Here is a 125,124-nt window from a genome sequence, read left to right on the forward strand (position 1 = left end):
ACACATAGCTGAGTATATCACCATTTTGGAAGAAATCCCACTGAACTGAAAGAACAGGTTTACAATGAAGTCTCCATACTCAGAAAAGCTTTAGGAACTTAGGGATGTGGTCTGTGTATCTTTGGGCTGAATAGGCTATTTGTCTGGACAGCACTCTGTTCGGGCCCATTCGTTTTCTATTTCTTCCTCTTTTCTCTTCTTTCTAATGCATCAGTGGGTTGTTTCTGCAGTCAGGGGTGTTTTTTCAGAAAAATCAAAACACAGAATTCACAACATAATTAGCAGCTATCTGGTATGCTGCTGTGGGTACCACATTACAATAGGATGTCAGCAGTCCTGATTTTCTAGCAGACTATCTTTGCGGGGAGTCCTTGTGTTACAAAGTTCCAGTGCTGCTGAATCAGTGTGGAGCAGGAGGGGAATAAATATTGAACACCTTGCTGTCAAAACAAAACACCTATCAACTACACTAGGAATTGTGCCAGGCTGCCAAACACTGAGAAGGCAATACTATTGTGCTGGCAGCAAAAGGGGGCTGCATTGCTGCTCCCCTGGGGAATGAGTCTGGAAGTTTGGAGCATACTAGGAAGGCGTCTAACAAGCACACACTTGAGCTGAAGCAGTGCCTTTCCCTGACAGTACCCTTAAGCACAGAGCTCACCTGGTGTTGAAGTCTGCTACGCTGGACTTTATGGTAGGAGTGAGCCCTTTGTGCTGCATCTCTCAAGTTTTCTATGTCCCAGTGGATCCCCACATGGGATAGGGCATGAGGACACTGGTAGTGGGAAGTAAGAGCAGTCTGTCACTCAGCACAGAGAGCTCCTGTCTCTGTACTACAGACACACAACACTCATTTCTAGCCAGCCTCCTCTGGGTGCCTTCACCTGTTATACATCAAACCTATATGCCAGAAACAACTCATTAGGTTATCCCAGATCAGACTAGCCCATTCTGTCTGGTGCTGGGATCCCAGTTGGAGAGGGGGGCTGTGATACAGCTGTTAGGTGACATGAAGTAGCAGTAAAGAAATGTGAACTGGTCATCAAATGAATGAGGGTCATGTTTATTGCTTGCAATTTTCCAGGTATGTACCCACAGCGATCGTTCACATCGTAGTTCACAACAGTGATACTACAGCTAGCAGTAATGTCAGCAAAACACTGCATAATGTCTTTTATTAGAGGAAACTGATAAACAAAAATTACAGTGTCATGGTTTTTGCCATGGGAAAGCTGAAAGCAGACTCTTATTGCACAAGTGTGTAGCCTACATAAATAATGAGCCTGATCAGAAGGTGAGCATCCCTTTCTCTGAGAAAGTAACTTCTGGATCATTACACTTAGTTCACAAAATGTAACATTCTTGAAGAAACAAAGGACATTTTTTTCTCAATAGGTTAACAAAAATTCTATTATATATTTGGTGTATGATCACAAGTGGTTAAGTGAACAGAAAACAGAAGTAAAACAAAACATAAAAAGGTAAATTTACCTGTTTACATAGAAAATAAAGTCATTATGTAAAAAATAACAAGGGTTCAGTGAAAATAATCTTGTAGACAATCCTGAATATTAAAGCCCCAGTATATCCTATTTACTCAGTTTTCTTCATGCACAAGTTTCACAGTGCTGCAAACAGCATGTTGGAAACAAAGCCCTCCAATGACTTGGAGGATGGAACAGACAACAAAGCACAGAGGAGGAGCCCTGAGCCACTTGTCCTCATTGCAGGGTTGCCTTCAGCACAAAGCTCCAGCTGAGTACCAGAGCTGCAAAGTACTGGCATGTAAAAGACACACCACAGATCCACGGGGTAGTAAGCCCAGTTTCAGGGTGCCCAAAAACATAGCCAAGTGATGCAAAGCGCTGAAGGGATGCCAGCTGATTTTGGCAGCTCAAGCTCATTGAAACGCTTCTGAAAGGACAGTGTTTCCCTCGCAGACTCAGGGCTGGCATGTGCATCATTTCTGTGCAATCCATCATAACGTCGAGGCAAATGAGGCAATTTGAGGAACAGCAGCAAGAATTATCTGGAAGACGGGTTTTCTAGAGAAAGGTTAAAAGAGCTTAATACATCTAGTTGCGCTGAAGAAGAGGTAGATGGACGCGTGTCTTCAGCCAGCAAATAAATGCTTAAGTAATGCAAACCTGAAGGATGGGGAGGAAATACTTGGGCTTACACGTAGGGGAACAAGTAGGAGTAAATGAAAAGAGGGTGGAGAAAAGAGTGAATATCAGAGCTTGTGCAAATTTTTCAGAGGAAGTGGTAGGAATTCTTTCAGTTAACTTATTTTAAGAAGAATTTGAGAAACACTAATAAACAAGCTACCAGGGTAAGTCTGTACCAACAGGAAAGTTGATTGGATGATCCAACAGCCTCCTCTGTCCCCATTTCTTTCTTTGGTTTATTTTCAACCAGTTCACCATGGACAACATTTGAGAAAAGTAGAGAGGAAGTAACCTGGGGCACATTCACATGAGAAATCCCAACGCCAGCTTAAGAGACTGTATTTCCCACTGTGAGTTCCTGAGAGCAGAACCTGAGAAAGGGACACCACGAACATTTATAATTTATTAAAGTGCAACATCACCTGGATTTAATCTGTGTCCCACAGAAGAGGCATCCCCCTGCAGGAGAGACAAGGCGGGTCAAACATTTGATGACGGCTTTTGGAGTCATGACAGATAACCTCTAATGAGTACCAGCAGTTTAAGAGATTATGGCTTCTAATTAACTGCTCTGTCACTCTCCCAGAAGTTACTACCTCCGTAGCAAAGGTGGTAGGACAAAAACCACACATCTGTATTTTAGCAGTCCTGGTTCCCTGCCCAGAAAACACATGTAAATTATCAATGAAGGTAACTTCCCTGACAGGGTGTGCATAGAAGGAATACTTTAAACTATGATAGGTCAGTAAATGTTGCAGAGTCTTTAAGCACACACCTTTCCACTAAAGGCAGGCAAGACTGAAGGGAGACCAACTATACCTCCTTCTGGCACTAAGTTTACTGTGTTTTAATAATCATGCTACCAAAGCAGACAATAGCTGCAGAATTCAGAGTATGGCTTCCCACTTCAAAGCCTTTCTGATGTGTTCTCTGTAGAACAGGCCACTCCTTCATCTGACAAGTCAGCTGCAGAGCTTTTTCTTTGAACGTGCAATTTCTGTTTGTCAACACAAGTGCATTTCCAAAAGAACTATATTCTGTGTTTTGTCATAGCTTATTATAAGTTGGTTTGGTTTGGTTTTGTATAGGAATTTAAAAACAACGCACAAAACTGTTCAACAGGCTCAAGCAATACTGCAGTATCCAAATGTTAATATTTATATGCACTGCATGCAAAACCAAGCAACTTGAAGAGCCTCAAACATGTATTAAATAATACAACCCAAATTAATTCAGAAATAAATTAACAGAATGCTTTTTTGCTTTATCATTTACAGACATTCAACCATATTGTACTGTTTTTTTCCTGTACAGAAAACAGTGAGAGTTCTGGACAATGACGAAAGGAAGAATATGTACTGTCTGCTATTTGTTTCCTACACATCTAATAACATCTATTGAAAAAGACATTCTGTATATAGAACAATTAAAAAATGCACATATTTTAATGCTGTAAGGTCTAAGATTCACACATAGCATAATGGTAGGACTCACAGTTGTTCTCTCGTTTATATAATGGCTTTTTTTTTTTTAACAACATAGCTGGCACTCCCATTTTTACTCAGAGGCAGATTTTCCCATCCTTACATCTTAGTTTCATTAGAATTCCCATTTATTTTAGTGGACAGGATGCTCTGCAGCATGAATTAGAGCGACAAAGTCTGGCTGCTCAGTTGTGCAATACTGGATTTGAAATACATGAAATAGAAAATAGCTGACTTCTTTTTCTAGAAAAATAATGCACATACACCAGCAGCCTCGTTAAGAAGGCAAAATCAAGATCATACAGTGCCCACTGTACTAAAGCAGCAGCACTAGCTGCCGTTTGTCTTTCCAAGTTCTTTACTTAGATTTGATTGTGCAATTTAATGTACATACCTATCCCCCACAGAAGTCAACATGTGGGCTTCTGTCCACAGCAGTGATCAGGCTTTATATTTACCGCGGTTTGGGTGCTTCTGAGAACTGTGAAAAGAGACTCCTGCTCCTAAGTCTCCAATTCATGCATGTCCTTTTCCAATGCAGTGGTCAAAAGATTATGCAAGTTTGAATGATTAGTAATTACACAGAGGCCTTTACCTTGATTGCTCATACATCTTCTGGAAATGACCACAGTTGCTGGGAAAGGTTTTGACCCAGTGTTTCTAAATTTCCATTTCTCCCTTCAAAACAAGCCTAGCTGATGCTGTGGCCATAGTTGAATACAAGTGTGTCCAGGATTTCAAGGTATCTTTGGAGCGTTCTAACAATAAAGAGCAAATTACGATTGTGCAAGAGCCGTAACAAATGCTAGTCTTCAGTTAGCTCTACATTAGTCAGGCCCTCATAGACTCTGGATCTATTAAATTACCCGAATCTATGATGCTGTTGTGACAGCTGAAATTCAACACGCCCAAGCACTTCCAAGCCCAACGTAACATGTTGATCGTGCAGGGAAAAGAAAGATTTAAGGAACAGGGCACTGGTACACACCACTTTTTTTTTTACGCGAAAGAAAGCCAAGCCAGGTCAAGAAAGCAAAGCCTGTCCTGCAGGCTTTTCCCTCTGCCGCTGAACCCACGATGAGCTGGGGCAGCATCACTCCCGGCCTCGTCCCGCGCCACAGACAACAACCCCGCACCTCCCCACCCCCCGCCGCCGCCGCCATCTTGGGTGCGGGCAGGGAAAAAAGCCCCCGTAGGGAAACAATGGGAGCGACCCCGGATGAGGAGAAAAAGAGTGATGAGGGGGCAGGAACGTCCCCACCGGGGACAGCTAGCCCCCGCAGAAGACCTTAGAGGCGCAACATTAAAACAAACAAACGAGGAGACCCGAAACGACCCGCTCTCTGCCGCGGAGAAGGGCGCAAGGGGAGGAGGGCGGCTCGCCCGCAGTTAAGATGGCGCCCGCTCCCGCCCCGCCCCGCCCCGCGCCGTGACACACGCGTCAGGCGCCCGCCCCGCCCCCGGCCCGAGCTCCTCCGCGCGCGCCGCGGCCCGGCTGGAGACACGGCGGCCCCGCACCGGCGGCGGCGGCGGCGGCGGCAGCAGCAGGAGCAGCGCGAGCAGCGCGATGGCGGCGCGGCGGGAGGCGGCGCCCGGCTCCCCCCACCGCTCCCGCTCCCCGCACCGCTCCCGCGCCTTCTGCTCCTCCCGCGCCGGCAGCTGGGCGGCTGCCTGGCGGGGCGCAGCGCTGCTCTTCGCCGCGGCGGTGCTCCTTCACGCGGCCCGGGCCGAAAAGGAAGGTGAGACCCAGGTTTCCTTTTCTCGCTGGTTCTTTCCCCTTCCTCCTCTTCCTTCTCCGCCGCCGTTTGCGGGGCCATCGGCCGCCGCGGCCCGAGCGCTCCCCGGTGGCGGCGGTGGTTGCGGCGGGGAAGGGAACGGGGGGCGCGGCGAGGGCTCGGGATCAGGCCTGGCCGCCCCTTCCCCCCTGGGAGCGGCTTCCCCCTCGCTCCCGCTGCCCGCCGTGCGTCTGTCTGTGTGTCTGTCTGTGTGTCTGTCTGTCCCTTCCCCCCCCCCCCCCGCCCCAACCGGGGGTGCGCGGCAGGTCGCCGGGGGGTGCGTGTCTGTGCGTGTGTGTGTGCGGTGTGTGAGGGGGGGATTCGCTCACAATGGGGCGGGCTCGGTGTGGCTTCTCCTCCTTGACAGGAGCTTGGGGCTGCCTCGGTGTGGTTTCTGCTCCTTGACAGGAGCTTGGGGCTGCCTCCTCAACAGGAGAAGGGAGAAAGAAGAAGAAGAAGAAGGAAAAAAAAAAGGCTTTCTCGCTGGTTTCCCTGCGGCAGGCTTCTTCCCGCGGGAGACCGAGCCGAGCCAAGCCAAGCCAAGCAGACGGGCCAACCTGCCTGAGCAAGGGGCAGAGAGGCAGGCTCGGGAGTGACGGCCAGACCCCCTCCAGCTCCCCCCCCCAGCCTCTGACAGGTGCCGGGCGCCTTGGCGAGGGTGATGGCGTGCTCTCCAAACTTCAGTGAAAGTCAGGCGGCTTCTTCTTGACTTCTAGTGTCTGATTCTGGCACGTTGTCTCTTCATTGTGGTTTAACGAGGAGAAAAGGCCCCGAGCGAAACACCTAAGCAGATTCTGTAGCGTTGCTGAGAACGGCTTTCAGGCATTTCCAAGGTGCAGACTCATGGTCTACTTAAAAGCGTGGCTGTGTGGCAGCATGAAAGAGCAGCAGGGAAACAGAGTGTGTTGCAGAAGTAGGTGAAACAGATTTACTTTACCTGACGGGAGAGTGCGCTTTTCAAGGAAGTTGCTGCACTGGAGGAGGGCTTATTGGAAAGGAGATGGAAAGGTGTCAGGCCGGATGAGGTCTGAGAGGATAAAACAGAATAGCAATAAAAAAAGAATACGAAGGATATGGAATACTGGTTTAGTGAGGAGGCTGTAGTCATGTCTCTAGACCCGACTCAAGAGAAGAAATGCATACTGATCTTGTATCAGAATAAATACAGATATGCCTTTCATTTTCTAACAAAGAGCTCAATTTTGGTAATTTCCTAGCCACTTGTTTTTACAAATATGATGTTGATATTAAGGTGATAAAGAAATAATCAATTTTGCATCAGAGCCACTCTTGTTCACTTGACTTTGTCTTCAGAGAATTTTACATTTAGAAAACAGTATCCTTAGGGTGATGAGAATTTGTAAGTCAGCCAGTTCAGTTTCAAGGTATTCAGATGCTTTAGAAGTGGCTGATTTTAACTCTGATTTTGATTGCATTCCTTCAGAGGTAATAGCTTATAGGAGTTTATAAGCTTTATCAGTGATGTCATATATCTGTATGATGGAATTGTTTCATGCCCTAAAAGTTGTGACAGGTGGGGCCACGGTATGGCTTTGTTCATTTGTGAAAGAGATACTTCTTTCTCTCTCAATGGACTTCCTTGGCATTCCTAGATAAGCAAAGGCGGGTTTAAATTCACATATGATTGAAGTCCTTCAAGAAAACGGAATAATTTGTACTGAGACCATATTCTTCTATTACTATGGTCTATTACATAAAATTTGTCCCAGCAATGCTTTTGTCATTTCAAAAAGTGAATTTGATTCTTATACATGACATGGATTTTTTTTAAGTGTTTTTTGCTTTCTGACACTCATTTTTCTTCCCAAGTTTTCTGCTGCTTGAGTGTAGTCAATGAGTAGTATGTTTAAGCTCACTAGTAAGTCTTGGTTTGGTGTTAGGGGTTTTTGTTGTTGGTTTGTTTTTTCTTGATCTTTTATGAACTCCTTAGAAGAATTCCTTGATGATCTTCATTTCTGGATCACGTGTTGAAAACAATTTCTTGGAGTCTCCCTTTTGCTGACTGCAAGGTCTGTTTATTACCCTGGATAAAAGGACAGTGGAGTTTTAAGGGAAGACAAAGTTGAAAGCAACTTGTGAGATCCAGTCCCACTGATCTTAAACTACAATCTAAGTGACAGTCTGCAAGGGGCGGTCACTGAGCATAAGAGAGGAAGGACCAGCTTGGGCAGTGGGCCTTTAGACTAAGGTTGGAGCTCAGACATGAAACAGTAGTTCAGAAGAAAAGAGGGGAGGGGAGGGTGTTTCAGGCTCTGACCTTCAGTACCTTAGTTTCCACCATGTTTTGTGAAGTTAAACATAGTAAGACACAGTTAAATACATCTGAAAGTAAGGAAATAACTAGGAATGTCCTTTCTGTCCCTCACATGTGGACATACATGTTTCACTAAACCTGCAGGAAGGATGCTGTGGAGAGGAGTTAGAACTGAGGTTGAGTATTCTTGCTTCTGTGCTATTTCTACACTGCTGAGATGAAGGTGACTGTAGTAAGACACAGTGTAGTATATATACCAGAGAAGCTGCTACAGAAAAAAAAAAGTATAGAATCAGGTACTCAAGTAGAGTTAGGAGTGAGAGAAGAATAGATCAGAATACAGAATTATAATATAGAATCATGTGATTCTATATCACAAAATAAATTCAGGTGCAAGACGCCATTTTCCTCTTACCTTGCGTGTACAGGTGGAGAAACTGGGGGAAAGATGGAGTTGGTTCACAGAAGAGTAATTCTAGCTTCAAACCTCTGTGGAGAAGGAGCAGCAAGCAGTTCTTTATGGAACTGTCATGAGTGGGAAGAAGATTGATGCTGGAGAATTCCAGATTGACACGACTGCTTCTAGTCCCCAATCTTAGTTATAGAGTTTGAGGATAAAAAGGTAATGTAAATGGCTTTGCCATTTTTCTAACAGCAAAAAGCAAAACTTAAATCGTTTGTGTATACAATCTGTAATACAGACTTAGGGGGAACAGTGATTTTGCTCTGCTAGAGAAACAGAACTTATGGAAAGTATCTGGTAACTGAACAAATATGAGAGCAAAGAAGACTTCATGTGAACCAGCCAAAAAAACCTAAACATCAGTTTCAGACTAAACACTGATAGGAGATTTTTTAAAATTGTGTTTGTGTCCTCAGTGCCCATGTATTGCTGAGGAATGAGTAAGGCTGGAAGCATTGTACAATTCTGTTTTTTTTCACTTAGGAAATCTGGGAACCCATAGCAAAAGAATGACATGGCAGCAGAAAAATTCTGCTTTCAGTCTCAGAGAGTCTCTTGCCATTTAGGATGAGCAAAAATAACTTCAGAGTTTCTGTTGCAAACACATATATCTCTCAGGCTTTTTGTAGGTTCATCCTTTCCTAGTGTAATTATCACGTTACTGTATTGTATGTGGATTGAGGACAACTTTCAGTTTATATTTGAGTGTATGCAGTTTTTGTTTTGGGTTTGTTTGTTTTGGTTTTTACTGTTTTATTTTTTAGTTGTTGGGGTTTTTTTGAGGGGGGCATGGAGCTGCTTTCTGCCTTTCCCATTAAAAGAAACCATAGTAATGCCATAAATCTGATAGTCAGGAAAGTGTTTTGAAGACAGGTATCTAACATCAGCATGCTTTTTTACCTGAAAACCGTTTTGTGTATGTTCCTTTCTTTATATTAACTTCTATTTATTTATGTTTTTAAGAAGTCGGCGTTTTAAGCAACTGTGATTTTATTTTTTAAATCACTTTTTATTTGGCCAGCTGACTGAAAGCCTGTTGATACTATTTTGATTGTTCTTTTACCTACTCACCTGCTCACAAGATAGATGCAGGTAAAGCAAGGTTGATGCTTAGGCTGGGTTGAATCCCTAACAGTAACTGTTGAAGTTCCATCTTAGTGCTGGCTCTGGGAAAAATTTCTATTTAAACAATTGAGATCTGATACCAGATAGTGAAAATGCAAAAAGGTTTTTTTTTTCCTAAAGCTTGACATATTCTTTGCTAACATCCTAGAAACTAAGAGAGTTGCTTCGGGTAAACAATAGGTATAATAATCACGGAAGAGCTGAAGGGAGCTGTTGTCATTACAACATTGCACTGGGATGCTGGAGTTCTTGTTCCATTTTTGTAATTCTGTTTAATCTGAGGCAAGTAGCTTTTCCTTTTTCTTCTTTGCTATCTAAAATGGCAATCCAAGGTATTCCATATGAGTATCAAAAGCAGACTGATGCTGGAAAGTGATGTGCGAAACAGCTTATATGTTTAAAAGAACATTATAAAAAAACTCTTCACATATACTGCTTGTTTGTCATATCCTACTGTCAGAACTAATATATAGCATGCTCCCATTTATTTTAATGCTGATGTTTTGACTCTCAGTTAAATAAAAATGTGATCCAGAAAGCATGACCTCAGTCAAACTGAAAACACTCTAGCAGCTGAAGTAGCACATAAAAATCATGAACAGTGTGAGAAAAATAGAGTGAATAAAAATTGACCATGCTATCTCACTGTTTTATTGAAACTTAAGTATGGGAGAGCTGAATAGATTTGCACTATGTCTTTGCTCTTTTGGATGATAAATACTAGCCATGTGCTTGGGTTGAAAAGTCTCATTCTTCTCTGCAGAATCTTTGGGCTAAATTAAATAAAAGGAAAAATTATAATGTAGTGGATAGGAAGGTGAGGTCCCATCTTCTCCATGACCTTCTGTGTCATCTCAAAATGGTTGCTGATCACTTCTCTGCATTCTTTCACCCTCACCAATGTTCAGTTACATGGCAGATTGAGGTACCTGCACCTGTAGAGGTCAGTTGAAGGATGGTGTGCTGGAGTTCAGGGCCTTAGACCATAAGCTCTTGAGGGAACTTGCTACGTATTTGTGTGGTGCCTAACATGGTGAAGCCCCTCCAGAGTTTGCAGAAGTCTGTAGGCATTACTTTATTTAAACTTTTCAGTTGTTGTGTTTTTGGTGTGTGGTTTTTTTGGTTTTGTCTTGTTTTTTTTGTTTTGTTTTTTTTTTGTGTGTGCTTGTTTTTGTTTTTGGTTTTTTTGGGTTTGTGTGTGTGTGTGATTGATTGCTACTATTGCAGTATGTGTTACTTTCATTCAGTTGGATGCATTTGTGCATGTGAAATTTTCAGCTGTTTGCGGTAAAGCTTAGACATTTGCTGTGTCACTTTATTTCAAAACCTACCCAATACTTCTCTGCTTAAAGCAACATGTTATGATTCCATGGTGTGACTTCCTAAGTTTGCAAGTATAAAGAATCTTTCACACTCTAAACTTGATAAATCAGCTGGGAGTTTGACTGTGAATGGTGGATGTTGTGGTTCATGCATAACCAGTAGTAGAAGTTGTGTGTCTGAAGCACAGGCTTCAGTTGTTTTTCCACCAGTTGGTTTTCTTCCTGTGTTTGTGAGTTCAGCAAGAATAAAAGTCAATAAAGATCCATTTTATTGCTTTTGCTAGTAACTGCTATTCAGTGTGGTGCCTCTGACCTTGTCAGTCTACATCATGAATTTACCTGGGTGTAACAGGAGCAGTGAGAAAGTGTGTTTTTAAGCATTTTAAGTAGATCTGGACTCTTCATGGTAGTAAGTGGGTATACTCAGAACTAGGTAATACCTTAAGCAGCCTGCTTCTGGACCCATAGTACCTTAAGCAGCCTGATTCTGGACTCCACTCTGACCAGGCAGCTGGGCTGAAAGCCTCTGGAGTCACTTCCAGCCTGTGTTATCCCATAGTTTCAAAAGGTGTGTACACCAGGTGCTTATTGCAGAAGCAACTGATTTCATCCATTCACCTCTGGTGGTCACCAAATTTGAGTTTAAACTACGGTTGTTTTAAACTACAGTTAATTTAAAAATCCTTTCAGTTTTGTTAAACGAACAAAAAAAACGTGTTAGCACTTCAGCATTTTTAATTATTACCAAGATAGAGGATGCAGAATTTCTTCTTGCATAGGAAGTATATCAGTGCATTGCTGGAACAGCCTTTATTTTGCAAACGACTTATTTGGCATTAGCCATCTAGCATGTTTATTTGGAAACAGGAACATGGTTCTACTTAGTTTGCTCACTGTTACCCACCTTTCTCATATGGAGGAATTGTTAACAAGCAGTCTGGTTATGGAGGTAGCAATACTTGCCACCAACTTCCCTTTTTCTATTTCTTAAAGCTTGGATACTAAAAATATAGATGCCTGATGTGGGAAACCAAAGGAATCAATGACCTTGAGAGTTAAAGAGGGTTTTTTATCTTTCTAGTCATAAATACAGGTGAAAAAAATGCTGTCTCAGATATGGGTTTCTTAGAGGCAGCTGGTAACATTTTAATATGTGAATAGGAATGTTGGATGTTTCTGTTTTCTGAACTGTCTACATGGAGTAATTAGTGATTTACTGACTGTGGCAAGGATGTGATGCAGCATCTGCATTTAACATTTTTAAAAACTGTTCTTAATGTTTTCTGATAAGCAGGCTTGGATAACTTGTTCCCTGGAATACTAAAGGGACCAAACCAGGATTATGTGCATTCGCACTGTCCTTTTAAAAACTTTAAATGTAATGGGGAAATAGCAGAGAGCTGAAGGATTGCAGTGTAATTCCACTCTCTGAAAAGGGGAAGAATAAAGGAGGAGTTTTATATTAGTTTCCTGCTACACTCTGTCTTCTTACGAAGACTTTCATAGAGATATTTTTAATACCTCTCCTTCTTCTGTCTGGCATGCATAGCTGTAGGGAACCTGAGAAGAACTAGAGTTTTAATGTAGTTTTTTAACCAGTTTTAAGGGTACCTGAATGAAATTTAATGGATGGAGATGTCCAGAAAATCAAACTAAATATATAACAGCTCCTTCTGCCTATATGCTTTATGAAGTTGCAGAATGTTACTTAATGGAACTCCTTAGCTGACTCTAATAAAACATGCTTAGGTTTAAAAGTTACTTGACCAATGTGTCCATTAACCCTCCTTCATGAAATAATCTTGTTTTAACAGTGGTGCCCTAAGGCTTATCTGAGGGCTGTTTTCCAGTTGTACATCTAGATCTGTGTTTGACTGTACAGATTTGGTGTAATAGGATGTGCCCAGACTTTTAAAAGTTACTTAAAAAAAAATGGTCATGATCTGCCCAACAAACCCTTAGCTTAAGTGTTTTTTTAATGCTATGTAAGTCAGGAAGTGCAGCTAATAGTGGTGTTAAACAGATTAAATCACCATTTGAGGGAGTGATGATAGGATAGGAGACAGTTGTAAACAGAGATGGTACTGATTTAAATAATTTGAAGCACTTGTTTCCACTGAACCTCTTTACATATCCATTGTTCATCAATTTGACTTTTTAGATCCATAGATCTGAAGTAGGATGGGGTCCTTGTAGAGGAGGGTGGTAGTGAAGAAGAGGATGGCTGAGAAAAGCTCTCAAAAGAGGAGGTTTTTAAAGAGGGAATTTTAGCTTTTAAAAATGGAAACCTTTCTCATTTCCTTACAGCCATACTCTGTTGGAAACATCTCCGGGTAGTTTCCTTAGTGTGTAATGGCTTCAGCATAGTTTAGTGTGACTGGTTTATGACATTTATTTAATGTTGTAAATGATAAGATGAAAACTGAAAATGTCTGAGATCTAAGATTATAGAAGATACTGATACTGAGATAAAGAAATTGGCCATTTTTTGTGATACCTGCTTCCACTAGGGGTTTTTTGGGTCCCCCATTTGAGATGTTGATGTAGTGTGTTAAGTGAATTTAAAAACTGGTTAACTGAAGCTTACAAATAAATATGAAATAATCTGGCAATACAGAAAAGATCTTAATGAATCGGTGATTTACACCAAAATACTGTACAAATACTTGAAGGTGGAATTTGTAGATAACAATAAAAGCTATCCAAGCAACTAGGTAAATTGCAAGGAGGTTGGTTTTGGTTTATTCTCAGCAGTGGTTCATGCTCCACCTTGGAGGCTTGTTACAAGGAGTTCCTCCTGTCTCTGTTCTGGGACCTGTCCTGCTTAATATCTTTGTCACTGACCTGGAGCTGCATTGTACCATACCTGGGGAGCAGTCAGTATGCTCAAGGGCAGGGCTACATTTCAGAGAGACCTAAACAGGATGGAGCAGCAATCTTACAGGACCTTCATGAAATCCAGAAAGGACGTATATGAAGTCCTTCATATGAGACAGAATAATAACTTGGTTTTCAAGGGTATACAAGCTGGAAATGCTCTACATGAGTCAGCAACATACCCTGGTAGCATACAGGAGTGTAGCCACTAGGCTGAACAAAGTGATTATTCCTGTTTACTCAGCGCTTAATAGACCACACCTAAACCACAGCATCCAGTTTTGCTCTCTGCCATCCCACTGGAAGGCTGTAAAGGCCATAAAGGTGGTCATTGAACATGTGAGCTATGAAGAGAGGTTGGGGGACCCAAAGCTGCATGGAGATGAAGCTTTGGAGGGACCTCCTGGCAGCCTGCTAATATCAAAGTAGAGGTTAGGAAGAAAATGGAGCCAGATTACGCAGAGTTGCATGGCAGGAGCCTGGGAGACAATGGTCATAAAGTGGAACGGGTAAAGTTTGTTTTGCACCTACTTGAAATTGCTATTTATTAAAGCGAACATTATAAAGAGAGACTAGTATAGATAACGTTACATCTGCTTTGATGCTGGGAACCCTGAGTTATGCAGTGTCAAATAGACCTCCAGCCTGTGTGCAACCTACTCTGCAGACCTCATCCATAGAAACAGTTACCGCCTGTTGGTTCTTCAAGCTGTTGTTGGGTTTCCTTACAAGAGAACGACTGAATCCATCATTTCCACTGTCAAGCAAAAGGGGATGCTCTCATGAGAACTTCTAGCCACCCTATTAGATAAATGCATGGCCACCCGGGTGGCATAATTGCTGGTACCCAGCAGGAGCTGCCTGCAGGCTCCTCAGTTACCCTGAGCTGGCTGCATGTAGCACAGTGCAGGCATGGGCCTACTCAGCTGGGCTCTTGTGTGCATCAGTGACTCCTCCATGTGCTATGGTCTTCTGGTCAGGATCACAGCAGATTCCCCAGAGAGGTTGGGGAACCTCTGACCCTGGAGGTTTTCAAGGTCCAGCTAAACAAAAGCTTAGGCAACATTGTCCAAATTAGCGTTCATGGTACTTCAGCTGAAGGTTGAGCTAGATGACATCTTGAGGTCCATTCTACCCTGAATTGCTCTGTCTCTGTGTTTGTGTCTCCCTCATGGTCTTTAAAACTTGATTGGAAGTTGCAATAACTTGGTTGCAACTGGTGGGAATACTCCTAAGGCAGAAGAGTTCTGGGGTTTCCACATAACTCCGTAGTGAAAGCAGTGCTATGGTAGTAGTAATTCAGATATAATTTAGATAGAAGTGGAATTCTAATTGAATCCAGGAAGTTTCATACATTGCTGCATCAGTAAATAAGTGTGGTTATAGAATAAAAAGACAGCTTTGTTGGCCATTTCTTGTTTCTGTCACCATGTGTCACATAGGCTTTATCTGTCCGCAAGTTTTCATTCTTTCTCTTGACAATTTTGTTTCCACAGGAATATTTGTATCCATCTTTCATGGGAAGGATAATATAGGCACTAGTTGCCACCTTTGCTAGCTGCTGGCAATATGACAATAAATTAGATTGTGGTTGACATGTTAATATACAAGATGTATTAAAGTAATACTTAACAATCCGTGCAACTTCTATTTCTGAGGAAATATGGAGATATCTGGATATTGAATTTTGGCAAGTAGGGAACATGGAGTAATTGGTCCTACTGGAAACCATTTTCTTTTAGTATGTTTGCTTTGGTGTTCTGGACCTGTGTACAACTTTAGTCTGTGGAGCCATCCATGGACAAAAATGACCATTGTCTGGTGAAACCGTTATCTCCAGCCATTCTGCTACTTAAATTGGTGACAGAAAGCACTGAAACACTTCCTGTCCTTTAGATTTTTTGCTCCTACTTATAAGATAAGGAAGATGTGGGAGAATTTTTATGTTGTGATATAGCTGCTTTTGCATTATCATGTCATTTGTCAGTTGCCTACTTAGGTCATGATCTGCCCGAATAGCTTTGACTAAACTTTATCTTCCAAATTAATGAAAAGGTGAATTGCTTTCTTGTTTTTGGGGAAACCTGGTTATGTCTGATACTGAGAGAAAGATTGTTTTAATTGACAGGACTAAATCTTCACTGATGAAATTACTCTGCCAATTAGTACTACTCAATATCATTATCTAATGGAGAAAAGACTGAAACAAACTTCCAGCTCATCAAGGAAAATTTCATCAGAGTTCTGGTGCTTGCTGAGGCCCATGAATTCTTTCTTTAATTAAGTTAAATTTCTCTAGGGAAGAAGACATTAGAGTAAGGAACTAAAAAATTGAAGAAAAATAATTATTTATTTAGTGTCATTTAATTGTGCTTTTAAAGTATGTGTATTGGGGAAAATTTTTTCTGGTGCTGAAGGGCCATTTAATCTAGCAAATGTGTGTCCATATTTAGGTCGAGACTTGTTGCTAGGCATGGCAGAGTAGAAATGACAGGTATTTTTGAGTGAAGATAATTGACTGTTGTATTAGTTAAGGGGCAATTTAGTGACATGGGGTGTTTGTAATCTTTAAAGTAGAATTAGATGTTTCTTCAAAACATATCCCGTAACTAAGCCCATGGGTTTGCGATTGTTGGGTGAAATAATGATCTGTGTTGCACAGGGTGTAAACCCTAGGTCATCTTAGCAGTTTCTGAGAGTCTCACCAGCAGTGATTATTTATTTACTTCTGAGGGGAGTCGCTTCCAAGGTTTGTAGAGTAGGTACATTGAATTTCTTGAGTTAAATATACTTGAGCATTTCATTTCCATGTGCCTACTTGCACCTCTAATTTCTTATGAACATTTTTGGATTTTTTTTCCCCAAAACTGAAAATTCCCTCTTTTGTTTCATTTTTCTTGCCTTGTATTTTATCTCCTTTCAAAACTTGCAGCAATTCTTCTTCTCCACCCATTTCTTTTCTGGCTTTATCAGCCCTTGCAGCTAGCTTTTTCTTGCTGATCTGTGTTCCCATGTGGCAAGTCAACAGGCTGCTTTGCTAAACAATCAATAAGTCGCATTACTGCCACATCATTAACGCTGGGCCTTTAGCATTAGGCTTTGCCTACCTTTACTCGACCTTCGATCATTGTGTTTAGAGGCTTCACATGGTTGCTGATTAAGCATTATCTTGCTGCTCTTTCACTTGTCCTCCAGGATTAATAGCTGTTTCCTGTGGACACTTGGGTAACAGTTGGCCACATGTGCACAGAGAGGGTGGAGATGCTGTGCTCCTCCCACCCAATGGTTCGTCTGTTCAGTTGTAAATTAGTTTTAGCCAAGTTGCAAGTGTTACGCAGCAAAACCTAAATTAATGTCTTGTCCAGGTTCCCTTTTTCTTCTATTAACTGAAGAAAAAAATGGAGTTGGATTAGGGGGGGAGAGCAGAACATTGTTGCTCAGTAAAGCGCTGTTGCTGTGGCGTGACATTGGTTATGATGAATGATACAAGTGTCCTATTAGCAGGTAGCAAGGTAGGAGTAGGGATTGAAAACTGAGCAGTGTCCACAGAGCGTAGCTGTAGCTCTTACTGGCTTACATTTACGTTGTCAGCAAGACATTTAAATATTGGCAGGTATCTGTCTGTTGCTGTCATCCTCCTGGGGTTTTTTGGAAACTGCAAATACCATCCTCCTTCCTCTTACCTACAGTGTGGGGAACAATTCTTGCTCTTGGTATAGGTTTATTAAGGTCATTAATCAGTCTGGATGTACCATGTAAGTAGGTCTTTGCTCTGTGTTGGCACAATCAATTTTTTTGAGTAAGTGGGTTTCGTAGGTCTGTTCAGTGTCTAATTTCATAGGAGTGCAAGTTTGGAAGGCTGAGGTTGATGGTAATGGTTACAATTATTGTCAGTTAATGCATTGTTGTACTGAGGCTGCAGAATCTATGAACTGACTGTCATTTCTTGTAAACTATGTATTAAATGTTTCTGTATGCTGAAAAGGTTAGAATTCCAGTAAATCCATGTTACCCGTGCACATATCAATTCATAGTGCTGCATGAATATTAAAACTTATTGCCACAGTTAGAAGCTTCTGATCTAAAATTTGTGGTGAAGATTTAAGAATGGTTTGGAGGGGCTGCTTCTTTCTTTCTCATTGCAGAACAGGTTGTCTTGTTTTTGAGGCTAGTTCCAATTATTTTTATGTCTCTATGGTCTCAATCATGACAAATTTATAGAGATATAACCTAATTTATCATATTAAAATTTTAAAGTATTTTAAGTTGCCTTATTTAGAAAGAGTGAAAAGCCATAATTTGTATGGCCCAAAGGCAGAAAAAAGATTCTATTTGCAGGTTTTGAGTTTCTCTTTAACTTCCTTTTAATTTTTCCCCATCTCTTTAAATAATTTGAGAAGTTTCCATGAGTGTCAGAAGTATTGTTTTCTTTGGCTTAAAAATAATGTGTGCTAAAGTATTTCTCCAGGTGAGAGAATTATTTCTCCTTTTTTATTTTTAAATTTATTTTTAAAATAAGTATTCTTATTCCTAGTCCCCTATGAAATTTTCATGAAAAAACAGAATTGGATATTATTTTGTGAGAAGCATTTTGGAATCAGCAGTTAAATGTCTTTCGAGGAAGAAATGAAATTACTGATATGTTTAAAAGTAAAGCTCCAACTTAAAGCAAAAGCTTTTAATTTAATTTTCATAGAAAATAACTAAATGGAGACTGCTACATGTAGTACGTGTTACTTTCTCTGAGCTTTTTGGTTTCTAGTTACGTTTATGTAGTTTTATTGCAAGTATAGATATCTATTACACAACATGTGCAGTCAGTGCAGGCTCTGTAAAAGAAACCTTCAAACAGTTGCACCATCTTCTACAGTATGAAATAATTGTTATGAGCCAGATGTGTGAACTATGTCTTCAGGACAGAGACCTGCTTCCTTCCTTTCTCAGGCCGAACGGTAACTTTCTTGTCTTGTCTGGGGCCTGTGTTCTGAATCAGCATTGTGCTGTCACTTTGTTTTGTGGCTGCCTTTAAAAACTGAATTGATCATTGAATTCCTAAAAATCTGCATCAGCCTTTACTAAGGGGGAAAGAAACGAGTGGATAAATGCAATGTGACAGCTCTCCTTTCTAGAAAAGAGCCTTGCTCTGTAAAGAAGCTTGTCTTGTATCTCAAGTAGGAATTGACATATGAGTAAGTTAGCAAAAGACTAAATGTGGACTTTGTTGGCCAACAGTGTGTACACTATAATTTGTGCCTTTGAATGCAGTAAAATACAAATTATTTTACCTCTTTTCTCCTCACTGTGAAATTGTGATTTGTGCACTCTGGTATCGCAGTGCAAGTGATCTACTCTCTCTGTTCACCTTGTGTTAACTTGGGCATATGTTGGGGTGTGTGAACTTATTTGAGTATGTGTTGTGTAAAGTCATGAAAGTAATTTCTTAGAATCAGTAGTACAAAGTGAGTTTTTAAGTGAAAATTGTATCTTTTTGGTATTTAGTATTTTGGTATTTGGTATTTCATTTAACTTGATGATTAAAGCATGTGACCTTGAAATGTTTCTATTTCAAAGTCTATTATGTAAACAGAAAATTAAAAATTGGCATACTGGCATTTGGAGGGATGTTTATTAGGAATTTTAATAAAGAAAAAACAATGAGTATGTTTCTATGTAAAAAGACTTAAAAGTGAGTTATTTTTGCATGGGATCTTTGTACACTTTGTGTATATTTATCCTTTTGGCTGTGATAGCTCTTCCTCTTGTCTGTTGGAAAAATTAACAGTTTTGCTTTGTTATGGACTAATGGAAAGAAGCAAGTGAATTGGGTGTGTAACTGCAAGAGGATTTAGCTGGAAAGGAAGCCTGCTGGCTGGTGATTCTCTCTTGGAGCCTCTTGTTTGAGATTTGCTGACTCACAAGAGAATGATCGTTTATGTTTTCAATGAACAGTCACCTGTTGGGACGTAGGCAGAAATTCAGGCTGATGGTTACACGGACTGTCCCATCTTGGAGAACAGACCTGTCTTTAAACAGCTTTTATTGTGTTGAACACTGAACTGGGTTGTGTTTCTTGAGGCTAACTAGACCTTTGTATTCTTGAAGCCAGTAAAAAGGGTTGCTTGCATTACAGCATACTGCTGTTTCTTTGTTTGTGTGATATTATTTTTTACAGTGTAATCTTCTTTTAATAATATTGGTATTTTATAAATTATATATCCACTTGCTGCTCAGTTTTCCACTGTTCAGGATGACTGAAATTGTGTTACTGTGCATAAGCAGTTAATTCGTAGTCAAAGCTTAAAATACCAACTTGTCCAGTTTTAGTTGTGCTGTTCAACCGGTAGTGATACAAATGCTGTAATTACAGCTACATAGACAGAAGTGAATTAGCACATTGTAATTGGCTCATGTGGTTATAGTTACCTTGAAGTGAGCTTAGTCATTAAGACAAAGGGTTAGAAACTGGACTTCTTTTAAAAGAACTTAGTGTAAAGTAGGAGATATTTAAATAATGGATCTGGCCCTGTTTGGGACACTTTTTCCAGGATTTGGAGAAAATACATAGAGCACATAATACTGGATTTTGTTAATACAGCTTATAAGAAAATGAGAAAATTGGTTTAGACAAAAATTAAGGGAGAAAACAGGTCTTGTAAATAAATAAAAGGACGTATAATGATGATTAACATAAGAATAAATGAAAGCCCTGTGCAATGCAGTAGCTGTTCCAGAATTGAGTAATATTTCTCAATAGTGTTTTTTTAACTGTATATTCCAGAACGTGCATTCCTCTTCAAATGAAGAAGCTGACAGTGGCTAAATGAAAGAAAAATTTGCAAAGCCACCTTAAAAATCAGATCTCAGTCAGAGCATGCCTCGTAACTTGTGAACAGTGGAGAATTTTTTTTGTTTTTCACCAAGGGTTTTGGCATATTCAGTGGTCTCACATTACATGCAAATTTGTTCTGTTGTGTCTAATTCAGGCACATCTAAAGACTGGTGTTGGCTAAAATGATTTTGATGTTAAGTTCCTGTTTACTTTGGAGAAATGAAGGGTTTTAAAATTGCCTTCATGTTACTTGATGCTTTTCGCATCTGTACTTTTCTTATTTTAAGCTAAAATATTAAAGGCTTGGAAATAGGGAAGTGAGCAAAATTTTGCTGGTAGCTATATAAACTTGTGACAAGATGCTGCTTAAGCTTTGAGGAATTTCAGTTAATTCAGTTTCTTTACACCACTATTTCAGTTTTTATGACTTCAGGTGTTTACCATCAAGCACTGTGATGTTGGAAAGCACAGGGGAAAGCAAATGCTGTGGTTTGGGGAGCAGGGGTTATGGCTGTGGTGGCAGTTTTTATTTTGCCATTTTCTGAAGAGTTTGGAAAAGCTTAGAAAATGTTCTCTGTAGGAAAGATGGTTTGGAGGAAGTGGAAAGACTTTTTATGATACTTCTGTGGGCTTTTCATAGAAAAGCTGACTTAAGTAAGGAAGTTGCATTTTAAAGGCTGTAAGTTGAAAACAAACAGAAATGAAACTTTCAGTATTTTTTGCATTTGCTGTTTCTTATGTCCCTTTTGTTGATAGTGACCTACTCTCTGAGAAGAGAAAACTAGGATATGTGAGCTTGAAGCTGGAAAAATTTGACCCTGAAATCACTTAATATTCTAGTATTGGGAGTGACTGAAATTTTCAGATTCTCATGAATCTGATAAATTTGCTTCTTGTAGGTGCTTGAAAGAAGGTTTTCTGCTGAGAGGGATCTGTGTACCCCTTTTAGAAGAAAATGCCCTTCAGCATAGGTGAGGAGGAAAAGGAGACTGATTCTTCTGACCTTGGAATCTGTGGATATAAGTCTTCATCCTTTTCCTTCTTTGGGCTGTGAGCATGCTAATAACATTTAAAGTTTGACTAGTAAGTATTGTGATCAGCCTTAAGGGCTTCAGTTGCCTGTAGGGTCAGGAAGAAATTGTTTTCCTAATGTGTAATTTGGCTTCTTGGCTGCTGATTTGTGCAGTGGCACATCATGCTGGCACAACTGAAATGCTTTCTACCCCAAATGTTGTACCCCTCTCGTAACAGTTGCCAGTCACGTGGCAAGGATGACCAAAATGGCACAGTCAGCAGTTCTTAATTTATTGCAGTTTACTATTCCAGAGTATTAAAGTATTTGCTGCAGTATTATCCTGATAATGGGGCATGATAGTATCAGCCTGGACTTTGGGAGGAAGTTTTTCCAGGAGAGATTGTTGGGGACTTTGCAGAAACAGTCATCTTCCTCTGTGGCATGGGAAATGGTTCACCTAATAAAGCATGCCCTAGTGATCTCATACTTAAGTGCTTGCAGAGTCTTTTGGCATTGGTAATAACCTGTTTGCTGGTGGTGACATAGATATTTTGTGGGAAAGGACAGAAAAGACTATTTTTGGTCTCGCACTGCAGAAATTTGTGAACTTATTTAGCTCAGGTGGTACAAGTTCAAATGGTGAGCAACTGCTTCTAATTCTGGAATGGGCAAGTACTCAAAAGGAAGCACTCCTCAGGCACTGTCTGCGTTTCACTTTGAAGAAGCCTTTGACCTCTCTGTGGTCTATAGTGGACGGTTTGAGAGCTGCTCCTACAGGGATTTGGGTGATTCTTTATGACTCGTCAGTGGAGCTTTTTTAAAATGTAATTGAATGAAGTGACTCGTTGCTTCATCCTGAATTGAGTCTGAGAAGTAGTTGCAAAAACAAACTTTCATCTAACAAAGGTTATTTACTTGTCATTTCCTTGCTTTGATCAAATAACTGATAAAGTAGAAACAAAGGCTTGAAAGTTAGTCTAAAACAGAGTAAAAAGTATAACAGAAACTTCCATCAGAGTCTGAGTTGTGATGCTACTGCTGCAAAATGGCCAGCAGCCAAGCTTTGCGGTGCATCTGACTTCACCTGGCACTGTCACCTGCTCTCGGAAAACATTTCTTAAACAATATAATGATGAATGGCACTTCTGTTTAACAGTTTCATCCACTCAAAATGTTCTCTTACATCTGTTGCTTTGTTCATAAGGTGCAACGAAGATGAAATAACTTAAGAGGGACTGCCAAAGTGTTTTGGGTTTACAGAAATGCTGCCTGTGTTCAAGCTGCTTGAATAGAAGGTTTAGGCTAGTTTCTGTGAGCTTCTGTGTGTGTTAACTTAATGGAAGAATTGTTGCTGCTTCCTACTCTTTGTACTAAAGTGTTTCATATTTAAAATAGGGGGAAAAAGCCTCGCGAAAATATTAAGAATTTATAGTTTTATGTAAAAACACACATTTCAAGAAATAATGTTTTATGGTTCATTGGTTAATGATACATTATGAACATAAAAAGCTGTTTTCTAGTGAATTTTTTGCTTGTGCCTGATGTCACATTCAGATTCTGGGTATTCTTTGTTTCCAGAGCAGAAAGCTAGAAAATTAAAGAATGCCAAAAAGTCCAACCTTGGACGTGTAATTCCTTTTGAGTATTAGAAAGGTGTGCTTATCAATAAGAACTTACTGAAGAACTTATTGATAAGTTCTTTTATTAAATTGTGTTAAATTTGCAATGATCAAGCACATGAGAAAAGAATGTCCTTCTGGATGGATCCCTAAGTAAAAAATTGAGAATTTTTCCCTCCATATCAGCAAATCTGTATTTATTTATTTAATTATTTATTTTTGGCACAGAGGATAGGCGTGATACTCCTGTGTAATTGTGATGGACTGTCATGCTTTGCTTTTTAACCTAACATGCCAGTTAAATTGGCAAGAATTCAGTTGGTTTTTGTTTCTAGGATTAAAATTCAAACTGATGGACCTACTCAAAAAAGATAAGCTTTAAAATTCAAAATCTTCGTAAACTGTAGAACTTGGTCTTGTAACATCTGTTTAAATACTCTTTTGGTTTTGTTTTGAAACTCTTGTCCTGTGTTCTGTATAGTTCTTCACTACAAATGATTGACCAAATCCCCAATTCTTGGATTAAGGTTGTTAATTTGTTTTTTTTGTTGAAAATCATTAAGGCAATAACAATGAATACACATACAAATTTTTCAGAGATATTGCTGACATGACTGACTAGCACCTCCCATGCCACTGTTAATATTTCAGGACATGCATATTGTTTATAATCTGAGGGCCCCCTGCTCCTTCCCCTCTGTTGTGATTTTTCACACAGGTGAGCTTGGTTGCTTTCTCAGCCTGTGCCATTTAACATTAGAATTCTGAGGTATGGGAGTATGGGAGCTTGAGGTATGGTATAAAATGTTGTTGTTGGGAGTTTTTGTTTGTTTGGGTTTTATTGCATACTGAAAGAGACTTTGGGAGATGACAGCAGCAATCTTTGCTTTACTTTTGGTCATATGAAAGCAAGATTGTGGAATTTGTACATTTTAGGAGAAGGTATCAAAATACAGGAGGAGTCAGTGGTACAGAGTGGGATGTACAAACGATAATATTTTAAGTTGCAGATTGAATTTTGAGTGCCAAGGGAGTTGTCACTAGAGCAGCCAGTGAAGAAATGCTTTGGACATATCAAAAACACTGTTTTTCTGCATTCTAGATGCCTTTCCTCTTGTCTGCCAAGAGTGCTTTTTTCTTATTTTTGCTTTTTGAAAGTAATGCCACTTTTTCTTTTAAAGCATCGTAGAGACAAGTGGCAATGTCACTGAACCTTGTAATAATTGATTTTGTTAGAACGCTGACCTTCAAAGTGGGAGATGAAGGCTTATCTCCCCCTTTCCATACTGGGACGCAAATTCCATCTTTCAGAAGCACACACTATGCTTTTGTGTGCTGACAAATCTTTAATTTCTTCCTGTTGAAGTTCCTCTGTGAAAAGTGGGGTGTGTTCTTGCTCTTCAAACTTCATCTAGTTGAATGATAAAGGTAGCAATTGAAAAGGTTACTTAGAGGGATTTTTTTTTTTTAATAAAATTTTCTGGTTTGAGGTTGTTATTGTATTTTATCCTAAAGACCTGCTTTTTTATGTGTGAATAGTCTTTTGGGCATTAAAATTTAGATCTCTCTGGACTTTTATTTCTTCATTAACTCACATCCATTTGTCTACAGATGACTGTATTTTGCAGCAAGGGCGATGCCCTTATTTCTTTGCCTTTGAAAGAAAGTAGCATTCCCTATGTTTTGAGAGGAATTAAAGAAGAATTGCCTAGCCAAATATTTAGAGGAAATGGGTGAAGGAGGAATGCTTAGTTTGATGATCTTAAATGTGACTGAGGCATGAACTTCTCATCGAATTTAGCCATATGGTGCAAACACTTTAAAGCTGTTTAAAGTTTTATTATGTTACTGTCAAGATTGAGAGATTTGTTGCCATGCTGAGGATTAGGGAGCAGTGCAAACAAGGCTTTCCAGATATGTAGCTAAGATTTTAGGAGTATAAATGAAAATGAAATTCCATTTGTGTTGGAACTGTGAGCTTAGGTGTATTAAACTCAGGGTTTTGGGTACCCAGTCAGTCATATTGGTTGAAGTACTGAGTTAGCTTGGTGCAGCCAGTGTTTCCAGGGAACCTAGAAGAAATCGTTAACTTTGGAGTTAAACATTTTTAAGCCAAAAGACTGACTTGTGAAGTGTGATACTTACTAACATCTTGGAATTGAAGCTCTCAGAGGAAAATTGGTATCACATGTTAATGTTTGGTATTTCATTAGGCTGTATGGTTATTTTGAGTTATTCTAGCTCTGTACAAGGTACTGCAGGTTTTAGATGTTTAAGTTTTAATTTGATAACAAAATGTTTTTATCTTAAATAACTTGGTTTTTTTGCTTTTCCTTGCAGCTTTCATCCAGTCGGATGGCATAATAGAAATGCTACGTTTTGATGAAGGAGACCTATTGCAGGTATGTAGTCAGAGCAAATAATCTGAACTAGCAACGACTCATCTTTTTCACAGCTTGTTTTTGAATTCATGGGTGAGTCTATTCTTGAAAATAAGCAAACATCAGCCTTAAGTAAGTCCAGAAAACTTTTGGATCTTCTAGAGTTATTTTCAAAAGTATGTTTTGGTGGGTCCTGAGGTGCTGGTTCCCACATTTTTTGTTTTGGGAAACTGGTGAGGTTTAACAAAGGTTCTGTCTGGCCTGTTTGTCCAGGTTTTTCTTTTGCTCAAAACAACTGAGGGATGCTTTGTGTTTAAGACTAATCTTCCTGCAGAGTTGGGATGCAGTGGGATAGCGCAATTAGAGGAACTGAGAAGTGCTGCAAGATTCCCAAATGTAAAGGCAGCCTTGGGACCTTGTGGTCACTGGGTTTGATGAAAGATACGGGTTTTTGTTTAGGTGTGATGTTGCTATTATTGTTAGCATCCTTTTGACATGAGTCAGAACAGATGAGAAGTTAAAGAATTATGTGCTGGTATTTTGAAATGGTGGTAGTAGTTGGGATTAAATACAGCAACGTGGCTCAATACGGTGCTCTATTGACTAGAATTTCATATGCATGCATTTTGTGGATTGTATTTATGTTGAGAATATCCTTTGTTAAAATTCCTTGATTAATTTAGTTCTGGTATTTGAGAGGGAGTAGAGGAGAAAGAAGACAGCAATGAATTTAAATTATTAGAACACATAGCATGTGACGCTGTGCAGTGCTTGATTTACAATTCCTACAGAGACAGGAAAATTAGTTCAAATGTTACAGTGGGACAAAGTCAAGCAAGTCTGGATATTGCACTGTGAAATTTGCAGCGCTTTGGATTGAATTTGGCTACTACTTATCCTAATACACTGCTGAACATTTGATTTAAAACAAAGCAAGGGAGACAAGATTTCTAATTAATGGTTTATATATATATATATATATATTATGATTGTGGTGCTTGAGGTGAAATTACCTACATAAGTGAAATCAGAATGATACAACACGTTTTCTCTAGCTTACAATTTATTTGGTTTTCTTCTCTGCTGATACTAGTATGGTGACCTCTTGTGACTACTTACTGCAATTAAAAAAATAAAACCAAAGCAAACACGTTGTTGTAAAATCAGATTTACATCTTGAGAACTGTAGTTACCAAAGTTTTAAGCCTAGTGTAATGTCACTGAATGTTTCTCTTTCCATCTTTCTGTAAGTTTTCACAAATCCTTGTTGATTCCAAAATGAGTTGTAATTTTCTGACAGCATTTTATTTGCTCATATAGTGCGTATTTCTTTCGGCTCTTATGCTTTGCATTTCTTCATGTGTCTCCAGACAGAGTATTTCTCTGGTGTCCTGCTGCCTAGGAGGTTATTCCCAGTTTTAGATTTTAGCTCTCCTTTAGCTTGTCAGTGTCAGGCCATCTCTTCCATGTATCATAATTATTTGAAACCTTGTCCAGACTCAACAGATGCTTCAAGCCCCTGACAGTGATGTCATCTGCAAATATCAGGAGTGCTGAAGTAAACTACAACTGTTACTTTTAATAAATTATCCTTTCATGTTAAGCCAACATACTGTGTCACTCTTTGAGTACTTGATTTTTGAAAGTGAACAGTAAAGTAAAATTTATTTTTCAGAGTAAAGTTTTAATTTGCTTTTAGTTCCTGAAGGACTGTTTCTGAGATATTTCAATGTATTGTGAAAGCACTTGCCTTAGGTATCTAATGTTTTCCTGCACATTGTAGTTGGGACCACTGCTTTCCAGAATAAGCAATGTTTTCTTCAGACTAAGTGTTTGGAAATTACTTCTTCTTATGTAGTTGTGTTTTTAAAGTAGGGTATTCCTTCAATGAAAAAGGAAAATGGTAAGACTGCAGTCAAAATGCACTTACCATGTATCACTACACTTAACCCTTGCTGCGATAATCTTAAGTGCATGAAATGCTTTTATACAGACTAACTCCTGGAAATTATTTTAGTGATACTTACTGGCTTGCAGAATAGGGGAAAAAGAAAACCTGTGTAGTTATGTATACTTAATACATATCTGCTGTCTTTCTTCATAAGCTGCTGTAAACCATAAGTCACAAAAGCTGGTAGTGAGAATTGTGGTGGTTTTGAATGTTAAATAGACAGAACCTTATATGACTTGTGTTGGCTTTGCAATGAGGAATCTGCGGGACTGAGTTACAAGTGTGGGAATCAGCAATACTGATCTCTTCCTGGAGGAAGTTACTGTGAGGGTGGTGAGATACTGGAACAGGTTGTCCAGAGAAGTTACGGGTGCCCCATCCCTAGAAGTGTTCAGTGCCAGGTTGGATGGGGCTCTGAGCAACCTGGTCTAGTGTAAAGTGTCTGTGCTCATTGCAGGGGTTTGGAGCTAGATGTTTTTTGAGGTTCCTTCCAAACCAAACCATTCTGTGATTCTGTGAATGTCAGTATTTTTGGCATGATCTGTACTTCATTTGGTATGGCACAGTAAAGAAGTATCTTAATAAAAGTGGCAACCATCCAGTTCTTAGTATATCAGCTATTGTGTTTTCAGGGTATAAAGTTTAAAGGTTTTTTTTTATTCAGATTTTACACTGTATGTTGACTTGTAAAAGGGTTTTGATAGGATCTTCGTCAATATCCATATAGCCAAAACACTAAGATACAGACCCCATTAGTGGGCAATAAAGTGGCTGGACCATTGACCTCTGTAGGTCTACACTACAGTACAAAGTTCAGCTGGCAGTCAGTTATGTGTGATGGAGCCTGATATTGAGGATGATACTGCTCAATGTCCTCATTAGCAGCCTGAATGATGGTATAGGGAATACTCTCAGTAAGGCTACAAATGCTACCAAATTGGGGAAGGCAGTTGATAGAGAGAAAGGTAAGACTGCTGCTGAGAGGAACTTTGGCAGGCTGGCAGGAACCTCATGACATTGAGCTAAGGCAAATGCAGGTCCTGCAGCTGGGAAGGAATAACCCTGTTTAACAAGACTAACTGAAAAGTGACTGGCTAGACAGCAGCACTGAAGAAAAGGCCTGGGGAGTCCTTGTAGACAAGTTGTACATAGGTTAGTTGTCTGCCCCTCTAGCAAAGAAAGGCTGTGCTAGCATATGAAACTGTGTGAACAAATGTGGAGCCAGAGGGTAAGGGCTGTGATTTTCCCTGTGCACATAAGCTCTTTGGCTGCAGCTGGAGTACTGTGTCCATTCTGGGATACCCATACAAGGAAGGCACTAGCATACTGCAGCAAGTACAGCAGAATGCTTCTCACATTAGGATATGTTTCTTCAGCCTTTAAGACTAAGAGGAAAAGTAATTGTTGTGGGCAGTGTAGAGTTGACAAGAGCCTGATTTTTCATTGTGCACAGTGGAAGGATAAAAGGCTTTGGATACAAGTTTCAGCATGGAACTTAAAAAACCGTGAAGGAAAAAAAGCTTTTCAACTTAAGGATGATCAAACACTGGACCAGGTTACTCACGGAAGTTGTAGAACTTCTGTCTTTGGAGATACTCAGAACTTGGTGGCCCAATGTTGTGAGCAACCTGTGCTAACTAGACCTCCCTTGAGCTAGGGTTGACTAGATCATCTCTGGAGCTTCCTTCCAATGCATGTGATTTTTAAAAGAATAAAAGCCATGTCGGTTCATTGTCATTGCTTGTGAGCAGCTAAATTCTTTCTGTTCAGAAAAAATTTGCAGTTTCTTGTTCTTGTATAGGAAGAATTGCGATCCCCAGGCTTTAGTTTAAAAACAATTACTTGATGCCCAGGAGTAACTGTTGCAAAGTCAATGTCAATAGCATGTGTTGCATCAGCTAAAGTAAACTGATGTTTTTGTTTCCTTATGTGAGTTTGGCAAGAATGACTCATTTCAGTGCACTTTCAGCTACCTTCCAGATGACAGTATTAATTTTTCTCTTTACCTTAAGTAAGATATTAATAATTAATTATGTTTCTCTTGATTATCCTACTTACTAGCACAGCACTCATAAATGCAGCCATTAAGATTTTAGCTGCCATCTACGTATCAGTTTTGTATCTGACTCTCAATATTTAGTTTCAAGAAGCACATATCTTTTCTACAAGAGTGAACCAGCCTTATTATAAAATAACAATATGTGCAGTATTCATTTTAAATTAAAAATGAAAGAGTTTTAAATTACTGTGGATGCTTTCATGTAGGAATATAAAAAGTTTTGGTTGGGAATTCTGGTAACACTAAGGAAATATATTTGGTGTCCAGAAATCTCAGGTCTTGATGAAGAATGCCATCCTTGTTTAAAGACTTTAGGACTTTAGTTCAGTTGCTTAAACATAGGTAGCCAGTGTTATTTGAGATGCCCTGAGCTGTCCTGGACAGCTACATGGACCTGGCAGATAGGGCACAGGGCATAGGAGAAACTGTGTGCCCTTCTGGATGTCTGTCTGATCCCAGGCAGGTTGCCTAGGACATTAATCTCAAGTGGCAGCAGATACCTATGTTTAGATGACTGAATGTAGTACTAGGTAATATGACCTCTTACCAAGAAGTGAAGAATAGGTACTATAACAAACTGGTGAGACACTACAATTCACCCTTTTTTTGTTTGTTTTGTTTAGGGTTTGTTTTGGTTTATATTCTGGCTGAAATTCACAACCATAGGTATGTCTTTAGAGATGACCTTCAGACTCTAAGGGCTAGTTTTTGATTCTCCATGTGCACAGCATTGAAGTCTGGTATTGTTCCACAGCTGCACTGAGTCTGTAAAGTGTTCTTTCAGAGGTGCAGATTCTCTGTGAAATCTTTCTTGAGGATATGAGCCTCTGGAGAGAAGTTAGAAGTCTTGAAACTGGTGCTGGCTGACTGCCTTCAGATTTTCAAATTCACTGTGTTCAAGTTGTCTCAAGATCTTTATTCTGAAATCCCTTTGATTTGTAGCTAATCCTTCTAGGGTTATGTAACAGATAAATTAAGGCATGAAACTGTTAGTAGCAACAGCCATCTCCAAGACTTCAACACAGCCTTTTGGGTGGAAAGATTATAAACCTCCAGTACTGGTTAAAAGGGGTGGTTTTTTTCCTTCTCCTGTTTCTTTTTCCCCACTCAGTTCTATATTATTCCTGTTTCTTATGTGCTGACTTCAGTTTTTGTTGTTAGGCAGTCAGTTGCATCAGAAAATCAATGCAATTGAATTTTTTTTCCCTTTAACATAGCTTATTATGTCTCCTGAAATATTAAGTGTGCAGCCTTCTTCATGATATGTACATTACAAGGTATTATTTTGTTATTTGTAATACTTCTCCTGTACAGATAAGATCTAAAAAAATTTTCCTGTAGATCATATTTTGCTAATGCTTCTTGATTACAGTTTTACGCTTCACAGGAGAAAATAATGTAGTTGTTATTAAAGAGCATTATTTTAGTACACTTTCCCTGATAAACCAGTAGTATTCAACAAAACATATACTTTAAATACTGGTTTGATCTGGTACATGGTTTTAGTTCTTGGCATTTATGCTTGACATTTTTATACAGTCACACAGGAAAAATAACATGCCAGAGTACAGCATGGTAGGTGCAGTTTTATTTGAGGATCAAATGAAAAAGGAAAAAAAACAACAAACATGTAACTGAACACATTTGTATGTTTTTGTTTACTGCGCAACTCTGAAGATTGACATGTGATAAAAGTGAGTGGTAATTATAGAAACTGCCACATGAGATTTATTTTTGGTTTAGTTCCATGATGCTATGGTTGATGAACTCCTGAAGCTGGTATGCTATTTCTTTACTCTTGATTGACCCTGATTTAAAAAAAACCCCACAACAAACAAACAAACCCAACAAAACAAACAAAACCGAGCAAAAGAAGAACCCTAAGAAACCCCAACACCTACACAACAAAATTCTCCCCAAACCCCCAAAAGAACAAAAAAGCAAACAAACCCCTGCTTAAAATACAAAAATTGTCATTGAAATGAATTTGTCATTTTGCTTGCATTTAGCAGACATCTGAAAGAATAAAAACACACTTTTCCTTATAAGCATGAATCTTTGATGGATTTTTGCTCTTATATGTATTTCAGTTGTATAGTGTCCTACCAAAGTGATTTGTGATTTCAAATTTATATACAGATATTAGACTAATACTTTCATAGCATATCTGTAATTTCAGAACATAGAAGGGAAACTCGAGTGTATAATCAGCCAGAGAATTTATCTTCCAACAGGTAACAATAGCCACATCTTTGTAGTAGCTCAGCTATTGTGAGTGATGTTTCCGTTTGTTTCTATATTTTTGGGGATTTAAATTTTTTCTCCACTGCCCTCCATCTAAAAGTTGGCCTAGGTGGCATCTTAGACTAAGACTGATGTTAGGGTTATATTGACTGCCAGTTACAGTGCTTAAGAGGATAGATAACAACTTTGTCTGCTGAATAATTAAAAACATAATAGAATGTGCTCTCTTGTGAGAGCCAAAGCTACTTGTCAAGGATGGGACAGGATTGGTCATGATTACTTTGTTTGCCCTGTCTTAGGATCAGAACCTTTTAGCTCCATCATCTGACTGTTAGGTAACTGCTGGTAATTTAATTATGTGCTTTAGTTACACTTCTAAAGAAAAATCAGTCACTGAAAGGGAGGCTGTATTTAATTGTAGTGAATAATGTGCTTTCAGGAACATTGGTAAGGAGTGCAGGGTGTTTATACATCTGTTATAGTTTGATTGTTGATGTGGTTTAGCCCCTGCTGGCAGCTCAGCCCCACTCAGCCACTCACTCACTCTCCCCCAGTGGGATGGTGGAGAGAACCAGAAAGGCAGAAGTGCAAAAACTCATGGGTTGAGATAAAGACAGTTTAATGGGTAAAGCAAAAACCACACATGCAAGCAAAGCAAAACAAGGAATTCATTCACTACTTCAGCTCAGTAAAGAATAAAAGACGGGTCGTTGTCTTAGGTGGCTTGCTTGTGAATGGAGCGAAGGGTTTTATAGGCAGATCTGACCCACTCCATAGGGAAGTCTGCTGCCTCCCTGGCACCCATGTTAGGGATATCACCAGGAAACTTCCTGGTCTTCTGTGGCCTGCAGATTACTGCTGTCTTTTGATCTATCAGGTAGGCAGTAATGAGGTAGAGAGAAGTTGTCCAAGGCCAATCAAGAAAGATTTCAGTGCCTTGGGACAACTGGTCAAGGGCTTGGGAGCACAAGTTGTGTTCTCTATCTCTTCCGTTCCGAGGAACGATGAATGGGTAAACAAGGTGACCCACCAGATCAATGCCTGGCTCCAAACCTGGTGTCACCAGCAGGACTTTGGGTTTTTTGACCATGGTTTGATTTGCAAGATACCAGGCCTGCTGGCAATGATTTGGAAAACCCTATCTCACAGGGGGAAAGGGTACTAGGGAAAGAGTTAGCAGGGCTTGTGGACAGCGCTTTATACTAGGCTCGAAGGGGGAAGGGGATAAAACTAGGCCCACCAGAGGTGACCCTAGGGTGAAGTGCTAAGGATGGGCTTGAAATTGATAGCCCAACTCAAGTGCATCTACACGGAGCATGGACAGCAAACAGGATGAGCTGGAAGCCATTGTGCATGCTGGAGAAGCTGCTGAATCATGGCATAGACAAGTGTGCTCTTCACTGGGTAAAAAACTGGCTGGATGGCTTGGCCCAGAGAGTTGTGGTAAATGGAGTGAGCTACATCATAGCTATCCTGCCACACAATTGTGATAAACAGGGTCAAATCTAGTTGGCAGCTGGTCACCAGTGGTGTCCCTCAGGGCTCAGTTTTGGAACCAGTTTTGTTCAGTAACTTTAGCAGTTTTCTGGATGAGGGGATAGCGTGGACCCTCAGTAGGTTTACAGATGACACCAAATTGGGTGGGTGTGTTGACAGAGGGACCTGGTTAGGCTGGATCAATGGGCCGAGGCCAGTTGTATGAGGTTCAACAAGGCCAAGCGTCAGGTGCTGCATTTTGGTCACAACAACCTGATGTAGTGCTAAAGGCTTGGGACAGAGTGGCTGGAGAGCCGCCCAGCAGAAAAGGACCTGGGGATGCTGGTTGACAACTGCCTTGACATGAACCATCAGTGTGCTCAGGTGGCCAAGAAGGCCAACAGCATCCTGGCCTGCATCAGGAATAGTGTGGCCAGCAAGAGTATGGAAGTGATCATGCCCCTCTGCTTGGCGCTGGTGAGGCTGCACCTCGAGTACTGTGTGCAGTTCTGGGCCCTGACTATAAGAAGGACATTGAGGTTCTGGAGCATGTCCAGAGAAGGGTAACAAAGCTGGTGCAGGATCTAGAGCACAAGTCATACAAAAAGTGGCTGAGGTAACTGGGGCTGTTTAATCTGAAGAAAAGGAAGCTGAGGGGAGACCTCATGGCCCTCTACAACTACCTGAAAGGAGGTTCTAGGAAGGTGGGTGTTGGCCTCTTCTCCTAGGTAAATACTGATAGGACCAGGAGAAATGGCCAGAAGCTGTGGCAGGGATGGTTTAGATTGGATATTAGGAGGAATTTGTATACTCAAAGAGTGGTCAGGCACTGGAACAACCTCCCCAGGGAGGTGGTGGAGTCACCATCCTTGGAGGTGTTCAAGAAACATGTAGCTGTGGCACTTCAGGACATGCTCTAGTGGCCGAGGTTGTGGGTTTTTTTGTGTATTGTTTTGTGGGGTTTTTTGTTTTGTTTTTATTGTTGCTGTTGATGGTTGGCCTCGGGGGTCCTTTCCAACTATGACATTTCTGTGATTCCCTTCAGCAGGTGTAGTGGTTACTTGGGAAGACAAACTCCATCACTCCAAACATTTCCCTTTCTCCTTCTTCTCCCAGCTCTATATGCTGAGCACATCATATGATGTGGGATATCCTTTTATAGCTCAGCTGTGCCAGCTGTGTTCCCTTCCCAACTTCTTGTGCACCGCTGACCTCCTCGCTGGTCAGGGGTTTGAGAAGCAGTAAAGCCTGGTCTCTGTTGAGCAGTAACAAAAACATCCCTCTTTTGTCAGCAATGTTTCTGGCTCAGATCCAAAACAGAGCCCCATATCAACTGCTATGGAGCAAATTACTTATATCTTAGCCCAAACCAGTACGGTTGTGTAACATGATTTCACAAAAACACTGTCCTAGAAATTTTTAGTTGTCTCCCTCCAGTAGGGTGGAAAGTCAGTGGTGTGAATGCACAGCATGGAATAATGGAACTGATGAAAGCAGGAGAATATTTAAAATAAAACAAGAAAAAGAAAATTGGAAAGGCAGACAGTGATTCCTGGTTGTCAGATTTAAGATGGAAAAGTAGATAATAAGTATATGTAATTATAAGTAGCTATTTGAAGCTTATTAAAACAATTTTTTAGAATACTCAAGCAATACGTATTTTCTGCACAGCTTATAAAATCCTGCTGTTGTGAACTTGAAGAAATCAGTGTCTTAACGTTTTGAAAAAGTGTTTGTATGAAGTGTTAAACCAGCTTTTGACAGCACAAGTCCTTTTTGGATAAAGAACAAATAGCTTCAGCTGATTCACTTTTATTCAGTTTCACATCCATTTTCTAAGTGGAGAAGTTAATGGGTGGCAGTTTAAAACTGGGAATTTTGCTCTCACCTTTCCAGTCTGAGGAGAAAAAATAAGATATGGAAGGCAGAGATCTGTTTTTTCTCCTTCAATTATTTGGATTTTGGAGCTAATTGATTAACTTCCCAGGAATTTTTAAATGCAAAGCATTCTTTATCTTGGGCAATCCTCAGTTAACTAAAACAAATTTTAAATTTATTTTTTCTGCATTTGGATTGAATTTCTCGTACTGTTCTGAAACAATTCACTACAGGTTTTAGGTCTTTACTTACATCTTACTGGAAATAGAAAATGGAGTGTGACAACAGAAATTAAGAAGCTGAAATTAAACCTTATCAGTATGTGAGTAGTATACCCTAGCTAGGAAACTTAAGATTTGCAGATTAATATATTTTAATGGAAAATAAGAAATGCCCTGTTTGCCTAATTATGGTACAAATGTAATACGTATGTTTAAGTGAAAGTTTGCTAGAGTTTATTTATAAACACTTGCTGATTTTTAAATTATAAACAAATTGACAATATAAAACAAGTTACCCTGTATCTTTGCATTCTATTCAGTGAGCAAAAACCACACTGATCATGCTGTACTGCATTAACGTTTGTGGACTAAGTGATTTAATAGTAGTAATTATAAAATTTCAAAGAAGTGTCTCCGAAAAGCAAAATAAAATATAGGTTCTTTTATTAGAAGGATTCTTAAGCAAACATAATACTAATTTATTTTTTTTTTTTTAAGAAAAGATACATTTTTCTTGGGAACAAAAGAAGGAAAGAAAGTGTAATTTGTAGTTGAAATAGAAATCTGTCAAGTGCCCAGCCAAGGGATTTTACTTCAGTTCTGAGATGAGATATGAAAAATTCACATTTCCCTTGCAAACAAACAACTACTTTATGCTAGAGGTGAACTGTGTCAGATGGCTGCCCTAGGTGCACCATAGGCTTTAGCAGACCTGTAAGCTTTCTTCCTGCTTCCAGGAGATAAAATGGCACTTGGCCATGAAGTGCCTTCTCTTAAAAAAAGGACTGAAATCTTCAATTTGATCCCTAAATCTTGTGGGAAGACAGAAGTTTTAAGTCTCATATTTGAATGTTAGCTGTGTCAGTAGGATATTCCATACTCAGTCTTCTAAACCATTTGGGATTTCTTAGACAAGGTTAAAGTAGTTGAAATGTCTTAAACAACCTAACCTCCTTGTTTTCAGGTAATTAACTGTAATTTCCTGCAGAGTGCTAGTGAAGGTGTGAATAATAGAGGCTAGAAGATCATTAGCAGGGAAGGAGATGAAGTTTCCTAATCAAATGGAGATTATAGTGTTCTTCGTTTTCTAGTTCATTAAATTACACCAGTGAGATAATTGCTTGATTGTTATTTGTTTTATGTGATTTTCATAATTTGTTTCTTATATATATGATCTGTTTTGTTGCTACAATGTTATAATTTCCTGGACTTTTTTCCTCTTCTCATCTTTCAAGTTGTTAAGTTGCTGCTTGTCTTACAGTTTGTGGGAATTCCTATCACTGGAACTGACTGCAGTTCTTTTTGTCTTTTGGTACAGGCTTAATTGCTTTAAGTCATTAAGTGAGCAAAGCCAATTTGTGTTTTCTTCTCCTGATAGGAGCTTCTCCTTTTGTCTTTCAAAATCCGATGTGCTAACTTGTTACAGTGCTGGGTTATTTTGTTTTGTTTCTTCACAAAGTATAAGGCTGTCAGTGTCTTAAATTTAATTTTTTTTTTTTCTTTTACAGACTGAGACAACAATAGGCCTCAGTTCATATCAACAGAAAAGGTAAGCATGATTTTCTTAAAGTTTAGTGCAGCCATCCTATGGCAACATTTGTGATATTTTTCATGAGAATAATTAAATTTTAGTGTAAACAAGAACAAATACAAATAGTGTAGTTTTTCAATTATTTGTCTCATACCGAGGAAATTAAACTAAAATGTAAAGCAATTTTTAATATTGGACAGCTAAATCACTTCACATATGGAATAAGAAATGGAAGAATTATTTAATTTACTTTGTAATTCTGTGTAAATAAGGGGGGTGTAAACTGAGACGCTGTAGATGTTTTTTTAATAATTTTACCAAAGTTTTATTGAAAAAGGAGTGAGTTTGTTTACCTGTTTCAAAAGTTCTTGGAGTCCTTTTGAAGAAAAGCTATGATTGTACTTTAGATAGATTCTTCCCTGCCATTCCCTACCCTGCAGGATGTAATCTGTTATCAGTGAGCACTGCATGTTAGAGACCCTTGGTCTCTAACTTGTCTCTTGTGACTCTTTAGGTATTCCTTTGTATTTAATGAGTCCATTGACTAGTAATAATGAAGCTTGTTTCTTATACAGCAGCATTCATCAATCTGTCATGTAAAGCATAGCTTATTTTCAGTAGATACAGTTAGTTGTTTGTTCGGTTTTTTTCATGGGCTCTTACATTTTCTTTTCTGGAAATCTAGGACTATTATTTTTTGAATTTTAGATGAGTATGTGAGAAGTTCTTATTTTACTATGTATATAGCTGCTTAAATATAAGCTTAAGAGCATTCTCTTTGCAACAGGTTTTGAAAAGTCTCTGAAAAAAAGCTCAACATTTTTAATTTTACGCTTAAAAGCCTTGATCCTATTTGTATCACTTACCAGTCTGTGCTGCCTTCTGATTAGATACAGACCTAAATCTTGCAGTGTATGAAAATACTTTGGCCCACCTAATACTACATTTCTAAGTATACTTGGAATTCAATGTGGCAGGTAGAGTGAACATGAAGGCACAGAAGAACCTTATGAGAATGTAGGAGGTCTTTCACTCCAGGTCAAATTAAAGCGTAAAATCATATTATCTTTATTGTGATAATGTAACTTTATGTAGTGAAATAAGGCTGTTACCTTATATTTTGATCTGAAGCTTGAAGCAGTTTGTGTATCATGATAATGTGAATTTTGTCAAACTTATGTTATATGAACTTCTCATTTGCTTTTTAATTAAACAAGTTTATCTTAGTCATTTTGCATAAAACTTGAAATTTTGTCATGCTGTACCTCCCCTGAATTTGTCTTCTGTCACCTTTCCCAGCAATGGAGGCTTCTTTCTGTCCTTCAGGGGTTCTGCTCATTTATTTCTCACCTAGGAAATCCCTCAAATTAAGCTTTCTAAGCTTTTGTTTTCTGCTTGCCTGTTTGGATTAAGCAAGCAGAATACACGTTTCACTAAACTGCTCCCATAAATAATTTCCAAAAGTGTATTCAGTACTGGTTTCTCTGTTAATCATTTACACATTCTATCTATGCACTTCTGTTTGTGAACTGTACTGTGATAGAAGAATGATTTACCACATTTAGAGTTACTTGAATTTTGTTTTCCTGGTTGCCTTAATCATACAAACCATAACATTTGGTCAATATAAAATTAAATAGTTTTTTAAAGATCAAATCAAAATTATGCCCTTGTAATAATTTGTTTACTGGAGATTTTCCCCATTTTGCTGTCTTTGACTGATTGTGTGAACTCTGGCACTCACTACCCTATAGTGGATTCAGACTTTTTGTACATCAATAGAAGAACGTCTTGAATTTTATTGTTGAAGTCCTGTGGTATTTTGAAAGATAAATAAGACAATCTGTAATGTTTCTGGAAAAAGACGATCAAAGCAAATAGTTTACAGAGCAGTATAGTTATAAATATTATTAACTTCTAAAGCTTCCGTTTCCATAAGCCATTTCCACTTGGCTTAAGCTAAATTATGGTTTTGTTCTTCCCTGTCATGGTTTGTAATATTAAATCAACTGGACCTCTGCTAATTAATAAGTCGCAAACATCATGAGTAGTTTAAGGTGCAAGTGCACTAGTTGTTGTTTACCTGTGCTACCTGCCAGGGATTTTCTCTCAGGTGACAGGGAGGGTGAGTATCTGTGCTTGTGGCTCAGCTGCTGCAGTTCATGCTCCAGTGACTTATTTTACCCCAACAGTGATGATGGGTTTGTACATGGATTGTGAGCTGGGACTCGTTGTGCTGTGGGTATTTGTTGCATTTTTCCATGAACTGTTACAGGACTGCACAATGGTAGGGGACACAGCTGTGAGCAGGAACTTGAACAGCTGTAGCTCTGCACTGCAGCATGTCAGTCAGATTGAAAGTGTGCAGATGTAAATTCAGCAATGACAATTGAACTTCTAAGAACTCTGATTAGTGTGGTTTGTGTCTTGGATAGAGTTGGACTTCATGGAGATAGTTTAAATGGAATAATATCTTGTTTAAATCATTGAGTCTCAATGGCAAAAAGAAGGTGCCTTTATTGGGACCTAGGGATTATGTGCAGTTTTTTTGTCTCCCAGGAAACTATTGAATTTGGTGGTCATTGAGAGTGAGGCTATTGATTAGCTATGCTCCCAGGATTTTTAGTTTGATTTTCTCATCTAAGAAAATTGCTTTCTGTGTTTGAAATTTCAGTGTTCTAAAGTGTTTTCTAATAAAACACTGATTTACATATTTGAAAAATCTCCAGGTTTCCTGGAGAAATAGTCCATTCCACTTCAGATCACTGGCCTATTTGAGGTTCAATCACAGTATGATGAAGATCTGCATCACAAACTCCTCAATGCCATTTAGCAATGTAGATAACCAATTTGCTGTCTGTTTTCACTCTGCCAGTATTGGTTTTACATGGACCTTTATTTCAAGTATTTTTCTAGATTATTTTTTTTTCTTCAATGACGTTACTAAGAACTCAAGGTTTCTGGTCCACATGCTTAACTTCTCTAGATAACTTGTCTTTTATTGTCTTTATATCTCCTTAATATAACTTGCAGATATTTCTTCTCTATCTGGAGAGTTTATTCATGGCTTTGACCTACTTTTTAACACTAGTTGGAAGGAGGAACATGAACTAGCCATTTCATTAGTTTTGTTCTTGACCATGGTCAAGTTACGTGTACAGGTTACAGTTCTTTCCCCAAGTTTTCCCCAGATAAATCCCTCAGGAATTTTTAACTTTGAAGTTTAATGTCTGATATAATGACTATATTTTCCTGATACATGGTTTATGTTGGCATAATAACTGAGCCAACCGCTAGCTGGGTGTAGTTTATGAAGAACTTTTGTTCCTAGTCTATTTATTCATCTGAACTTTTATAGCAGTGCCTACTGCCAGATACTGAGGTGGTAAAATGTTTTGTAGGAATTCACTTTCTCACTGAGGCAGTGTCTATACCCGTATCTCTAAAATAATTCTAAATATAGAATTTTAACTACATTTTATGGTATATGCAGCTCAGGCTTATTTTAAAATATGGATACACAAAAGGGAATAAGATTAGTTAGTTTTTTTCGCCAAAAATGTACTGTCTTTGCAGTGGCTTTTTCAAAGGATGCTCTGGCACTGAAGGTATCCACTATGTGGTGTTTGCATATTTTTTATTTTTAAAACTCACTTGGTTATTTTTGGACACACTTAATTTTATTTTGTGGTAAAAGAAATAACAAAGTAATGGTTTTCTAAGAGTTTGTGTTTCTAAATAAAATAATGAGATATTTTCAAGGCCGGGTTGGCTGGGGCTTTGGGCACCCTGGTCTAATGGGAGGTGTCCCTGCCCATGGCAGGAGGGCTGGAACTAGATGGTCTTTAAGGTCCCTTCCAACCCAAACCTTTCTATCATTCTGTCATTCTGTGATCTCTTGCTCTTTGACTACTCAATGCTTTTGTCTTTATTTCTTGACAATTTATGGCACAGGAGGTGAAATAAAACCCTTTAAACAACTGGTAGAGTAATGTGGGAAAAATATGTGTAGGGTAATGCTTAGATTTGAATTTTCCACAGTAGCAATTAAAGATGATACTGATAAGATTTCACAGAGTGCAGACCTCCTCCAGAAATCCCAGAACAGCTAGAAAAGGTAACATGAGGATACAGGAAAAAGTTACTGCCCAACTTTGCAGAAATCTTTGCAGAGATGTGCCCGAATTATTTAAGATTATGAGAGCGTTTAATACTCTGTGGTAAACAGGAAGACATTTTAGAACTGCTGCAGAATGTCCTTAGAAGAAAATTGTGTCTCAGCAAAGACAGACATCCGTATTACCTACAGTCTTACCAGGCATTGATATTTTGGCCGTCTTTTTAAATGCATCTGTGACTAACCTTATTGAGACATGAAGTTGCTCTTCAGTTAATTGCATCTGTTAGTAGGTTGCTTCTGGGTATTACTAGTAAAGTACTTGTGTCAGTAGTTGAGGTAAATGCCCTCTCACTTTGACAGAGCAGATGGTACATTGGGTGGTAATAATGGTGTCGGGGACTGCGTGTAGTTCACTGTGAAATTTCATTTTTAAAATCAGAATTCTTGCAGAAGAGGTGTCAGGACCATCTTAAATAATTGTCAGGGACTAGGCAATTCTGAATGTTCTGTGTTCAGATGACTCCTGGCCAGTTCTTGGTCTGTGCAAGCTTGTTGGCAGCTGTCAGAAGTGCTCTCTCACTTACTTGAGAGACTTTAGAGGTTTGAAAACTTGGAGGGTTATCGAAAGAGAAACATTTACATTCTGATATAAGACTAGGAGCAGTTCTATGTGCATACAGTAGTAGTTACCTTAAATGTCATTATGCTGTCAAGTTGCCCTACCAATGGGTGTATCCTGCTTTCAGTGAGCAAGTCCCTCGTTTTGTATGTCTGCTGCAAGTTGACTCACGTTGGGCCTTTCAGTAGGCAAAGTTTGGGAATTCAGTATTGCTTGTTCCCATTTGAATCTTATTACAGCTGTTGCTTCTATTATAATAGTTGGCATTTTTTGTTATTTAGCTGCCTTTACCAAACTTAGGCCATTTAAAAATTCTGTAGTGTTTAAATTCCTATCCAGGATACTATAGCTAGGCACTCTGAGAAATCAGTGCCTAAACTTCTTATGTATGTGGAGAATTGTGCATGTCTTGATAGTTCAAGTGACTCTTCACTGTATTTTCAATACTTTTGAAATTAGCATCTTCATTATACTTATTGTAAATACTATAAATATTTATGATAACTTTTCTATAAGAGGAGCTGATATGTCCTTTTACCAATAATTGCCAATAAAAAAGAGGTGCTGGCTGACTGTTCAGAGTTTTGAAATTGGAAGAATTTGACAAAACTATTTTAAAAATCATTATTGAAGAAACAGTTTTTCTTTGGTGTTATTTTGACAGTAGAAGTACAAGCTTTTTGACTTTTCAGTTTAAAAATGTGCTCTAAAGGTTTTTTTTTAATTGAACCATAAACTTTGAAAAGTGAGGTGATCACTTTGAAGACTTCTTATCAACTTGTTTTATCCTTCAAAAATACTATTGCTAATATAATTTTTCTAATGTTATACTCTCATGTCCAGTGTCTTTGTAAACTTAATTTTGTTGTGCACGTGTTCTCAGGATAAGAACAAACATGATAGAAGGCATAACCGAGTGCTCTCTTGGTCAACAGCTGTAATGAATCACAGCAGCACTTAATAGTTCTAAGAACTGTAATTTTTTTGTGCATCTGCATATAGTTATTCTGATTAATGTTCCTTGCATGTTCATTTCTATTGTTTTGTGGTATATGTTCACACACACACGTACACACTAATGCTGACAGTGCTATGCCTGCTCTTGCCCCAGTAGTGTTTTTACTTTTGTTATGTGGATAAAGCTGGTTTTAAAGACTATGCTCTTAAGTAGTATTGAAGATGCTTTGACGTCCAAACTTAGAGAGCTGTAAATCAGTCAACATTAATAGATCTCCCATGTATACACATGTGTAATACTCGAAGTGTGGAAATTCAGTTGTAGAGTACTTGAGTGAGTCATCGAGACATTGTCTTTTTATTAAAAAGGTGTTGCTTTGTTACACTGTTGTCATTGTCCAGATCTGTGCCATTAGAGAATACGGTTAAGATTTCATACATCCATTCTTAAGTTTTTGCTCCTGTAAATAGCTTTCATGTTAAACTGATTCTTGAGTATGGAAACAGGTCTGAATTTGATCAAGAATTAGTTATTCTGGAAGTATGCCAGATGTTTAATTGTATTAATATAATCTTTTACTCAGCCCAAAATAAAGTACTGCTGAATTAGAGTGATAGTTAAGAGTGGTCAGAGTTATCCTGAATAAGAAAATGTTTCAGTCAATGAAACTGTTTCGTGCTTTTTCTTGTAACTTAAGTTGTGAGTTACTGCTTGTGCTCCTTAAAACTGTACTAGTAAAATAAGCAGTAGTAGAGAATGTTTCCAGATACTTCATTGTCTTCACTGCTGGAGTGTTTGAGTGGTATTTCAGTCTTAATCTACATTTATTGGTGTTCTCCTGAAGAGTTAGTTCCCAGTGGGATGTTAGTATGGGCAGCAAAACCAAGGAATGTTCCTAGAGCAGTCTTCTAGAGATCAAGATTTTAGCAGTATAGACAACAGGCTGTTTTTTACCATGTGGCCCCAGTACCATCAAGTGGGTCCATGAATGTTTCTGTTCTAATGCAGATGTAGCTGGAGAAACTCATGATGGGTATGTAAATGACTGTCATACATTGATGAAGGTGTTTGGATAGTGTTATGAAAGATTATATAAACCTGCTTAGCTTACTGTTTCATGTAGTTTTCCTCTATATAGTGATGGCTAACGTTTCAATTACACCCATTTCCAAGATTTGTACTCCTGCGTAATCTTTCTTGGGGACACCACATAATCATAGAATCATAGATGGTTAAAATTGGAAGGGACCTTAAAGATCAAGTTCCAACCTCCCTGCTATGAGCAGGGACACCTCCCAGTAGACCAGGCTGCACAAAACCTCATCCAGCCAGGCCTTGAACACCTCCAGGGAGGGGGCATCAACAACCTCCCTAGACAACTTATTCCAGCACCTTACTACCCTCAAGGGGAACAATTTCTTCCTGATGTCTAACCAAAATCTCCCCTCATTCAGTTTAAAACCATTACCCCTTGTCCTATCACTATCTTCTCTGGTGAAAAGCCCCTCCCCAGCTTTCCTGTAGCCCCCTCAGGTACTGGAAGGCTGCTATGAGGTCTCCCTGGAGCCTTCTCTTCTCCAGGCTGAACAACCCCAACTCTCCTAGCCTGTCTTCATAGCAGAGGTGCTCCAGCCCTCTGGTCATCTTTGTGGCCCTTCTCTGGACCCTCTCCAACAGCTCCGTGTCTTTCCTGTGATGAGAGTTTCAGAGCTGTACACAGCACTCCAGGTGGGGTCTCACCAGAGCAGAGTAGAGGGGCAGAATCACCTCCCTGGCCCTGCTGGCCACACTTCTTTGATGCAAGTGGCTGTAAAATTACGGTATTCTGACGAACAAGTTTGCCAGGTTGTTTCTTCTTCAGAATTAGTTGCTCTGTTATTAGTATTAATGAAACTTTTGCTAAGGAAGGGTAATTTGAGATGGGAAGGGAGCAAAATGTCTAATTTAACAGTGTATTTTACAGCATTTTGATTTTTTTCTTGCAGCGTATCCCTATATCGGGGAAATTGCCGACCTCTCCGGTTTGAGCCACCAATGCTGGATTTCCATGAACAGTAAGTTGAAAAGTCTTTTGATCTGTTTAGTTGGATAAATAGAAAAATATGTCTAAAGAGCATTTAAAACAGATGGAGAAGATTGTACGCATAAATTGCATTGATAAGTTGCCTGTAAGTGTAGTTGACTTACATGTCTCAGAGAGCTAGTGTGTTGTGTCTTAAACATGTAGCTACTTATCAGCTGACATGGTTTTGGTGGTGTAGGTACTTGGACTTACTTTTTAGGTACTTGTACAGCTACTACGTAGAGTTGAAACTGTTTCAGGTCTAGAGCTTAATGTACTGAGGTTAGGTTACCTTTCTGCTTGTACATAGCCCATGTTACTATTGCTTTCTTTGGTGGGGAAAAAATGTCAATAGAACTGCAGTTGTTAAAATTGTGCTGTTGTAGAGTTGTGAAAATACAGCCTCAAAGAGAACAAACAGCCTCCAGGAACCTAGCTCCATGCTCCACCCTGCTGCTGACTGTGGTTTGGATTCTCAGGGACTGCATGTAATGGTTTACAGTGACTTATCTGTGACTTCTCTAAAGATTAAAAAAGGGGTGCAAGAAGGAAGTTCAACATTTCGACAATGCTTGTTTGTAATAAGTTCCTCTGAGAACTACTTCAGCCTTTTCTTACTATAACTGGTTATTGTGTATAGGTAGCTACAGTTATCTTATTACCAGTCAAAATCAGTGTTGGATATGTCAATGAAGCAGCCTCTGTGCATGATTGATACCCTAACACAATGTAAACTGCAGTGAGGGCATTTTGAACTTTTTGTTAACAGTTCAAACTGGAAGAAAGAAAACAACCCAGGTGTGCCTTAGCACAGAATTGCTCCTTCCATCCTCAGCCAGTACTGCTGCTGGATGAAAGGCTGGCTTATTTACAGATAAGCCATCTATTATTAATCAAAATATTGTACTCCTTATCTGTAAGAAATACTGTTGTACAGTGAGGTGACCAGAGAGGTTTGCAAGGAAGCTCCTGTGTATTGACAAGGTGTATGCTTCTGTGTTTCTGAAAGAAGAGACACTATATGTTAGTTTTCCAGAAATAGGCTTTATAAAAAGAAAAAAACCTTCATACACAGAACTACCAAGGCTGGAAAAGACCTTTAAGTTCATCAAGTCCAGCCTATGACCAACACCACCACATCAGCTAGACCATGGCACTAAGTGCCACATCCAGCTTTTCCTTGAACACCTCCAGGGATGGTGCCTCCACCACTTCCCTGGGAAGTCCATTCCAATGTCTTCAGTAAGATATAAAAAACAGTTTTGCAAAAAGTTTAGATATTATTTAGTTCAGTTTTAAAATACGTACTTAGGCATTTAAATAAAAGTGAACCAACTCTGAGGAATGCTGACTAACTCAACCTAATGGTGGGAATATGCTGCAGGTGCCAAGCACCTTGGAAGCCCAATAATGGAGGTTTAAGCTTTTGGCTTTTTAGCCTGTTAAAACAGGGTGTTCACATTCAAATTCTGGCATTTCTTTCTTTGTTCATGTGTGAGCGGCACAGGCAGGATGCAGGAACAACCACAAAACCACGATGAAATGCAAAGAGTAAATTTTCATTACCTCACCAACCAGGGGTTCCCTGAAGCAGCACCTGGGCAGAGGCAAACAAGCAGGGACACAGGCCCTGTGGAGCTTGTTCCTTGTTAGAGGATCACCAAACCTGCCCTTTTTTGGCTGTATATCAAGGGTTCACACAGCCGTCGCTTACCACCGGGCTCTGATCTTTCTCACAGTAGGGCAGGAATCTCAAGCATCTTCGATAGGGTCTATCACAGGCTGATGTTATCTAAACACAGATGTTCTACTTGTCCAACACACAAGGCAAAACCATGATTAGTATCATAGACATGTTTTGCGACAGCCCAGCTGCAAGTCACTTGAGAGTGTTTACGATCCTCCTCACCAGCCTTCTGTTATTTTCTCACCGTTAATGGATTTTAGGAAAGACATAAAGTGTATGTTTAGTTTCTCAATAAGCATTGTACCTAAAGAGTGTTTTTTCATTGTAAGTAGCATGTAGCATTTAGTAGAGCAAGCTTGTTCAAAGTTCATGTTTATGCTGAGCTATTGATATGTATCATCTCTAGGATAAAGAAAATTGCAATATTTAATTTCAGTTGTAAGCTAATTCCTTCTTCCTGTGACATTTTTTATCTGCTAAGAGTGCTGGGGTTTAATTAGATGTTTCAAAAACATGCCAACTTGAGCAGGAATATTTATTAGAAGTTACTTTATCTAGGGATCTCAGAAAATCAAAATGAGTATTGAGTTGAAAAATGGGTGCTGTAGACACAATTCCTGTGAGATGAGATTCTGGTGGCCTTCTGTTTTATAATGGGGGGAATTTTAATGCTGTTTTAATATAAAATGAACAATGCAATATTTTACCACTTTGAAGGCAGTCCAGGTTATCTCACATTTATCAAAGGAAATGCTGTATATTGGGACATGCAAATCTTTAGCTCACTTGAAGACATCCCAAATGTTCTCTGTATACATTAAGCTTCTGGGAAGGGGGTGGAACTGAGGCAGGTTCTCCCATATCACTGCTCCAGGGGACTGCTTGGACTAAGTGGAATACTCATTTGGTTACTTAATGTGGAAGCCTTCTGCTCGTGTTTCTGAAGCAACACCAATCTTCCTCTGGAATAAATTCTGCAACAAGTTGGATATCAGAGATTTGGGGCTTTAAAAAATGAGGCATAAAACCTTTTGCCCCAAACAATTCCACAACTAGCTGCCTTTATTCTTATCTGTGTTTCTGTTCCTTGTAATCTGTCTTCCAAACTGCAGCTTTCTCCTATTGTTAAATGGGAATGGATTATTTAAGATTCTCTAACACAGAAACAGTAACCATTTGGTCGACTTCATAGTTTTGGGAGTTGGTTGCTCAGAGGCTTATTTGCCAGAACAATCATTACCTATATGGCTTTCTGTGTTTGAGAAAAGTCTTCATAATGGAGCTCTTGCAGGTGGCCCATCTGGGACAAGACAGAAAAGTACTCTTCCAGGGCAGTTCATACTCAGTTTTTGTACCTGCTTTCTGGGAGAATTTGAATCTTCATAGGCCTTGATACATTGCCTTCTTCTGTGTTAATTCAACTCTCACTTTATCAAAAGTAAATTTTGTAAGTTCTTCACAATTAAATTTTTGGTAGAAGTAACTTCTAGCAAAGGAGCACTTGGGTATTGAGTATTTTAGGTTACTAACAATCTAAGCTAGAATTACATAGCATCAACATTTTTAAATGTGGAATTATTTTAAAGTTCACATCTCATCACTGCTTCATACAAATGATTGGCAATGTATGAAATGATACTTCTAGCAAAAATAGTATTTTAATTCTTGATCAGCATATGCTTCTGTGATGAGGTTCTTGCTTCACTCCCTTTGAGCAAGGTCCTATTCTCCAGACAGTTTTCTTGGTGGAGGGACAGTATTCTGAAAATCTCACTTTCAGTTTTCTGTCAAGAAACAATCTCACTTTGCGTTTCCTTTGCAGTGTTTTCCTTAGGGAATTTTTGTAACATTTTCGTGTTTCTTTTTTGTGAGCTGTAGTATTTGGCAGGTTATTCTAAACTGTTTGAGCTGGCCTTGAAAGCAGTAATATTCAAATATTGGAGACCTTCTTGCAGATCTCCTGACCTTATGTTACTGAAAGTAACATAAGAGGATGAGAAGTTTAGCAAATTGTGCTATTTTCTTCAAGAACTCTAATATCTTAACAGTGAAGACTGGAAAATTCTAGCAACTAGAGAGTTTATCCAACTTGCTAGTTGTCTTATATTTTAAACAAGTATATCTACAAATGGTGAAAGGACCTATAAGCTACGTATAATGTGCATCCAAATGTTTACATAGTACATTTGATACACTTCTAATGTGTGAAAGTTTGAGATTACTAGAATTTTTAAGTATTGCAAATGAAATGTTAATTTGAGTTTGTTAAATGTAAGAAACTGTTGGCAGCAAATTGTCATTTAGTCCAGATTTTCCCATGGTTTTTGTTCACATAACATACTAGGCAGCAAAATGCTGCCTAAGCAAGTAATAGTTTATTGCACTCTTAGATTCATTCAAATCACACTTGGTGACATGATTGGATAAGACTCTACTACTTGGTTTTTGTATATGGGGTTTTGCTAACTTGAAAAGGTATGATTTGGTGTATGAGATCTAAGTTAGATTCCTAGCATAAAATGGGATGTTTGCTCCATTTAGTATGTTACTTGGGCACTAACTGTTTCTCAAGTATAATGTAAAAGCCAGTGAATTCTGGAAGCTGAGAAACTATTGATCTATAGTCTAGTACATATACAAAACCAAAAGCCTTCTGGTTTGTTGTGCTTCGGTAACTCTAATTTCAGTTAAAGAAGCCTCTGTCACTCAACCAGTGGTGCATGCAGTTTATGTGAAACAGGAGGAATGCTCTAGTCATCAATTGTGTAGTCACATCATGCAGGCTTCCTGCATACATGGAACTAACATTTTCTTCAGAATGGAATAAAAAAGGCATTATCTTTCAGTCTGTAGAGGTAACCTTGTGATTCCAGCTCATTTCATGTAATTAAAAATATCTGGATACATGACAAGTCAAAACCAAGTCTGGATACAAAACAAGTCAAAAGTTTTTATCTTTGGAGCTTGCTTTCTCTGATCTTCTGACTGGAGAACCATCTGCATGGGTTCAGGCAGTTCCCAAGATGCACATATATAGAGGCTAGGAGAGTTCTCTGGGCACCTGACTTTGAATGCTTTCCGCATTATTATGCATTTGCCTTCTAGGCATCTGATATTCACTCCTGTCTGACACAGGAAACAGATTTAACCCACGTGAAACTTTTGAAATGCTGTGTGACAACTGGTCTTTAAATTATTTCAGTAATAGCCAAAGATGATAAACAAGAAAAAAAAACAACAAACAAACAAAAAAATCCAAACGAAACCAAAAACTTAGGGGAAGAATATTTGTTGAACTCTCAAATTAATGAGAAATTTGCTTGAATCGAGTATGTTCTTGAGTATATTCACCTGTATTCTGAGCATTACAAAATCTAAGCGGGAAGCTTTTGGTCGACTTCAGTTCTCCCTCCAGCCTCCCAGAAAAGAATAGGAAATGGAAGAGGAAGAATATGTCTGCTGAATTTATATCTTTTGCATTTCAGTAATAGATTTGTGTACGTTTTGATAAATAAAGCAAGCATTTTACAGAGGTGTCTAAACTATATTCAGTAAGATAAACTATTGTTACTCTTAAAAGGGCATTTTCTCCAATCCATATTTGCTTCATAGTGAGTAGCTAGATATTTTTGCAATTGAAGTTTGAGCCAATAAATCAAGGACTCATCTCCCCAAGTTCTTGTAGGAGCTGATTAGATTTGTTAGAATAATTTTCCTCTCGATCCCTAGAGCAGCAATGAATTCCATTACAAGGACATGCTTATAATACACTGCAGATACTAAGTCAGACTTTAGAAAGGGTTGAGTTGCAGCAGTAAAAAACAAGACTTCTTCACCCATTTGAACAGGCACGTCATCCTTGTTATATACCATCTTTTCACCTAAGTTGTGGTGTATGTGGACCTAGCATGATACAGGGTCAAAAGATCAGGAGCAAAATCTGACATGCTTTGATGAAGGTGTGTGTCTGTACGAGCTTCTTGCAATGCAAAGTGCTAGCAATATCCACTCCAGGAAATTTTACTGTAAAATCTGGCATCAGGTAAAACTGTACTGGTGCAGTTCGTTGTGGCTTGATAATCCACAGCCTGGAGAGCATCCCGTGTGTGATTATTGCTTGGGATGTAGATTCATTAAATGTGTCTGGTGCACACTGCTTTTCCTGGATTTTAGGTGGCAGAAAAAACAAGTGAGGTTTGTCCTGTTTCTGTAGATTTGGCTGACATTAAACTTATGCCTTTCACAGTTATCAAGCAGAGAAAATACTCTTGCCCATCTGTACTGATGTCAGTGAAGGGGTGGTTTGAAGCAGTGGGGTCAGAATTCAGGGGGTGCTGGCTAACTCTGTATCAGCAGACACTTATCTCAGTTGTGCTTTTGTGGGTGGTTTGGTTTTGGTTTTTTTGCTAAGGGTAGGTTAGAGATGGGGTACTTTGGAGGGATGGCTCTCATTCAGATTCCCCTGGTTTGATAAGCTTTTCCCTAGAAAGCAGGTGTGTAGTTTAACTGGCTGGTTCCATTGATCAACAGCACAGTTGTTACAGCAGTTAATGCAGACATCACAGCTGAGAAACCATTTCCTTTTCTAGTATCCTGATGTACACTGGCAACAGATATAAATACTTTTATGTTATGGCTTAACCTGGATTGCAGGTTTTAAATGGGTTTTTAAAAGCTAAGGAAAGAAATTGTCATCTTCAACACTAGTTAAGTTAGAGAAATCAAAATTAGAATTTTTTAACAGTGAAAGAAGGATCAAGAACAAGTGTTTGCTGATGGAGACACGAAATTAGGAGGACTCAGCAAGTAAAGCAAAGAGGTTTACAATAGTAGAGTGTGGATACATTCTACTGTTAGTGATTATGCAGTTTATTAAAGGTTAATAATTGTGTATTTAAATTAATATAATGCTCTTTAACATCTATTAGTGAGCCCATGTTTCCTAAGTAGGAGATTCTGTCTGTTACTGGAATCACTCTGTAAATTGTGGTATAGTTTCTTTACTGTCACAAAGTCCTCCATTCAATACAGCCTTTAATTTACAGCAAACTTAGGTTGCTTTGTGAATTGAGACACCATCCTTCTCAGTTGAAAAACTATGCAGCTACAACAGTGCTTATTATTTTGGCCTGTTGAAGTTAACTGAGGATGGCATAACAACTGGCTGGTACTTGTCATCACTTCCAAGTACTACAGATAGTAATTCTTATAAATAGTTTTATGTTCCTTGCAGTGGAGCAGGTGACATGGAAAGGGGTGCTACATGAAACACACAAAATTAAGAGTTAACTGTTCTGAATTCCGAAATTTAATTTGGAACAAATTGTAATCTATATGCTTTATTAGTGCCTTGATGCTGATGCTTAACATATATCTGTTAAGAGGCATGAAAAAAACTCAAAGAGATGCCAAAGTCTGAAAAATAATTGGTGAATATGCTCTGTAGACTGTACTATATAATACCAGAAAAATTGTGGGTTCTGGCTAAGACTACTTACAATCTATAAGGAAAAAAAATTGTGTTTAGATTCTGTCTAGGGTCTTCCATTTATTTTAAGTTTCTATGTGCAGCCTTTCTTAAGATAATTATTTAAATGTTCTCGTGCAGGAATAGAAAACTTTGCCTCTTCTGATTCTGAAGTAAAACCTTGAAAAATAGAATTTTATTTTGAATAGGTGTCATTTTAGAGATCATAAAATGTTATGTAAACCTTCAGGAAAATTAATCAAGAAAATAATGGAAAAGGTATTAACTAAGTAATTCTTCAAGGTAGAATTTACATGTATGTTACTTGAAAAAAGAACATTTAAGGCAAAGTCTTGTTGGCAGTGTTATCATAGTTATGTTCCTATCTGGCTTAATGGGACGAAGCCTAATGCTGTGTTTTCTAGAAATCTGACACTTAAAAAATGCTCTCTCTCTCTGTTTTGCCAGGCCAGTTGGAATGCCAAAAATGGAAAAAGTTTACCTACATAACCCTAGCTCAGAAGAAACAATTACCTTAGTATCAATTTCTGCTACAACATCACATTTTCATGCATCGTTTTTTCAAAATAGGGTAAGTTGCTTTGCTTTCTCAAAATGAACTTCTTTCCTTTCCCCGCCCCCCACCCTGGCCCTACCCAGAATGGGAGCTTGATTTCTATTCCTTCCTTAAATGAGCTACTTGTTGCAATAATTACATACCTAAAAGTATTAAGATATTGCAGCTCTTGATCTCCTATCAGTTACCAAGCAAATTAGAACCAAGCACAGAAACACACACAAAACCGGACTAGAATAGAATGAATTAAGTATTACATAGGAGTTCTGACTGTGTTGGAAGCATATACTGTAACTGATGGTTTAACAGCAGATCTCCTGTGTTGCTGAAGCAGCTATTAAGCATTGGTTGCCTTGGAGCATATACAGGAACAAGCTGTGCTTACAGTTTTTCTGAAAATGTTAAGTCTAGTGTTTTTGAAGCAGTCATTTCCAGTGCTCTTAGTGCAATCATGTTAAGAGAACTCACAAATGAAGAAGCTTGGTGTCAGCAGGGTTAACTCTTAACCATGTTATTGTCAGATATAGTCCTCTGGTTTCCGTTTTGCCTGCAGGGCCTGTGGCTTAGCAGGGACCACGTAAACAATAAAAACTTAATAAAACCTGTCTATAAGCAAGCTTTTCCACTTACAGAAGTCTTGCCTTTCTGCAACTTTCTGGAAACTGTCAGTCCAAAATACTTTTTATAAGCTGGGCTCTTCAGTTCAGAATTCAGCATAGAATTCAGTTAAGTATGATCCTGCACTAGACAATAGTTATAAATTATTGGGATTTTAATGATTTTGTTACACATTTTTATTTGTCTAAAATTTCAGCTCTTTTTTTTTTCCAAATCTGCAGTAGAGTTTCTAATTTGAGTTTTCCATAAAGGACACATAGAGGTCGTCTGCAGCACAAAACCTGTTGTTCATCTGCAGGGTGGAGTGTCTTCAATAAACAGTTTGCTTATTCTTTTGCTTGCTTGTTTTTATTTTTTCCAGAAAATTCTTCCAGGAGGGAATACGTCCTTTGATGTAGTTTTCCTCGCAAGAGTAGTGGGAAATGTAGAGAACACTTTATTTATTAACACTTCTAATCATGGGGTATTTACTTACCAGGTAAGGATCTACACTCTTCCAGAAAACGTTGTGAAGTGTGAATCAGCTAGAGCAGTATCTTTATGACATGCTTAACCATCCCAGGGTATTTGCACAATAGGTTTTTTCTGTCAGCTCAGTTGAAGAGGTTCCCATCCCTGCTTCTTGTTGTAACACAGAGGTATATACCATTGTAAATAGCTGTAGGGCAATACTATAAGCCAGATTGATGAAATTAAACTTCCTTGTGTGTGTTATTTTAGTGGCTCATTGCAGTGAATCCACTTCATTCTTTAGCTCTGTACTCATCTGATCCAGTGAGAAGACAATTTTATTCATTAAGCTGGCAAAAAATTATTTGAGATTCAGGAAGATAAACCTGAGAGAGTTGAGAGAGTCTGAAAAGTGAGAGAAAATGCTTTTGTTGAAAGAATATGACTACCTTGGCAATGTTTGGAAAACAACAACAAAAAAAACTTCCCATGTGGGTAGTCTGTTCCATTATTATAGAATCACAGAATGGTTTGGGCTGGAAGGGACCTTAAAGTTCATCTAGTTTCAACCCCCCTGCATGGACAGGGACACCTCCTACTAGACCAGGTTGCTCAGGGCCCCATCCAACTTGCCCTTGAACACTTTGCAAGGAGGGGGTATGCACAGCTTCTTCTAATGGTATGATTAAAAAATACTTCAAGTCTTTTTAGCCTTTTGCTGCTATTTAGTGTTTCAGAGTATCAGGGAAAAAAAAGATGGTATTTTGACTTTCTGTGTCCTAAATATGTCAGCATGAGTAAGTATTAGCTATGAGAAATACCCCTCAGCTGTCAAATGGTTTCGTTATGTTAGTGCTTTAGCATGATAGTGGTTGTAAATGTTTGGTTAGAAGTATACTATAAAATTCATTGAAAAAGAGTACTTGGTATATTACTAAAATTGGCACACATATGTTAGGCTGCAGCAAATACCTACAGCTTCTGAATCTTGTTTTTCTTTTTCTGAATCAGGTGTTTGGCATTGGAGTACCGAACCCCTACCGATTGCGCCCTTTTATTGGGGCACGAGTTCCTGTAAATAGCAGCTTTTCTCCTATAATAAATATACATAACCCTCACAGTGAACCTTTGCAGGTGAGCCTAAAAGAAAACCATTACATGCTCATTTATTTTTATGATATTAAATTGAAGTTCATTTTGCTACTTCTTAAAATTCCGGTTGAATGTTGAAGCTGTTTGAGGCCAAGTCTTTCATGTTATATAAATGTTTTTCTATTAAAATGGTAATCAGTTGTTCTAGAAATAGTAGATTTAGCTTACAGTTCTCTTTGTTCTGCTAAATTGACGTTTTACTGTGAAATTTACATTGCATACTTATATATCATACAGCAAAATAAAGAGTTAAACTTCACTGGTAATTAAGAAGGATGCTGAAGCAAACCAAGTAAAATAGATCTTGTGCTTTTAATCCAGGCATGCTTCTTAACTTCCTTCTGCTTGTTTTGCACACCATCAGGTGTCTTTACAGTGTACCCTAGTATGCACTGTTGGCAAGCATTCTTACCTTAAGGCAGGATTGATGTCTGTACCTCAGCAAAGAAGCAGATGAATAGTCCATTGATAAATGTCACCTGATTCTGTTAACTGATCCGCAACTTCTGAAATGCTACTGAAAGCACATAAAGTGTAGCGCTAGCAAATGGCTGTGTCATAATGAAAAGTGGATTAACAAGATACTACAGTGGTCAAATAGTTGCTAACCCATGACCTTACACATTGTAATACCTGATAGTTAAAACAGGATCCCTTTAAAGTTCAGTTGCTAACATTTTCCTGTTGTCCACCTCAGGTGGTAGAAATGTATTCCAGTGGAGGTGATCTCCATTTAGAGCTTCCAACAGGTCAGCAAGGAGGTACAAGGAAGCTATGGGTGAGTAGTAATGTCTTGCATCATTCACTGTACTTGTTTGGGGAGATTATATTTTTATATTTTTTTAGGTTTTGGATTTTTTTAACAACTTTGTTTCATGTAATTATTAAAAATACTCCATAAAAATGAAATTATAGCAGGGCCTGCTAATAGTATGGTAATATGAATTGAAGCAAGATTTAATTAAAAGAAGCCATTGCTATTGAGCTGTGCTTTTTTTGAAATGACAGGAAGATTATGATTCCCAGTAGAATGAATTACACCTTCTTGAGCATTGAGGACAGTGTAGTCCTTCCATTGTCCTAACTCAAAGGAGAAATATATGACTTTTTTTGTCTGGAATAGACCTTAAAGTCATTGGGCTTTAAAACTTTTCTCTTGCTTAAATGTTTCATTACAGTCACTGACAGTTAATTTCTGTTGTAATGAGTAAACCCAGGATATTTCCAAGTGAGCTAAGAAGGGACAAAAATTGCAAACAAGTGAATGTGACTACAGACTTTAAAAAAATGCAGTGCAATGAGTACACAGATGCTGAGGGTAGAGGTAAAAATTAAAATGGATTTTAAAAAATGAAGGTCCTAATGTTTAGACATCTTAATCAAATGCCATTCCTTCTAAAGATAATCCCTTCCTTGTTGACAAAAGCTGACTTAAGGGGAATCTTGAATTCTGTAGCTGTTAGTTGGTACAAAATAAACAGGTTAAAGCTCCAAACAAAAGAAGAGTTTTAGATGTCTGGTTTACTTCTAGTTCTGTTTCTTCAAACAATGATGACATGCATGTGAGAGCTTCCAGTGTATTGTATGAAATGGTAGTTAGGTTAATACTAGTCAGCAGTCTTGGTTTTCATATCAGCCACGTGTATTTCAAAACAATAAAGCAAATAGAAGTAATTAACCAGTAAACATCCAGATACATCATTGTATTGCTTATATCAAGAGCTGCACTGCAGTAAGAAAAAGCCGCAAAGTAGAAGTTATTTGAAATAGGATGATGGTGCTTTAACATAGGAATGTGCATCACTGTCTGAAGTGGTTTTGATGCCAAATGTGTGGATGATTGGATGAAGCAGTGGGCATATGCAGGATTATTTTTGTAATCACTGTTCAAAGTTACTTGAGAGATACGACAAACCTTGGATCCCTGGTTACACATATGGAAGGGTCAGATCTATATCCTTTGAAACATTAACAAATGACTGCACTACATTAGGTCTGTGGTAAGTGTGAAAACAGAACTTGAGAGCTTTTAGTTGAGAGACTCACCAAGTAGTACAGTTGAAAGTAGTTACATTGATATTTAATGATTTTTAAAGAATGCATCTACAGTCATTGTGCCATGGAAAATACAGCTTGATCTCCTCAGTGGATTAGTGTTTGTACTACAGAAAGCACTGAAGAGTGGTGTGAGACAATTGGCACCTGTATGGGTTACATCCTGTCCAGTTTTCTTTATCTAAAAAGAATCTGTCAATTGAAACATCAATTGATGCAAGGACTACTCATCATAAATTCCCACTTTCTGACATATTTATTTGCATTTCAAGAGGAAGAAGCTCTAAATTGCAAAGCAAGGTTTCAATCTGTTGATTAAAGAAAAAAATTGGGAAGAAGAAAATACCCAGTTTCCCAGCCCTTTTGTACTGTGAAGGGGGGAATATGCAATGTTAGTATTTCAGCACTGGTTCTGAACCTAGTCTTGTGCTGCAGCTGTGTCCAGCAAGTTCAAAAAGAATTGTTTTTCAAACCACGAATGCAAATTGGATCTGATGGAATAGGCTTGGTACAGAAACTAAGAAACAAAAACACATTTTTACTTTTTTGCTCTAAATTGCTTGGAGATTAAAAAGCTGCTGCTCCACAAGCTTCTGATTACTTGCAGTTCTTTCATTATTTTAGTCTGCCTTTAGTTAGATGGTTTTGACATCTGTTTCTATAGCACTGAAACTGTTTGCCCTGTATCTACTTTGGAGAAAAAGAACAATTAGAGTTTGCCAAAACAATGTTTGATGTTAATGCACTCAGTAACATTTTTAGTAGATTTTGCTTATTGGCAGATTCTGTCAATTTAGTCAATTTATTGTCTCTTTACCACAATTGTAATATATGAAACTTAAATGGGACATGAAAGTTCCCTTGTATATACCTATTTTTAATCAGTGTTATATTAGGTGATCACAACTATCCTTACTAAATGTAATGGTAATTTTAGTAACATGCAGCCTATCTCTTACTGATTTTGCACCTTTTAATCTTAATACAATTCTAGTCATTGCTTCTCTGGTAAAATTTTCATGTGGCACCTTTTTTTGTAATTACTGCAGTCTCATAAATTTGCTTTGATTATTTATCAGGAAATACCTCCCTATGAAACAAAAGGAGTGATGAGAGCCAGCTTTTCTTCAAGAGAAGCAGATAATCACACAGCCTTCATTAGAATAAAAACAAATGCCTCTGACAACACAGAATTTATCATCCTCCCTGTTGAAGTAGAAGTTACTACAGGTTTGTAAAAAAAGTGATTGCGTTTTTTTTTTTTGGTTGGTTTTGAAGTTCTTTAGCTTAATTAACTTAATGTATAATAAGAAAATGGCAACTTTTCTCCCTTTTTTCTTACAGCGCCAGGAATCTATTCATCAACAGAAATGCTAGATTTTGGTACACTACGAACACAAGGTAAATTATGCTTCAGGTCTCAAAGTATTCATAAGGAGTAGGATGGGGAGGAGAAAACCCACTTACTTTTGTATTACTATTCAGGGTTGCTTGTGGAATGATGCTTTTCAATAGCCAGAGTTTCAAAAGAAGGATAACAATGTGTTACAACAGTGCACAAAAGTCACTCACCTGCAAGTATACTTGAGATGTGAACAAACAAGTTTGTTGCAGATCCAGTTATAAGCCTAATAATATCTCTAGTCTTCCAGAGTTGTGTGTGGCTGAGTCTGAAAGCCATTCTCAGTTTACCTAATTTGTGAACTTGTTTTGAAAGGTTGCTTTACAGCTGCACAAGTTGTAATGATTTTCAGACACAAGGAATAATGAAAGTTATAACTGAAATTTAATCAAACGTGTTGCCTGTGATAGTTTTAAGTGCTACTTACATATTGTGCCTAACAGTTTTAATATTGTTTAGTGATTTAAAAAAAATACATCTCTGTGGCAGAAATTAGTAAAACCAAAGGTATCTTTTGAAACTGCAAAAAGGAATTTGTTGCTAAAGAAAGGCAGTATATATCTTCTTTCAACTAAAAAGCGTAGTATGAAGTATTTGTTCTTTGTCAATTACTTAGCATGTAAAGATTTTAAAATAATAATATTGTCTGCTGAATATTGGTGCATCTGCTAAAATCATTCCTTGCAGTATTTTTAGCCTGTTCATTTCTTAATGTGCTAGAAATGTAAGTCGTTAGCTGAAGCATGTAATACCTATTAATGCACAAAAGTGCAGCTTCTAAGTGTGTCAGATTTGTGGGACCAGCTATATATTTAGAATTACTGTACTGTCATGTTAGTCTGGCTTTTAAAAACTGAACAACAGTGGGTTCACATGAGAAATAAGCAAGTGCAGATTACTTTGTATATGGTTTTTATGTTGAAGTAGCCTAATAGCCAGGTATGTTTTTTGTTCTTTAACAGATCTGCCAAAAATTTTAAATCTGCATTTATTAAATTCAGGAACAAAAGATGTGCCAATTACAGTAAGTTTTACTTCCTTTCAATTTGAAACTTTCTACTTGGATTTACTTTCTGTCATAAGAATTGATCATTCAAAGGTTCTCCATGTAGTGTTCAGAATTAGAAGCTAGGTGATGTGTTACTGAAAACATAAGGCAAATAATCTATGTGGTGAAATTTATTTGCTTCCTAGTGTTCTCCGAGCAGCTGTTTTAGCATTTATAGGCTGTGCCTGCAATATACAAGCCTTTGTAAGCTTTTATACTTGAGAACTGTAACTCTCATTCAGTGAGAGATTAATGCAGAGTCTGTGGGATTCTTTGTCCTCATCACAGCCTCCATGAGAGTGTGCAAAGTGGTTGTCCAACATAATCTTTCAAGATGAGCAAAGGACAGCTTTCAAAAGCACACTGTAAAATGACCCCCGGATTTTTTTAGGTTATCTGCTTTGTAGCTTGAAATAAGAAAAAAGCCTGCCAACAGTCTAAAGCCCTTTCCAGTGAGATCACTACAGTTTGCACATGAAGTGCAGCCAGCTTCAAAATTCTAGGGTTTGCATTTTCTCCTTTCTATTTTTATTACAGAGTTTTGGCTCTAGGCCGGTAGTTGCCTTTGTTCATTCATATCTTTTTCCTGTGTAATTTTTTCTCATCGCCCACTATTTTTCTCACTTCTTCCTTCTCCCCTTCCTGTCTTCCTTGTTTTCCAGATTTAGTTGTATAGCTAGCTATACCTTGTCCCAGTGCACTTCAAAAAGTGTTGTGTTGAAAAGAAACCAGAGGAGCCAGAAGAATGACTGAAGGATTGGCAAAGGTTTCTTACTGAGCTCTTCAAGAGTATTTCTGTGTTTTTTGAAGCTTATAGCTGTAACTGTAGGGAATAGTATTTTAATAGTAGAGGTCTAACAAAAACTTAAGATACTGGAAACTGAAACTAGATTAATTTAGACTAGAAACAGTACAGATTTTTAGTAATGAGGATAGCTTTCCCTGTGCTAACAGTCCATTGCGATGCTTGCTGAGTTGTTCGGTATAGTGCATTTAATTCATCAAAGCCCTAATATTTATTGCATTAATAAGGTCGGGTGATCCTGTAAGGTCTCTCATGACCTTTTAAGCTATCAACTAGCTTCCTTGGAGGGTTTTTATAAAAAAAAAAAACAACAACCTGGATTGGGGATTTACAATCAGGGAGTTGGTAAAGGTGTTGAATTATTTTTCCAGCTATGTCTTTTATTATGTCAAATTTATATTTTATATGCCAGGTTTTTGGCATAGGGACATTTTTTGGTGGCCTTTTTTTTTTTTAAGTGTGTAATGCACTGCCTAGTACAATCCAGATACCTATATATTCAAATAAGCAGTATCACTTCTAATATCTGATAACATAGTACCCGATTCATATTCCTCCATTAAAAAAAACTACCCATTTTTTAAAGGTAAGTTTTTTGGACCTTAGACTGTAGACAATAGTCTGCAGTCTAATGGAAGGCTATAATTTGACAACCAATGTACATTCATGACAGAAGTTTTCTCGGTGGATTATACTTTTACAGTGTCTCAAAGCAGTAAGATTGGGGGCCTAAATGCTTTTAGGACTTACTTTTGCAATGACAAAGTTACCACATAGGTCCAGGTCAAGTCAATTGTTCTTACTAAGGCACAGATTTGTGGTGAAGTTCTTAATGTTTCTAGAATTTGAAGCACTGTGTGAATTTCTGTTGCTATGCCAATCAAGGAATTTCAAAGTGGTAAGCAAGAGTAAAGAATTTTTGGAAGGAACCTGGTGAATAGCTTACTTCTAGGAAAGTTGAGAAATGGATTTCAGACCCTTTAGAGCTAAGGTTTAAAAGCAGTGAGACACAGCTCTGTGACAAATTTTATCTTAATGTCAAAAGAAAAGGCCAAGGCTATATTTAGCATATATTTAAGCTGGGTGCTGGAGGAACTAAATATCTTCAGGTCATCTGTGTATGAGATGGCTAATACTGTTGCCAGAGTTGTTGTTGTTCTGCCTTTAAGTACTTAATCATGCTGTGGTCCAACAAAGTGGCTGAGGAAATACAAGTGAGTCACTTGACTTTGTTTTTTGGGTTCCAAAACTCTATAAAAACTTCCTTAATTAGGTTTTGTAGGATTCTCTCCATTATTAGGGAGAATCATGTTTATTTCCTGACTTGATGAGCTGTTCTCATGCTACAACGATTAAACCATGCTGTCAAATCTAATAAATGTAGATTGATGAACACGTTATTCCTTTTGTAGAATGAAATTTTTGTGGTTTTTAAAGGCGGTTTAAAACCATTTGATTGCTAAAAGCAATGGCACACTTGAAAATTTGACCTCCTGGTCATGTGGGATGCATAAAGAATCAGGAGCTTCAGGACAGCCATATATTGAAGCTGAGTTCTGTCAGTTTGAAACTAAAAGTGTTTGTATAAAAAAGTATTTACTTCTGTCACAATTCACATACTTGAGAGTAGATTTGCTTCTTTATCAGCCCACAAGTTGTTTACTTCTGGGTTATGTTTTCAGTCTGCACGTTTCAGTGGACACATCTCAAAGTTATTAAGGGAAAGGTAGCTCACAGGTTTAAAATGTAGTAGTAGTTTACTCTGTAGTTACTCTGAATGGTGCTTTATGGTGAAAGTCAACTTCAGTTATTTCATTGTGTCAGTATCTAAACTGAAGGCCAAGTTAGTACCAATAAAATGATTGTGCTTATAATAACTGTGTCTGTAGAAGTGAATAAAACAGGATAGAGGTGGTTCTGACACTCACTGAACAAGCCTTAGTCTGCTGCCTGTAGCCACTGGTCTTTTTCCTCTTGCAGCAGAATAAATGTGTCTCTGTTATCTGTAAGCAAAAGCCTACAGCCTGCTCAGTCTTTGGAGCAGTAGTCTAGGTGGACAAGACAAAACTATGCTTGGGAGCTTGATGACAGGTAAACAGTATGGATGAACATGTGCCAAGTGTCTCAACTCTTACAGGTGTAGTCTCAGAGTCCTTAAACTTTCAAAGTCCTTCCCAGTAACTACAGCAGTAGCACAAAGCTTTCCCTCCCAGCTGTGTTCTCTAGAACATTAACATCTTCACTTTCTGCTCTTAATCTAAATATTGAATATATCTTCATGCAGCAGGGCCAGGAATCTTGACTGGGGCACTCCATGGGACAACCATGTGTTAATGAAGCATGTCTGTTTGAAAGTCTTCTCCACCGAAGTTTCTGTCAGGACATTTTCTGAGAAAATTGCTGGTATTAGATTATTGATGACACATGCTTTGCATGTTTTCTCATGACCTGTCCATATTTGATGATTCATAGGGCATATCTCAAGTCAAGTTTTGGGCTTTATTTTTGAAGTAGGTTAAAATTTGAGAAAGGTGAAGTTGAAAGGATTCTTAAGGATGTTTGGTTTTCCTTTAGTCGTCTACATTCTCTATTTCCTTTTATAGTATGTAATCAAACAACAAATGAGAAAAGTACATGATGGAGTTAAGGAATCTTCAGGAAAACAATGCTAAATTCCTTCCTTAACAAAATTTCTTATAGATGTTTCGAGTAACTACACTGAGGTTTGCTACACTTCAGGTTTAAGAGATGCACTTCTGACACCTGCCATTTTTCTGGCAACAAGCTGTCCTTTTTGATATTTCCAATTTGATTTACTAAATAGAATCAGCATAATTCAGAATTCAGTAATAAAAACCAGCCTTTTGCATGAGAAGAGCTACTAGAAATTGTTATCCTTTCTGCCATGCAAAAGCTATGAATTTGTTTACAGCTTTGTTTTCACCTGCTTTAAGAGTTTTTTTTCTAAGATGTCAAGATCTCAGTTTGGTTATATACGTTTTATTAAAAGAAAATTGTGGTAATTGTGAATTGATTATGGAGAGAAATAGCAACTATCTGCACTGTGTGTATGCAGGTGGTTGACAAAGGTCAGTGCTATAAATCAAAAATGCAAAACTCACAGTTAACAGATTATTCATTAGCTGCAGGAGCAGTGCTGCTTGATTCCTCTATGGATCATGTGACCTGCAAGAACTTAATTACCTGTGCATGATTTTCTGGCTGTAATTTACAATCAAAGGTAGCTTAGCTTGGAAGAACTGTAATTGGTTTGTTCCACTGGTTGTCTGCCCTGCTTCACTCTGACCAAGAGTCAGCTGCTTATGAAGCAGGTGCTAAACCTCTGCAGCCCAGCATGAGGTAAACCCACACTCATTTCAGTTTCCTTAGTACAGCATCCTGGAATTTCCAGAAGCTTGACAGTTTCCACATAAGCAGCTGAGCTGTTCTTAGAGCAGAAGACAGCTGGGAAGAAGGAATGATGGCAGCTGTCCTAATTTTAATCAAAATAAGAATAAGAGCATTTAAATGCTACATGCCTGGTTTCTTGCTGTGGAATCTAGATAGAGAGTTTCCTAGCAATCTTTATAGAGCCTTCAGATACTGACATGGAATCCACGATCCTGCTGCAGTATGAATGAGTTCTGGCTAATAACTGACACAATTGCTATTCCAGAAATGCCCAGTTCACCTTTTCCATTTGGTTAAAAACAGTAATCCTCAGATACAAAGGGTAATCTTGTAAAATGTTGATATCGAATGAGTGTAATCTCAGATTTTCAAAGCTGTTCTCTATGCAGTTAACTTTTTTTTTGTCCTGTAGCAGGTCTGCCAACTTAGCATGAGATCAGAGAGAAGGTAGATGTCTGTGTCACCATCAGTAATTACACAAGTCAGTTAACTGCTTTGTTAATGAGTACAGTGAAAATAATCCAGCTATTGTAACCCTGCAGTGTTAAGAATACAAAATAAATCTTCATTTAAGTAAAGCTTATTTTCTACTTTATTAGCATCTTCCTGCCCATACTGTCACTTCATCCAATATTCCCAAGCAGAATGCTTGATTGCCCACTTTCTTGAATACTGACTTAATTTGGTGGACCTGAAAAAAATTCTAAAGCCTCTTGTAATGCTGCTTTTTTTAACCTGTAAGAACTCGGGCACAATCAGTTGCTGTTGTGTCACTTCAAAGGTTATGTGAAGGCAGAGTGTGTCAATATTGATAAATTTACAGGTGCTTCATATTTGATTCTTTGCAGAGTGTTAGACCTACACCACAGAATGACGCTATAACAGTACATTTCAAGCCAGTTACGTTAAAAGCCTCTGAAAGTAAATATACCAAAGTTGCAAGTATTAGCTTTGATGGTAAGTACTGCATGTCTCTTCCTAGAACTTGCTGAAACTTCACGCATTATTTTCCACTCTCGTAACGAAATTTTATTTGTAACATTGAGAAGGAAATGGAGTTTTCCACCCAGGTAAAGGCTTTGCAGTTCTCCTAACTTAAGTTATTGCTGAAGGGATCATCTCTGAACATAATCAGCAAGTAACTTATGCTAGTGAGGAAAGAAGAAATTCTTAAGCAAACTTCTGGTGTGTATAAAAAAAATGGAACTTGTTTACCAGATTTCCATTAATGATAATTCTTTATGTTAAGACACAGATTATTTAAAATGTGCTGTTAGTCTAAATAGGCATTTGGTTTTGAGAAATCCTAGTAAAACCAGGACATGTTCCTCAGAGTAGTAGGTATTAGATGAGAGTATTTCTCTTGGATTGCCAGTTGATCCTTCTGAAGTTTAGAAAATAATCCAAAATCTTATTTCTAAAAAAATGACGTTTTATGTTGGAATGCCCATGGAAGTAGGACTGTGTAATGCTTTCTTGAAAGAAAGCCAATGGCATCTTGGCTTATACTAGAAATAGTGTGACTAGCAGCAGTAGAGAGGTGGTTGTCCCCCTATGCTCAGCACTGGTGAGGTCACACCTGGAGTGTTGTGTCCAGTTTTGGGCACCTCAGTTCCAGAGAGATCTCGAGGTGCTGGAGCGAGTACAGAGGAGGGCAACGAAGCTGGTGAAGGGCCTAGAGAATAAACCTTATGAAGAACGCTTGAAGGAGCTGGGAATGTTTAGTTTGGGGAAGAGGAGGCTGAGGGGAGACCTCATCAGTCTCTACAACTACCTGAAAGGTCATTGTAGAGAGGTTGGTCCTGGTCTCTTCTCACAGGTAATTAGTGATGGAACAAGAAGGAATGGCTTCAAGCTGCAACAGGGGAGATTAAGACTGGACAGTAGGAAAAATGTTTCCACAGAAAGAGTGTTCAGACACTGTAACAGGCTGCCCAGGGAGGTGGTGGAGTCACCATCCCTGGATGTGTTGAAGGGTGGTTTGGATGTGGTGTTGGTGGATCTGGTTTAGGGGAGAACTTTGTAGAGTAGAGATGATGATTGGATTCAGTGATCCCAAGGGGCTTTTCCAACCTGAATGGTTCTATGTTTCTATGCTCTTGAGAACCTTACTGTGAAAGCCTGCCTATTTTATTTTCCTACCTTGAATTTATATTTTTAAAAAAAAAAAAAGAGCTGAAAGGGGAAAAATCTTTTACTGGTGTTACCTTTCCTATAAAGATAGGTTATGTATGCTGATATTGACTTTGATGTATATCTTTATGAAAGAAGTGTTGGATCATTTCTCTCCTACATAGTGTAACTGTAAATATTATGCTGACATTTTGTTAGAAAGGCACCTCAATTTTTATAGAGATTTTAATCAGCTGTCAGAATGTTATAGAGCTACTCAGATGTTACTGCTTTAAAATACTAGTTGGTACTGTAACTCTCTCTGCTAGGATTGCTTAGAAAGGGAATTTTATAGATAAAATGTTCTTCATTTCAGGTAGACGTAATTTTGGAAATTGTATACATAGAAGAGGATTGATTTATTTTTTTAATTTTTTAATAGCTTACGATTTGTAGGATGAGTGAAGTATGTTTTAGCCTACAAATAAATTTTTACTAGCTGTACTCTTTCAGCCTGAGGTGGTAACATGTTCAGATCTTGAAGCTGGAGCAGGAATTGTTATGTGACTACCTACTGGCTAACACATGATAGAACTTGGACGGAATGTTACTTGGGAAAAAATAGCCAGTCTGGCTGCTTGATGTGTTTAAAGGATTGAGTTGGTGAATTTTTCTCAGAGAAGTAGCCTACCCTAAATATTTGCTATTTTGGCTGTCCTAATACATGCAGGGGCTTTAGAAAGCTGATGGTTTCTTCTAATTAGTATTTTAATCCCTTGACTTTTCTGGCAGTGTTGCCAGCAGGATAGCACCACTTGTTCTTTGATCTTGGGGCTTCTGTGAGCTTCATTCTTGGGGCTTGTATAGTATGGCTTCTTACATGGATTCTGATTAAATTTCTGTAAAGTTTAGCTTGTCTTTGATTTCTTCATTATTATAATGCTGTGTTCCTGGCCCAAAGTCTTGCTTGACTGGTACTTCAAAGTGAAGTAGACTAGCCCAGCTATCCCAAGTTCCCTTTCTGTTAGTGGAGGAATAGGTGTATTCCATACTCTTGAGTGGCAAGTTCAGCTCACCTTGGGTCTGCATTATCCTCTGGACAAGTCCAAGTTACTTATTTGACAGGAACAAGCAGGCTTTCCAATTGTAGATAAGCTTACTAACTTGGGCAGGTCAAATAACTGCTGTTAAGCGGGAGGAACTCCAAGCTCTTCCTAGACTGATTCCATGTCATTTGCTTATTGAAACCTCCTTAAGATCCGTTTTTTTCTTCTGTGATACTTCATCTCTGGGCTAGCTCTGTGCTTTTATTCTTGCATTGGTACTAACCTAACAGACCATTTCTTTGTCTACTTCATCAAACTTATATTCTTGTGTGCACAGCATCAAAAGCAAAAAAAGCATCACAGTCTTCTGGGAAAATAACTGTGAAAGCAAAAGAGAAGAGCTACTCCAAACTTGAAATACCGTATCAAGCAGAAGTGTTGGATGGGTAAGCGTGCAGTAATTGAACATAGTTCAAAACTAAATGCTGGAAATTTGCTGATGTAACAGGGCATTTAGGCTTTTTTAGGGGGAGAAGGGATATGAAGTTGTGATACCTGAGTTTGCTGAACTTGGAGCTCATTTAAAGCTATAATTACTGATTTGATTTTTTTCTGATTTTACACTAGTAGATGAGGTATGCACAGTAATGTTTAAGCTGGTTTCAAAGCTTGGGTTCAAAGTGGCCATAGTGATTGGTTTTTCAGAGCAGTTGAAGGCTGCAGATGAGACATTTTAAAAATGCAGTATTGGAAATTTTTCCAGTTGTGTGTTTGCTGTTCAATCACTATGAGAAGTAAGGGTAGAGAAAGTATTTTGAGCTTAAGCAAAATTTTGGAAGAGCTGTCATTACCTCTGTTATTTATTTACGAAGTACGGCTAAGTTGACTTTAAAATTATTGTTGAAATGGGATGCTATTTTCCCAGCAGAACTGACAGTACTTTGAAGGCAAACAAACTAAATCTTAATGATCAGAAGCGTGCTTCAGACACCTGATTTGGCTAATAAGGCACATAGGCAATTTGTAAGCTGTCTTAAGCACTTCCTTTTAGGCATCCTAATATGTTGATTCGCATGTTTTCTTATCTCATTTTAATTCCTTAATTTTCAATGCCTCTGTAGTGCTGCTAATATAGTTTCAACATGCAGTGGTGTTAAACTTTTTTGCTATTGGATTGAATGAATTCTAGTCTTTTGTGTAAGAAAAACACTTATGTTTGAGGGAAGTCTGAATTTTTCTCATACTGTTGTCTTTTAATAGATATTTAGGATTTGATCATGCTGCCACACTTTTCCACATCCGTGACAGTGCTGCTGATTCTGTGGAAAGACCAATCTATCTAACAAACACGTTCAGTTTTGCAGTCCTTATACATGATGTTGTGTTACCAGAAGAAGCAAAACCAATGTTTAAAGTAAGCCTCATTTCATTCAGTGCATGTTTTAACCTAAAGGAAATTTTTAAATGTGCTGCACTTTCTGAAATTGTAACGTTGTTCTTAATTGTTCACTGATCTAGGTCCAGAACTTCAGTAAGCCAGTCTTAATTCCACCTAATGAATCCAGATATATTTTTACACTTCATTTTATGCCTTCCACATCATCTGTTCATATAGATAACAATATTTTACTTATCACCAATGCTTCTAAATTTCACCTACCTGTCCGAGCATACACAGGATTTCTAGATGTAAGTATTTTCCTTTTTTTAGCTACTTTAGACTAACTAGAAGACTTAGAGAGAGACTATTTTAAATTATTTATTCTACTTTTGCATAGCTTTCTTAATTTCAAAATTATTTTACCAGTTCTTTCTGTAAACAGCTTTGATTACTGCTGAAAAATTTGGTTTGTAGCCTTCAGTTTTACCTAGAAACTAGATTTTGAGGTAGATATGATACCACTGTATTAGACTTATTAACGCATCTGTTAATGAGCTGAGACTTTTGAGCACATTTTATATTAAACTTGTGCTCATTATAAAATGAGCACATTTTATATTAAACTTGTGCTAAAATACCTCTATCAATCTTCCTAGTACTTTGTACTGCCTCCAAAAACTGAGGAACAATTTATAGATTTTGGCATATTGAGTGCGACAGAAGCCACCAGCATTTTATTTGCAGTCATCAACAGCAACCCGATAGAGGTAAGGATGGGTTTCTTTTCATTTTCCTTTTAAAAAATTTACATCAGTCTTGTTACTGAAAACAGTACCTTTTGTTCTTTTTAAGCTGGCTATAAAAAGTTGGCACATTATAGGGGATGGTTTGGCCATAGAACTTCTAACAACTGAAAAGGGAAACAGAACGACGATAATTGCAAATCACCATGAACTACAAAATGCTGGTGTATCCGATCAGTCTTCAGTAAGTAATCCTTTGAATCCATTGCTTAAAGCTAGATTGGGAGAGTGGAGGAAGGGGGGCTGGAAAGAGACAATGTGCAGTTTCTTGAAGTTTCATTTTTGGGGGGGGGTGTTAAAAATTTATTTTTGTCTGAGTACAATAAAGCATGTAGAAATGTTTAAGCTTGTTTTAAGAAGCAGCATTATGTTCACAGTTGGTTAGATTTTGAAAGGGGAAACTTCAGAAGCAGTAACCTCTGTGCCCTCAAATGATTCTCATCATTTATTTGGGAAGAGTGGGAATTTATAACCTCTAAGAATAGATAATTTTTGTGTTAATAACTTTCGTGTTTGAATTTTTTTTTTTACCACTGACAGTTGTTTTCAATGAATTCTGATTCAGTAAAAAAAAAAAAAGTTCCTTATGTTTTTTTTTAGTGAATTTCTTTCCATTTAATGGAATAAAATTATGACTTTTTCCCCACCATTTACAGGTAATACTAGCATCAGGTTACTATGCTGTGTTTAGAGTAAAACTAATAGCGAAAGAACTTGAAGGAATTCATGATGGAGCTGTACAGATCACGACGGATTATGAGGTACATTTATTGGACATTCATGGTTGCTGCCCAGATGACACGTGCAATTTTTAAGCATGAAGGTTTAAGAGTTGTATTAGTGGACAAAGTCAGGGAGAAGCTGAAGTTGCAAGGGGCCTCTGGAGGTCAAGTTACCTCTGCAAGTTAACCCTACATCAACTGACAGTTGTGCTACTTATGCTGTGTCTTCTCTGAAGGAATGAAGAGTTACGATTTTCAGCTGGCTTTCAGAAATATCTGCTTATATCTGACCTAATGTTTTGAGGTATGGTTTCTTCAATGACATGACGCATCCTGAAAGCATTCATGCATGGACCTTTTGGCATAATGCAAGCTACAGAAAATGGGAAATTCTGAATTTCTGCCAGCTACTGAGATTTTAAGCTTTTTTTAGTGTGTCCATACCTGTTCGTGACCCTTCAGTTAGAGAATTGGATGTGGTTTATTTTCTTGCTTACAGGTTATTCTACTTGTCTTGGTAGCTTTAATAATACATAGAAAAGATCTGTTTGCCTCCTTTTTCTAAGTCTGTGTATACCTCAAGGTGTTACCATGGCTTCTAATGTTTTTTTGAGAAGTTCAGTGTATCCTGTTCCCTCATACTCATTTACCTTAAAGATAGCATCCTGTTTTATGACAAAGTAAACCCTAGTCAAGTGAGACCTATATAACACCCCATTGGGCAGCTTGTATTTTCACTGTGCTTTTGTGTCCCATGTAGAATGGTGATAAGTATGACTGAGCAAAGACGGGCTTCCTCACAATGTGGAGTGACTGTTCTGAATGTCATAATACCCTGAAATCTTAATTCATGTCTCCATGTTTTAAATGTGTATATAAACCTAGTTTATATTCATTGTAGAATTTTGGGGTTTTGTTATTCTACTAAATTTAAAAGTGGAAGAGACATTTAAAGGCTGAAATATAAGTATGTTTTTTCTAAGATTTTCTTGTTCTTTTTGTCCCCAAGATTTTAACTATACCAGTGAAGGCAGTGATTGCTGTTGGCTCACTCACCTGCTCCCCAAAACATGTTTTTCTTCCACCTTCATTTCCGGTAAGAGGGTTGGGTCATGTGTTCTTGCTGTGTTTTTTATTTGTTTGTTCTTTTCAAGAGAAACTACTGTCTTGAATTGTTCTGTGTCAAATTGCTGGCGAGGTTGTGCTACAGAACTGCTGATTATTCTGTTTGTTGCTAATTTTGGTGGGTTTTTCATCCCCCAACATGTTCCAAACACAAGTTATCTCTACATATAATCATAGTTTGCTTTGAATTGGAAGGGACCTTTACAGGTTATTTAGTCCAACCCTCCTGCAGTGAGCAGGGACATCTTCACCTAGATCAGGTTGCTTAGATCCCCATCCAATCTGACCTTGAATGTTTCCAGGGATGAGGCTTCTACCACCTCTCTGGGCAACCTGTTCCAATGTTTCACCACTCTCATTGTAAAAATGTATTTGTAATATCTAGTTTAAATCTACCTTATTTCAGTTTAAAACCCATTACACATTGTCCTATCACTACAGGTCCTGTTAAAAAGTTTGTCTCCATCTTTCCTATAGCCCCCCTTGAAGTATTAAAAGGCTGCAGTAAGGTCTCCCTGGAGCGCTTTCTCTTCTCCAGGCTGAACTCCAACTCTCTCAGCCACCTCATAGGAGAGGTGGTCCATTCATTTGATCACTTTTGTGACCCTCCTCTGTACCTGCTCTAACAAGCCCATGTCTTTCTTACACTGAGGGCTCCAGAGCTGGGTGCAGTACTCCAGGTAGGGACTCACCAGACCAGAGTAGAGAGGGAGAATCACCTGTCTTCACCTGCTGGTCACATCTGCCCTACTGCCTGCCTGAATGGGATGTTGGGATACTGATACGATCACAAACCTGATTCTGTGTAGCTTCATTCTAATGTAGCTGTGGTTATTACCAATTCAGGTGCATTAGCACCAAGAGTAAGAGAGATGAAATGGCACAAATACGTTTTTCAAATTCCTGCAGTGTAATGCCAAAGAGAACAAAGTCAACTAATAAACTGACAATTCAGCATAAGAAGTCCTTGGTACCTGTGGAAGTGTTATTGTATTGTTTCCACACTGGAAGTAGATCTTCTTGAGGGTACGTTGTGAAGTACATGAACAGGAAAGCAAGAGAGCTGAGTGGGTCTGCAGCTCTCTGCAGTAGTGTGCAGTGGCTGTTTTCATCCCTGCTCCTGGGTACTGTTCATTTGGTGACTGCACAAAGCAGCCTGTTTGCTGAAAGCTACCGACTCAAGCAGCAGGCTGTTAACCAGTTAGTACTTTCTTCTTGCTTGGCATTCAGCGTAACCACAGAAGCTCAGGCAGTCAAGGCATATTGACTTTGCATTTGGTATTTAATGGAATTCTGAACTTTGTGACTTTTTGAGGAGTGGGGGATGTAATATGATGGAAAATCGTAAGGAGAGAGATTGAAAATTGTGGGGGGGAAGCAGCAAATAGTGATGGTAGTTTTCTGAAAGGATAAAACCACATCCATGCATGTTGGCGGAAATGGTTTTTTGTTTCCTTGTCTTTCATTCCTGGTCTCAGCCTGTTGTAGAGCATCACCTGTTCTCACCTTCTCTTCCAATACCTCCTTAGTATCTTCTGCTTATCTGCAGTTTGTGTTCTCTGAGATAGTATTTTTTCTCTAGCACTTGATCAAGTACTTTAACTTATGTCTAGTAGATAAGTGGTAATTTTTTGAAAAAGTAATGCAGTAGGCCTCATTGGAGGAAGGTAAATCAGTCAGCAGGACTTCAATAAATCATTGCTACATTTGCCCAGTTATCCATTCCATCTCTCTTCTGATGCTCTACTTCAGAAAATGTTCTGAAGTCTTTTGTTACTCTTGAGGCCAAACAGTCATGTCTGCATTTGCACAGATCACTTGCTATTTTTTTCTCTTTAGGATCTGTGTTTTCTGTGTGGCTTTATGGCCTCACCTTTAATATGGATATTTATTACAGTTACTACCGTGTATGTAATTTCTTCTGTGAACTGCTGCATAAGCCTCTGATAAACTGAAATAACTTAAAAGTCCTTTTCCCTTTCTTTCACCAAAGATAATGCGATTTCTATACTCCTAATTTATATATTCTAATTCCTGGCAAGGTCATTGTCCCTCTTGAATGCCATGCTAAAATATTTTATTCCATTTTTGGACCATAAGGAAGCAATTATTTTAATCTCCCTTTGTTCTAACTGGAATGGCTAAAGAGCTTCTTGGTGTATCTTAGTATATGCCCAAGGCCTTGGTCAGCTTGATTTTCTTGTTTGATTTGGTTTTGTTTTGGCAGGCACAACTTCTTGAAGCACTTTGGTTTCTCAGCAGCCTCTAAGGCACAGCTTCCTCATTGTCATTGTTCCTCATCTCCAGATTGCTGTGATTTTTATTGGCTCATGGTCTTTTCTAGTAATGTTTTCACATAGTTATTCGTGCAGGGGACTTTTGCACTCCCACGTTTTGTTTGGGAGTATAGATTCAGATATAATTGTCACCTTTGACAAGATTCTGGACTGTTCCCTGTGTTCAACCCCAAGCTTTTCAGAGCTGTCAGCTTCACTTACTACTTCTGTTACTTGGTCGTTGAGCTCTTTTGGGATTTGAAAACACTGACAGCAGACTTTTCCTTTTTCTTGGATTTATTTCAAACTAAACTTGTGATCTCTGAATTCATGACAACCCGGAATTAACTAGGCACTATAATTTTAGCAACACTTTCTTTTCAGTTCATATCCTAGCCTAGGCTGTAATTCTCATGCAGCTGTCCCACTCCCAGTGCTGTCTGTCTCTGTTTATCTTAGTGTATTTGCACCTAAATCTTACACTATCAGTGTCTATAGGCCTTGTAAAGATTAGTGTCTTGATGTAAACAAATCTTGCCTGTGTTGACTTCTGCTTCACTAAGGCATTTTTAGCTCACAGTACCACCTCTCTTAATATTCCTCTTTGAGGACTTGTATGCTAAATAGCATTGTTTTGTTTATCTTGCTATTGATGGATGGTCATATCCATCCCATATCTGTTCTTTCTTGTCTAAATGCTGCAGAATTGTTTTTGTAAAATACTGTTAAATTATTCTAGAGTTTAACAAACATTTATCTTGCTCAAGCAATGGCAGTTTGTTACTCATAGGATTCCATAGATGAAGCTCTGACATACCTCCTATTCAGGTTAATAGGATTATACTTTTTAGAGATTTATTCTTTCAGTTTCTTTTCCTCTTCAGTTGCTACTATTGGAACTGCTATAGTATGTAACTGTTTTCGAGGCTCAAAATTTGGCTCTGGCCTCAGGTATATACGTCTCTCCCATCTCTTCAATTCAGTCTTTACCTTAGAGAAATTTTTAAAAAGCTTAAGTATTGATTTAAGATGAACATGAAAAACTCCAGTCATGTTCGTTAGAAGACTGTCTTGGGTATTTAAATTTGCTTGTATTCACTAATTTTATATAAATCTGAAATCTTGTCACCCGTTGTGAGTTGTGCTTTTTTCTTTTCTTTGGTTTGAATATATCATTAACTTTATACTTGTCAGGGTTGGCTTTTCTGATAGGATGAAAAAAAATGGCCACAGAATCATTTACAAGTGAGGCCAGAGGAGAGTTGAGCATTGTAGTTATTATAATAGTGACAAACAAACTACCTGTTCTGGGCTTAAAAGTTAAAATAACATTGAGCTCAGAAGAGGAGGCAGGGTGTGAAGGTGTGGGGAAAAACTTGTGCTGGTTTTGTTTCGTTTTGGGCATTGTGGGGTTTTGTATATTATTTTAGTGTCTGGTGTCTTAATTTCATTGGGAGTGGAAAAGAGGGTTTCACCTACGTTTTTAAATGCCCTCTGTCACCTGCAGTGTTTGTAATATGCAGCTTTACTGTTTCTCTCAGGTTATTTCTAATTACTAGCAAATATGTGCTAGATCTCTTAAAAGAAGCTTATTTCCTTTTTGTAACAGGAGGCTCAGAATAGTGAAGTTTTCTCTTGTTTTTCCTTGTCTGGTACTTTTAAAAATTCTTTTATTTAAGCAGAGCTGTTGTAGGTCTTCATTAGACTTAAGGTGTACTTAATTTTGAAAGAGAGATGAACTGTGTTTGGAAGCAGATGGAGGAAGGAATACAACTTCAGAAACTTACCTGGAAGGTGTTACAAGGGGGGTTTATTTAATATAGCATGGTTTAAAGCTCAGTTTAACCTTTTGACCCTGCTGTAGTCTTTGCCAGCCTGCATGAATGAATACATATGCTAGGGAAAATGCATATCCTGCAGACTTTTTTTCATCCTTTCTTTTCTTTAGGGGAAAGTAGTTCACCAGAGCCTGAACATTATGAACTCCTTTTCTCAGAAAGTGAAAATACAACACATACGCTCCCTGTCGCAAGATGTAAGGTTTTATTATAAGAGGCTAAGAAGTAATAAAGAAGATTTGGAGCCAGGAAAAAAATCAAAGGTTTGTTTATGCCTTATTTCTGCATACCTACAAGTTCCCTCATATATAACATGCATTAACTTTCTGTGGTCATCAGAAATCTTCCTTCTTTTGTCACTATATTTACTTTGCTGTTTATTTGATCTGCTCTCTTACCTGTTTTGCAGATTGCAAATATTTACTTTGATCCTGGTTTACAATGTGGAGATCATTGCTATGTAGGATTGCCTTTTCTATCTAAATGTAAGTGACTTTCAACTTTATAATGAAAATCATAGAAAAATGTTTTCTCCTTAAGCAATGATTTTGCATGAATAATCTAAAACCCACATTATTTCTTAAAGCGGAATCCAAAGTTCAGCACAGCGTAGCAATGCAAGAAGATACATGGGATTCTGACTGGGATTTGCATGAGAACTTATTCAGAGAATGGACAGAAATAAAAGAGAATTCAAGCCATAGGTAAGTATTTTATTTCTGTTACTTTCTTAGACCTTAAATTAGTAAGATAATTCTGTCTCATATATGCTCTTATAAAATACAAGGTTTCTTAATATTGCAGTGCTCTTTGAGAGGGGGCCAAGAAGGAGTTACTTGGCCTTCTCTGCAAAACCTTTAAAGAGAACATTTTAAAAGTTAAAAAGCAGCAATAATTTCCTCAAGTCATGCAAAATGCCAGGAGTTGCTGTTCACTGGATTATGCTGCAGTTCTTGAAAATATGGCAACAGCAACTCAGTCTGTACTCTGCAAACATTTCCAAAACCAGTGTGCTGTTTGTGCAGAATCCCTGCCTGTTCGGTTTTAAATTAGTAACCTCAATATCCCTCTAAGATTTCATAAGGTTTTGTTACTATTCTGAAATTATTGCATTTCGGTGAATTATCTTATTGTCCAGTATTTTTCCAGGAGATTTTTCTAAATAGAAAGTGATTAATCATTGCTATTTAATATTTAGAAGTCAAACTCTGTCAGCTGTTATATACCTTTTACATTTCTGTCTTCACACACATAAAGTGATTTAATAATCTCCAAGAGGCATAAGCTAGCATTGACAGTAGGTGCATGTATCTTTTGTGATGATAGCAGCCAGACTACCATTTCAAACAAGGTATTCATATTTGTGGAGAAACAAAATGATTGAATGTAGCTAAAGAGAGTAACAAAAACATATGTCTTTCTTGGCTTTTTTGTTAAAATGCGGGTACATTAGTAACTCCTGAACACAACTGATCTAAACAGAATCCTCTTATTTAGATATGCCAGTAACATTTGAGAATGTCCTGTCACCTACAGTAAGAGCACAGCAAAGGAAAATTTTATTAAAAAAATACTTCTGAATAAGCAGCAGTTGTAGCTAGATGCTTTAATATTATTTAATATAATACATACAGACTTTTTAGCAGGATCTTTTGTGATAGGATGAGATAATGTTTTTAAATAAAAAAGGGTAGATTTAAGCTAGATGTAAGGAAGGAATTTTTTACAATGGGGGTGGTGAAACATGAACAGGTTTCCCAGAGAGGTGTTAGAAGCCCCATCCCTGGAAACATTCAAGGTCAGATTGGATGGGGCTCTGAGCAACCTGATCTCATTGATAGATGACCCCTTCCATGGCAGGGTTGGTCTATAGATGACCTTTAAAGGCCCCTTCCAACACAAACTATTATATGAAAAATAGCCTATAACAAAACTTGGAATGGATGGATGTTGGCAAGAATACTTAAATAGAGAAGAACATCTTTAGATGTTCAGGTTTGTCTCATATAGTATGTTTTGGTGGCTTCTCTTGAAGTTTTTAATAGCAGTACATAAGGGCAGAGCTCAGTGGTTTTTTTAATTGCATATAAATAAAATGTACAATGTTCTTTCTCAAACGCATGTTGTTTTCAGGGTGCTTTAAAGCACTCTACTTATTCAGGCTTTTCCAATTTTACTCCCATAAAGTAAGTTTTATAACTGTTTCTGCAGACTGAATGCTCTATTTGAAGTAGACACAGATCTTCAGAAGGATGTCCAGTTGAAAATTACAGCAGAAATGGCCTGGCCTTCCATACTTACTTCACCACGCCATCTAAGCTTCCCTCTTACCAACACAAACAGTTCATCAGTAAGTTGTTTTGTTGATAGTATTATTTTGTAGGGAGTGCATTTTTAATAGCAGTTTGTAATGATACTAACCCCAACATAAACGTCACAAAAACTGTGTTTCTGAATAGGAAGAAGAAATCTTTTTAGAAAATCCAGCTGACGTTCCTGTGTATGTCCAGTTCCTTCCTGTAGCTCTGTATTCTAATCCATCCACCTTTGTTGATAAAATGCTAGAACGGTAAGTATTGTTTTAGTTGTTGGGTCGTTCTCATTCTACAGCAGAAGGCATTTTACAAAACACTCATGCCCTGTTTGGCAGCTGTGTTGGTCGTTACAGTTTTGGCCGCTTCTAGAATTTGAATCATTAGCCCATCTGAGAACTGAGTCTAGGCTGACAGCTACTGAATGCACAACTGTTGTTTTTTGCTGATCTAAAATATTTACATCTCTTCCTTCACTTGATGTATGAGAGAAGGAAATAAGAAAAATCAAATGGTCCTTTCAGCTGCACACTGTTTGAGTCCCACCGTCTCTTGTTGATTTGTGCTGAAATCTTTAAGTGCAAGTATGTAATTATCTTCCCTGATCTGGAGGGAAAAAAAAAAGTTAAAAATTACTTGTCTGTTTCAGGTTTAATTTGAGCAAGCCAGCTAATTTCAATCTCAGGACTCTAGAGTTCCAGGTCTTCAGAAACTGCGTAAGTATTTCAGTGCCTTTCTTAGATTTTTAAATTGAAATATTTTGATGTTTTAGTAAGAGCTCCGTCATCCATGTCTTCAAGCTTAGATGTTAGTATGTGTGAAAAATGTGATGCTTCTGTGGGAGGTTTTCAGGGAATTAGGAAATGTAGCATTTCTTCCAATATAACAGTTAAAATGTCACTTTTTCTGTATGCTTACGTTGTGTTAGGATTGTGGAAGTTACAGGAAAACTGCATTTATTCATTCTGTTACTGCAACAGGATTATTTTCTTTGGTATAGTGGGTAGTATTTAAAAAAATTAGCAAGGCTTTGAGTTTTCCATTGCTTTCGTCTTTATTTTAATGACTTTCGTGGACAACTTCTAAGTGTGTGCTTTTTCATATAGAGCATCCTGAACATTTTCTTTTCTCATCCATTATATATGCCTTTTCCTGCTCCATTTGCAGTCAGCTTTAGATTAGCAATTTGGTGCTTGCACAGGATCTAAAGGCAAAATTAGCAAAATACACTTTTTTCAGTAGTTTCTCTATTTAAAGTTTTTTTTCCCCCCTTTTTTCCTTTCCTTTACTTAGGGAAAAAATATTTTTTAAATCATGTAAGGAAAAATTTTGAGGGTTATATAACGGCTTAATGCTAATTTGGAGTTTAAAATGTACATTTAAAAAACTTCTGAACTCTTTTCTTCTGCTACGTCTGGATGAATCCACGTGTGTATGGCTTAGTTCCATTTTGTCTTAACTGTGTTCTTCTGCTTCTTAATAAACACAGATGGTTTGCTAGTAAGTGGAGAAGTTCTTGGTCTACCAGACTTTCTGCATTCAAAAACCAAATCATTGAGTAGTACACTGCTTTTTGAACAGACCCATTTTCTAGCTAGAATAATACCATTTCTGTTAAATACATGTAAAATTCTCCAATTTTTAGAAGTGTTACTTTGTTTTCCTCACTTTTTTAAGGTCCAGCCACTACAGAACACTCAAGGACTTGCAAAGGCCCTGGCTCGTCACTCAGTTCTAAACCTGGTATTAAAACCTGGTGAGAGGAAGTCTGTCAAAGTAAAGTTCACTCCAGTTTTTAATAAGACTGTTTCATCATTAATTGTTATCAGGTATGACAGATATTTCTGACATGATTGTGAGTTTTTCTGATGTTTTTTATTTTATATATAAGGTCAGCCTTGTGATCAGTTGTCAATAAGAAACTACTGCTTTTACAAGAGTAATTGTAGAATCTTGTGTCTGGTGAAAGTTTTCATTTAAATGCAATGGTGGTAGGTTTTACAGCAGCTACACTGTATTAAGTACCTACCTTCTAGTGTAAATACATAATCCACAGTTATACTTGGAGACTTTAATTCTGATTTAATACATGCTACACTATCTTGAAGGCAGAGACTCTAGCTATAGATGCCATTTGCAATATCTTGCTGAAATATAAGTTCAGTCCTTCTGCTAGAGAGCTCTGAAAAACTATTTCACTTGTGTATCAGGTGTGATACATTAATATGATGTTGAAATATAAACTTTAATACCTCATTGGGTTTTAATTTGTCTGCTATGGTGTGATTTCTTAGGGTTTTGTCTTGCAAACACTATGTTTGAGACCCCCCCCACACACACACTATTGATTTCCATATTGTGGGGAATTATTTGTGAAACTAGATTTCTGTTCTGGGATATAACTTCACAGTCTATAGAGAACCTTGCCTGAGCATTAGACTGCATAATCCCTATATGAATGTTTTCTTTTTTCTTTCTGCACAGAAATAATTTGACAGTAATAGATGCCATAATGGTACAAGGACAAGGAACAACTGAGAGCTTGAAGGTTGCAGGCAAATCTCCTGGTTCAGGAAGTTCTTTACGCTTTAAAATCACAGAAGCATTATTAAAAGACTGTTCAGAAAGTGAGTACTTCGTGAGCTACTATGCTGAACAGAAAAGGAATTTCATTTTACATGTACAGCCTGAAATGTGCAGAAATATTTTTTTTCCTTTAAATACATTAAAATTGCTTCTTTATTCAGGCAGAAAAGAGAATATTTTACCTTCATTTTAACGTGAAAACTAGGAAAGATGAAACAAAAGCCCTAAATCCACTAAAATTCAAGGCAGAGGAGGTGGAGATCCTAGTACATTTACTAGGTAATCTCTAATGCCTAAATTTAAGTAAAATTGGATCACAGATGCAACTTTCTGGTTTGTCTTGGTTTGATTGTTTTTCCCCTCGTGCTTTCAGAATCAGTATGCACATACCCTGTATTTTTCCACACTGGCTATGTTCCTCAGTGAAAAATAAATCCCAGAGACATGCTACTCTGGGGTCAGAGGTTTTCTGCTCTGTGGCCCAGGCTTTCTTCTATGAGGAGAGCTAAGAGTACCTGCATTACCAAAGGAACTGATAAAAAGGGCTTTGTTTTATCTGCTATTAAATTCTACTTGATTCCTTGGCAGATTTCCAGACATGGTGGCAAAGCAGATTATTCTGCTTTTTTTGAGGGATGAGTAAGAAAACTTCAAGCAAAGCTTACTTGTTACCTCTTACATCTTGTGGTTTAGGGATTTTTTTGCTAGTAAGATGCGTGTAGCTCAGCCATAGGTTTTATTTTTAAGACACACAAAAAAAGTTTTAATTCTCCTTATGCTGGGGCTTTTCACAGAATACCACAACACTAAGCAGTACATCAAAGAAGTTATACAGCTTAGATGAATTTTTGTAAGGCAGCAATGCTATCAGAGGTTTGTGAGTTTTCCCAGATGATTTAGAGGGCTCTGGAATTGTACAAGTGCCCTACCTTGGTAGTGATGAGGTTCTGGCTGCAGAGATCTGTTCCTGCAAGTTCTGTAAAGATTTCTGTGGCCCTTTGCTGCTGTAATACTGTCAGAACTCTGCTGCTGTAGAATATGAATATAGGGAAGGATATCTGTTTCATACAATACTAATTACTTTCTGCTGTTTGTTTCTAGAAATGAAATACAGAGAACCGAATTTCACGCTGAGAAGAACGTTTAAAGTGGAAAATACAGGGCAACTGCAGATTAATGTGAAAGCTATAGAAATCAGTGGCTATACATGTGAAGGATATGGATTTAAAGTAGTTAACTGTCAAGAGTTTGCACTAAGTGCCAATGCCTCTAAAGATATTGTGATATTGTGAGTATGCAGTCTTACATTAGGACTTCTGAAGAACTAATACTGTTTCAGAGAAAAACTTTGTTGGTTAAGTTCTAAGGTTTTTTATTTAAGCTTTGAATGTTTTGGGTTTGTTTGGGTTTTTTTTAATGAGACACAAACCATAGAATTTTTCTCTCTTTTTTCAAACACTGATTTATAAATAACTTCCAAGTTTTCATGACTGATTATAGTATAAATTTTATTGCTATCTAGTATGTAGAACTTACTGAATTGGAATAGTGTTACAATAGTGTTACTATACCTTTTTTCATACATTTCCTTTATCTTGGTTGTGAATGCACATGAGATACAGATTTACATATGGTTTTGGTGCATTGCAGTGTGCAGAGAAGAACCTTTAGCATGAGGATTAATATTGCAATGCACAGCATTTTAGTCTGGAATATTTTGTCTGTTGCCTTAATGGTAATGATTGTTTGATTCTGTCAGTTTTTACTGTAAAAAACAGCTGCACCAAAACCTTATCTTTTTAACACTGCTTGGATTCAAGTTTAGCTATTTGGAATATGATATGTAAAAAGTTTAGAAGGTGTTTCTGTTCTGCAAGATGATGTACGAGATACTGCAGGTAGTGAAACTTCACTAGTATTTCTGCAGCAATCTTCTCTTGTGATGAGACAGGAACATAGTGGTGATGTTCTTGTAAAAGCATGCAGTTGGGACATAAAGTGCTGAAAAACTTGATACCTCACTAAAAGTGGGTTCCATTGCTTACTTACAGCTGCTGTTAATTTTTAACTTTTTCATTTCATATCTTTCTTTCCACAGATTTGGACAAAACCTAATTTCAGTCATTATACTGTGTCTTGATATGGTGTGTCAGATGTGTTATAAGCATAGGTGTTTGTTAGCTTAGTCAAAAGCATCTTGAAGTGTTTGAAAGATACTCCTAAGTATTTCTAGGCTAATTGTGTATATGGTTATTAGTCGTACTACTAGGGCTATTTGTTACGTTTGATTGGGATGCCAGTCATGGTAGTAATTGATGGAGCTTATGGTGGTTTGAGGTGGGTTTTTTTTTTTAAGTTTATTAAAATTTCCATACTGCTTATACAAAAAGTTCTAACATGCTTTGCTTTGTTTTCAGGTTTACACCTGATTTCACTGCTTCCAGAGTTATACGTGAATTAAAATTCATCACTGCGGGAGGCTCTGAATTCATATTTATCTTGAATGCATCCCTTCCATATCACATGTTAGCAACATGTGCAGAAGCACTACCCAGGCCCAACTGGGAACTGGCACTGTACATAATCATCTCAGGAATAATGAGGTAGCATCTATGTCTTTGTTCTTATCTGGGTATGTGCATGAACTACCACTGCTTGAATATAGGTTACAGAGAAGTGTGTATGTACTCAGTACATGCTATAATTGCTATAAAATAAAACAGAGTGAGGTGAGAAAAGAGAACAAATTAATAAATGCTTCCGTGGATTGAGTGTGAACAGTTAAAGGCTGAAGAGTACTGACTTGCTGCTCAAACAAAGGACTAAATAATACCCTTCTTGCTCGGGCCTGTTTCCTTAAGGGAGATACTTCTGCTAACTCTGGTAATGTGTAGTTTTTTGATAAATAATTAAGCCAAATTTGACTTAAATTAGGTGCTAAAGCTCTGCTAACTGTGAATTCCCATAGAATGTTAAGTATCCTTAACTTTTTTTAAAGTTAAACACTCTCCATCATTTTCGAAAGATCATGGCAAAACAGGAGGGGTGCCTGAGGACTGGAGGAAAGCCAATGTCACTCCAGTCTTCAAAGAGGGCAAGAAGGAAGATCCAGGAAATCACAGACCAGTCAGCCTCACCTCCTTCCCTGGAAAAGTGATGAAGCAGCTAATTCTGGAGGTCATCTCTAAGCACATGGCAATGAAGAAGGTTATCAGGAGTAGTCATCATGGATTTACCAAGGGGATATCATGTTTGACTAATCTGATAGCCTTCTATGATGGTGTGACTGAATGGACAGATGCAGGGAGACCAGTGGATGTCATCTACCTTGACCTTAGCAAGGCTTTTGACACTGTCTCCCATAACATCCTTGTAGGCAAGCTTAGGAAGTGTGGGGTAGAAAAATGGACAGTGAGATGGATTAAAAACTGGCTAAACAATAGAGCCCAAGGAGTGGTGGTCAATGGTGCAGAGTCCAGCTGGAGACCTGTAACTAGTGGAGTTCCCCAGGGATCAGTGCTGGCTCCAGTCCTGTTCAACATCACCACTAATGACCTGGATGAGGGGGCAAAACTGGGAGGACTGGCTGATTCACCTGAGGACTGTGCAGCCATTCAGCAAGATTTGGACAGACTGGAGAGCTAGGCACAGAGGAACCTAATGAGGTTCAACAAGAACAAGTGTAGACTCCTGCACCTAGGAAGGAGTAACACCATGCACCAGTACAGACTAGGAGCCAACCTGCTAGAAAGCAGCTCTGTGGAGAAGGACCTTGGAGTCCTGGTGGACAAGAAGTTATCCATGGGACAGCAGTGCTGTTGTGGCCAAGAAGGCCAGTGGTATCTTGGGGTCTGTTAAGAAGTGTGTGTCCAGCAGGTCGAGGGAGATTCTCCTCCACCTCCACTCTGCCCTAGTGAGACCCCACCTGAAGTATTACACCCAGTTCTGGGCTCCCCAGTTCAAGAGGGACAGGGACTTACTTGAGAGAGTCCAGCGGGGGGCTACAAGGATGATTACGGGAGTGGAACACCTGCCTTGCGAGGAAAAGCTGAGAGACCTGGGGCTGTCTAGTCCAAACAAGAGAATACTAGAGGGGATCTTATTAATGTCTAAGTATCTGAAGTGTGCGTATCAAGAAGTAAGGGCCAGTCTCTCTTCAGTTGTGTCCTGTGAACACGGGAAGTTCCACCTCTACAGGAGGAGGAGCTTCTTTACTGTAAGGGTTACAGAGAACTGGAACAGGCTCCCCAGAGAGGTTGTTGGAGTCTGCTTCTCTGGAGACATTCAAGACCTGCCTGGATGCCTTTTTGAGTGACCTGCCCTAGATTCAGTGTGGCCCTGCTCTGGTAGGGGGGGTTGGACTTTATTATCTCCAGAGGTCTCTTCTAACCCCTGACATTCTCTGATTCTGCGATCCTTCTAGAGTATTGTGCTTTAGAGAGGTATGAGGCACTAACTTATGACCTTAGCAGATGCCTTGGATTAATTTAACTTTGCTGTCACTTGTATGTGACAGACAACTGGTGATGCTAATAATGGGATTTCTGAGAACCTGAAGGGCATTATTTGCAACATTGCATGCTTAGAGGTTACATAGTAACATGTTAATGCAGTTTTTTACTCAGCAAACAGAGCTATGTTAGCTATGACTGGCTGAAATATGACTTGAAAATTCCACTGTGCTTTCCTAGTCTAATCTCCACCTATCTTTATTGATTTGAAATCTGAGGTTATAAGCAGTGTGTTCCTGATGAACTTTTGGATGTGAGATGCTTTCCCCCACTGCCCTGATCCAGGGCAGACCCTACCACAGATATTTATCAGGATAAATTGTTACTTACCAGTGACAACAAATACTGTTTTTCATCAGTGTTAAGCTTATATGTTAGTGTGGGATGGATTGCTGCTGTAGATACCTGTGATGAAAAAGTGGTCTTTCTGCAAATCCAAAGCATTATCACAGATACATTATATTGCTCCATTTTTTTTAGTAGTAAGATACTGGCTCTTCCATTTAACTGTGCTGTAGTCCATACATGTTCAGTTAGGCTGTCTTTCCTTCTAGGGATTGTTACAAGAAATAGAAGAGGTAAAGTTACAGTCTGCTTAATTTTTCTTCCTTATCTCTTTAGCACTTTCCTACATAATGCAGTGTTACCCAGGAAACTACATTTTTCCAAAGTAACAGGAAAATTTCTTTTACTTAGGAAATTTTAATTCCAAACTAACACTGCAATACTTAGCAAAGTGCTGAATAAGTACTTATTAAATGGTTTCTTTCTTGAAATTTATAAGTGTAGTCTCTCTTTAAAGTAAATAATGATTGTTAGCTCATAAGTGTAGTTTGCATGGATAATTTTATATGTACTGTATTTGTTAATTAGATTTATGAAAGAATACAGAATACTAATTCTTTCCCTCACTATATCTTTTTCCTATAAGTACAAAACATTCTTCTTAGCAGCAAACTAGAGAAGAGTCCTAATGTAACCATTTCATAATGTGCACAAACAGCTTCTGACTTTTAGGATGCCATGAAGTAGGGGCTTGCTAGTTGTCACTAAGGCAATGCTTCCATATTGTAACAAAGCTATCCTTAATTTCTAGGGATCGGCAACTCTGAAGTTTGTCTAGTTCACGTTTTTAATTTGATAAGGTGGTGTTTTTTGTTGCCTTCCCTAAATCCCTATCAGTTTTGTTTGTTACCATCTTCTGGCTCCAAGTTTTGAAGTTCAGCTTGATAGGATATGTATAAACATGGAACTGCTCCTTTTTGTGAAGAGTTTATCACCTAGGTATATGTATGTTCCACAGTAAAACCACGAGGGGAAGGAGGGATGTACCAAGATCATTCTTGGGTGTCTAGGCCATGTTGTTCCCCACTGTCTGGTGTTCGTCATGCTAATTTGTTTTGTAATTTAAATTACATGGACACTTTAGGCTAGAGGGTTGGGGTTTTTTCCCAATAATATTTTTTTTAAAAAGCAAAAAACCCAAACCATTGCTGCTCCCACCACCACGCCAAAACCAGAAAGTGTAGTTAAAAAGACCACAAAACAATATTTGCTCTGTTTCACATTTCAAGCTGGTATTTGCTTATCAGAACACCAAAGTTGGCTTATGAGTCAACTTGGAGTCAGGTCCTTACCCAGAGAGTGGCAGAGGAGGAGAAGCCCTGAAGGTGACCTTTTGCTGCAGCCTCCCCTGTACAACTTCTGAGGAGCCCAGCATTGATGCTGTGAGGGGAATCGTGTGAGGTTGAGGGGGAGGAGTGCCCACCAGTCCACCAAAACCCTGTGCACTCCATCCCAAGTTTGTGTAACACTGTGGTGGTAGAGATTCGATGCTCTTGTTGGTATCAGTCTTGTGAAACTTTCAACTAGCATCATGGATTACAATTAATAAGTGAAAGAGCTTATAACCTATTATTTACAACCCGAAGTTAGTTCTGGTTTTGATGGCATGGCACACAAGGCAAGCATTACTCTTTTGAGTAACAGTTTCTATAAGCTTGTGTGAAAAATTCCCCTATTTTTTAACGCTTCTGTTGCTTGTTAATATCTTGGATGAAAATTATCTTTCTAGCCTTCTGCGATCTGGTTATGCATCTAGAATCCTTTGCAATCCCTGGGGCAGAGAAAAAAAGCACTGATAACCAGCTATCAACAGCTGACTTGGCCTTCAGAGCTGCTTATGTTTTGGGTGATAGTTAAAACTTAGATGGCATCTAGACTAGATTCTTTTAGCTAAAACTAAGCAAGAGGTATCTCATCCTTTTGTGTGAATGGATGCTGGTTTTCATACATTTGACTTAGAAAAACTGGCAGTCAGAACAGGGGGGAGAATGGAAACTGAATTACTAATTTGAAGTTCTCAAACTTTCTAGGGTAATAGGCAAGGCAGACGTTAGTCATAGTCTGTCTCCTCCCCCCAAAACTCCTGCCTGTTAGAAGATGAGATCAATAGAAGTGTGATGAAAGTCTCTGCAGTTGTTTTCTTGCTTCATGCAAAATATAGTTCACTGCAGTGCATTATGTAAGTGAAGAACTCCTAAACATGGTATTGCAGCAGAATCAGTTGGTTGTAAAATTCCTTGAAGTAATGCTCTTAAATTTTACTTCTCCGAGCAACAGTACCATTCACTGTGAAGGGTCTCTGCTTTTTAAATGGAATTGCACCAATGAACTGTGAGAGCTGCTGACCACTTGGATGCCATTTTAATGTTTTAATCCAAAAGAAAAGACAATATTCTTGGCAACTGCATGGCAGACTTGCAGCTAGCTTCCATTCTCAGTGTCAGTGATGTGATGCTAGTCAGTGATGCTAGACTTGTGTATTCTATGTTTCTGTCAAAGTTGTGTGGTTTGGATGCAATTTTCAGTTTCTCAGTACGCGATAAAAACTTTTTGTCTTCTGTGATGATTTTAATTAACCTTAAAATCCTCTAACTAAGAAATAGTTAGATGATTTCCTCTCTTCTCTGCAGTGTACTCTTTCTCTTGGTAATTGGAACAGCCTATCTAGAAGCTCAAGGAATATGGGAGCCTTTTAGGAGACGCTTGTCCTTTGAGGCCTCAAACCCTCCATTTGAGATGGGAAGGCCTTTTGATCTCAGGAGAATAGTTGGAATTTCACCTGATGGAAAGTAAGTATACGTTTGGATTCTTTGTAAGCTATTTTCCCCTTTTTTTATTTCTTTAGTTGTAAGACCAGTAAGAAATTAACATTGCTCTTGAGAAAGGGTGAATTAATAAAGATCCAACCAGTTACTTTAAAAAAGATGGCTTGGATAAAAAGATGAACTTTGTGATTGTGAGGAATATTGCTCTTTTAGAAAAAAAAAAGGGGGGGAAAAAACAACCAAAACCAAACCCTGTCAAGTTTCCTGGTAATGTTCCTCAAAAATGAAAGGTGGTATAGGCTGCAGAAAAATTTCAGGCCAGAAGTTTCTGCCTTTGGTGTCTTAAGTTAAAAAAAATCTCCTCCTTTCAGGTTCCCTCCAACACATATATAGGCTGTCATTGTACTGTGTTTTTCTGTGTCATCTGTCCTGTGAGCAAGTGAACAGGAAATGATAAAGGCTGCTGACTTCTCAAACAAGTTTTAGGCCAAAATATAACCATTTTTGTTGGTTATATGCCAAGAACTGTGTAGTTCAAAGGTTCTTTTGAGTACAGTGATTCTTTTCTCATGTGGGAGAATTGAAACATGGTAAAGTGTATTTAAACTCTTGTTGTTCTTCCAGCCTGAATGTGCTTGGATCAGATTCTAATCACAGTTCATCCAGAGGGATCTATGGAGCAGGCAGTTCGTCTTCACGATCCAGTGCAGGGAATCATAAACAATGCAATGCAACAGCACACCTTCACAGCAATAGAAATGCACCTGATGTTGAAAACATCAAATCCAAAAGCAGTTCAAGCATACCTAATAGGACTTCAGCACAAGCAGCTTCCGTGCAGTCGGTGAACAGAGCGGGCCCCTTTACCTTGGATTCAGGTGCCACAGCTCAGACTCATGCTGCAGGCAGAAGAGCCAAGGGGACAAGGCAGAACCAGCAGCCAACACAGCAGCAGGCACCAGCTTTGGCAGAGCAGCCCCTCCAACAACCCCCAGCACCTGGGGCCCAGCAGCAAGAGCCACAGACTGAAAGTGCTTTGCCACAGCTGCCGCTTCTCAGCCCACCTCACGAGGAATGTGCCAGCAGCAGAAGGCACAGCTCAGAGGATTCAGATCTCACTGGGCTCATAGAAACTATGGAAAAAGACTTTGACCACCCAGAATCCCCTTCCCCAGATGTGTTTACAGAGCAGCCTCCATCTCCACTAGCAAAAAACAAAGGTAATACAATTGTGTTTTATTTAACAGGGTGATTCATTATGTAAGCCGCAGAACAGGATTTAATCAGCTGTAAAGGTCATGTTTTCATCGTGTGGCAAGTGATAGCTTCTCAGCTCTTCCCTCCCCTGCTCTGTGTGCCTGCGTCTTCAAGGCTTCCTTTCTTCATTTTATGGCAGGAAGTTCTCTGTGCAGTGCTACATTGTGATTCTTCCTGCAAAATTGCTGAAAGGTGTTGATGGAAGTAGGCATGAATATTTAGACATCTGACCCTATGAAGATGAAAGATGCTTTTTGTTGCTACACCTTTGCCTTAGCATCCATCCCTTCTGTCTGTTGTTTGCATTTGGGCCTAGGAGTTACAGAAAGGAAAAGGAAGTTGTCCTTGTGTATAATGAAAACTGAGACGAGGAGGTGGGGAGAGAGATGGGTAAACCCTGGTTGGCATTGTGTGGGAATGGAATTCTTAATGTCCAGACTGGTAGTTACAGAAAATCCTTCATGTTAGATGGTTGGCAAATTTATTTATGGCACCTTTGTTTATAAGTTGCGTTCATCTTTGCATGAAGCTGGAGTTGGGTTTGAACTGGTTTTGTATCTTTTCAGTTCTCTAATGCTTAAAATAATATATTGCATTCTGTACATTAGATATACTTTTAAAAGTATGTCAGTGATTGTCCTTATTACAAGCACTTTGTTAGTGTAGCACTTCTAATCATGCTTTTTGTGTTAGCCATTTCAGTTGTGTCCCAGAGTTACGTGGTTATAAATTTAATATTAATGAATTTATTTCTAAATTATTTTTCACTGTTTTTGAATACCAGTGTTGTACAGAGACAGTACTGATGCTTCGTGGCTTATTAGAGATGAAGTTAAAAAAATGAATGGTGAAAAAGCATATAAACTTGAAGCATTTGATCATGCACTGCCAAAGAGGAAAGTGTCTCTCCGTTTAGTCATGAGCAGAAAGTTCTTAATTATTTCAGAGTGGATGTGATGATGCATCTGGACTATCAAAGTGGAGGCTCTGAAGTGATGAGAGGTTTGGGGATCCTACTGAAATATTCTACTTTGTTTCTGACCTTTTTTGGTTTTAGTTTAGACAAGGGGATGTGATTTGGGGAATTAATCTTAAGAGAATGATGACCAATTTGTCAGTGTGAGCTCACTAAAGATGAGCCTCTCCATGATCTTTCCTGCTACCAAGGTCAGGCTGACAGGTCTGTAGTTCCCTGGATCCTTCTTCTGGCCCTTCTTGTAGTCAGGCATCACATTAGCCACCCTCCGGTCATCTGGCATCTCCCCTGTTGACCAGGATTGTTGATAAATGATAGAGAGAGGTTTGACAAGCTCCCCCATCAGCTCCCTCAGCACTCTAGGGTGGTCCCCATCAGGCCCCATAGACTTGTACCTGTCCAGGTGCAGAAGCAGATAATTAACTGCTTCTTTCTTGATTATGGGGTAGTTCTGCTCTCCATCCTTATCTTCTCGCTCAAGAGGCTGAACACCCTGGGGGGAGCTGGTCTTGACTATTAAATACGGAGTCAAAGAAGGCATTAAGTAGTACTCCAGCAAATGACATGACTGCAGGTAGGTTTCATAGGCAGTGTTTATGTTAGCAAATATTACAGTGTTGGAGCTTTGCAAAGCAAATTGGCTGGTAGTGCAGATGGCAAGGTCCCCATGGGACATGTCTGAGGGGAGTTACAGTGGACTGATCCAGCCCATGTACTGAATGCCTGGAAAGGCACGTGGTGCTTCCAGAGTGCATCTTCCATTTGTAGTTCAGCCTAAAAAGAACTCAGCTCTTCCTTTCCAATCCTGCTGTACAATGCAGCTGCTGTACAGCATGTGAGGACCACTGAGTTTGGTTTCAAAGCATATTCCTACTCCAAATACTACAGTTTACCTTTGTTAATTTTTGTACCTGTAGTGATTTCTAGCAGTCTATGTATTGGGAGCTTGTTATAGCCAATATTTTTTCCTAGGCGTTGGTAGAGCTTTAATTGCACTTTTTCAAATCTATTTAAATGCGTTTCATTGAGACAGGTGCTTGTGTTGATTTGTCTACCTATTTCAAAAGTTGTTTTAAATTATCATAAAATACTTAGTTCCGAATCACTTAAATGGGTTCCATTTTTCAACATTAGTTTCCTGTTTTGTAACTTTCTCCTGATTACTAATTAATTCAGATAAATTCACATCTTTACTCCTATTACAGAGGCTTTGCATCATTTGTGCTTTGGCATGGTGGTGTACTGCATACTTAAACATGTCCAGTGTTGCAGAAATATATTACGAATGTTATATTTTGCAACCCAGATAGTTTTCTTGGCCTCTTCATCGATTCAGATCAATAAATCGGATTTATGCAGTAGACTTCTTGCTTAACAAGTGTTACAAAAACCCCCCAACATTATCTGTAAATTGTAGCTTGACTTGCAAAGGCTCAGAACATCAAATAAAACTTGCCCATTTCCATTTGCCCTCTTGAAAAATGTAAAATCATAGGGGAAGTTCCATTGCTATCTGGATCTACGTACACACACTGATCCTTGTTTTTAGATCAATAGCTAGAGCTAGTCACAAACATTTGCAGAAGCAGCAGCTCTGGACTAAAACTGTCTGTCATAAATCCTCTGCAGGATTCTGGTCTTTATATAGTCTTCTGTTTCAGTCTCCTAATATACCTGCTAGAGGAGCTGCACAGGCTACCGTAGATTTTTGTTAAACAGCTGCTTTACATTATGTTTTTATGTTATGATAACATTTTGCATAGATTTTCTAATTGTAAACAGGAAACTGTTTAGCAATGCTGAATGTAGACTAAATTTGAAACAAATCTTAGAACAAGGCCTTCTGAGGCAAAACGAGAATACCCCCAAGAAGCTGGAAGCCAACCTTCAGAAAATGTTCATACAAAGATCTACTTGTATTTACACTTTTATTTCCATTAATTCTAAAGAGAATATTTTATCTCTTATTTCTGTTGTTCTTTGTACTGGAAACATTTATTTTAAGTCTGAAAAATACCGAGTTTGAAGTCACTGCCCTTTGATACGTGTCTGGTGTTTGCCAAAATACTGAAGGCAAGTGTATGTTTTGGTACAGACTTTCCCTGAGGAACATTTTACCAAGTGAACTACGACAGTTATCACTGTGCTTCCAGACTCAATTCTGACTTGAGCTGGTACAAATCCCAGTAGGGGCTGAATCTACTTATTCAGCACAGGTTGAGTCTTCACTTGAGTGAACTATTACATCCTTCCTGGAAGCTGTATGCAGGCACTGTGCAGCTTAGAAATGAGAATGCTTAGCCTGGAGGGCAACATCTAAGAAAGATCTTACTAGTAGAGGCTTATGTTCCGTCCCATGAAAGACACAAGAATATTGTGAATGCTCTCCTCCTGTGAGAGAATAACAAGAGGCAATGGTGAGATGATGATCCTGTGTGTGTGCACACAGTTTTTCTGTTTTGATGCTTTTCTTGATGACTTTCTTATTCCATGGGAGCTTAATCCTGCCTGTTTTGAATGCCAGGACTTCTGGCTTGATTTTGAAGGTTCTTAAACCTCTACATTTTGAATTTATACTATGCTACATTTTAATTAATCTCTAGAAATGTCAGGAAAAACATAATCAATTGTTCAAGTAGCATTATTTTATGTATATGTGATTGCTTCAAGAAATTTGATAAACCATGCCTTTAAGTGTTCAAAGCATTCTTTTCCATACGTTGAGATGCAGTAACACTTTAATCTGTCAGGCAAACTGATTTGCATTCATCTTAGTCATACCTCTTAGAATAGTACAATCTGAAAGAACAAAATATGGAGATAGTATTTTTGAGGGGTTTTTGGTTTTTTACATCTTTGCTAGGCAAATACTATTAGTGATTTTTCTCATCCACTCTAATTTTTCAGTGCAAGTTGTTTTGTTGTTGTTTGTTTTAACTGACAGTCATGCTGATCATAATTTCTCTTCTTCATTTGTTCGGATGATGAAGCTTGTACCAACTTCTGAAGTTCATGTTTAAATCTAGTCTTAGATGGTGAAATTGTCAAACTGGATTCTAAGATGTTTGAGGAATGCCAGGAACAGAGCAGAGAAGAATTACAGGTATCCAGGTGCCCACTGTCCACAGAGACAGTGTAGGGCTCAGGAGCATAAATGTGACGGTGGAGATCATCAGGGTTCTTCAGGTTTGATGCTGTTGCTCACATTTGCTGTGAAGTGGCTGTACATAGTTGTGTATCATAACAGAAGACAGACTTCAGAGGTTTAATCATGTGGGTCAGCCTCTAAAGTGAAGTGAACTGGCCCATCTCAGAGTACTGCTGCTGAGAATCTGAAGCATCCTTATCTCCCTAGGGAAAGGGAAAACACTTCAGCGCAAGGCCAAGCCACAGAAGAAGCGGGAAGAAAAGGATAGAAGAGGGAAAGGAAAGCAACAGGAGGATGAACTGAAGGATTCCTTAGCAGATGATGACAGTTCTTCAACCACAACTGAAACCTCCAACCCAGACACAGAACCACTTCTGAAAGAGGTACAGCACTGATAATTGAAGGAGGCTCCTCTGTAGCTGGTGGGTCACCAGGAACGCAGGTGGAGTAGGAGTACAGTCTCTTCTTTACAGTCTCTGACCCCCCACCCCCAGCTTTCATAGACTATGATACCTAAAAAAGGAAGAATGTTAATTGAAAAATATCTTTCCCAATTCTTGCCTTCACTTCTTCTCCATAAAATTTGCTTTTCTATGGGTGTGAACATGCTTGAATCATGTAGTCGCAGGACTGAAAATGCCTGAGTGACGGTGGCTTGAGTAAGCCACCAGTTGTCAGCAGGGGGAATTGTCCCTCTGCACACTCTTGCTGACGTTGTTTGCAGAATAAAATGCCAAAATAGGGATGCTAATTCTACTCTAAAATTAAGGTTTATGCTATAACCATGCACTTCATCAGTTACAAAGGATCAGTTCACTGATGGTGACTTGCCAGAAGGCAGTAGTTACCTTAATAACTTGAGACGGTACCTCCACCTTTATTTTACTCATTTGGCTTATATGCTTCTAGGGCATATAAGAGCTTTATGCTAAAGCTCTAGCAATTTGTGTAGTGGGTCAGGTTGTCATAAATATTTTGTCCTAAATCATGTGCTAAGGGACCAGAAAAAAGCAGAGGTAATTGGAAAGGGAAGAAAACCAAACCTAAATTTTGACATGTCTTAAATTTGAATTTTGGAAAAGATACAAATTCTAGCTGGGAAAAAAAATCCTGTAATATATTTTAAAAATTATAATTTAATAAGGTTTTATTTGAAAATCACCTTTGATTTATTAGGATGGCTCTTTGACAGTATACTTGTATTCAGAAAGTCTTAGAAGTGTGGTTTAAAAAAAAGATAAGGAATTGAATGGTGAAGTTGCTCATAGTCTTTGCTTTGTTAGAAAGTCTGTTTTAGATGGCCTGGACTGCATACAGCAGACACAGAATAGGTCATTACAGAGCTAGCATCTCTTTGATGCTTTGAGTAGACCCAGAGGCTGTGGCCTGAGGAGCTATGTATTTGCAAACATCAGGTCTGCTTGAAGCACACTAATTTGCTAGGTATCTTGATTTCTACGTCTCCAAATAGGAAAAAATACATACAGTGTTTTATATGTATGCTCACTGGGTAGTGAAAAGATGGCTTCCATGCTGCAAAAATGCTTGTGTTTTCAAATAGCATTATTTACTTAGCCCTATTTATTGTGTGTATGTTGTGATGCAAGAGAGTCTTTACTTTTCATGCATATTAACATGTTGTTATAATATCTTTTCTAGGAACCTGAAAAACAAAAGGGAAAAGTAATACCAGAAAAACCTGAAAATGAAATAGTCCAAGTAAAACAGAAAACTAAAAAACTGCTACCAAGTATCAAGAAAGAAAGCCCTGCAGATACGAAATCCAGGTAAGCACAACAAAGGCTTTTTAGTAGGGAAGGCATCATGCTAGAAGGGAGGGTGGATTGATAAAAATCTGTGTATTCAACTGTTGTGGCTGCCATTCTGGCTAATGCCAACAGCAGATATCTATAAGCAGCTTCCTCTTCCTTCCTGATATCAGGGAGTATCTGAAGCTTGTGTATAATAATCTGTTTAATGAGAATACAGTGCATAAAGGAGAACCAAATCCAGAGAAGAAAATCGAGTTAAGCAATGTTAAGCTTTTTGTAATAGGTAACAGATACACAAAATAGGGTTAATGTTCTTACAGGAGCTTCTGGTTGCAGCACAGCCAAACAGTGCTGAGTTGCCCTTTGTGAAATTGCAGCATTTTCCTTTTTCCTATCATAGAGTAAGATGTGGATATGGATCTTGGATATGTTATTAAAGGAGGCTGCTGCTGCTGCTGCTGGCGGTCCTGTTCCCTTACTGGCAGGTGGTTGATTGCAGATGATAGAAAGGGAAAAAGTGAAGAACCTTAGTCGTCTGTTATCTACTTCATTCTGAAATTCTGACATCAGATTGATATCTAAGTGCCACAAAAGTAAACTTTACCAAACTGAGGCATTGGCTTGTGTTTTCTCTGTTGCTGTAATTAATACTAATCTAACTGGGATTACAAATTACTATCAATGAATTTTCTTCAAAATATTTCTGAAAACATTGCCTGGCAAAGCCTCCTCCTTATAGTATTTATTCTTAGCATTATCTGCTTTTCTTTATCATAAAAAGCAGAAGTTCATTGCACGTGACAGTGTCCAAAGGCCACAGTGAGAGCTGGTTTGGAATTCTTCTGCAAGAAATGGGTAAAATAGTTCCTCCATAGAAAGTTTGAAAGACATAATCAAATAGCTGGAGAAAAATAACAATATATAGCCCAATTAATTTGATGGTGGATTTGAACAGGTTTATGAAATTAACTAAAAGATTCAGTGCAATAGCATATCAGGAGTATGTGATCTAACAAGAGAGTGAGTGGGCCAAGTAGATTAAAGGCAGTTGCCATCTCTTGTTGCCTCTGTATAATCAAGCAAGTTTTGTCACCCTGGAGCTCCCAGGTGAAAGCTCCTTCTGGAAGGTGAGTGAGCCTGAATAGATGTGTGGAGCAGGGTGGGTAGAAAATGAGCCAAGGCTAGGAAGGGTGAAGTTGCATATGGGAGAGATACAAAACTCTGCTTATAAATAGCTTTGAAGATTAGCACAAGTTTGCATGTGTCTTTTGTAAGACCATATGGTACATAGACATATATATATTAATTTTTAAATATATATCTATATATAAATAAATAAAATCCCCTCTTCAGCACTTCAGAGAGTTTAAAAATAATGGATCCCTGTTTTCATTTAGTCCCTTGGAATCATCTTATACTCCCCCACTGGAAAACAAGCAGCGCAAAACCTTTCCATCCAAGATCTCCACACAGCACCTTCTGACGAACACATCCAAATCAAGAAACCTCCCCAAAACAAGAGGTAGTGTGAGGCTTTTTTTTCAGTAAATACCTCGGGGGTTTTATTTGGTTGTTTGTAACACCTCTTAAGTGCTTAATTCTATGTCTGATGTGAGAAGAAAGCTGTTGCATTTTCTATCCATGGACTTCCTTTTTTTTTCTTTTGATTTCATAGGTACAAACAGTAAGTTAATAGAGAGCAGGCCATCAGTAGTAGCAAAATTTCTCCCTAGTGGTTCTGGACAGGAGCTAGGAAACACCAGCAGCTCAGAAGGGGAAAAGGATTCTCCACCACCAGAGTGGGACTCTGTGCCTCTTCATAAAGCTGGCAGCTGTAAGTAATCACTAGAGGATGACAAAATTAGTCTTCTGCAATGGGTATGTGTAGGTAGCCTTGGTCTGTTTCTTGTTCTTCCCTTTTTTCACTGCGTAGTTTTGTGCCCACTTTCTGCTGTAGGCCTCATATTGATAGCATCTGGTGTGATTGGGGAGGTTTGAAAAACCACCTGGGCAGAACATGGGCCACTTTGCAGTTCTTGAGTGATGAATAGGATTCAGAAGCTGCTGGGGAAATTGAGGAAATGAGAATTGCCACTCGAAAACAAACAAAATGTATTTTCTACAGCCAGTGTGTTTTTTTGCGTGGTAAAGTCTGCTGCAGCCAAAGCTGAAACTAATTAAATGATTTGTCCTTGAGAGGGAACACTGAAAACGCTTTAATGCAGTGGTTAGTATGGGGCACAATTAGAAGCTTATTGGTTGCATTAGGTCCCATGTGTGGGAACCAAATCAGCTTCCTCTTCGTCACATGCAAACATACCCTTCCACAATGCTTACTTCTTCTATACAAGTCAGTTTATCTTGGTGCTTTTGTTGTAATACTGTCTCTCTGAAAACAGGCAGTAAACTGAATAGTTAGGTGAATATAGAGAAGGAGCTACTTCTTCAATCACTGGGAATAGGTTTTGTCTTAATTCCTCAATTTGAACAGAAAGAGCAGCAGAATAATGGAATCATGGAATGGTTTGGGTTGGAAGGGACCTTAAAGACCATCTAGTTCCAGCCCCCCTGCCATGGGCAGGGACACCTCCCATTAGACCAGGGTGCCCAAAGCCCCAGCCAACTTGGCCTTGAGCACTTCCCATTTGAGAAGCCTTTGTTTTAAAGTAATTACTACAGGAAGGTGCTTTGTGTTTTTTCTTTCTAGCTACAGACAACTTGTATAAACTCTCTCTGCAAACTCTGAACGCGGATGCTTTCCTGAAACAGCGGCAGCCCTCACCAACACCCACCTCTCCATCTCCTCCTCCTGCGTCCTTAACTTATGGGCCACGAGGAGGCACCTACAGCAGCATTGTGAACAGCTACAACAAGTGAGTCCAAATCTGCACCTCCTACTGACTTCCCAAGCACAGAACACTTGTGGAACCCATGTGCACCTCCCTTTTCTCAGACCCATGTGCTCTCCCCGTGGAAACTGCTTTTTGCAGATACTACTATGCACACCTTACCATGCTACTTGTATTTTTCTGGGGTTTCTTACAACTCAGTATATTGGAAATATGTACGGTTATATAAACTGTTGAGCTGTTGTTAACATTTTCATGGATGCTTCCTTGAATTGCTGCTTTTTTTATCAAACTGCTGAAGTCCAAAACCTTACTTTGGTTTTTTTTTTCTTTCTCTCCATGAAGTGAAGTGAAAAGCAAACAGCCTAATGGTACCAAACATAAGCCAGCAACAGCAGCTTCTCTTCCAGGCAGGAATGGCAACCCTACTTTTGCTGCTGTAGCTGCAGGTTATGACAAGAGTCCAGGTACTAGAAACAGTTTGGAGTTCTACATGTTTCTGAATATTCCTTGAATATTCTATTATTTCAGTGGGTTGGTTTTTTTTTTCATTTTACTTGTCTTTTGTATTCTTGCAGGTGGCAGTGGTTTACCAAAGGTTTCTCCAAGCAAAACAGATGTTTCCAGCAATATCAGCGTTTCCCACACAGTTGACAGTGATGGCTCTGACAGGTAATTTATATATTCTCTAGGCAAATGTAGACCCCTAGAAAAGATGATAGGCTATTAACGGCATTTTGAAGGTAGTGAGAGAATTCGTTCTGCCTTTTGTTGTTTGTTTGTTTATTTTCTTTCAAACTGTTTTTTTAAGTCTGGGTACAGCACCTCTCACCTTTCAAAAATAAAAGAACTTACAACTGACTACAAATGTGGAGAGAAGGGTGTTCTGGATGCAATGATGACTTGTTCCCCGTCATTCTCAGTAACTCAACAGTCTCGTGTTCCCTGGGCATCCAAACAATGGGAAATCAGCTTGGTTCTTGCAGTGTTGAGGAGTGTGAACCAAGGTCATTTGAAATAGTTTACAGGGAGAATCACAGAATATTAGGGGCTGGAACGCACCTCTGAAGATCATCGAGTCAAACCCCCCTGCCAGAGCAGGACCAAAACTAGGGCAGATCACTCAGAAAGGCATCCAGACAGGTCTTGAAAGTCTCCAGAGAAGGAGCCTCCACAACCTCTCTGGGGAGCCTGTTCCAGTGCTCTGTAACCCTCACAGTAAAGAAGTTCTTCCTCATGTTGAGGTGGAACAAGAATTTCTTGCTGTACAGCAGTATCTTTCACTCCTGGTTTTAACACTGAGAACAAGACTATCTCTGGGCTTTGTGTGATGAGTAGAATACAGCTGTGCTCAGTCACATTCCCCAAGGCAGTCTGTCTTTCCTGACATGCTTGGGCAGTGCACATCTGTCTCACTTGTAAAAAGCAGTGAGTGTGTGGTAACCTTTCTGGAATAGGAAAGAGACTCGAATTCAAGTTTCAATTTGCAAATTAATTGGTTTTCTGAGCAAAGTTTGCTGGTGGGGTTTTCGTTTGGTTTTGGAAATGCTTATCATTGGTTCCAGTTAGCTCATGGGTATTTTCAAGAAGCTTGCCCACAAGATAGTGTGAGCATTTGTATCCCGTCTGAATAGCTCTAAGTTTTATCTGCTTGTCAAAAAACCTGCATCATGGCTTGGACCCTGTAAGTTTTCTGAAAAACTGAGCAAAAGAGCCACTCTCAGGTTTGCCTTAGAGCTCAGTCTACAGATTAAAGAGCATTATATCTATCGTGGTTATGTTCCTCCAAGGTGAGTAGATACACAGGAAAAATGTTTTTTCACTGAAAGCTTTTGTTAAAACAGAAATAAGCTGATTTCCTAACTTTTGGTCACCCTTAAATATAGATATATAGATACATACATAGAGAGAGATATATAGTTAAATATACACACACATCCTTTTTCTGTATGTATTGATATATAGATCAGTAAGCTAATATTGTTGGTAGTAGTTTGCTAATGAGTTGTGAATTGCTTTTCCCTTGCTCCATAATATTTAGGTCGGGTTTGTGGAGTCCTATCAGCAATCCTAGCAGTCCTGACTTCACTCCTCTCAACTCATTCTCTGCGTTTGGACATTCTTTGAACTTAACTGGAGGTGAGATTTTGTTTTCAAATATTTTTCTGTATTCAAATGTAGGTAAAAAAATGTGTCTCAATTCCACTGGTCCAAGTACAGACACTGTTCCCATCACTCCTCCTAGAAGGGATCACTATGTAGGAAAGCATGTTGAAAATTTGGTGCTGTTATTCTGTGTTTCAGCGCAGAGAGAGTTGGTGTAAACTCTTAAAAGTGTTTGTTGGCCTGGAAATACTAATTTTTGAAGTTTCTCAGTTTCGGTAAAACATGTTGATATTTATTTTTTCCTTAGTCTTCCTCCTCTCCATCCCTCCCTTGAAGCTCTGCAGTATCTGGCACACATAAGTGTGTCCCCGGGCCTGTGGTTTCCTGAGCACTTCACACCTGTGTAAAACCACTGCTCTATAAATGAGGCAATGCAATGGTCCATCCTTTGAATTGCTTTCCTCTTGTGTTTTCCTCTAGTGTTTGTATAGCTGCATGATGAACTGATGCATAAGAAAACCAGCCAGCAATTCTTGTATTTAAATATTTAGGCAAACTTTCCATAAGTGACTACTGAGATGGGCCTTGGCGCAGGGAGGCGGCATTGCAGGGGTGGCCTGGGCACTTACTGTCAGTTTGTGTGCTGTCAGTGGGGATGCATAGTATTTTTCAAGGTGTCTGCAAAGGGTGATAAGCAAAGCAAACTTAGTATGTGGCATTTGCAAAATGGATCGTATGTCTACTGAAAAATGCTGGGGATCTGCAGTCAGTAGCTGTGGAGTCTTTAATCTGCCTCAGCAATGCTGCGCTTTGTGCTCAGAGGGTTGGCAGTCAGATGCCTGGGATCCCTTCTGTGTGTGGGGACCACAAGTGCTGGGGCTGCCCTCTCCCCATAGCAGAGGTGGGTCAGGGCTGGGGCACAGCCAGTTCTACCTCCATACCAGGAGCTACCTGAGAAGGGAGCCCTGCAAGGCAAAGGAGTGCTGGGATTCCGAGAGGCTTCTTCATCCAGGTCTCTTGCTCCACCTGCAGTTACCTTGCTATGAGGAGCTGCCAGGGTGCTCAGCATTGCTGAGCTTCTGCCTCGTTCCCTGTTTGCATTGGGTAAATAACAGCAGGAGCCAAACAAATCCCATAGGCTAATACTGAATTATACACATCGAGTGTCTAACTCTTCCCCACTGTAACCATGATTTGTAGCCACTGTCTGATGTAGGGCCCGTGAGATGAGATCTGTATTGCTGTGTGACCTTTTCTAAGTTCTTGCACTGCAGCAGGACCTGCTGGAAAAATATGGGAAATAACTGTGAAGAGTATTAGTCTGCTGTGCTTCTGGGAAAAAGAGGAAGAGAAATTTACTCAGTTTTGTTTCTTTTTAATTTTAGAGGTTTTTAGCAAACTTGGTTTGGCTCGATCTGCTTATGGGCAGGATGTTCAGAGAAACTGGAGTGAATTCAGTAATGTTCCATCATCCATCTGGGATCCTTCAGCTACAGACTCTGTACCCTCCTGGCCAACAAGCTCAAGTTCCCCAACTCATACAACTACAGTAAGTATTCAGACCAAATGCAGTGTTTTATTTCTGTTACCAACCTGTTCTCTATCTGCCATCTAATTTCATTCAGAGAATTTTTAAATTTGGGTGAAAAAACTCAAGTGAAGAATAAAGGAAAAGGGAATTTATACATATTCATATTTCTGTGTAGTTAAGTTGAAATGACTGTTGGACAAAGAGTGTAATCACTCTGCTCACATGCAGATGAAGAATCCTTGTATATTGCTTCACATAAAAGTACTTCTCATGAGAGCATCTTGCAGCATTTAAAGTGTGTTCCATTGCCATGTGCTACAGGATTGTGGAAAGAGCTGTTCTGCTCCTGTGCCATGGCTGGATGCTGCCTCTGTCACTTCCAGTTCGATGGCCAGTTACCAGCATGGTAACTTTCAGACTTTGATTCTCCTTCCTGAATCCAGTGTTGCACCTACTTTTATGTTAACAAAAGGTCAAAAAACCCTTAATCTAAAAGACCTCAAATGTATTCTTTCTGGCTTAGAAAAAACACTAAAGGACTGAGCATAAAGGGAAGCCTTTAAACTGATTACTAATTTTGATGGAGATCTTGAGCATAGCCAAAGATGAGGAAAAAACAACTTTTACTACAGATTGTAGAGCTTCTCTCTTATCCTTGTGACTCTCTTATCTGTCAGAATAAAACTTACACCACAGCAGCTGTCTTCAGTGCCAGCTGAAATCATTCTTCATCTTGTCTTCTGAAAATGTTTTTGTAGTGACTAAGAGACAGTGTTTACTTCACCTGGTAGCAGTTCAGATGGAATAGGGGAAGCTGAAGAAGGTCACACAGCTTCTTATAGATGCACACTCACCGATCCTGCCCTGGTCATGTGTAGCTGCAGCTCTAACCTCTCTAAAACTATGTAAGGAGAGATTTTTGCTTTTTGCTCACATGGAGGGCACATTTCTAAGCATTTGATAGTAGGGGGAATTGAGGACAACCAGAACACACCAGCTCCTAACCTATTTCATGGCCACTTCCAAACAATACCTATAAGTGTGCTTCAGGAATCATTGAGATGGAAGCCCGACAAATGGTATAGAAGAATTGTCAGTCTCTCCCTTTAAATACTTTGATTTTGGGGCAGGGGGGAAAGAGTGCATTTTAGGAGCTTATTCAAGGAGAAGATCAGATAATAAACAAGAAGCCGCAAATAGACTGATTATAATGAAAAAGGCTTTGAATATGTAATTTTTTTCAAGTGCATATGGTGAGCCAGAAGAGGAAAACTTGGTTATGCCTGCCACTGAACCTCCTTGCTCTAAGGACTAGATGAGAGTAGGTACCAGGCCAGGGTCCTGTCTTTCTCCTTTCTGCTGCAAGAGCCAAAGCTGTTCTTGCAAACAGCACTTACATTGTGGCTTCTGTTTCTGGGGAGCTGATTTTGATCATCCTCCTTCCTTATTCCTCTTTGCTTTCCCATTTTATGCATAACTCTTTGCTTCTGTACTAAATAGCATTTGACTCCTGGACCCAGTCTCCCCTCAGATCTTGCTCCATTGCTGGTACTTCTTCCCAAGGTTCTCTGTAACCACAGTCCTTTACTCCTCTTTCCTCCTTTTCCCTGCATGTATTCTGTCTGATGGCCGCTTTGTACCTCTCTCCACCAGCCCTGAAAGGGAGCAGCAGCCCGAGGTACTCTTCTCTGCTGCTCCCTTCCTGGTTGCTTCTACTTTATTGCCTTTCTCTCCTCAAGACTTCTGGGACATGTAATAATAGTTCCTGGCTCTTGCCCACAGGAGGAAATAGAGTGCAGTTTTAGTGTGTTAGGGTTGGTGTCTGAGCAGCAGAATGAGTGTTTTCTGTTGTAAGCTTAGTAGTCTAATGCTTGTATAGCTTAAATATAACCATTTAGTTACATAACAGTCATAAACTGTGACCCTAGCTTGGCTCAACTCCTCAGTGACACTGGAGACTCTCCTGATGACATTGGCCCACTTCACCCCTGAGTGTGCTCAAAACTCCTGTCCAGCCCTCAGGATCAAATTTATTGAAGACTCTTTGGTAACATGTTAGTGTCCAGCCAGTTTCAGGTATGATTAGACTTGAGCATATCATCTTAATTCCAAGGGGGAAAATAAAAATCTGTAATGAAGACATTTTCAGAGTTTACCTTGTTCAATTTCCTAAAGGGATTTTTTTATTTTAAGTCCCTGATACCAGTACCCTGATACTGGTTAGCCTTTAGTGTGCACCATCTGAGGGCAGAGATCTCAGGAAGGGATTCCTTATCTCCACCAAGTAAATCCAAACATGGCTAAGTTTGTACCTTGCAGCACATACTCAGCAGGTCCACTGCCTTCTAGGTACATCAAGTTTACTGCATATTTGCAAATTGAATTTCCAGCATATGTACATTAAATCTGTTGACACTGAGGTATGTAGGGCATTAAGCCTACACATGGCAGGTTCTGTGCTATTATTAGCATGAAAGTTGTGCTCACCTTCCTCATCTCCATCTTTGGCTGCTTCCCACTATCACTTCCCACCACACCATGGGTTAGATTCCTCTGCTGGTTGCTTGCTACTGTTTGCACTTTAATAAAACAGTTGGCAAAACCTGGGCCTTGTTCACTTCTGCATGTGTTCTCTAGTATTGCTGTGCTTGTCCTGTGCATCCCAAATGCATGTGTGACATGGCTTGTAGCACACCTGCACCATGACTGTTTGTCAGAGACTTCCAGATATCTTGAGCCAAGACAGACTTCCTGGAACTCTGAGACAAATGGGCAGTTCTCCAATCCCGTCTCCTTTCATCTGGAGAAATTTTGGGTGCCAGAAAAAGTATACACTGGGAATATGGGGAGGTCTAGTGGGGTTGAACACAAGTAGGTTCATCCAAAATGTACAGTGTATCACAGCTGTGTCTCAGTACAAGGAGGTAAGTTTGCAAACACCCAACAAAGGATCAAGGAATAGACTTCATTGCTACCTTCCATTACAACTTGAATTTTGTGGAGTTTTTGAGGCTTGAACTGTGTTTATCTACCTCATTCTCTCTAGTCTAGTTAAGTTTGAGCTTTTTGGCCCTTGTGTGCTAAAGCTTGAATACTAGTAGTGCTTAAGTTAGTAATGGTATGGGGATGTATAAGCTCAAATGTGAGCAGCTTGAAAGCTCTGCAGCCCATTCAATTATCAGATGTGTTTGGTGACTTAGTGATGTGGTTCCTGTGGGCAAGCTCTAATAAAGGGAGCTCCAAACCTCCGTGTTGAAGTGAGGAAGGGTTTGCTAAACAAGGTGAAAATAGAGGCTACTGAACTGCTGCTTACCTGGCTCTGTCTTTACTGCAGTCTATCCTTGGCAACCCAAGTGGCCTGTGGTCCACTACTCCATTCAGCAGTTCCATTTGGTCAAGTAATCTCAACAGTGGCCTTCCCTTCACCACTCCAGCAAATGCATTGCCAGGCATTGATCTCATGGGTAGTGAGAACTCCTCTGCTGCTCCTCCTCCACCCGCTGCTGCCACCGTTGCCAACCCTGCTGAAGACATGGGACAGACCTACAATCCTTGGAGAATCTGGAGCCCGACAATTGGAAGAAGAAGTTCAGATCCTTGGTCTAATTCACACTATCCTCACGAAAACTGAAGTCAAGCAAAAAGGAAATAACTGTTTACCCAGGTCATGATACAATTATGAATGCAAATTTTTGAAACACCATTTTCAGGCTGTTGCTGGTCATTGCTCTTCCCCCACCCCTTCCCCATCCCTCCCCCCAGTCATGCTTTCATCACTTGCTCCTTTTTAAAGTCTGTCCTGCAATATGGTTGTGTGAGATTGCAGATAAGCTTGAAAAAGTCTGGGTGTGGTCACAAATCCCAACTACAGCTGAAGCCTGTAAATCTGAACAATTTCACTTGGTTTCATATTTTACCATCTGCCATCTTTATTCAGGAAACAATTTGAACTATAAAACAGTCCAGGCATGCAATACTTTTATGAAAAGTACTGGTTTGGGTTTTTAAATTTTTTCCAGTATTATCCTCCAAGCTCTAATTGAAAATTAAGAGGCACTTTGTGCTAAAATGCAGAGTATTTTTTTAAAATAAGGCTGTCTTTGTTAACACAGGTTCTAAGAATGTAAAAAAAGAAAAAAAAAAAAAGAAAAAAAAACACAACAAACCAACAAAACCAACACGAAACCTTAAGAGCAAAATGGCTGAATGTAAGAGCATTCTGTGGAGACTGTAATACACTTCCTGTGCTGTTTGTACATTTGTAAACCTGAATGCATTTTTAAGTTGAACTGAAATGCACACAGCCAAGACTTGTGGAAGAAACAAGATACCTTGTGCATTTCTTACGGATACAACTTTGGGTTGTACTTTAAAATAAATAACTGCTTTTTTCAAGATCTGGCTGCTGTAATTCTGTCCTGATCTTTCCTAAACTTTTGTGCATGGATCCACTTGGCAGTGGAAGCCTTCAGGTCAGAATCTGCACTGCCTAGGGGCCTAGACTAACAAACTTGCCTGCAGCTGAAACCTGGCTTCTCAGCAGCGTGGGTTTGTACAGCAGTGGAGAAGTAGAAATTGTTTTCAGTGCCACCCCCTTGGAAATTGGCTGGCTAGCAAAATGCTGGAAAAATGTCTATGCTGTAGAAGTTTCCAAGTATCCTTGCTGTTTATGTTACACCCATACCTTTGTAACACTGTTCTTGTATAGGTCTGAACAAGCACGTTACTATTTTTAGGTAAGATCATATCTAAAAATGTCCCTTTAAGGTGACTGTTGCCCTTCCTTAGTAAGACAAATCCCAGTGACTACATCCATTCCTCTGAGCTAAAGCCAGTTGAAAATGAACCCTTCCATTACAAGAAAGCATGAAGAGGCACCAGCAGCATAAATTTCCTTATGACTCAATGGCACTGCTTAAAACTTAGAGCAGCAGATTTTTATCAGAAGCCATGCTTTAAGAGTAAGAACTCCCTATTTTTGTTAAAACCTTTATGCCACAAGGAATATTGAATGCAACAAAAGTTGAGGGTTAAATAAGTAATTCAGACTAAGGGACCACTTTTCCAGCTTGTAAACAAAATCTCTGCAACTGTCAGACCTGCTATCATCTTGCTGCCACCAGCAGAAGCTTGAAGATAGAGATCTCTGAAATTGGAACCTGCTAGAACTCCTTTGTACTTAAAATTTGGGTATTTCTAGAACCATGCAAGGTAACGAAATGTTCAACTTGGATTTTTATGCAATTTCCTTCTGAGTAACTGGGCAAACAAGTCTCTTAGTGCATGGAAAATACTAAGTAGTTAAGCTACTGACATGCCAGGGCCTGCTTCTCTCCACATGGAACTTGGGAAGATAACTAGCAGTAACTTCAAGGTGAAAAGAGCTGCTTAAGGGAACTTGCCACCTTTTTCCCAGCAGGTGTTTGTATTAGAATTGATTCCATGGAGAATAGAAGCAGAAATGAAGGCTGAGATACTAGTAGCTCTCAGTAGTTAAAGCAGTTGAGAGGACAGGAAAAATGTTCAGCTCTAAAAACATTTCACTTTGAACAAGATAGGGCAACACACAGGTAATTTAAACTTTTTTTGCTCAAAAATGTGAGCCATTCCCTTGTGATAATGCAAATGACCTCTGCTTTTTCAGTTCTTGCTTTTGAAGAATTTCATCTTGGAACACTAGTTAAATGTTACTGAAGTCTCAGGGGTGAAACAACCTGAATTTTCAAGATCTCTTGACAAACTGTTTTCAGTTTCCTAAGAGAGTAAAAAGCATTCCCTTTTCCCTAAATTTATAAGGAACACAGGCCTAAAGACTTCCTACTTCTTGGTGTCTGTCTTCCTTCCCTCTAGCCAAAGGTTATTTTGGAGACCCCCTTCACTCTGTTTTGCCTAGTTCAAAGAATGTGAAAGAGCTGCCTTACAAAGAAGTCCTACATGTAATTGACAGAATTTAGGTGAAATAAAATCTGGGCAAAAGTTAGGTATTTTTAAATAAACCTCTTTGTATGGTAAGTACATGTACAACAGAGATTTTGCTGTCTTCTCCCCGAGGTGTTTTACTTCCCAGCTTTTATGGTGTAGTCACTCTTGACATGCATTGAAAACGCTTTTGAGGTTGCTGAAGAGGGGTGGGATGAGCCCCAAGCATCCACAGATGCCACAGGAGAATACAACAAGGACCTCTGATGATATTAAAAATAAAACAAGGCTTTGTCAAAGCACAGGTAAAGTCATCTCTAAAAACCTAGATGGGGTTGAAAATGTTGCAGCCTGCTGGAAGGACAGCTGAAGATAAAAAACACATGGAAAAGTAAGGTCAAATGCTCGGAAGCAAGGGTGGACTGTTTTCAAAACCAAAATGAACAAGGCTGAAGCTCAGACCAAGAGGGAAGTTCCACCTGGAGTAAAAAGACCAGAGGTAAAAATCCAGCTTCAAGGGCTCTGGAAATGGGCTATCCTGGAAACCAGGGAGCTCACAGCTCTTCTGAGGATTTTAAACATTTCTTCAGGGTAGCATCAGGGCCAAACAACCATGAGTCAGCTCTTTGCTTCCAGACCTTGAAGCTACTGGGAATACAAAGTTTCTAGCAAAGAAGAAAAACAATTACTGTTAATTTTGGTAATTATTTTGGTGCTCAGAAAGGGCAGTTCTGATCTGCCAATTCTAACAAATAGACTTTAAAAGCCTGAAAAGTTTCTGGCCCGTTACTAAAATCAGGAAGCCTGAAGTAGGTGAGCGTGGCTGTGTCGTGCAAAATCGGTTTAATGAGCACAAGTTGTGTTTCAAAAAGCTCTCAAAAGGCACCAGAGATTTTGTTGGAAGTGTAAGACCAAATCAAAGGACAGTTAGTGGTTATTTCATGGATACAGACGCTGGGAGTGAACCAACATACCAGTGAGCAGGGCTGGGCCCAGCCCTGGCTGCAGCTCTGTCAGGAGCGTCACGTTCCTTTGCTTGGCCACTGCCCTGTGTGAGAAATACCAGACTGGGGAAGGGAAAACTCCAGGGCAACCTAGGATGCAGAATGTGAGTAAACAGTAGGTTCTCCACATTGGAGCTTCACGGTCAAAGGATACTGAAGTTGTCCACTGCACTCTATCTGACCATGAATAGTCTGCCTGACCCACTGAGAGGTAAGAGTGTGCAAGTGTTCATTGTCATGAGGTAAGAAGCTCTCACTGAAACAATTTCACTCCGAGTGATGCTCTACACTAAATACAGCTTTGACTGTGCCTTGTCTGTTTTCCCAACCAGTCAGTTTTCTGAGGTTCAATGTTTTGGCCTCATTAAGCAAAGATGACTTCAGCTCACGCTGAGTCAGTTCATCAGAAGAGGCCACATGCTGGGATTGGAAATGACCCAACTAGTGCTGTATGGCTGCTGCTACTGGAAGAGCACTCGGTCACCTCATTTTAAACAGATTTTGCTTCAAAGCTGAGTGTTCTGGCTGCTTTTCATCTAGCACCAGTCAAGGGTGGACTTCATGTTCAGCCAGTGCTTTAGTCACATCAATACTAGAGCAGTCTGCACGGGGGGCTGGATCAGCATGCTCTACAGCAGCCCTCTAAACACAGCTGCTAACTATACTTCATACTAGTAGTTAGCTGCTTAGATTCTGTGTGATCAGGCAGCAAGTGGAGCATGACTTTTTTTATGTATCATAAAATGGTTTGGGTTGGAAGGGACCTTAAAGATCATCTAGTTCCAACCCCCCCTGCATGGGCAGGGACACCTCCCACTAGACCAAGCTGCTCAGAGCCCCATCCAACCTGGCCTTGAACACCTCCAAGGATGGGGCTTCCACAGCTTCCCTGGGCAACCTGTGCCAGTGTCTCACCACCCTCACACTGTAGAATTTCTTCCTGATATCTAACCTAAATCTCCCCTCTTCCAGTTTTAATCCATTACCCCTTGTCTTCTCACTACAAGCCCCTGTAAAAAGCCCATCCCCAGCTTTTCTGTAGCCCCTTCAGGTACTGAACGGCCACAAAAGCAAAGCTACAAGCATCTGCTGCAGCCAGAGAAAATATAATGAAGCACTAGTGTAGCCTCTCGGGGACTAATAAAGATTCTAAAGAAGCAATTAAAACCCTAATATCGCTAAATTTGCGGGGACATGAGGTATGTCCTAAACCTTTTTTTTTGAGCTGGACTGTGAAGGTAGCTGCTTGGATCCAAAGCCAGCAGTTAGATCAGTTGAACTTAAACCAGCAGATCACCCTGTATCAAGAGAAATGCAGAAAGTGGAAGCAAGTGTCTAAAAAGATTTTAAGGCCACTTCCTTTGGAAACCCCCTTGAAGTGTTTTTGTCAAACCAGGCTCACCAAATAGTGGTCCTTCAGGAGAGACCTGGTATCTGAGATGTGACTTCACTCTCTCTCAGCCTACTGCAAAGCAAATGTTTGAGGCAGTGTCATCAACACTGGGTAATACAGGATTTTTGGGGTCAGCAGGGCTGGGGGGGCAGGGGTGGGGCAAGCTCAGTCTCTCCCCAAATTTGACAGGGCAACATGAGTGTCAGTGGGAACTGAGCAGGGCATTCTGCAATAATGGGCTTCACATGGGATACATGCTGCAGAGAACTTACAGGAGGTGAAGCAAATGGACTGTCCCAGAGCCCAAGTCGGACTCTTGCAAGCTGTGAAAAATCTAAACGAGACAAGGGAGCTGGGGTCTGGCATCCTACAGGAGACAAAAGACATTTGCTAGGGAGCCCGGTTTCAGCTCCCCACACCACAGGGCTTGGTCAGCCACGACACAGGATGTGGTCTCCAAAGACAGGACTTCATGTCCGAGTTCCAAGCACTGAAACTGACCCAGTGCCCCCCAGATGTAGGACTTGAGCTCTTTCTCAGCTTTAACGCTGCCCAAAGGAGTCTGGTTTCAAGCCCTTTGACGTGGCACTTGGGCTCTGCTTTCAGCCCTAAAAGGCAGGACTTGGTCTCCTCAGCCCTGAAAGTGCCAAATGAGCCTGGTTCCAAGACTGCAAAATGCAGGACTTAGTCTCTGGTTCTAAGCACAAACACACAGGACTTGGGCTGCCATTTAAGCCCCCAGGCACAGGACTCGTGTCCATGTTTCATCTCTAGCACTGGCCAAGTGAGGCCCAAACATGCAGGACTTGGCTGCTTTTTGTGAGGGCCAAATGTTTCTGGTTGCAAGCCCCCAGAGCACAGGACTTAGTCTCTGTGGGCCAGGTGAGCCTTATTTCAGGACTGCTAATCACAGGGCTGGGTTGCTTTCTCAGCCCAGCTTTGAGCCCCCAGAATGCAGCACCTCCTCTCTCTCTCTGAGCCCCAAAACTGCCCCAGGGAGCTGCTTTCCAGCCCCCAAAGCTCCAGGACTTGATTTGTTTCTGAGCCCAAACACAAGGCTTTGGTTTCTGCCTCCAGCCCCAGCTGGGGGAGGCAGGTTGTGGTTTGGAGCCACAGCACTCGGGCCGTGTCTGGGCCCACATGCCCAGAGAATGAACTTGGGGGTCCTGCTTGGATCTGGCAGCAAAATGGCAGCAGCTGCTTGCTCGTTCTCTCCGGGAAAGGGGGGAGAACCAGCAAGGGAAGGAGACTCAGGGATTGGAACAGAAACGATTTAATAATTGAAACATAATGACAGTAATAGCGGGGGGGGGGGTGAACTTGATGATCTTGAAGGTCTTTTCTACGATTCTGTGATACGAGAACACCCGAACATACCAGTGCAGCTACCCGACTCCCCGCTCCCCAGCCCGTCCCTGCCCAGCGACCCCGGAGGAGACAGACCCCAACCCCAGCGCCGCCATCCGGGATGAGCGCGCGATTCCCGGCCCGCCCTCCTCTCTGCGCGGAGCATTCCAGGGCAGGAAACGTCCCGTGGGATGCCCGGGAGGGGAACATCCCGGGCTGGCCCCAGCACCAAGCACAGCTGGGCGGGAGCAGCGTCATCCCCGCTCCTCATCAGCCGCGACCAGCCCTGCGACCAGCACCGCCCCGCGAGAGCCCCCGGCCCGGTTCCGCAGCCCCAGGGAGAGGCCAGGACCGGCATCTGGGCCGCCACAGCTCGGGAACGGGGTAGACCAGCAGCAGAACAGTTTGGATTTGCTCTCCTGGAAGCACAAACTCCAAAGCAGCCTTGGGAACCAGAGGGGGTTCCCCAGAGCCCGCCCCCCCCCCCCATTCAGCTCGATCCCACCCTCCCCGGGGAGGTGTCAGTTCCTTCCCAGCTCACATCGCCAGCAAACTCTCTATACATACAGATCTATACATCCGTGTAGCCACCCGGTGACCCCTGGGCAGGGCCGACCCCCTCCTGGCTGCTGGCCTGGATCCCACTTGTGTCATTCCCACGCACTCCTGAGCAAGCTGGGCTTGGGTTTTTAATGAACCAGCCAGGAAAGCGGGTCCCGAGGGTGCTGCAGTCCCTGGCAAGGCAAACCCGGTCCCCAGCAGCAACTGCACCCCGAGTTCTGCAGCCGGGCACAGGGCACCCCCCGAGCTCCCACCGCCTCCTGCCCCGGGTGGCAGCCCCGGAGTGGGATCCCACCCAAGGCTGCTGGGGCAATTCCTGCAGAATCCCAGCAAACCCAGCGCCTCCTGGAGCCTGGCTGCAGGCGTGTGCTGCCCGCCAGGACACAGGATGCCCCAGCACCCCCAAAGACCAACCTGCCCCCCCTCCTGGGGATGCTCAGGCCCCCCCGTGCCGGCGGGAGGGTGCCTGTCGCTGTCACCCGAGCCCCGGCGCTGTCGCTGGGGCCACTCGGCGGTCGCTGCTGCTCCTGCTCCAACATTCCCCTGGGGGGTTTTCCGCGTCTCCCGCCTTGTCCCGAGTCACTCCTGCCGGAGACATCCCGTCCCTCGTGTCCTTGGGTGGCCCCAGGATGCTCGCACAGCCAAGGCGAGCAGCGAGGAGCCAGACCCAGCCCTGCCCAGGGTCCCCGGGGTGCTCGGTCCCACCACGCCGTGGGGCACCCCGGGGACCCTGGGCAGGCACCTCCTGCCACACCAACCCCCCTCCAGCAGAAACACCCCGGCCAGGTCGCCTCTGTGCAGCATCCCCGGGGGGTGTGTGTGGGGGGGGCAGAGCTCCTGCGACCCCCACGGCCAACAGAGGGACCCCCAAAGCAGTCAGTGGGGATCCAGTGCCCCGGGGGTGGGCACAGGCTCTGGCCACGACCAGGAGCTGCCGGGGCTTCAGGGAGGGCAGCAGCAGAACTCAAACCCCGGGTGCAGCTTCCCCACAGCTAGGAAGAGGGGGTCATCAACACCTCGACCCCCACCGTGCACCCCACACCCATCATCATATCCCAGGCCACTTCGTCTCTGCCCCCAGCCCAGGTGCGGGTCATTTTCCATTAGCCTGGGAGTGCCCACACCTGTGGGAGAGGTGGGACCCGGGCAGGAGAAAAAAAAAGAAAAGAAAAGAAAAGAAAAGAAAAGAAAAGAAAAGAAAAGAAAAGAAAAGAAAAGAAAAGAAAAGAAAAGAAAAGAAAAGAAAAGAAAAGAAAAGAAAAATCAACCAACCAAACCCCAACAAAACCAAAACCAAAACTCCACAAAAAATCAACGAAACAAAAAAGACACCAGAAAACAAACAAACAAACAAAAAACCCCAAACCAAACCCCAAAACAACCAACCAATTAAAAAAAAAAAAAAAAAGGGAAAAAAAAGAGAATTGAATAAAAGGGAAAAAAAATAGGGAAGAAAAAGGGGGGGGGGGGGGGGGAAGAGGGGTAAGAAGGGGGAAAAGGAAGAAAAAAAAAGGAAAAAAAAGAAAAACAAAACCAAAACAGATAAAAAAGGAAAAATACAAGCAAGGGAAAAAATAGGAGAAAAGCAGGGGGGGGAAATAAAAAAGGAAAGATAAAAAAAGACCAAAAGGGAAAATTATAAAGGGGGAAAAAAGGAAAATACCTATTTAAAAATGAAATTTAAAAAGCACAACGATGCCTAGTAGAGGTGCAAAAGCAGGGAAATGAGCAGCAAAGCCACCCGCCCACCCCGCGGGCAGCCAGTGGGGTGGGAACAGCAGAACTGCCCCCGCAGGACTGGCTGCCTGGAAAATCCCAAGGGAAAAGTACATCCCAAGCACCCTCCCCAGAGGAGGCAAAGAACAGGAGCAGGAAGCAGGGCGAGCCGAGCACAGCCGAGCGAGGGGAAAGCCCCGCAGACATCGGGGGGGGGGGGGGGGTGGCAAAAGGGCACCAGGGAGAAGGGGCATGGAAAGGTCCCTGAGAGAGGTGACCTGCTGAGGTTCAGGCACATGGAACCCGTTACACACACAAACACACACGTATAATAAAAGTATGTTTCTCCCCTCTATAGGTTGCTGGGCGAGGGGCGGGCAGCGCGGGGCCGGTGCCGTGGGAAGGCTGCAGTCCCAGTTAGCCCAGTCCAGGGGATGGGGTGTGCAAACGGGACAAGGGTGGGCTAAGCCGCCCTCCGTGGCTGCTGGGAAGGCTTCGGGAAGCAGGAACATCCCCGCTGCCGGCCCAGGGCTGTGTCCCAGCGCAGCCGCCCCTCGCTCCCTGCAGCCCCGTCCAGCCGGGGCCCCCCGCGCTGGGGCTCCCGGGGCTGTGCTGGGGGGATCTGCAGCGGGGGCCGGCTCGGTTTTCCCGCAGGAAGCCGCCCCCTCCGGGCCTTTTTCTGGAGGTCAAGAGGCACCTTTCCCTGTGCCCCTTCCCCATGGCTCTGGGGCGGGAAATCCCGTTTGTCAAGCACTGGGTCGCCAGCGGTGCTGGTGGCCCTGGCTCAGGCTGCAGCTGGTTGGGTTCGGGCTGGGCTCTTCTGCTTCCAGAAGAAGGCTTGAAGGAGCTGGGAATGTGTAGTCTGAGGAAGAGGAGGCTGAGGGGAGACCTCATCAGTCTCTACACCTGCCTGAAAGGTCATTGTAGAGAGGCTGGTGCTGGTCTCTTCTCACAGGTAATTACAGAACAAGAAGGAAGGGCTTCAAGCTACAACAGGGCAGGTTTAGACTGGACAGTAGGAAAAGTGTTTCCACAGAAAGAGTGGTTGGACACTGGAACAGGCTGCCCAGGGAGGTGGTGGAGTCACCATCCCTGGAGGTGTTTAAGGGTCATTTGGATGTGGTGTTGGTGGAGATGGTTTAGGGGAGAACTTGGTAGAGTGGTTGGACTCGGGGATCCCAAGGGGCTTTTCCAACCTGAATGGTTCCATGATTCTATGATTCATCCGGGCAGCACAGGCACGTGGCATGATGTGCAGGGCACCTTAAATCCCTCTGAAAAGAGGATTTATTTCATCACCCTTCCTGTCATAGTAAAATGAAAATACCAAACCAAAGCAAAACTGATAGAGAACCCCGGGCAGGTCAGCAGGGGCAGGGCAGGTCCTGTGACTAGGGGGTAAAGCAGAGGTGTACCTGCCCTGCACGCATCCCAGACACCCCTGGCCCTGTCGCAGGAGAGAAGCCAGGACATGGTGGGTTTGGCCATGGGGCTGGGGTAGGTCCCAGGATCTCCAGAGTCTCCAGTGCCCAAGTCCCTGCTGGAGTAGGGAGCCTGTGGGGAGGCTGGGGGTGTGGAGTAGCTGAAAGGACACCCAGGTGTTTGCAAAGGCTGAAACTAAAGGTGACTTGTGCCTCATGGTGCTGTCACATTTGTTCTTCCCCAGGCTGTGCTGCTCATCCCTGGGAAAGGAACACCAGGCCTGTCACTGTATGGGTGGGGTTGGGATTTTTTCCTCCCTCTCCTGCTTGCTGAGCTAAAGGTTTGTTTCATAGAATCACAGAATATGCTGAGTTGGAAGGGACCATCAGGACCATGGAGTCCAACTCCTGTCCCTGCGTAGGGCACCCCAAGAATCACACCATGTGCCTGAGAGCATCATCCAAACCCTTCTTGAACTCAGGCAGCCTTGGTGCTGCGACCGCTGCCCTGGGGACCTTGTTCCAGTGCTCAACTACCCTCTGGGTGAAAAACCTTCTCCTGATACCCAAGCCAAAGCTCCCCTGATGCAGCCTCCTGCCATTTCCCGTGTTAAACTTCATGTGGCTGGTGACTGCAGAAGTTCACAACGTTAAAAGTCACCTTTAAAAGGTTTCTTCAGCAAACCTCTCCTGGTGGAACATGACTCCCCCCCTGCCAGCCCCAGGGCACGCCATGGGGAAAGGCAGTTCTGATGTTGGCCAAAAGCACAGTCATCCCTGCAGCCCTCCTGAGACCTGGCTGGGACAGAAGGGGCCTTGGGGATTCCCGATGGCCCAGCTGGGGCTCTGGGGCTGTTTTCCCCGTGGAGATGGGCTGGGGGGAGGCCGAGAAGCCCCCGAGGTTCAGAGTAGCCCAGGACCCTCAGCCCTGGAGCAGCCTCTGAGCAGGCGAGACAGGACGGGAGCGGTTTCCGTGTCCCCGAGGGCCAGGACACGGGAGGATGCTGGGGCGGGCGCTGCGGTCCCGGGCCATGGCTGCTGCCTTTGGGGGGCTGGGGCTGCTGCCTTCGGGGGGCTGGGGCTGTGCTGGGGGCCTGGGCCTTCTGGGGGCTGCGCTGGTTCCCCCTGGATACAGAAGGCTGGGTGGGTGTGACGTGCGGGGACATCCCAGCGCTGAGGAGGGAAGGAAGGGATGTCAGCATTGGGGAAGCAGGTCAATTTTATTCCCAAAGTGTTCTGAGATCCTTATGGAAGCTGTGCTTTGCCTGGCTTTTGCTGCTGCTGGGGAGAACTCTGTGTGTGTGTGTACATACATAGAATAACCACAAAGTCAAAGTTCCAGAATTTGGAATGAGCGTCAGGGAGATGAGGGAGTTTCTTGCACTGCTGGTTTGACTTCAAAAAATCCGTGGGAGTGTTGGTGTGTTATTTCTGTCAAACCCTGGCAATTCACTCCACTGTCAGGGCCACTGAGCAGCACTTGTGCAGCTTCAGCCACCGGTCAGCAAAAGCTGGGGGCAGGCCAGGTGAGCCACCATCCCTGGAGACATCTAAGGGGTTAGCGGTGGACGCTGCAGAGTTAGGGCGGTGGTTGGACTCTGTGACCTCGAAGGTCTTTTCCAACTGGAATGGTACTGTGAATTCTGTGAAGTGCTGCAGCAGGACCTTCCCTCAACATCAGCTCCTATTCTCCTCCCTTCCTGCCTTCTCCTCCTTCCCTCCCTGTGTTGATCAGGTGTCTCCAAGATCACACTTTTCCTGCTCCAAATTTTCTGCTACCCTTGAAGACAGTGATGGAATTCAGATTTTTTTTTTAATTTTTTTTGCCTTTCTAAAAACTGGGAAGGGAAAAAATAACTTCTCCCTTGTGCTTATTGTGTTGCCTGGAGCCAAGACCAAACTAGACCCTTGGCCATCCAGCAATGTTTCCTTCTCAGTTTGCTGTGGTTTGTTTTAAATTTAATCCGAAGATTCTGACAGGCCGTGGAGTCACATTGACACACGAACACACAGCTGATTCTGTAGCACTTTGAAGAGGAAGAGAGTGGGTTTTCTGGTTGGTAGGTGTTTTGAGACATGACAACAGTTCTTTTCTGGAGTACTGCTTTCTGTGCCAGCCTGCTTGCAGCAACTGCCAAGCTCCCAGCTGGGATACAGCAGAGAAGGTTTCAAGGTGCTGATGCAAGTGAAGCTGTTTCTGTTCATTTCCTCAGGACAAAACGCTCTTCTTTGAAACTGCTCCCCAGGGAAGACCTGAGATTGTGGCTGCAGCATGTGCAGTATGTACCTTGTACCTACTAAGCTCATTGCTTGTGCATGCCTGTGGTGAGCTGGTGGCTCTAAGTTCAGTTTTTCTAGATTTTCTGGCTCATTTAACTCTTTGAGTTGTAAATACCTGTGTCCTAGCTACCGTGACTGGAAAGCACCCACAGGTCCTGCCAGGATGTTCCACTTTCTCCCTCCAGTCTGGTGGAATATGTCAACTAAACAAAAGTCTGACCCAGAGATGGCTGGGGGAGGATACATGGTTAGATTATCCCCACATGGCTGCAGAGGCACCACCCACCACTGTAAGGAGAGGGCTGCCAGGGCTGCCCTGTGGCACTAGTGTCCTGGGCCCGTGTCCCTGTTCTGTGCTCACTCCCACCAGGTTAGCCAGACGTGTTCAAATGTCCTGAAGAGCTTGTGCTGGTCATAGATCCAAAGCCTCTTCTCTGGGGGTTTGCTGAGGAATTGAGGCAGAAGGCAAACTGCTGACAATGCTCACTTTTGAGCTGGTTTATGGAGCTTTACAGTCAGATTAAAAAGAAGCTTGATCATACAGACATTTTCCTAAAACTCAGCAGTTTTCCAAGTAGGCTCTGGATGCTGCATATTTGTACACAGAAATCAAGCTTTTCCTTTTTTCACAATGGGAAAGGAAGAGCCAGTTGGCACCTGAATTGTTGCTGCCACTTACTAGGCCCTGACAAGCACAAGGTTAGTCCCTGGGTTTAACAATTTGTGTTTACTCAAAAAAGAAGTCAAAATCAATGTAACTGCACCCAGTGTCAGTACTTGGAGGTGTTTTGCACCCACCTGTAACCGTGGCTCCTGCCTCTGTACTGCTTATGCTTTATGTGGCCTTGATCTTCCCCAGCTCATTCAATAAACTGGGGTCAGAGAGCACATGAAGAGCATGTTGGTGTTGCAGCCACCACGGTGGCTCAACAGGTGACACGTGTTCCCACATGCACAGGCTGGAAGAAATAGAGACATTTGTACCTGCTCTGTGTCAGTGAGTGCCTGTCATAGATCAGCAGGAACAGAATGGCTACAGATTTCTGTTGAATAAACTTGGCAGCAAAACAGATTCTTGCTAGTGTTTTCTGTGCATGAGAAGGAGGACAGAGGTGTCAGAATTGCACCCTACGTTTCTCTCCCCTCTTTCTTCTGGTTGAGAAACTCTCAGGAGTGAGCACTGAAAAAGTAATGGGCTGTAACAAAGAGCCTGGGCTGGAGGTGAAGGCAAATTCCAGAGTGTCAGGCCAAATCAAACAACCAGAAAACATGGCTAGATACCCTTGGACAAACTATTAACAAGGATTTTAAAGAAGTGTTTATTTGACTGCTATAAGGACTGACACTTACCCATCAGTGCTGAACAGCAGAATTAAAAAACACACACAAAGAAATAAAATCTTGCTGTTTACAGATGACACCTCAGCTCCCTTACCTCAGATGCACTCACGCAGTCACCCAACGAGGCCTGTCGATGGACTTGGCTTGATAAACACCATCTCCTGACCCCAGTGCAGAGAAACACCAAAAAGTGCTCATGCTGAAAAAAATCCCAGAGCAGCACAAAGACAACAGTTTGGTGGATAAGTCATGCCAAATAAAGGATATTCTTTGTGGTCACAAATAGGCTCCCTGAGTGAAAGTGAAAAGAAGCCCAAAAAACGAGGGAAGGGGCGAGGGACGGGCTCCTGGAGCCACATTCCCCAGGGCTGGCAGGAAAACTGCAAGGCAGGTTGAGAAGGGAACAGCCCTGTTGCCAGTGGAGGGGTGTCCACATGATTCCCCTGAGGTGGCACCAGAACTACAAAGATTTCCTCCACAACTGCTTCTAGAATCTGACACAGCTCAGGACAGCTGAGGGCCCAGGCTCTTGCAATTCCTGCTGCTGTTCCCTGAACTCAGCCCAGAGGGGAAAGAGCCTCGTGTCTCGTGCCAGGGCAGAGCAAACAGGAGCCTGTGTCAGCGCCCTCATTGCTCACCAGCAGGTATCCCCAGGGTCTTAGCAAGCTGCTGGGCTAGGATTGGGGACTGAGGTTTATCACACAGCCCAAAGCACTGAGAGTTCATGGCCAAGAAAACAACCCTGAGCTGGGAAGGAGGGACCACTCTGCTCCTTCCCTCCTCTTCCCACCCTTCTCAGGCACCCAGTGCTGCTGTCCTGCACAGCTGCCCAGGACCAAGGCCCTGACAGGCACAGATCCTTAAATAACACATGTGGTCAAGGGACCAGCCTGAGAGTGGAGATGAGAGCCCCTGCTTGTGTGCCTGGCAGCTCATTCTGTAAGCAAAGTCAGTGCTGAACATTGCTACCTACACAGAAGCCCAAGTGAAGATGAAGAGCCTCCTCCCAAGCACATACACACATACATGTCATGTCACAAGACATCAGCTTCAACACCCTCTAAAACTGTTGCCATGTCCTGTGCCTGGAGAGAAGGTGAAGTACCAGAGCAAGAAACAAGAGTTCAGCTCCAGGACCAACAGCTGAATTCTTATCTTGTCCCAAAGGTCTGGTTTCCAGAGCCTGTCATCCTCACATCTTGATGCTCACCTTGCAGCCTTACTCTTTTCTCCAGGAAAATGCTCTTTCAAAAGGTGCCTCCTCTCCACACTTCACGTTCCTCTTCCCACTTTTGATAACAAGGAAAAACTGCTGGGGTGTTAAGATTCTTCTTTTTAACTCTGATGATTTTATAGGTTTGGCTTTGCAAGGTGGTCAGACAAGAGATTGCATCAGCATAACATGGGAGTTACAGAATAACCTTAGGGTGAGAGAGGGGAGGAATCTTGAACTAGTTTTGCCACTGGAAAAGATGTAAATGCAATGATTTCCTAAGTCATTGAATGCAGCAAATACACTAACATAGCAACTTGTGGCCAAGGGCCCAGAGCAGGCAAACAACTCAAGAACTGTATAGGATTATGTGTCTTCTGGCAAAGTTAATGAAAATTGTGGTTCATCAATCAGGAAAAGTAAAATAAACCCCAAAACATTCCATCACATACCTCCACTAACTCCAAAAACACAGGGCAGATGACAACAAAACTGGTTGAAAAAAAAGAAACTTGCACCTAACAACAGCAGGAAAACAGAGCCCTCCCTCCACAGCAGGAACCAAAAAGAACCAGCAACAACACCCCAACAAAAGCAGGAAAGACAGGCAGGAACATAAGCAACAAAAAAACCCCAAAGACTCACAGCACAGCAGCTTCCTCCACAGCCAGGAAGGAACCCCCTGGTCTGAGCTTAAATACAGAGCTGGGGCCAATGGGGAAGGGTGGGTGGGTGTTGGGGGGGCTCCAGGTGAGGCCATCAGGGTGATGGGGACCCAGTGGGGCTCTGGGAATGCTTCCAGCAGCAGCTGCCACCAAGCAGCTCAGATCTTCCCACTGCTCTGTCCTGTGCTGGCCTCCCAGCAAGGCTGCCAGCACCCCTGGGGCCGCAGGGGGAGGCAGGAGCAGCATCTCCAGGCAGGAGTGTGACCCCATCTGGAGATGGTGGCAGCAGAAGGGAGGAGGGCTCTGTGGATCCTGTGTGGGGATGGCAGATCTCACCCTGAGGTTAGGGGGGTGTGTGCCATGATAAGCCTTTTCCACCAGGAAATGACTGAAATGTGCCTGGTCAGCTGGAAGTGCCCTCTGTGTGTGTGTGTGTGCCTGTGGTTAGACTTGGTTTTGTTCCTGTAGGTCCTGGATCCAGAGTATGAGAAGGCCTTGGCCTGGAATAGTCTGTGCTAGTCAAAGCCCAGATGTTCAGGAAAGGTTCATTGGCAGCAGATCCACAGAGATGCTGCTGAAGGGCTGGATGAGGAGGCCCTTGGGAGGAAGGAACTGCAGAGCTCCCCGTGGTGCAGCCCGTGCAGCACGTGCTGAGGCTGGAGCACATGTTTGCTGATCTTCAATCTCAAAAGTGGATGCCAGGAGGTAAAACCAACATCACTGGCCACCAACAAATCCAGGTAGGAAACTAGAAAGCTTTTTCCCAGGAAAAACAGATGCAAAAACACCCCCTGATGTGTTTTTTTAAAATTTATTTTTGATTAATATTTTAAAGAAATATATTCAGTGACATGTTGGCATCTGGGGAGGATGGAGCTTTTCATGGGGGAGAAGACCTGAGGGAAGCCTTTCTTCTAGGAGCACTCTTTGGAAGCTGGGGCTGGCTCAGCAGTGCAGAGACCCGTGTGTTTAGGATGGAAGATGTAGTGTGGCCACAGAACCAGAGAGGAGTTTGATCTGAGACGCCCGAGACCTTCAGCATCCGTGTTCATCCCCCAGAGCTGAGGCTTTGCTGGTGGGCAGCTGGAAAAGGGTGTTCCAGCTGCAGGGAGGCTGCAGCAGAGGAGCAGGTGAGTCCTGAGGGCTTCTAAGCACCTTTCTGGACAGCACCTCAGAAGCACAGCCAGGCTCCAGCCAGAGCAGAGCAGGCAGGGCTGCTGCTGGAAATCGGGCTGGAAGGGCTGTTTGGCACAGCTTAATTCCTGCCTTCGTTCCTTTGCTATGGAAGATGTTCTGCTGGCTTTCCCTGGCTTAGAAGGGAACCAGCACAGGCAGAGCTGAACCTGGCTACAGCTGCCAACCTGTCTTCCATTGGGCTCATTCCTGTGCTTCATCTCTCTTGTGGCAGCCTGACACCAACATGTGGGCTGGTTCTCTGATCAGCTGCCTCTCACGGGCGGGATGGACAGATCCCTCTCCCAGGAACTGCTCAGGGCTGCAAACCTGACAGCTCCTGCGTCTTCCTGCTGCTCCACCCTTCCTTGAGGGTGAGGGGGATAGGTGTAGGAATTGGCAACAACAATGATGACTTTGCTGTACCGAGTTAGCTGAGCGGGTTACTTGTCAATCAACGTGCTCTGCGAAACTGCCGGTCGGTGCTGCCAGTTGTATCCTGCAGCTCGTGGGACCATCAGGGCTTCCAAGCCCTGCTGCTCCAACAGACAAGATGGATGTTGATTCTGGGCCCACCTGGGCCACCTGCCAACGGGAGAGGGGAGACAGGGCCAGGGCTGCAGGCAGGACCAAGAAGACCAAGGACGACAGGCCACAAACACCCCCAGGGGAGACCCTCGAGCAGGCACCACGGAGAAGACAACGAAGTATGGGTTTGATGATCAGGCAGTGAGGTGGATCAAGAACTGGTTGAAAGGAAGAAGTCAGAGAGTTGTAGTCAATGGGGCAGAATCTAGTTGGAGGCCTGTGACTAGTGGAGTCCCTCAGGGGTCGGTACTGGGACCGGTGTTGTTCAACATCTTCATCAACGACCTGGATGAGGGTACAGAATGTACCCTCAGCAAGTTTGCTGATGACACCAAGCTGGGAGGAGTGGCTGACACACCAGAAGGCTGTGCTGCCATTCAGAGAGACTTAGACAGGCTGGAGACTTGGGCGGGGAAAAACCTGATGAAGTTTAACAAGAGCAAGTGTAGAGTTTTGCATTTGGGGAAGAAAAACGCCATGCACCAGTACAGGTTGGGGGCTGACCTGCTGGAGAGCAGTGTAGGTGAAAGGGACCTGGGGGTCATGGTAGACAGGAGGATGACCATGAGCCAGCAATGTGCCCTTGTGGCTAAGAAGGCCAATGGCATCCTGGGGTGTATTAGAAAGGGTGTGGTTAGTAGGTCAAGAGAGGTTCTCCTCCCCCTCTATTCTGCATTGGTGAGGCCACATCTGGAATATTGTGTCCAGTTCTGGGCTCTCAGTTCAAGAAGGACAGGGAACTGCTTGAAAGAGTCCAGCGCAGAGCCACAAGGATGATTAAGGGAGTTGAACATCTCCCTTATGAGGAAAGGCTGAGGGAGCTGGGTCTCTTTAGTTTGGAGAAAAGGAGACTGAGGGGGGACCTCATCAATGTTTACAAATATGTAAAGGGTGAGTGTCAAGACGATGGAGTTAAGCTTTTTTCAGTGAAGACCAGTGATAGGACAAGGAGTAATGGATACAAGTTGGAGCATAGGAGGTTTAAGATGAATATCAGGAAAAATTTTTTTACTGTAAGAGTGACAGAGCCCTGGAACAGGCTGCCCAGAGAGGTTGTGGAGTCTCCTTCTCTGGAGGCATTCAAAACCCGCCTGGACGCCTTCCTGTGTGATGTACTCTAGGTGACCCTGCTCTGGCGGGGGGGTTGGACTAGATGATCTTTCGAGGTCCCTTCCAACCCCTAGGATTCTATGATTCTATGATTCTCTGGGAGATGGAATGACTCGGTCGCAGAGCCCCAGGAGCTCGTGTTGCACACCCCTGGGCACGCAGGGTGTCGGTGCTGCTGGGGGCTCCAGGATGTCAGGGTGTTTGTTTTGCCAACTCCAGGAGCTCGGGAGGGGCCCATGCTGGGGAGAGGTCCTGCTGGGGAGGGGTCCCTGCTGCTGGGGAGGGGTCCCTGCTGCTGGGGAGGGGTCCTGCTGCTGGGGAGGGGTCCCTGCTGCTGGGGAGGGGTCCTGCTGCTGGGGAGGGGTCCCTGCTGCTGGGGAGGGGGTCCTGCTGCTGGGGAGGGGTCCTGCTGCTGGGGAGGGGTCCCTGCTGCTGGGGAGGGGTCCTGCTGCTGGGGAGGGGTCCCTGCTGCTGGGGAGGGGGTCCTGCTGCTGGGGAGGGGTCCCTGCTGGGGAGGGGGTCCTGCTGCTGGGGAGGGGCCCTGCTGGGGAGGGGGTCCTGCTGCTGGGGAGGGGTCCCTGCTGCCTGAGCACCCCGCTTTGCCCAGTCTTGGCGCCTCCGTCCTGAGGTCGCAGAAAAACTGCACAGTGATGAAGCCAGCAGGTTCTGCACCAGAGAGCTTCAGAAAATGGACAGTACTTGTGCTGGCTTTATTTTTAAATGGAGCCTCACTGTGAAAAGTCCCTGATTGAGCCGATGCAGCAATATTAACTCATGGGAAAAAAATACACAGTAGGCTTTCAGGAATTTGGATTAAATGAGCAACCTGGAAAACACTTCCCCCAATTCAATAAATTCCAGCAATGCCATTTCCTCTTTTTTGCATAATGCAGAGTAGAAGTCTTACTATTTAGATAAACAGCACCCCTCTGTGGCTACAAGCAGCATTCAGAGCATCACAGCAGTCAGTGCCAGGTGGCCTTGACATTTCCACTCGGATTTTCCCAGAAACCTTCTACAAAAAGCACTCTTGCTATAAGTAGGAGCCCTTTTTGCATTAATGACGTACATAGGGAAAATTACCACTGCTTTCCCCATCACCAGTCTGTACAGCTCTCATTCCTCAACAGTAACGTGCCAAAATTCCTAAAAGAAGAGGAACTGGAATGTTACTGCAGTTTAATGGTGAAAGGCCACAAAGACTGGAAGGAGGCCAGTGTCACCCCCCTCCATAAGAAGGGTCCAAAGGAGGACTTGGGGAATTACAGACTTGTTAGCCTCACTTCAGCCTCACTGGAAAGGTCATGGAGCAAATCCTCCTGGGGACTGTAACAAGTGTATTGAAGCCCATGGTTGGTAGAGGCCAACCTGGATTTACCAGGGGCAAACCATGCTTGACAAACCTGATCGCCTTCTACGACGAAGTAGCCTACTTGGCTGATGCAGGGGGAGTGGTGGACATGCCTTTGGTCAGCTTTTTTCTTCCAGGGCTCTGTTTTCTCTCCCCTTTTGAGTATTTCAGTTTACTCTCTGTTCTGTCCCACTAACTAGCTTCAACATCAAAGCCCTGCCCCAGCTCTGCTCTTTTCTAGGCTGTATCAGGAACCTTGAGGAAGGTGATGTATTCAAGCCATTAGAGCTCTCAGGCAAGCCATGGTTGCCCTGCTGGGCCTCCTACTGCAGGCTTGGGAAGCCAGTACCTCAGCCTGAGTAACCAACCACTGCAGCACCCCAGGGACACAGCACTGTGAGGGGATGTGCTGGAACGCCCCAGGCCCGCTGGTGCTGCACTCCGGTGAACATCATGGAAGAGAGGACAGGACACTTCTGCACCTGTCAGGAGGAGGAGGAGGTTGATGGGTTTGTTCCTTTTGCAAGACAAGAGGCACCATGGGTGCCAGAGGGGACTGAGCCTCCCCAGGGACAGGATCTGTGCAGTCTGGCATGGGAATCTACCTGGAGTCTGTCAGATGCTGCATGAAAGGGTTCTCAGCACCTGACGTGACATGGGGCTAACTCAAGCTCTATATTCCTCTTTTTATTCTACCTTATTAAAATGTCAATGTTATTACCCTATGACGTGCTGCTGTGTCTTTCTTCCTGAGATCCAGAGGAGCCCCATGGCTCCCTCATGCAGAATGCCAGTCACCACAGGGTACCTGCATCTCTAGATTCATTAATACATACTGATTAAAGGAAAGAACAACGGTTTTAAAGCAAAACCCACCCTCGGCCTAAGCACCTTCAAAGTTTCTGCCTCTTCTCTAGGTGGTTTTTAGCCCTGACTCCCATCTTAGCTCTCCAACCACCAGCCCACAGTGTTAACACGGTGCCCTGCAGCTGTGAGGCACTGAAGTGGCACTCAAGTATGAATACCATGGGTGACCCTGCACTGCCTCTGCATGCCCTGACATGGGTGCTCTCAGTCTCTGCAAGCACAGACTTTGGGCTGCCACTGAATCTTGCGTCAGGCTGGTAGAGTACCTGGTGAGAACAGAGCAGCAGTTGACTCCTCTCTGTTTTTTGAACCATTGACAGTATGAAAACAAGGATAATGATGGGGTTACTGTCAAGCTAGATCCCTAGTCTGACCATAGACAGGGATGTACCAGTAAAGCGCAAAAAAACCCCAAACCCCAGCTACAGTTGTTGACAAGCCATCAGCTTTCTAGCTAACTACTTATACCTACACAAACCCCCTAATCCACATTTGCTGACTGGTCATAGTTTAATCCCTGCTGGCAACTAAGCACCACCAAGGCACTTGCTCAGTCCCCCTGGTGGGATGGGGGAGAAGAGCAGAAGAGC

General features: G+C 40.8%; 1 protein-coding gene and 1 long non-coding RNA gene across 2 annotated transcripts; one reads left to right on the forward strand and one right to left on the reverse strand.

The window, feature by feature from the left end:
* Positions 1–1,078: 1,078 nt before the first annotated feature.
* LOC127380925 (uncharacterized) lies at positions 1,079–4,750 on the reverse strand. Its single transcript, XR_007888609.1, has 3 exons — positions 4,641–4,750; positions 4,047–4,133; positions 1,079–2,627 (listed from the first exon to the last, which is right to left on the reverse strand). It is a non-coding gene; the product is annotated as an uncharacterized LOC127380925 (long non-coding RNA).
* Positions 4,751–5,175: 425 nt separating this feature from the next.
* On the forward strand, positions 5,176–104,980 carry TMEM131 (transmembrane protein 131). The gene is made up of 41 exons (XM_051610271.1): positions 5,176–5,391; positions 25,293–25,354; positions 36,671–36,711; positions 44,376–44,444; positions 52,075–52,198; positions 53,163–53,279; positions 54,263–54,385; positions 55,101–55,181; positions 57,538–57,688; positions 57,803–57,859; positions 58,823–58,884; positions 63,973–64,081; positions 66,620–66,728; positions 67,543–67,696; positions 67,801–67,971; positions 68,320–68,430; positions 68,516–68,650; positions 69,123–69,227; positions 70,198–70,284; positions 74,538–74,690; positions 74,837–74,912; positions 75,014–75,131; positions 76,639–76,777; positions 76,887–76,996; positions 77,389–77,455; positions 78,417–78,568; positions 79,224–79,366; positions 80,427–80,613; positions 81,743–81,928; positions 86,812–86,970; positions 87,571–88,166; positions 92,535–92,710; positions 93,987–94,114; positions 95,497–95,621; positions 95,775–95,933; positions 96,807–96,972; positions 97,294–97,415; positions 97,527–97,620; positions 98,990–99,087; positions 100,440–100,603; positions 103,920–104,980. The coding sequence occupies exons 1-41, from the start codon at positions 5,220–5,222 to the stop codon at positions 104,214–104,216; spliced, it is 5,655 nt and encodes a 1,884-aa protein (XP_051466231.1). The 5' UTR covers positions 5,176–5,219; the 3' UTR covers positions 104,217–104,980.
* Positions 104,981–125,124: the final 20,144 nt, after the last annotated feature.

Source organism: Apus apus, chromosome 1 (assembly GCF_020740795.1).
Source record: "Apus apus isolate bApuApu2 chromosome 1, bApuApu2.pri.cur, whole genome shotgun sequence".
In the NCBI taxonomy this organism is placed as follows: domain Eukaryota; kingdom Metazoa; phylum Chordata; class Aves; order Apodiformes; family Apodidae; genus Apus; species Apus apus.

What these genes read in the sequence shown, in the direction of transcription:
- TMEM131 (XM_051610271.1), top strand. Translation starts at nt 5,220, where the DNA reads ATGGCGGCGCGGCGGGAGGCGGCGCCCGGCTCCCCCCACCGCTCCCGC. An exon ending in TTCTTCCACCTTCATTTCCG is followed by an intron (nt 70,285 to 74,537) that starts GTAAGAGGGTTG and finishes TCTTTTCTTTAG; the next exon opens with GGGAAAGTAGTTCACCAGAG. An exon ending in AAACCTCCCCAAAACAAGAG is followed by an intron (nt 95,622 to 95,774) that starts GTAGTGTGAGGC and finishes TTGATTTCATAG; the next exon opens with GTACAAACAGTAAGTTAATA.